The sequence below is a fragment of the Pituophis catenifer genome, unplaced genomic scaffold (genome assembly GCF_029215685.1).
Source record: "Pituophis catenifer annectens isolate HBS135680 unplaced genomic scaffold, rPitCat1.0.hap2 SCAF_3, whole genome shotgun sequence".
Taxonomy (NCBI): domain Eukaryota; kingdom Metazoa; phylum Chordata; class Lepidosauria; order Squamata; family Colubridae; genus Pituophis; species Pituophis catenifer.
This window is the reverse complement of record NW_027256883.1, coordinates 111,109,568-111,253,746: the sequence shown is the minus strand read 5'-3', so window position 1 is coordinate 111,253,746 and position 144,179 is coordinate 111,109,568. Positions and strand designations below refer to the sequence as shown.

Sequence of the window (144,179 nt, the reverse complement as noted above, 5' to 3'; positions counted from 1 at the left end):
CAAACAGGCCATCTATGTCAAAACTGAACAGCCCTCTCTCAACAGAGATGGAGGGATACAAAACCATCCATATCTCCTGTTTACAACACAGTCCTTTCAGCAGTTCCAAGAAGGTTCCACACCCATTTGCACTCTGATTCAGGTGACCCTGAGGGCACAGATAAACCCCCAAGTGGCCTCAATGACTCTCAGAGAAAGTGCCAGGCGACTTCAAGGAATATAAGTCCTTCCATTCACCCATTCATCCATTCACCCCCCCATTCAGTCAGAACTGAAGAAGCTTCTTGGGTGAGAAAAGAAGTGAAACATCTTCGAGGAAAAAACAAAGTCCAGTTGCCTTTTGAAAAAGCATTTTTGGGACAGCCATGACTCTAGATGATTGAGAATCTCCATAGACATTCAGATGCAAGAACACATCCTTCCAGTACTGACTATTCCTCTGTTGGATTTTGCCCTATATTCAAGCCAATTGAGGCTATTTTGAATTATGAGTATTGGTTAAAACTTTTAGGGTTTTAACCAATCCTTTTAGCTTGGTGTCATCTGAAGATTTGATCAAATCCCATTTAATCCTCTAGGTTATTTAAAAAGATGTTTATATGATATTGAATATCATTGGGAAAAAATAGGTGGTGAAAGCAGAAAAAATAGAAACTACAGCATTGGAATTTAAGAATAAAACACTAAAAAATCATTTCCTATGATGGCATGAAATGCCAATTCAAGCTGAAGAGACACTAAAGTAGAATAAAAAGGTAAAGGTTCCCCTCGCACATATGTGCTAGTCGTTCCTGACTCTATTCTATTCTAAAATAGAATAGGTTTTGTCAAATAATATCATGTCTTTGTTAAATACTTTTACTGACATCAAAATACATTATATTTGCTACTGTCACTCGAGCTCTTGAGCTAATCACTCTGTCATAAAAAAAAGATACTGTAATCTGATATAACTTGACAAACCTATGCTGGCTTTTGGTAATAATATTTTTTCCCCTAACTCTTCAAAGCCATGGTATTTGACAATCTGTTCCATATCTTCCCCAGTGCAGATTAAAAGAACAGTTCTGTACTTATATACTTCCCTTTATTGTGTTCATTAGCCAGCACAGAACTCTTCTGTGGTTTCCCCAGTCCTGCTCTCTTTCAGTTTTGGGACTATGGGTACATCTAAAAACTGGCTTAAATCCTTTCCCTAAATCCATGAGGAAGCACAAAAGGTGCCTGTATACATCTGCTTTATCGCTATACAGCTGATTGATATTCTGCCTTGTTCACAAGGCTGCTGAAAGCTGCTGTCCTAATATTTATTGCAGGGCAAATTAATGTGTAATAATTGGTGGATTTCTTGTCAAAAAGATAAACATTTACTAATCATTCTTGGGGTACAGCTGGGGCTGGAGAAGGAAGTGAGTTTTGACAGATGTTTAGAGCAATAGGAATAGCCCTGGTTAACATCTGGCAAAACCTACCTGATAAGGAGCCTTGGTGGCGCAGCAGACTAAAGTGCTGTTAAGTAGCACTTAGCTGCCAGCTGCCTGCAATTACTGCGAGTTCAAATCTCACCAGGCTCAAGGTTGACTCAGCCTTCAATCATTCCAAGGTAGGTAAAATGAGGACCCGGATTGTGGGGGCAATAAGATGACTCTGTATAAAAAAGAACACCGCTTAGAGGGGCCCGAAAGCCCTACTAAGCAGGCATATACAAAAGTATGAAGGATATTGCTTAATGCATTGTAAGCCGCCCTGAGTCTCCAGAGAAGGGCGGCTTATAAATCAAACCAATAAATAAATAAATAAATAAATAAATAAATAAATAAATAAATAAATAAATAAATAAATAAATATCTATCCAGCAAAAGAGGCAGTGCCAAGCAAGTACAGCAGTGGTGGGTTCCAATTGGTGTTATCACCGGTTCGCTTCATGCATGTGCTTCGCACGCGCTCCGCACAAGCGCAATGTATTAGGGAACAACTGAGATGCGGCAATCCGCTCTGCCGCACCTTTCAGCTGGGCTAAAAATGACCAAATATAAGGTATGTATAACGCAGGGGCAGGAGGGAGGGCCAACCTAACCGTCAGAGAGAACCAGTTCGCTCTCAGCTCACCATCATCGCTACCGGCTCAACCGAACCAGGCTGAACCGGTAGAAACCCACCACTGAATTAGAGGCCAATTATCTGCTTACAAACAGCTTTTAAATTGCTAACTGGTGTTGTGGCTGATGCAGTCCAACAGCATCTAGTTGAAAACAAACTATTTCCACCTGAGCAGAAACAACCCAAAGAGTACAGGAACAAAAAATCAGCTCCTGATTGACAAGATGATTTTGGAAAACTGCAAGAGAAGGAAGACCAACTTTTTTTAAAAAAAATATTTTTATTATACATTTTTCTTTATTATACATCACATTTCCAGTTTTGCAACACCAGCGTACTGGCTGTATCAAGTCCTTTTTAAGTACAAATAGTATTATACCCCCTGAGTATAACCATTATTCTCGTAGTCATACAATATCATGTCTTTTAAATACATAATGTTGTATGTCATAGTTATAACCATTATTTTCATAGTTGTACCATAACATTCTATACCTTTATCACTCTATATGTTTTAATCTATAATCCCATACAATCCAATAGTATTGTTACTTACGATATCTATTCTTATATATATCTATATAACTGTATCTATTTCTATTTTGTTGATCTAGAAGGAAGACCAACTTGACTGTAGCTTGGATTGATTACAAGAAGGCATTCGACTCACAGTCACATAATTGAATAATCAAGTGCCTAGAAATAACAGGAGTCAGTAGAAACATCAGAAGCTTCATGAAAGATTAGAGACACAATGGAAGAGACAGTTGCTGGTCAGTAGTTATACCTTGGGGGAGGTTAATATCAAGAGAGGAACCTTTCAAGGAGACTCACTAGCACCACTACTGTTTGTTATTTGATTCTTCTGTCAACAATATCGAGCAAGTCAGGCCATGGCTATTAATCATCAAAAACATCTGCTAGATCATCCCACCTCATTCACATGGCAATCTAAAACTGCATGGAAAAACACCCATTGGAAATAGAATCTCTGTTCAACATCCACCAAATATGCAGCCAAGATATTGTAATAGAATTTGCACTGAAAAAATGTGCCACCCTTACAATCAATAGTGGAAAACAGTAACAGCTGAAGAAACAAGATGCCCTATGGAAATAACATCAAGAGTCTGGATGAAGGTCTGGCTTCCATCGCCGCCAGACGGTCCTCTGTGACCTCCAGCCCCATTGCCTGTAAAGAGCTGCCTTTACATCTGAAAGGCGGCTCGAAAAACTCCATTTCCTGATGGAAATGTGAGTCAGAGCAGGCGAGGGCAGGTAGAGCCTTCTGCGAAGTCCCCAGAGTTTTGTTTTTTTTTTGCTCTTGCGGACGAGCAGAGCGGGGCTCCCTATTTTCCCTCACCGATGCTCCGGGCTTCGGGAGGACTCTGCTTTTTTTTGCAGAGCTAGGCGCCGGGACTGGATCAATTAATAAAATAACAGATGGTTAAATTGAAGAGAGCGAGATTTATACCTGGGACCCTAATCGCAAGTATTTTTAATGATTTTACAAGTGTTTCTATTTGAACGGAAAAAATAAGTTTAAAATGGCGACTGCTGAGGCTTGAGAAGAAGAAAGCCGAAAGTGAAAGTCCTTCCGTAATAAGCTACACAGTAGCGAAATATACAGTGCCGGCTAGACTAGAAGGAAAATATCCATTTTAAGTTTCTTTTTTCTTGGAGATCTGTATTTGATCTTGTTTGGGGAAAAGTTTTCTTTTAAAAAAAGAGCTTTTTTGTATGGCAGGATGGCGTTAAAGTTAATGAAGCCTGACAGACAAGCAGTGGGGGGGGGGGTGCTCCCCCATCCACAATTATCTGAACAAGCTCTGAGCCTACAGACTTTGCAGAATGGTTTTAATTTAAAAGAATTTCTTCAGGAGGAAATGGCAAAATATCAATGTCAATATCAAAATATCAAAATATCAAAATATCAAATATCAATATCAATATCAATGTTATCTGGGAGGAGTTTGATGCTGTGACTCCTGATGATGTGGACAGGATTTTGGGGAGACTTAGTGCGGCCACATGTTTACTGGACCCGTGTCCCTCCTGGTTGGTACTGGCTTCCCGGGAGGTTACACGAGGCTGGCTCCAGGGTGTTATCAACGCTTCGTTGAGTGAGGGTTACTTCCCCACCGCCTTGAAAGAGGCGGTGGTGAGGCCTCTCCTCAAGAAGCCGTCCCTGGATCCGGCAATATTGGCCAACTATCGTCCTGTCTCCAACCTTCGCTTTATGGCGAAGGTTGTTGAGAGTGTGGTCGCACGACAGTTTCCGCAATTCCTGGAGGAAACATCTTATCTAGATCCGTTCCAGTCGGGTTTCAGGTCTGGGCACAGCACAGAAACGGCATTGGTCGCGTTGGTTGATGATCTCTGGAGGGCTCGGGACAGGGGTTGTTCCTCTGTTCTGGTCCTGTTAGATCTCTCAGCGGCTTTTGATACCATCGACCATGGTATCATGCTGCACCGGCTGGAAGAGTTGGGGGTGGGAGGCACCGTGTTGCGGTGGTTCTCCTCCTTTCTCTCCGACCGGTCGCAGTTCGTGTTGGCAGGGGGGCAGAGGTCGACCTCGAGGCCTCTCATTTGTGGAGTGCCGCAGGGATCGGTCCTCTCGCCTCTCCTGTTCAACATTTATGTGAAGCCGCTGGGTGAGATCATCCGTGGCTTTGGGGTGAGATACCACCAGTACGCTGATGACACCCAGCTGTACATCTCCACCCCAGGCCACCCCAACGATGCCCTTGAAGTGATGTCCCAGTGCCTGGAGGCTGTACGGATCTGGATGGGGAGGAACAGGCTCAAGCTCAACCCTTCCAAGACTGAGTGGCTGTGGCTCCCGGCATCCCGATATAGTCAGTTGACTCCATCACTGACTATTGGGGGCGAGTCATTGGCCCGCACAGAGAGGGCTCGCAATCTGGGAGTCCTCCTGGATATGCAGCTGTCCTTGGAGGAACATCTGACGGCTGTAACCAGGGGGACCTTTTGTCAGGTTCGCCTGATTCGCCAGTTGCGGCCCTTTCTTGATCGGGATTCCCTGTGCACAGTCACTCACGCCCTCGTCACCTCTCGCCTTGACTATTGCAACGCTCTCTACATGGGGCTCCCCTTGAGGAGCACCCGGAGGCTCCAGCTGGTCCAGAACGCAGCAGCGCGGGTAGTGACGGGAGCAGCATGGCGCTCCCATGTAACACCGCTCCTGCGCGAGCTGCACTGGCTCCCAGTTGTCTTCCGGGTGCGCTTCAAGGTGTTGGTTATCACCTTTAAAGCGCTCCATGGCATAGGGCCTAGCTATCTTCGAGACCGCCTGCTGCTACCAACGACCTCCCATCGACCCGTGCGCTCCCACAGAGAGGGCCTCCTCGGGGTGCCATCAGCCAGACAGTGTAGGCTGGTGACCCCCAGGGGGAGAGCCTTCTCTGTGGGGGCACCTACCCTCTGGAATCAGCTCCCCCCAGAGATAAGGAGAATCCAAGACCTCAGTGCCTTCCGTCGCGCCCTTAAAACCCATTTATTTAAACAAGCCGGGCTGGCTTAAGATGAAATTTTTAACGGTTTTTTAAATGTTTTAAACGTTTTTAATTGGTAAATGAGTTTTAATTGGGCCAAATTTATATATCTTTTAATTGTTTTTAATATTTGTTCTGCATGTTTTTTTAATCTGGCTGTACACCGCCCTGAGTCCTCAGGGAGAAGGGCGGTATAGAAATCCAATATAAAATAAAAAAAATAAAATAAATAAAATAAATCATGAGACTGTGAACCAGAAATTTGAAAAATTAAGGCAGGAAATTAAAGAAATGATACAACTAAAGTATGATAATCTTCAACGAAAGATTGTAACAGTGACTAATGCTTTTTCAGAAGTTGTTATCAAGATGGATATAAATATCAAATTATTAGAGTCTAAAATGGAGGAAGTTGATGATAAGATTTATAATTTGGACAATAAAATACAAAGAATTGAAAATGATTTGATAAATATTCAAGACAATAGTTTAGAAGTAAAGTCTAAAAAGGAAGCTGGTCACGAGACTTACAATGCAGAAGATATAAAGCAAGGGATTGAAAGAGAAGTTGTAATGATGCAATACAGGCTCACAGAATTTGCGGTCAGAATGAGAGGGTTACAGGAAAATAACAGAGATGATCTAAGAAAAATATCTGCTCAAGTTCTGGCTGGGATTTTAAAGGTTCATCCTGAAGAGGTATCTTGTAAAATTGACAAGGCCTATAGAGTAAATTCTTGGATTGCAAAGCAAAGGCAACTGCCTAGAGATGTGGTGATTTATTTTACAGATAAAGAAATAAGAAATGATATTGTGCAAAAATCCTTTAATTTTACTCCACAACTGTATGGGAGAAAAATCTGGATATATAAAGAACTGCCGCCTAAGATGTTAAAAGATAGAAAGAAATTTGGACTCTTGGTGACTGAGCTAAAAAAACAAAATATTTTATTCAGGTGGGATGTTCCAGTGGGTATAATATTGAGATATCAAGGAGAAAGATATCAGTTAAATACTGTTGAAAAAGCGGAAGAATTTTACTACAAGGTCCTTAAAAAGCAAAATCAACAAGAGATAGAAATTCAAGAAAAGCAGAAGGAGATGGAAGTAATGAAGAAACAACAAGTTACAGAGGTCTCTACAGATGAGCCGCTTTTGGATTCTCTTTCAGAGGTCTCAGCTGGACTATTTAATACAAGAGAGGCGGTTCTGGATTCTAATGTAACGACTTATCAAGTCACAAACCAGCATGGAAATCAATCAGTTGATATACAATTTATAGAACTAGAAAGATTTAAGCCACAAAAGCAAAACCAACAAGATCAAGTTATAGATCAGCATGAAAACCAAATAGTCGATATACAATTTACAGAAAGGAATTCAGGATGGAGATCCAACCCACAAAAAGTCAAGAAAAGAAGAAGCAGGTCTCACAAAAACAAAAACTTTTAAACTAAACAACAGTGTAATGCCAGTTATTTAAGAGATGATTGAATATATGAAAAGATAATTGGCAAAGTATTGGTTTATTTTATCCTGAAGAGAGTGACAGACCTCTGCAGTGCTGTACTTTTGGGATGTGAAAAGGGCCTTAAATTGAATGGATTGGAACTATCTTTTTTTTTCGGATTCTTTGATAAATATACTACGTTTATGCTGAGTTACAAGGCAAGAGAGTTATGGGATTGGGGCACGCAGAAGATCTGGTTGTTACCCTATTACGGTGGTTGGAATTAAGAAATTTGGATAAAAGACACCTCTACAGACACTATATGGAATACAAATATAAAGTCACTCGGGTGGTTGTTTTTTTTTTTTTAATATGAAGATATTTGCTATTGATGGGGGCAGATGGTAATTGAAGATACCGAACATACTGTTGGAATTAGGATGTGATGTTACCCTAACATGGGTGATGGAGTTTACAATCCAGCTGAATGACATTACAGAAGATATTATATGGATTACAAGCCTAAAGTCTTTTTAAGAGGATTTTATTTACATAAGGGAATATTTTTTAGGGGAGTGGGTAGAAGAATAAAGATATTAAGATTTATTAAGTATGGTAGTCTTGTAGGAAAGTGGGTGGAGACAGGTTAGTTTATTGATTGTTTAGTTTAAGAAAAGGGATATTATGTTTAGATATGAATATATGTAAAAGATTTGAGTTAAGAGATATAACGATGAGGGTGAAGGAAATGGGTAGACTATGAACTGAATAAATGTTAAATTAGGATTTATTATATAGTTTTATAGCGGAAGGTTGTTTTGAAATGTTAGATTAATATACATAAAAGATTTGATTTATTATTATGCTAAATTAGGAGTTATTATATAATGTTATAGTAGAATGTCATTTTGAAATGTATAGTATAAGGGGGATATGATAATTTTATTAGAAATAAAGGGTCAGTATATGGGGATGGAGTAAGGGTATGGTAAAGTATTATATAATCTGTTATGAATTTGGGTTTTATTATGAAGAAGTCACAGGGGGAGGGGAGGGGGAGGGGGGTTAGGGAGGAGGGGGGGAAAAGGGGGGGGAATTTGTATTTGAAAAACTTTTTCAATTAAAAAAAAGAGTCTGGATGAAGAAGATCACTACAAATACCTGGGGCAGCCTTCAGGCTGTCAACTTCAAGCACACTAAAATCAAGAAGAAAATTACTAGCGTATACATTATGAAAGTGAAGAAGATTTTAAGAGAAGAAAAAGTGGAGGAAATACCTTCAAGTCAATTAACATCTGGGGAATATCAATCATTAGATACACAGCTGGTATAGTGGATTGGATTGGAGCTGAACTAGAAAACCTGGATAGGAAGACCTAAAAAATAATGACAATGAATCATGGCCTTCATCCATACAGTGATGTTGACAGACTGTACTTACCAAGGATCAGAGATGCAAGTAGTTGAAGTTGAAGAAGAAAGGGGCTTTGGAAAAATAGCTGAAGGACAGTGAAGAAGATGCACTGAAGCTAGTACACCATGAAAGCTTATTGAATACCAGGGAGACCAAACTGGTCTATAAGATAGAACAAATGAAGAATATAAAAGAGACATGGCAAGGCAAAGTATTACATGGCCAATACAACAACAACAACAACAACAACAACAACAACAACAACAACAAAAAACACCTGGTAGGCAAAATAGATAATAACAAGAGTAGAAAAGTTAAAGAAAGGGACAGAAGAGCTAATTCTGGCTTCATAAGACAAGTCTTAAGAAAAAACACATACAACGCCAGGTTTGAGAAGACAGCAAGAGACAGCAAATGCCATTCTTGCAAAGAAGGTGAAGAAACAATGGACCACCTAGTTAGATCACACAGACTTGACTACAAATGACAGCATGACAAAGTAGCAATCATGGTGTATCGAAATGCCGCTGGCATTGTGAGACCACAATGTAGTCAAAAATGAAGAAGCTGAAGTGCTCTGGGACTTTAGAATTCAAACAAGTACCTACCACATAATGCTCCAGACCTAACAGTTGTTAATAAGAAAAACAAAAGAGTCTGGATAGGGCATGTTGCAGTGCTTGAAGAGAGTAGAATAGGAGAGAAAGAATTGAAGAAAATCACAAAATACAAAGACCTGCAAATAAGAGTAGAATGTGGCAAAAGAAAGCAAAAACAATACTAAATGCTAAATACTAAAGATGCCTTGGATCCAATCCTAAATGATCTGAAGCACAACTTGAACACCATCAGTACTGATAAAACCACCATCAGCCAATAGCAAAAAGCAGATTTATTTGGAACAGCTTACAACCTGCGATGATACGTTTAACACCAGCAAACAAGAACATCGACCTATCCAAGGTCCTTGGGAAGGACTCAGCAAGTGGATAAAAATGCCAAACCTAGTTAAATATTTGATTGATATGTGAGCAACCACTGCAATAACAATTTCCCTACCCATCCTGTAAATTATCTCCTGCAGCACCTAGTAGATGATAGTATGTCAATAGGTGAGACACTGAAGGCAATCTATGCAAAGATTAAGGGTTAATAGGCAGGTTACTCAGTCAGGGTGCAATCTGTCAAAAACAATCAAAAGCAATACGCATATTGGCAGGAGCTGGACAACTCCACCTTTACTTTGGATCAAAAAACCATAATGTTTGTTGGCCTCAGCTATGGGCTAGAGATGAGAGGAATGTCATGAGGATATCATCTTAAATGATGATTAATGAGGCATTCTTGAGGTGGAAGTTGGGGGGTTGCTTATTGCCAGGACTTTTCAAACATTTCAGTCAGTCATTCTGAAATCATTTTGACAGCTCCTTCAACACTCTGGAATGTAATTATTGGGTCTTGAAACATGGAGAGAGAAAGGCAGGGATCCTTACTATAACTTTATCAATCCTAACTTCTATTCCACCTCTCTTTCCTTGTTTAGATGGGGGCTCTCTCTCTTCATGTTAAGAGACTCCTTACTACCATGAACAAAAAAAATGTGTTAAACCATTCCACATTTATCTTGTTTGTTGTCTTGCAGATTAGCCAAAATACTCCCTGGCTCTTTTTATTTCAAATGCCCAAACCCACAAATATCTTAGCTTCTTTGTTTTCTATTTCTTGCAAGTTTCATTTCATTTTGAGTTTCAGCCTTCCAAATTCTGTCCATGGAGATTCAAGATATGTTTGCCTCCCTAGTTACTATCCCTGTTTCCACTCTATGTATATCTGCTTTTTGCTTCTTAGCTTGCCAGTTTGCTCACTGTTCATTCACATACGTCCCTTAAGTCTTTTTCCTTTTTCCTTTTCATGGGGTTTGTTTGTACCTGGGTTTTCAGTCTCTTATTTTCCAGGATCTCCTGTCTCTCTCTTTGACTTGTTTATCCTTTAGGATTGTGAGTCATGGTCTACAACCCACCTTTCATTGGAGCTGATGAAAATCAAGCTTTCTGAAGCCAAACTATATGAATAATGTCCCTTATCTTCTACTCTCCTGATTATCTTGAATTACAACATGAAAATGTTGTTTTCCCTCAAGGTGACTACAGATAGTCCTCGACTTATGATCACAACTGAGCCCAAAATTTCCATTGCTAAGAAAAACCTTGTTCAGTGAATGTTGTCACATTTTACGAACTTTCTTGCCAAAGTTGTTAAGTTAATTGCTGCAATTATTAAGTTAGTAACATGGTTGTTAAGTGAATCTGGCTTTCCCATTGACTTTGCTTGTCAGAAGGTCACAAAAGTTGATCACAACTGTCATAAATACATGCCAATTGTCTGAATTTTAATCAAATGACCATGGGGATGCTAGCACAGTCGTAAATGTGGTATATGTCACGTTTTTCAGTGCCATTGTAAATCGAGGATTACCTTGAGAAATATGGAGATAATCTTGATGAATCTGAGGAGAATTTATGAAGGGAGGAGAAATGGCAACAGTGCTGGGAAAGGGAAAAGCACAAGGAAGAAACTCAAAATGACATTTCTTTGATTTTGTTTGGTACAAGAGGGGCAAAGGGAAACTGGCAGTCTTTCAATCTTCTTTTATTATAGCCTGCACCAATAAATTATTATTCCTATGATCCATGTGATGTCTGTCTCCTGGATGCCCTGAAAGATCTCACAATCTACTACCTTCAGATCATTGGCTGGTTCTTCTCTATTGGTCAGGATTAGCTTCAAGATATCAGCCCCTTTGTTCTTTTTCCCATCTTCTTAGAAATGAAATTGCCACCAAGAAAAATCAAAATTTGTTGGCTGATTTAGTTTTTCTGCAGGTATCAGGTTTGTTGAGACTGAAACTTTTATATCTAAGAATTTGATTCATGGATTTAGAAAGGCATCACCCACATCCTCTGCCTCAGTAGTTGCTTTGAGCAAGATTTCCATATTCTGAGTCATAAATTTCTTTACAGGCATATGGCTTATTTAGCACCCCCACCTCCCTTTTCAGGTACTTCAGAATAAGTAATATCCATTGAGTTCTATTTTGCAATCATAACTCATCCCACCAAGTTTCTGTAGCATCTCTCAAGTAGTTTAGTTTAGTTAGTTTAGTTTATTTGATTTGTATACCGCCCTACTCCCGAAGGACTCAGGGCGGTGAACAGCCAACAATAAAATACATAAATACACAAAATTTAAAAACCCGATAAAATCAAATTAAACTTTTTGGCCCAGACAAATTAAAATACCCCAATAATTTAAAAACAGATTAAAATTTACATATTTAAAAAGGGAAGAGATCAGGCCAAGCCCGCTTGATGGAATAAAAAGGTCTTCACAGCACAGCGGAAGGAGCGCAGATCCGGGATCCTCCGTATCTCCGGGGGGAGCTCATTCCAGATGGTAGGTGCCCCCACAGAGAAGGCTCTCCCCCTAGGGGCCGCCAGTCGACACTGTTTGGCTGACGGCACCCGGAGGAGCCCCTCTCTATGAGAGCGTACTGGCCGGTGGGAGGCTATTGGTGGTAGTAGGCGGTCCCGTAAATAACCAGGCCCTAAGCCATGGAGCGCTTTAAAGGTGGTAACCAAAACCTTGAAGCGCACCCGGAAGACCACCGGGAGCCAGTGCAGCTCGCGCAGGAGAGGTGTTACATGGGAGCGCCACGTTGCTCCCATCACCACCCGCACGGCCGCACTCTGCGCCAGTTGGAGCCTCCGAGTGCTCCTCAAGGGGAGCCCCATGTAGAGAACGTTACAATAGTCCAGACGGGAGGTGACGAGGGCATGAGTGACCGTGCATAACGAGTCCCGATCCAGAAAGGGACGCAACTGGCGAATCAGGCGGACCTGATAAAAAATCCTCCCGGTCACGGCCGTCAAGTGCTCTTCTAAAGACAGCCGTGAATCCAGGAGGACGCCCAAGTTGCGAGCCCTCTCCGTGGGGGCCAATGATTCGCCCCCAATAGTCAGTGATGGCGTCAACTGGCTATATCGGGACGTCGGAAACCACAGCCACTCGGTCTTGGATGGGTTGAGCCTGAGCCTGTTCCTCCCCATCCAGATCCGTACAGCCTCCAGGCACCGGGACATCACTTCAAGGGCATCGTTGGGGTGATCTGGTGTGGAGATGTACAGCTGGGTGTCATCAGCGTACTGATGGTACTCCACCCCGAAACCACGGATGATCTCGCCCAGCGGCTTCACATAAATGTTGAACAGGAGAGGTGAGAGGACCGACCCTTGCGGCACCCCACATATGAGGGGCCTCGGGGTCGACCTCTGTCCCCCTGTCAACACAGACTGCGACCGGTCAGAGAGAAAGGAGGAGAACCACCGCAACACAGTGCCTCCCACCCCTAACTCTTCGAACCGGTGCAGCATGATACCATGGTCGATGGTATCAAAAGCTGCTGAGAGATCTAACAGGACCAAGACAGAGGACCACCCCCTGTCCCGAGCCCTCCAGAGATCATCAACCAACGCGACCAATGCCGTTTCCGTGCTGTACCCGGGCCTGAAGCCCGACTGGAACGGATCCAGATACGTAAACGGATCCAGATAAGTAATATTGTTTTTCCCAAGTTATGTTTCTAGTTCTTTCATCACCCTGCTTCTACTTTGATGTTCAGATACTAGACACTATATCTGTAGCTATTTACCAGTCTCCATTTGGCTATGTGTTAGAAATTTCCAAGAATTCTTTCCTGGCTTATACTTTCTCAATTACCATGTGCAGGCATATTCCCAATGCCAGCACTATTGTAATAGAATGTGCCTCTGTTTTTCTCCTCATCTGATTTAGTTGAAAGAGATTCTGATAGGATTAACAAACACATTTTCCCTGGAAAGGTATATTTCTAGTGTCCTTTATAGTAGTGATGCACAACACACTCTAGGAATCAAAATCTTTCTTGACAATACTATCTTCTTATCCAGTTGAGATCCTGCTCTCCCTTTTTGTCCTGCAATATCAGTGGAAAGCATACAAGCACTGCTTATTTCATCTCCCTACCCATAGCTTTATAAGGTATCATTATATTGTAACCTTAGAAAGTGTTGGTCCTCTTCTTGACACAATAATTTCTGAGTAAACTGTAATGGGTTATGATCATCTTTCCACCATGTCTATTTCTACATTTTCACATGCATCAGGAAGAAAGGAAATTTCTCATGATAGTGTCTAATCCAAACACAACTGTTTCCCTTCCTTACCATTTTCCCACTACCCACCACTCTTCTTTTTCTCTCAGTGTAGTTTGTTTTTCTTGACATTTGCACACTTGAGAATCCTTTCCATTTTCCAGGAGTATCCATCTTTGATGATTCAAGGCCTCTTTCATATCCAGATCTTAAATCATTAGGTTAAGGGAGGTATTTTTACACTAGGCACAACATACTTATATCAACTGGTAACTGAGAAACAAGGCAAGTTCACAAAAAATTCCATTTACAAAACACACCTGCCCATGTGACTTTGGGGAAATAGAAGCCATCCAACATATACTGTTTCATGGTAATTTTTACAAGGATCTGTGTAAGACTACATTCTATTTTGCTGCAATATCTCTCAGGAGGACAGAAGTATATTATATCAATCTTCTTTCAGACTCCAACCATGCTGTCACCAACATAGTAGTCACTTTTCCACCCAACACAATTTTGGGTGACTTCAGTGAAAATCTGGCAACAATTGATAAAAATGTGGTCGATTTGTCAGTTTGGACTTGGATTGTATTTTATTAATTTTATCTTTTATCTTTTCATTTTATTCTGTTTTACTTTGATATGCTGATCTTTTAGAGCAATAATGAAATTTAAATTTGATCTTTAATCTCTTTGTAAGCTCCATTGGCATGACCCTCCTTCTGCTTTAGCCACTCTTTTTAGCTGTGTGTCTTCAAATAGCCATTTTCCCCCTCACTAGATGCTGTCTTCAATGTTGCAATTGTTCGATATTACACAATAAAGTTTACAGCAGAAAATATGGCTTCTCTTCTTTCACCTTCTTCTCCAGCAAGAAGACAAGCTTGCATTTAAAACAAATTTGATTAGCTTTCTTCTCAGGTACGAAGATAATAATAACATACACCTGGCAGATCATCACCATTGTTCCCTCTGGCACATCCCACCTCGGGGAAGGATAGAGTATATATTTAATAAGTAAGTCCTTATTATTATCTTAATTATTGTAAACGGTGCCAGTTCTTTTATCTAGGATAATTCCAGGATGAAACATGAGCCCATCTGCCAAAAATCAGATAGACTTCATCAAATAATAAAGGATACATAGCATATTGGGCTTTGTCCAAAAACATGGCTCCTCCAATAAAATAATATTTTAAATTAAATTTATGTACTGCCCATTTCACTGTTTGGGCTGCCTCTAGGGGTGGAATGAATACTGTGCAAATCAGGAGGAAAGAGCAAAAATGTGCTCCTCTGGGCATGAAGACCACAAAGGTAGCAGATAGGCGTATTAAATCAACCATGTCTTCTTGGTTTTAAATTACCAGATCCAAGTTCTTTTGATGAAAGATTGTACTTAACATATTGTCCAAAGTGAGAAAAAAGATTTGCATAGAAAGTGTAGAAAATTCTCATTCTCTCTCTCTCTCTCTCTCTCTCTCTCTCTCTCTCTCTCTCTCTCTCTCTCTCTGTGTGTGTGTGTGTGTGTGTGTGTGTGTGTATGACAGTTTAAAACTAATTATTGAATCATAAATAGAGATAATTATGCAAGATTGAATCTGGATTGATCACCAGGACCAGAGGTTTTGTCTTCGAAGCTTTTGGACTCATGCTGAAGCCTATCTTCAGGGAATTTCTCTCTACTGGAATATGTGCTTCGGGTTATTAATAGTCCAAAGCACATATTACAGTAGAGAGAAAGCTTCAAAGACAAAACCTCTGGTTCTGGTTACCGACCCAGATTCAAACTTGAACATTATCCTGGGACACATATATTTGTCTTCATTCATGAGAGATAATTATCTTTCACCATAGTAGACTAGTGTTGTGGATTAAAGAGGACATTTGCAAACAGAGGACTGCCCTCATACAGGTAAAATAGGAGAAATGTTTACTCTTGCCTTCAGTTCAGAAGCAAACATGAGGAAAATTCTCAATGGATATCAACTCCATGAAGAAGTAAGCTCCTGGTTGCACAATGTTGAGCAATACCAAGTCCTCCTGATACCTGCTTATGACAGATGGTCTCCTAGAGCTGATTTACCTTGGGAATACTTCTGTTTATATTCTGATTCTAGCTCCACTCAAGACTATTTGTAAAGTTACTCTCTCCTGAACTACCATATGCCAAGCTTCTATTACAACCAGCTCTATAAAATTGGCTTATAAAGGGCATTCTTGCCAGATGATGGCTAAATAACTGATGTAAAAGCTGGTACCTTAATCTGTGATGCCTTTTTGCTATAAGGATGCTATACAGATAGTTCTAAACATTCCATTGGTAACGTGATATTTAGTGTAATCTCCTAGGCCATTATTTGATACTTGTGTTGCTCCACATCCCATCATCTTCAGTTACTCTTGCATTGTTTTAATCTTCATTTGGGTAAATATGATTGCAAACCACACAGAGTCTTCTTTGTTTGGAACAGCATAGAAATCTGAATAAATAAATATTTTCCATTCTTTAGACGAGTCACCAAATAAATTATTCAGTCCATTTATGGGATTAGAAAAGGGAGAAGGAGGAGATAGGAAGTTACCTTCTATGAGCTTTCATTGCTCAGCATTGAAGCAGTGGTCATTGCATAAAAGGTGCAAAAATTTCTTGGAATGGGTAACACTGTATTTTGGTCAATCATGCTTGGTTATTGCATAATATTCTTCAATTATTATCATCTCATTTGTAGTTAGTTTTCCATGGGAAAGCCCTGTTCAAAAGAACAGAATAGTTCAAAACTTCAGGATAGTTTCATAATGTTATACAGCAATTCAAGATGATTCACCAACAACTGCAATACAAAAGGTCAATGTCTTGCAAAAAAAAAAAGTATTTACATACTAAGATTAAACAAGTGGGAGTAAGGAACAGAAAGACAAATCACATAATCATTGATCTGCTGAACAGTTTTTTCTATATTTTCTTACCTCTTCCTAGAATTTACCAACACTTTGTTTTATTTCTTTGTTTTACTTTGCCTGAGTTGTGATGAGCATCACAGTATATGCAATTTTGAGAGGCAGCTAAAAATAATGCAGTGCGATGTGGTACATCTAATATTCCAAGTCAATTCAAATGTCTTGTGGGGATAATGATTTTTGTGCCTTCCTTTTCCAATAGAATGGGAAATTGTTGATCTTATTTCAAATTGAACTGAAGGGCATTTGTCCATCACTAGAAGTGAGTTTTAATGAAATCTAAAGGGGAAAAGTTTCCTAGTGCTATACAAACTTTTTTTTTTTTGCTTTTACAAAAGTAGAAGTAGAAAGTTTCCAAGGTGGCATGAAATGTGCATCTTGCCTTTTATCAAATGCATTGGGAATCTATTTACAAGTAAGTTTTGCTTCCTCACCTTTTAAGAATTTTAATCAGATTGCACTCAAAAGTCATACAAGCTCTGGATGAATGCTGTGCTGTGACTCAGATTGTCCCCTGCTGCCACTCCCCTTTCATATGTGATGGTAAAATTCAAATAATAAGATTGGGTTGAGTAGCTCTATTTATCTGAATCCTTTTCTTCCAATGTGAATGGCAAGATATGTGATTTCCCACATTGGAGAAGCTACCAAAATACACTGTGATTTATCGTAGGTAAATTTATTATACAGTTATAAAAAGGGAGTTATTTTAATCCAGCACATAATGGATATCCCCATGGCTTGACGCCACTGCCACAGTTCTTGAAGGTGCCTTCCCGCAGCAGCTGGAATCCTAAGAGTGCCCTTAAGTGTATCTTGTTGAGAACACATTGTCCCTGCTGCAGAATTTATAAGAAAATATATTTTCCAGAGAGGAAAGTGAGATTCTGTCTAAAGGTCTGAATGGTCTTTAGAAAACATGGAAGTCCCAGTGTTCAGGGAAATTAACTCAATGAGTCTCCCTGTTTAGGAGGCTTTCAGATGCTGTGCTGCTGCCAAAGGAAGAGCAGGTTTGGAAAGGCAGGAGATGGGGATGGAACTAAGTTCATTCGAGGCCTTTCACTGATGTGAGTGAAAGTGGTACCACCCTAATCCTTGAGTAGCCATAAAACAATGCCAGCATCGTATTTCCTGTCTTTACAGTACTGCCAATCTTTATTCTACCTTTGTTAAATTTCTTTTGTGACACAGCCAAATGCTATTATCCTATTTTGTGAATGAGCCAACTATTACAGGCAAGGTAGTTGCTTTTCTCTTCTGGGTTTGTTTCTGTCCCCTTTCAGCATATCACCATCTAGCAGGGGAAATGTCCACCAATCTGGGCCCATCAATCAAGGAATGAGTCCAATTCTGGAACTTGGCTATGGATGTTAATACTGTGCAGTACCTGCCAATTGTACTTTATTCCATAGAAATAATTTGGTTATCCATAATCTGGCAATAGCTAATTTCACTCTGAATTACATTTTGTCAGGGAGAAGCACTCAACCACTTTGTGGGACTGCATAAAAACCTATCTGCTTTCCCCCCCCTCACCTAGCTGAAATAATCACTACCATGCTGCCTTCAAGCCAACTGCATCTGGTGACAGCTGAACTTAATTCAGTGGATGCCTCCCATTCCTGGAAAATCTCTATGGTTACATCTAGGGATGCTTTGCAAGTTGACACTAATCTTTCTACATGCATCTATAAAACTAATAGTTGAAAACTACCTGCAACCCTTAAGGTCAGAAAAGGGAATTTGTTTTTATAAGTAACTGTCACTGCAGTTCTGTCCTAGAGTTGATTTAGAGGACCATGTTTTACCATTGACCATTTCTTGAGGACAGGAACACATAATATTGCTTACTTGAGAAGGTAATCTCTGCCCTTCTTTTCCTGACAAGCAAGGTTGTGAAATTCTCTGACTGAACTTCACTTTATTTATATTTTTTTAGATCAATATCTGGTGTAGATACTAGCCAATATCCAACTACACACTGTGGAAGGAAGTCCCTTCCATTCACTGACTTTCATGGGGGGCTGCTTCTACTTCTACAAATTTACCAATGGAACCATGAAAGATGGATCCTTGTCTTTCTCTTTAACCAAGTGGCACCACAATCTGCCACTTTCTCTTCTAGCCCAAGTAACAGGAATAAAAAAAAAATAATAAAAAATATGTTTCCTTCCTTCCTTTTATCAATCCACTGGTTACACAACAAATGGGAAAGGTGTGAAGTACAAAAAGTTTCCTATAAATGGAAACAATTTGCCCTCAAAGACTCATCCATTAAAAAAAAAAAAAGCTGGGAGAAATAAAGAAATTGGAGAACCCATCAGTTGGAGGCTGTGGTAAATATGGTTTGGATAGAACTCTTGACTATCACTGTGGCCAAAATGGAGCAAGATTTAAAAATCAGAAAAGGATGTCTACAGCTGCTTCATTTCCAGCCAGTCTATGACAGAAGTTGCTTAAGGCTGCAATGCAGAAAACTCTAGTTTTTTTACACTACAGTTCTTATGTTTGCTTCTAAAAAAAAAAGAAAGAAAGAAAGAAATAGCAGGCAACTGCTTGCCATTGGTTTCTAGAAATTAAGCTCAGAGAGTGCTCTGCAGGCAATAAAAAAGTGCTTTGAAGTCTACAAGTTGCCCATCTCTGCTCTAAATAAGTCCCAACTGATCACCTGAATCTATCTACAGCAGCACTGAAATTGTAGAATTATGTCCTGTGGTGCAAAAATGTAAGAAGATTAGCTGACAACCTCTTTTTCTAATCGCTGCTTGAACTACTCCTCCTCCTCCTCCTCTTCTTCTTCTTCTTCTTCTTCTTCTTCTTCTTCTTCTTCTTCTTCTTCTTCTTCTTCTTCTTCTTCTTCTTCTTCTTCTTCTTCTTCTTCTTCTTCTTCTTCTTCTTCTTCATTTAAATTAAAAGTATACAGCTTCCAGCCTTCCCTATGCTTTATTCAGGTACTAAACTAAGAAGAGCACCTGCCTGTTTTATTGACAATAAACATTCCTTGAGTCAAGATGAATTGATTAAGCCAGGATAGAAAGCGAGGTCTAGATCAAAGGACTGGCACCTAAACATATCCATCCCTAATAAGGATTACCCCATGAGGTAAAGCTTTTATAAATCCCTTTGCAGGCCGTATTAACATAATTATGAAATAAAGACTTGAAGGGGTAAATTCAACCTCGCTCACTTAGCAGAGCATAAAGATTAGATTTCATCTTGCCATAACACTGCTCCTAGGGAGAAAGCAACTTTCACTGATTGGTATTCATTGAATGATGATGATAAAAGCAGAGGACTTAGTGAGTATCCTCTGGCTAAAAACCTCATCTTTATTTGAAGGTTTGTCGTTCATTGCTAGAACACATATTTGCCTGCTGGTCAAAGGGGGAAAATCCTGCCTGAAACTCTGCAGAGCTGCTGCTGCTGCTAGAGAGTATCAGGAGCCCTGGGCTTGGGGGGAACCAATGGAAAGACTCATTACAAAGTGTTCTCATTACAAGGTCATTGGGCAGATGATAATTTTTGCAAGTCAATAAGTAAGTGAATGCTTCTCTCAGCTAGCATGTATAAGGAAGCATTCTTCATTGAGGACAAGTTGTACTAGGTTTGCAGACTTAGCATACTTTGGAGTACATATTTAAGTGTATCTTTGCCAAGCTATCATTGTCTGCAATGAGCCAGGATCTTAATACTGCTGCTCTGCTTGGGGCAAATTGCTTTTTATAGGTCATGATCCTTGCTATTTATTGCTTTTCTACTCTTATCTATCATTCCTCTAAAATTTTGATTCTTTTGCTCTTTTGATTCCCTTTCCCTCCAATAATTATAAGAATTATATTCAGCATATAAAACCAATACAAAAGTCTAATTCAAAAATATATATTAAAAAGTGTGGAACAAAAAACAAAAAAACAAAAAACCCAATTACTCCAAAAGTAGTAGGAAAAGGAAAGTTCCCCATTCATCCCCAGAAAACATTAACAACTTATCATTGTCTCTTAAAATACAACCAGATGCAACATTTCAAAGCTCACTCCATTTTCTATAAATCCTCTCTAAATCTTCAGCTCTCCATATTAAATCAGCAAAGATCCAGTAAAAATTAAGAAAAATACCTAATAATCTAAGTATATATTCCCCCTTTCCATTTAGTCTAAATTCCCCTCATCAAGTAAATATTGCAAATAAAATAAACTATTAAAGCCAGAAATAATACACCCTTATTTATATATCAAAAGCAATGACATAAATATTACCATCTAATCCAGTACATCATTATCATTTCAAAATAAAAACTACCCAATCCAGGTAGCTAATAAACTTCACCAAAGTTTATAGCAGCACATTATTTAACCATAGTCAAATAAACCAATTTTGTATTTTTTCCTTCTTCCTTCCAGTCATCCTTAAATCCCATAAATAAAATTCCAACTCCAGTTTTCTTCTACTCTTTGCCTCTTTTCTTAAAGTTTATCCAAGTCCATTTGTAATTTCTATTAAATTCCAATAAATATTTTATATTTTAGTTTAAAAAGACAGTCAGCATCCCTGTTTTGTTACATTACTTGTATGTCATTTTTTATTGTTGAATGATCATTCAGTTCATTTTTAAATCCAGTATTTTCATGTCCTTCTTGTAACTTGTAATTTTTAAGTCCCCTTTTAAGTCCATTTTGATTATTTTCAAAGGAATTAGCAATTTTTGGTTCCCATAAAGAGAGAGCATCACAAACCCACAGATCAAATATTTCTTATAATGTAGCCATCATGTGCTTTAGTAATCATCCTTCAAAGTCTTGTTTTGCATTTGAAATATTTGAAAAACTTTTAGCATATTGTAAGAATCCAGCCACTTTTGTAAATAATAATGTATTTTTTAAAATGTGAGCTTTTGGTAAAGCAAGGCAATCTAATGCCTGCATATTTTTCCACTCTGCAGATTGCATGGGCATTACAGTCAAAACAGAACTGATGTGAGATCTAATCTGTTGAAATTCTTTCTGGAAGAAATAGAGAACTGGAGATTTCCCATATATACTCTGAACATATACTCTGATTTTTGTGAGTAGATGGCAGAAATTGATGTTTTTGCAGCCACTTGTAATCACTGAGAGTCACAGATTCTATTGTGCTCTGAGTCATAAATGCAAACTTTCATGGATTTAAGGTTCACCTTTCATCTTTTTAATCACTTTGGAATTTATGTTTTTAATTGTCTTTTTAAGATTAAAAAACCTTCAGAACCACAAGCTTATCATTTGATATATTTTCAGTTTCATAAGATATTTAATGTTTGCATGCACTATACAGCAAAGGAGTGACTTTAAAGTTTTTTTTTTTAAAAAAAATGCTAAGGCTTGTGAAAATGATTTAAAGAAAGACTTCATAATTAATTAAAACAATATTCTTGTATGGGAAAAAAACAGTTCTGTTGACCCTTCAATTCCTTCAAGAAAAATGGAATATATTTAGATTAATAGATTAACAGAGTTAGAAGGGACCCTGTAGGTCATCTAGTCCAACCTGCCACCCAAGCAGGAGACCCTACACCATTTCTGACAGATGGCAGCCCAGTCTCTTCTTAAAAATCTCCACTGATGAAGCTCCCACAACTTCTGAAGGCAAGCTGTTCCATTGGTTGATTATTCTCACTCTCAGAAAATTTCTCCTTATTTCTAGGTTGACTCTCTCCTTGTTCAGTTTCCATCCATTATTCCTTGTCTGGCCTTCAGGTGCTTTGGAAAATAGCTTGACTCCCTCCTCTCTGTGGCAGCCCCTCAAATATTGGAACCCTGCTATCATGTCTCCCCTGGTCCTTCTCTTCACTAGACTAGCCATGCCCAGTTCCTGTAACCGTTCTTCGTATGTTTTAGCCTCCAGTCCCATAATCATCTTTGTTGCTCTTCTCTGCACTTTTTCTAGAGTCTCAACACCAGTATTCTAGGTGTGGTCTTACTAAGGCTGTATAGAGTGATATTAGTACCTGATTTGATCTTGATTGAATCCCTCTGTTAATGCAATTTAGGATTGCATTGGCTTTTTTGGCTGCCGCTGCACACTGCTGGCTCATATTTAATTGGTTGTCGACTAAGACTCCAAGATCCCTCTCACAGTTACTGCTATTAAGTCTGATATCACCCAGTCTATTTGTGTATTTTTGGGTTTTCTTGCCTAAGTGCAAGACTTTACTTTTCTCTACATTGAATTTCATTTTGTTAGATAGGGCCCAGTGTTCAAGTCTGTCGAGATCCATCTGGATCTTGAGCCTATTATCTATGTCAGTGATGGCTAACCTTTTCCAGACTGAGTGCCCAAAGTGCGCCCAAACCCCCAGAATACAATGCACATGCAGGCCCTGTGCATGTGCCTCACCTCTCCGCACATGTGCGCACAGCCTCCATGCATGCACCCCACACCCCCGTGCATGTGAACACGCCTCCCACATACACCCCATCCCCTTGCATGCACATGCAGCCCCCCGTGTGTGCCCTGTCCCCATGCATGCACTGCAGAGACCTGAAGACCAGCTGGGTGGTGGGAGGTGTGTGTGCAGGCATGGTGGAGCTGAGCTGGGGCGATAGCTTGCATGCCCACAAAAAGGGCGCTGCGTGCCACCTCTGGCACGTGTGCCATAGGTTCGCCATCACGGATCTAGATGTTGGCTATTCCTGCCAGCTTAGTATCATCTGCAAATTTAGTAAGTTCCCCTTCTATTCCCTCATCTAAGTCATTTATGAAGATATTGAAGAGTACTGGGCCTAAGACGGAACCTTGTGGTACCCCACTGCTTACTTCCCTCCATGTAGATGTAGTACCATTAAGGACTACTCGTTGAGTATGATTTGTCAGCCAGTTATGAATCGATCTGGTAGTGATGCTATCTATCCCACTTTTTATTATTACAAGAATCAAGTTCCTTCAAGATGAATTAGCAGAGTATTATAAAGCAGATAAGACTGTTCCAAAAATTAGATATACAATAGAAGATAACTGGCTCAATTTTTAGCATATCCTTTGTGATAAATCAATACATCATTGTAATAGTTGACTGGATTTTATTTTGGCATATCCTCAGCAGATGGATTGGAATTTAGAAAATAAACTCTAGTGTCCCAATGGGATATAATAATAAATATAATCCCTCCCCACTATCAACCCATCTGATGGCCCTGGCTTTTCAGATTAACTGTTGTTCACCAAAGGAATCTAAACGGTAAGGTGTTTTACCAGCATGGGCAATTCTTGGGCCATCAGGAGCCATATTTAACATTTTATGGAGGTCAATTATGCAAAACAGTTAATATGTGTTATGCAGAGGATATGGCCACAATTTTTTGTCATTGCCCAACCCAGGGGAGTACAGGCTTTCTGTAATCATATCTTACTTCCTCAAGGTGACAGAATTCTAACAGAAGGAGTGGCAGAGGCTTTATCACCTGAGGGGCAGCAGAAAAAAGAACAAATTTATGTCAGCCATAGGTTAAAGTGCACCATCAAGATCAAGAAAATTCTTAATCCATTGAAGAGTGGACCTCTAAGTGCATTTCCTGACGTAATGCTTAACTAAGAAAAGAACATGAAATTGCTGGTGCTTTGTTTTGTTTTTTTAATAAAGCAAGAGTAATTGGCAACTTGGCTTCAAATTAATAGCACATTTTTGCTTCCTTGCAAACAAAGGTCAACGTCACAGATCTGAGAGCTCCAGGTATTTCTTTTCACAGCTTGGAAGACTCCCTAGATCCTCCTTTGTCTATATTAAAATAAGGCGGAGACTGGAACAAATTTAATGTTTTTTTAAGTAGAGGAGACAGGCAAAAAAAATGACAAGTCCAACCTACTATTAGCAATATAATAGCAGAACCTACTGTTTTTCCAGCCAAAATGTCTTTCATTCTGAAGAGAGCTGTTTCCAAACATATGGTAGGAGTGTGTTTATAGGATACAAAACACACATCATTCATTTTGACTGAAAAATAGCCTATGCTCAAAATACCTTTTGGAAATGTTGTCATTCTTTGAGGATTCTGCAGATGAAATTAGGGCCATTTATCATATGCACAACAGAACAAGTTAATTTGAGAAGGAAAGTGTATCACACCAGCCTTTGCATTGGTTCTGTGACTTGTTTTGGAATGTTGTCTACTGTTGTGACATCCACATCTCAAGCTAGAAAATGTGCAGAAAGAGGTCATCCAACTGACCTTGGCATGTCTTCCTCATGAGGAAAAGCTATAATAAAAGTTTGCGGGGTTTTTTTTAGATCACCAGGAAGAGTCATCTGATATATGCATAGAAAGAAAGTTTTCCCCCCTTTCCTTATGCCAGGATTTGAGATACTAAGTGCAAGCATAATTGGGGTAGAGGAAGCATATTTTTTTCCATGCAATGCATGAGACATTTGTAGAATGTGCTGCTTCTGGAGGAAATGATGGCCATTAACTTGAATTACCTTAAAAGTGGATTAATAGATAAATTAATGGGGAAAGATAGATCAAAGATAAAAGACTATCAGCTCTGGCAGCAGTATGGATCTTAATGTGATTAGTATGTGTATGTGTAGCCTGCTACACTGTGTATGTGTATGTGTAGCCTGCTACACTGCCAGGGGGCTACTGGTTAAATTTGTTCCAGCTTCCAGCCTTCAGCATTCACTTTGGAAATTGTCCATGGATCCTTGGTAGCATTGGACTATGGCTACAGATTTTGACTGCAAGGACTTAATTATGCATGTGGCAGTGTATGGGTGTATATAATTGAGACTTCAAGTGGGTGGGGCTCTCCTCTCAGAGATATGCCCACCTGAGTTTCCATTCTGGCAATAGTAATATCTCCAAGACAAGGGGACCAGGATGACAAGTTTTCATCTAGGAAGACTCTCTGGTTGAAGCTGGGCTACAAGGTAGTAATTGGGGTGGATTTGTTGCTATTGTACCAGCCTCCCTGCAGTTACATCCATGCCTTAGTTGCTAGACTTCATTGCTGAGTTGGTGGTAGGGTCCCCAAGGTGTATTGTCAGCTCAGGAGTTCCTGTTCCTGTTCCTGTTCCTGTCCATAACCATGATTTGATCCAAGAAATTGAAAATTCTTCACATGGAAGACATTCACTAGATCTGGACTTTTATTTTATTTTGGGACATTTGCAATGTAACCTGGGTGTGGAAGCAATTACTATCAGTCTATTGCCACTGCATTCTCTAAATCATCTATGGCTTATTGGTATCACTCCTTTCTTACAGAAATAGGACCTGTTATATTGATCTTCAGGATTCCAGAGGAAGCTTGCTTTTTTCCGCTGAGGATTTGATGGGCAGTTCAGTTGAAACCCTGATTTATGCTCTTATTGCATTTGCAGACAACCATCCAGTGATCTGGGAAGGGAGGAGTTGCAGAATCATCTACCAAGCATAATAAAGAATATTCAAGGCATCTGGAAAATAAAGTTGTTTGGATTTGCTGGGAGTTGACTCTGATTGGACAGGTCCTAGTGGGGGGATAGAATCAAGGTCTTGTGTGGTTAACTGGCATATGGTTATATAATATAACCATAACTTTTGAGGGAATGGACAGTATGTTCAGGTCTGTTAGCTTGCCCACCTATTAGATCACTATTTCTTTTAGTTGGTGAAAGCTACTTAGGAGATGATAATTACAGTAGTTGACTCATGCTGCCTGCTGGCAATGGAAGGGAAGGGAAAGGAAGGGAAGGGAAGGGAAGGGAAGGGAAGGGAAGGGAAGGGAAGGGAAGGGAAGGGAAGGGAAGGGAGATTTCTGATGCTTATTGCCTATTTCCCACAAGGAAATTTAATTCAAAGTGGCAGGAAGTCAGATATTGTTCCTGCCCCACTAATATTTTGCAAATCTGTGATCATTTTGTTTCTGTTTATGTAAGAAAATATGTCTGGGGCAATGACACACGATCCACATTTATATTGTGCTCTGACAGATTTCCACAAAGCTGGGAAGGGTTGAATGGGGAATGGGAAAGCCTGGGAACTTGCAGGGAGAAAGTCAGTGGGAGTCATGTAACCGTGCTTGATGGCAAGAGCACAGCGACAGATCTGGACTTGCAATTTCTTTCCTGGGAACATTGCAGGGAAAGAGTCAATGGGGAACTTTACAGGAAAGGTCACATGTTGCTTAAGTATGTTTCCCCAACCAGTGCATCCTCCGCCAGTCCCTTTGCTCTTGTCACCTGGTCAGCCTTGCCCCAACAGGTCACAGGCTGTCTTGTCTCATGTAACATCTTTCCCTTCACCTTGGCCTTGTTTTGAAAAACTAGCTTGTTTCCCAGTGGGTGGTGAGTCCTATTTGCCAGACTATTTTTCAATTATTGTTTTTTCTTCCATTAGAGGTTTAAAAATTGAATTTTATTATTATTTTTGTGGTAGTCTATCTACATTTTGTAGTTGTAGTTTCCTACATTTTATTTCCAAATGAATCTGCCCATCAACATTTTATAAGACAAAGTTCATAAAAATATGGGCAGTTAGTAAAGGATAAGAGGTCCCTTGCTAGATTCCAAAATTTGTCTCACAGAAGTAAGACAATTCCCATTTGTGCCCAGGAGAGTATTTTTGCTTTGGTTTCTATTTGATGTTTCAGATCTAGCTTACTTCTAAATAAGCCTGCATGATATCATCATGTGCTTTTTTTTATGTATGCATTTTATACGTTGTCAGCAGGCATATATATTAAACATAAAGCAGGCAATTACAACTACTTTTTTGCAGCACAAATTGATTTTACTATTAAGAACAATATATAATTCATAAGAGAAACTAATACTTGGATTCGTTTCAGAAAAATCTCAGAAGCATAGAACAGGAAAAGATTATATGATTGAATGTTTTTCTATTTATTTATTTAAACTCTTTCCAAAGTTATACAGCTTAAATGTAGATTTGGGACTTAAATCTTTTTGCCAAAAACCCTTAAAATATGCTGTTAAATTTTGAAAGTACAATTAGACACTTTGAATATAATGGATGAGATTTTCCACCAGACATTCCTCCAGAATACCAGACAAGGCTCTTATATTCAAAGTAGTCCAGGTTTGGCATTTATGTTATCTAAATTTGACATCATCCACAGCAATTTACATCAGTTGCATAATCATGCCATTAGCATCCATTTATGTCATTGAAGCCAATGATGTGCTTACTTATTTAATAGACATTTGGAATAACAGAATCCCTATTCCCTTAGTAAGTTTGTTATACATGGACCTCTCTGTCTTGATTATAGGTTAATGGATTACTCATCTAATAACTTTTCCCAGATAGTCAAATATTTTTTTGCTCAGAAAATCAGTTGCTCAGCTTGTGACCACTACTATTAGTCTTTAAGCTAATTTTTAAAATCTTAGCATCTTCTCCTTCTAAGGATAAATAACCAGCAGCCAACTACATTCCATCTTAATTTATGATCAAAAGGCCATCTAGATTTTATTTTTTTTATTTTTTTCAATTTCTATAGCCATCTATGTCAATTCAATTGATAAGATGGCCACCTTATCCTCAGTCTAGTTACTACATGTATAAGTTTTCTGTATGTTGATCACAAAAAAAGAAATGAAATCTGATGGCTATTTTCAACTATTCCATCTGTTGTTAAGAAGAAGAAAATAAAGAATGAAAACAAAGTTACAGATTTGGTTGCAATTCCTGTTTCTCAACTGCTCCAAAAACCATGTTCCTATCACAGTTGGAACAAAAAAGCTCAGGTAGAGAGGATGAGTGTCACATTGTTTTACTCAGAATCAAATCCAATAAATGAACACTTTTATGGGGAAACTGGCAGATTATCTCTCCCTTCCAAATTGCTGAGGATTGTGAGCTATGACTCTGTTTAAAGGATCTTAACATAAGCCATTTGTGGTGATGTACATTGGCAGTGGAAGATACGTACAGCTTCACATCATATTATAATCTGGCAGCATTTGCTTTCTATTATCTATAATTTATCACTTTGTTGTTAGTTGCAAAGTCATGTCCAACCCATTGCGACCCCATGGACAACGTTCCTCCAGGCCTTTGAGTCCTCTACCATCCTCTGGAGTCCAGTTAAGCTCCCGCCAACTACTTCAGTGACTCCATCCAGCCACCTCATTCTCTGTTGTCCCATTCTTCTTTTGCCCTCAATCTTTCCCAGCATTAGGCTTTTCTCCAGTGAGTCCTTCCTTTTCATTAAGTGGCCAAAGTATTTGAGTTTCATCTTCAGGATCTGGCCTTCTAAAGAGCAGTCAGGGTTGATCTCCTCTAAGACTGACCAGTTTGATCGCCTTGCAGTCCAAGGGACTCGCAGGAGTCTTCTCACCATAGTTCAAAGGCCTCAGTTCTTTGGCGCTCAGCCTTTCTTATGGTCCAACTTTCACAGCCATACATTGCAACTGGGAAAACTTGACCATATTCCCTATCAGTACCTAAACAATGAATGGGCATTTATACTGCTCACTGAAATGCCCCATCTTCTTCCATAATAGAATGTTCCATGTCTGGAATATCATTGTCTCTGCACAACAGAGGTGGGTTTCAGCAGGTTCTGACCAGTTCTGGAGAACCGGTAGCGGAAATTTTGAGTAGCTTGGAGAACCGGTAGTAAAAATTCTGACTGGCCCCTCCCCCAACTATTCTCTGCCTCCCAAGTCCCAGCTGATAGGGAGGAAATGGGGATTTTGCAATAACCTTCCCCTGGAATGGGGTGGGAATGGAGATTTTACAGTATCCTTCCCCTGCCACACCCACCAAACCACGCCCACCAAGCCATGCCCACAGAACCAATAGTAAAAAAATTTGAAACCCACCACTGCTGCACAAGGTTAGCACAGAATATCATTCATGGAACTTTTCTAAAGTTCTTAGAGCAGATTCAATCTCCCCCCTTTGGGAAAAGATTTCTGGCAAACAAAACAAAGCATATGTTATTAATTTGCAGTCCAGTTTTTTTCCCAGTGTTACATAGAAGGTAGTTAAATTTTGTTCAATTGCTATGTACATTTGGCAATCATTGCTCAAGATACCAGAAGGCAATGTTTTTTCCTCTGGTTTTATTTAGATTATAATGAATAATATGATTTTGTTCTTTTATGAGTTTGTCTATATTGATATGTATTAATTAGTGACCATAAATAAACACACAGAATTAACCATTTTTAAGCCCTCATGTGAAACTTCTTTTTAACTCAAGTTTTTTGTCTAGCTATCTTAACCAAACATTAAACCACCACCATCTTGGATTCCAATAATTTAGCTGCTTCGTTTTAGACTTATTGAATATAGATTAAAGATAACAGTCACTTAAATTTTATATGAGATAGTAAAAAGCTTTGTGCAGGGGATAAAAAATGGTACTGTAAATGCTCTTGTTGCCCAAGGATTCCTAATCAGTACATAAAGTGTTCTAAAACCATTCTTTAGAAATATAAATTAGGGAGGAAGGGACTTTTCTTCCTACTAACCATTTCTTATAAATATAGATGCTTAGTATCCCGGGAATCCTTAGTTTTTTGTTAAACAAAATTGGCTAATTCTTCTAGAGGTTTAAAGATTTTTTTTTTTAAATGCCATCTGCTTAAAATGTGAAAATTGGATGTGAAATGTTCAAATCAATTGAATTCCTCTACTCGTGATGTGTATTTCAAGTTTATACAGATTAGCTGCTGCTTTTCTTAACAGACAATCCTTGCTGCCTTGCATATCACACAATTATTCTGAACTAACAAGGGTCAGCACTGTCCATTCAGCATCAGTGGAGAAGTTCTTTTTTCCCCCTATTAATAGAGCCAGAGTGTTATTTTCTTGCTAGAGTGTGAATTAGTTTCAAATATGTCTTTTAATATAGAAGTGTGAAACTGAAATGGTAAACCCCAATGGTATCCACACTCAGCATGGGTGCCCATTAGTATGATATAAATAGAATTGAAGCAAAATTGTTTATATATACTATATCTTACACCTTTTTTTAAAAAAGTATTCTATGTATGAATATTGGTGTCAAGATTGAACCGCTTTGTCTCTTTCAAATCTTAACATTTTTCAACTTGCCATTGAACTGGGGGAGGGAAAGGTGAAATAGAATGCTGAGAATGTGTGCGCAGACCGTGAGAGCCTGGCAACCATCTGCACATGCTTGAGAAAGAGATGGACTGTTCCCATAACAAAAGGACTTCTCATAATTGGGCAATGTAATCACCCAAGGGTGGGGAGAAAGGGAAGCTATTGTTTAACCAAGCAAGCATTTGTGCGGGAAAACCAGAGCTGGTTTTGATTCTTCAATACCAAAATGGTGTACCGAATAAAGTTTTATTTTTGGGAATTCAAAGCTCCCAAGAGTGTTTCCTTATTTTGAGTTCACTAGTTGGACAGTTGATAATTGGATGTTCACCTCAGCATTTTATACACAGTACTTTTTCAGTAATATCTGAGAAGTGATCTGCACTGAGAATGCTTGTTTTACATTAATTCATTAATTCATTCATTTTTTTGTAATTCTGTGTTTTTAGCTCAGTAGCATTTACCCCCAAATAAGAAGTTAAAATTCTGCATTTGCTATTTCTTAATTATTTCTTTCATTAACAGAGGTATCAGATCTAAGCTGCAAAACTCCAGATAGCCACTAAATGGCAGAAAAAAATCTAGAAAATTTATGTCTTTTTCTATCTAGTGTTCGTCTGGGTTTTTGCAATCCAGATACAAATGAGTTATGAATTAAGAATCTAAATTTATGAATTACTATTTAAACAAAACAAAGTTGTTTCATACTTTGATGACTAAATAGAACAGTGGTTCTCAACCTGGGGGTCGCGACCCCTTTGGGGGGTCACGACCCCTTTGGGGGGTCAAACAGCCATTTCACAGGGGTCGCCAAAGCCCTCTCTCGCCCCCCCCCACACCTTCACTCACCCTCACCCACTGCCTCTGTTGGAGGGCTGCGTATCCCAGCGTGTAACGCGGTGCCCCACGCTTTAGCAAAGAGAGCGGAGAAAGGTTGTGTGCGTGTGGGTGTGCGCGCACGTGACTAGAAAACATTCTAGTGCAGGAAAAGTCCTAGAGAGTTCAGGGACTCCCTGCTGCTGCTGCCGCCGCTGCCAATACCTGCAGCTGCAAGAGCCTAACAGAAAAAGTTTGGGTGAGTAAGTTCAGGGTTTCCCTGCCGCCACCGCACCGCTCCCGGTTCCGGTAGTAAAAAAAATTAATAGTTCGGAGAACCGGTAATAAGATTGGCTGGCCACACCCCCGAACTGGTTCCCGGCCCGGTCGCCATTCGCTTACCCTGCCCACTCCCAATCTATTGGTGCCTCCTAAGTCCCAGCTAATGGCTAGAGGGAAAAAAACTGTTTAAATTCTTGCCGCGGGGCTTCAAAGGGCCGCCCTACAGCTGATCAGTGTTAAAAGAAAACAAATGAGTAGACCTGTGCCTGCAAAAATAGAAAAACAGCCCCTTTCAGCTTCAGCATAGTTTAATTACCATAAATTGATTTGATCAGCCTCCTGACTCTCAGCTGATTTGCTCTCAGCTGTTTTACGCAGGGCTCTGTTCTGTTGCTAGCTGCAAAGAGGTAAATTGCTGGAGCAGATTTTTTTCCCCCTAGCTATGCTGAAAAAGCGAAACTGAAAGTAAAGCACTGTCTTTGCTGCAACGTGACAAAATGAGGCAGAGAGAGATTTCTTTTTCTTTTTCCTCACCAAAAAAGGTAGGTGCAAAACTGCAAACAATGGGAAATTTAGGGCAAAAGAGGAGATTCAAGATTTTAAAACACAAAAGAAAAAAAGCTCTATTTAACTAGGGAATTGTAATAATTGAGATACTATTAATTGTATATTGTGTTGAAAGCAGAAATGGTTAAATTGTGGTTTGGAGGAATATATGGGGGAAATTATTTGGTTTATTATTATTGGTAAATATAATTAATTGATTTGTAAGAAATTGGATTGCATGGAAATAATTGGAATATTCATGTTCCTATTGATTAATATACAAAAAAGATAGTTATATAACTAATTGATTTATATTAAAATGTTGAATTTGTATTAAACAACTGTATTACATAATTACATAATTAACCAATGTGAGGATGGATATAAAAATAGATGACTATGCGAAGGGGTATAATATAGAATAGAAGGGAAAAATTGAATTTGATTAAGATTAGAGATGAGGATGAAGGGTAATATTGTTTTTTTAAAAAAATAGATGAGGAGTAAATATGGCAAAAAGGAAATATAGAAATTGTAAATTTAATTGAAATAACTAAACACTGTTTAAATTTGTGAACAGGCCAAATACTCTGTTCAAAGAAAATACGTTGTATGTTTGTATGTGTGTTTCTAATTATTGCTATTTATTCATATTTGTTCTCTTTTATTCTTTAAAGTTTAATAATTCATTCTTTATCTTAATATCTTTATATTTGTTTGGGGTTGGTTTTCTTCCCTTTCATCTTTTTTATTGTACAGCAATCTTTCTCCTCAAACCTACCACCTCTCTCTTTTCTTTCCTTTCCTTCTTACTTTCTCTTCTCCACCCTTCTTCTCCTCCCTACTTCCTATTCCTTTCTCCTTCTCCTCCTCTCTTCCTCCCTCTCTTACCCTCACTCCTACTCTAATTTCCCTTCCTTTCTTTCATCCCTCTTTATTGCTGTATCCTTTTATGCATATGGACTACTCAGAGGGTTGAAAAAGTTATTTTTGACTGGTCCTCGCACTTTTGACCAGTCCTCGAACTTACGATTGTCCTCACATTTTACATTTTTGCCCTATCTTGTCACCATGGTGAAGAGAAGCAGTTGTGAAATGAGTGACATGGTTGTTAAGAATGCTACAATGGGCATAAATGATGACCAGTCATAAGTGCGAAGACCGGTCAAAAGTGCGAGGACCTGTCAGAAATAACTTTTTTCAGCCCTCTGGGTATCCTTTTGTGCATATGGACTACTCAGAGGGCTGAAAAAGTTATTTTTGACTTGTCCTCGCACTTTTGACCAGTCCTCAAACTTACGACTGTCCTCACATTTTACATTTTTCTCCCTATCTTGTCGCCATGGTGAAGAGAAGCAATTATGAAATGAGTGACATGGTTGTTAAGAATGCTGCACGGGCATAAATGTGAGGATGGTCATAAGTGTGAGGACCAGTCAAAAGTGTGAGGACCTGTCAGAAATGACTTTTTTCAGCCCTCTGAGTAGTCCCTATACACATAGCCATGGCCACCCAGTCACATGACCAGCTAGCCATGCCCCTAGTCACATGACATCCAAGCCACGCCCACAAAATAAGCCACGCCCACAGAACTGGTAGTAAAAAATTTTAGAACCCACCCCTGGTTGGGGGTCACCACAACATGAGGAACTGTATTAAAGGGTCGCGGCATTAGGAAGGTTGAGAACCACTGAAATAGAACATAGAATAATAGGGTTGGATGGGAACATGGAGGTCTTCTAGTCCAACCTGCTGCTTGTGGCAGGAGATTCTACACCATTTAGGACTTTCTTTGGGTTTGATGGGGATACACGTGATCTTAGAAAGAATAAAAGAATAATAGAGGGAAATGATGCTGCAGGTCCTCCAGTCCAACCCTCCACCCAAACAGGAGACCCTATACTATTTCACATACCCATGTTTCCCCAAAAATGAGACCGGGTCTTATTTTCTTTTGGGTCTCAAAATAAGCACTAGGGCTTATGGGGGGGGCTTATTTTTCCGCCATGTACGGGAGGCCCATTTCTTCTGCTTGCTTGTGGCAAGGCAGGAGGCTGTGCAACATGCCAGTGCCACCGCTGTGAGGTGGGGGGGGGGTGGAGCTGCCCCACACACTCTGCATCTAATTACCTCAGGGCAGTGGTGGGATTCAGGCAATTTAACAACTGGTTCTCTGCCCTAATGATTTCTTCCAACAACCAGGATGCCAAACTGCTCAGAAAGTTAACAACTGGTTCTCCCGAAGTGGTGTTAACTGGCTGAATACCACCACTGCCTCAGGGCTCTCACAGCCAGGCCACTCATGCCTTGACACCTGCCTTGCCTTGCAGCCGTGGCACCAGCATACTGCTCAGCCTCCTGTTCTGTTGCAGGTGTGAGTAAGCAGAAGAAGTGGGTCAGCAGCCATGTGGACTCCTGCTGCACATGGCTGCCAGTGCTGCCACTGCAAGGCAGTTGTAGGGGTGTGGATGGCCTGGCTATGGGGCCATGATGTAAACCTGAGTGGACCATGTGGGATAGCTCCATCCCACCCACCTTGCCTTGTGGCTGTGGCACCATGAGCAATCAGATGGAATGGGTGGGAAGCCAGCTGTGCAGGCTCTTAAGTACGCCTTATTTTGGGGGTACAGTTTATATTAGGTGCACATATAAAAAACATGCTAGGGCTTATTTTCAGGAAAACAGGGGTACCTATAACCATATAAATTTGAATGTAGAATTTAGATTTCAAATTTCAATTGGCAGAATTTTAAAACCTATCTTACTTAAGAGTGTTTGGCATCTTCTACGTTAGCCCAAGCTATGAGAAATTATGTCTGTCCTTTGATCAGAATGAGAGCTGCAAACTGATCCAGCAGCCCATTCCATTCTTTCTACCCTCACCCATGTCTTATTACCAGGTTATTCTTTCTGGTCAAATCTTATGAATATCACTCCCTGAATGGCATCCAAAATTGACTTCCTCAGTCATATGCCACTGCAAAACTTGCTTTTTTTTTTTTAGCAGCAATGCTAAAGGCTCTGACATTATCAAGAGATGTAGCCTATCAGCTTTTAGCAGATGCTAATACTGTGACTGGCTTAACTTCCCCAGCATGTTAACACATAAGACACAAGAGCTGGGTTCAATGGATGAATAATAAATTCCCCTGGTCAAATCTAACAGGCAATGTTCCACAGCTCAAAAGCAGATTAAAAAGGGTCTCCTGAATTGACTGGCTCAGATAATGCCTGGGGAAGAAATTTTTTTATGGGTCAAGAAACAATTTCAGAGTTCAGACTGATTTTCTCTGCACACATTTACAGTGTTGCCTTAACTAGAAGACACTGTCATGGGGTTCTTTGGCATCAGGGGTTCTCCATCTTAACCAGTTCCATTTCTCCCAGTGCCAAATGGAGGAATGAGATGGAAAACAACAACAACCATGGCTGATATTTTTTCTTAGCTCAGAGTAGGTATGCTCATAGTGAAATGTTGCTGTAGGAGTGCTCATTGCTTTATTTTAAGCTCAGTTTCCTCTAGTATGGGTTTTGGAAGTTACTTTGATTTCCTATCCTATTGTAGGCCTAGAACTGACCCCCACTCCTGCCTCTTTGCCCCTCCCCTCAGTACTGCACCCAAACCTTTACTAGGATAAATTACTGCCCTGAGGGAATTTTACTTGGAAACTTTCCATAACATAAAGGTGGAAATGATGGGGAATGATTTTCCCTGTAACATTTCTGTACGCTGCTAATTTTACAGGAAAAAATGGAAAGTCAGTATACTACTGATGCATTAGAATTTCTCTACAAATTTTTCAGTTACATAGATCCTTTCTTTCTTTTTCTCCAAAACCAGAAATGCAAATAGCTAGATTGATTGACCAGTGAAGGCAGCAATCTTTGGCTAGCCCCAAAGTTTCTTTCATCAACAGATACAGTGGAAGCAGCCTGACAGTATAAGGTGATAAATTCATGAATAAAATTTAAGTGCATATCAGTTGTCCCTCATTTCCACATACCTGGAGAAAAACAGTAAAAGTTCTGAATCTAATAATGTGTCTAGGGGGAGGAATGGAGCAACTAATATCCACACAAAAAAAGTGGGGGGTAGTATTTATTTTGTTCTCAATGGGTTCTGAAGGAGGCTATGGGAGACTTTTTTTTTTTTAAGACTTATACACAAACTGTCTTTCTAGAATGGATTGGGCACTCTACCTGAGCATCTTATAGTGTAATGCCAAGTAAAGTTCGATTCACTTAATGATGTTAACTTAGTAATTTCATGCTGTCAAAACGACTGTTGAGGCAAACGGAATTAATTTTTGAAATCTGCATTTCTCTAAGTATAGTAGTACAATTCTCTGAAAAGAAAGTATTGCAAATATGCATATATCAGGGAGAAGAGTGACACCTATATTAGTAAAAATGGATTAAAATGCATTGTGTTGAGAAAAATTGCTTGCCAAAGTCCATATATTAGGCAAATATTAGTAAAATGATGTATTGAAGAAAATATATTGGAACAATGGTCTTCAAATGTGGCAGTACTGCTTATTCTCTAAAATGAGAAATGAATTTTTGTGTGTGTCGCCTCCTCCTATGAATAACAGTAATGATTTCATTGGTGTTTGAGGTAAGCAAGAAATAAATATACTGCTTTTAATGATCAAATGTTAATCTTTATGTCACAGGATTTCTCAAATTTTATGGTTCTATTTCCATGCATCTGTTCAGGGTCTTGTTTGTTTTTATTATGATTCTCCCCTTCCCAGATGTTTGAGGCCTTCTACAGAACCCCAAGCAATAGTTTGAGAATTTCTATATTACAAAATATGTAACCCCAAAATACATTAATATTTTCATGCAGCCTTTTTAAAAACACTAAACGGTGTTTTTCCCATCCCTAATACCTTATAACAGTAAGGTCTCACCTGTTGTGTTAGCTTCCAAGTTCACATCAAGACTCTGGAATTTTGAAAAACTTAAATCAGCCTTCCAAATTTTATTTCCTCTGAACATAATGAGCCTGTAATTTCCAGGCAGGAATGCTGCTTAAATTGAAATTGCATAGGTTTATTCCCCCCCCCCTTTAAAATAATAATAAACCCCACGATTTGGCTGTTTCTTCTTATCTTGAAAAGAGCTTCAGGGCAAATTGGGTGTATTCAAGCTTTAACACAGCCAGTCACCCTTCAGTAGCCCTATAGTGGACCTGCAGGTGATATCTATGGTGGCACAGTGGTTAGAATGCAGTATTGCAGGCTAATTCTGTCCACTGCCAGCAGTTTGATCCTGACAGGCTCCAGGTTGACTAAGCCATCCATCCTTCCGAGATCAGTAAAACGAAGATCCGGATTGTTGGGGGTAATATGCTGACTCTGTAAACTGCTTAGAGAAGGCTGTAAACCACTATGAAGCAGTATATAAGTCTAAGTGCTATTGCTATCATGATATCATCATCACTTTCCTACAATTGAGGATATATGCAGAAAAGATAGCATTCTTGCAGTATTATGAAATTTCTTTAAGCACAAATTAATCAGTTTTTCTAAATATTTGATGGAGATTTAATCACCTTCTTTGATAGATGATGGCTCTAGGAAAAGTGACAAAATTCCTCTCTCTTCCCTGTTTCTTACTAGAGAAAAAGATCAGAGCTAATACACCTACTCTTTAGTCTGATAAACTCACCCATAATGAGGAGATTTGAGGTAAATGACTAATATCCAGGTGTTTTGAAGGCAGCAGCAAAATTGTTATTTTTAGTCTTAGTTTATAGAAATCATTTGGTCTCTTTAATAATATCTTAACTTAAACAGTCTCTTTCTTTCATATATGTACTCTATATAATTACTTACGCAGGTATTAATGATGTGTGGTATTTTTAAATAGTTTTGACTTGGTCTTGGACTGTAAACCAATGAATCAAGGTTTATTTTGCAATAACTCCAAGATTCTATGGTTGCTTGTGCTTCTGGTTATAATTATCCTGTTTCTGTATACAGATCAGCCCTTCTGTTCTTCTATAGAATAATGATAATTAAAGACATATCTGTCATGATTTAACTACTTTTCAGTATAAAGAGCCATTAAACCTTCACTTTTTATAGTTCATCTGTTATGATGTCTTGTTCAACTCAACCTTTTCCTGACATAGAGGGACAGTTATAGGAAATGCTTAATCTGCCACTTTTATATATTCTGGGTGCAGAACAGAGCCAATAAAATGCAAAGAAAAGCAATGTTGCTCCCTTATTCTCCAACAAATTGCTCTTGTGCCAGTACCAGTACTCCATGAATGTGCAACAGAAGGGAGGAAATAGCAGATGATAAGCCAGATCCTTTCTGTTTGACTAAAGTAGACTTCTCAACTGCGGATGAAGAACACCAGGATAGGGAAGGTCCCCCAAGTACTATGATTTTATGGACTTTTACAAATAGTAATGTAAATGCAGCACTAAATTTAAACTTTCAAAATACATCTTCTGTTTCCTGTACATGCAATCCCTAGTCCTCATGATTTTAGATGAAGGTTTTAAAGATATTTTACCTTCTTTAATAGCTACAAAATATATAAGACACAGTATTTTTCTTGGAACTCTTTCATTCTAATTGTGTAATAATGTACACATTGCCTCTAACAGCAATATCATATAGGGGACTTTACAGTGCATCAGCATTGTATATCCATGGTCACATAATAGTTGTGATTGAGTAGTTAAGCCTTTTTACTTCTAAGTCAATCAGAAATCAGAAGAGGTCTAGTTCCAGCTTGCAGTATTAAAGTTCTGCAGAGCTCAGAGGAAATATGTTTTCTTATATGCAGGAAACCATGGTCCCAGTGGTTACCCCACTCTGCTCTCCACAAGCACTTCATTGATCTTTAGAGTGGTACAGGTTTTTAATGATGCAGTGAACAGGATGAGCAGGATGCAGTGTCATTTTGTCATTCCTCGTGTTCATACTGGTAGCAGCCAGGATGATTTGTTTTAGAAAGCATCCAGAAACCCTGAATGCAGCATAAAAGGGAGCAAAGGCTGTTTTCTTGTTTTGAAATTCTCAATGTTTTGAGGTTGGATTAAATTAGAACTCATGCAGTTCTCCCTTACTATTTCACCAGGATTGAGGGTGAAATAGATGGTGGTGTGAAATAGTCATTGATCTACCATAGTAATAGCGATAGCTTTCCTCTCTTAAAAATATTGACAAGCTGTGCATGCAGTGATGCTGAAACAAGGCAAAACAAATGAATACAGTATGCCACGAAAAATTCACCTTCCAAGAAGACTACATGTCCAGTCTTTATATTATCTACAAAAATTGTAAATATATAGCCAATGCTTTCTGAATCTGTGGGAGAGACAAGGATATCTTAATGAGATTTCTCAAGAATGTGAACTAAATTTCAGTTAACACTGAGCTCCTTGCCTCTCTGCAAAATGAGAGAGATGGAGGGGAGACAGGGGGAGAAAGAAAGAGATTTTGTTAAGATGTTCAGTTGGCACAATTTATATAGATGTAGAATTCAGTGTTCTTTAAGCAAAACAAAAATGGCTTCATTATAAAATGTTAACATGTGCTAGTATTTTGAAAATTATTTTATATAAAATAATATAGGCATTGCTGAGCTTCATAAAGTGGTCTAATTCTGCAACTTTATTGGAGGAAGGAAAAGGAACGTCAATGTAAAAAGAATTAATTGGATTGAGTGGTTGGTCATATTTGATCACAAAACTTTCATTTCTTGAGAAAAGCTACTCTGAACTCTCTAGTGCATAAAATGAAAAGCAGTTTGCTTTGATAGAAAAGTCCAGCAGGGAAAATAAGTACAGTGAGTAGCCAAAGTTTATGATTAAACATTTGGATCTCCAAAATGTTGTTAAATTCCTGCTCTTATCAGATACTGTTGAATTCCAGCATGGTCAATAGTGATGAATGCTGGGAATTATAATTTCAATAACTTCTAGAAAGAAGAGAACCAAACTGTATTCTGAAGAATACAGGTTTGCCATTTTCCTAGTGTAGCACTAAACCCACATTCAAAATCAGGTTTTAGGTTGTCTGCTATTCAACTTCATGAGTCCCATGCTTGTTGGAGGGTTTCTCCACTTGGTGACATTTAGAAAGTGGGGAGATGAGAGTCTTTAATGAGAACATTGTCCTCTAACTGCAAGACAGAGCAGATTCAATTGAGATTAACAATGGAAAGAGCAAAAATGTGCTGGGTTACTTTTCTGTTGGCTCACTAAATGGTAAGCCTTTCAACAGTATTGTGAGAAAGTGCTTATATATATGTGTGTGTGTGTGTGTGTGTGTGTGTGTGTGTGTGTTTTCTGAGGTTTTCGCGGGTATTTGTATGTAGGTCTTTGGTTATTTGGGTTTTCTCCCGCGTAAAATAGGAGCACAAAGCCGAAAACACCAGCCTGAAGATGACAAATGAGATTTTGTCGAAACGTCGCCAAGACACTTCCAATTTTACGCGGGAGAAAACCCGAATAACCAAAGACCTACATATATATATATGTGTGTGTGTGTGTGTGTGTGTGCGCGAGTGTGTGTGTGTGTGTGTGTGTGTGTGTGTGTGTGTGAGAGAGAGAGAGAGAGAGAGAGAGAGAGAGAGAGAGAGAGAGAGAGAGAGAGAGACAGAGACAGAGACAGAGACAGAGACAGAGACAGAGACAGAGACAGAGACAGAGACAGAGAACAGAGTCAGGAAAGTGTGACATGAGCCATGTATCCATTGGCTTCAATTTCTTTTCCATAGAGAAAATAATCAGAATGTAGAATGAAAATAAAATGACCAGTCTTTCCTCTGCACTGCTCAGGAATAGGCATTAATGAATAATTTTCTTCTTATCTACCTGGCTCCTTTCAATACTTTTGTGGGCCAATGAGTATAAGCAACCTTCCTTTGATCTATTATGGATATGTTAGAATACAATCCCTATCTTCCAACAAGCATGTCTATTGTGCAGCAGGAGCTTAAATTGTGTAGTTGCAAGGTTTACAATGTTATGTTGGGGTGGATGAGGGGATTTCTCAATAATTGACCTATGTAGTAGCCAATGTATTATTCTAGCTGGAACCCAAAAATATATTTTCCTTAGTGATACCATTAGATTTTAAGACGGAAACTTGGGGAACATATTGGTTCACTGTTTTTTCCAAAAAGAATGTTCTGTATTTCCTAATTCAGATCTTGATTTTGTTTTGAAACCAACACCAAAGCAATAAAGGATATTGTGTGTAGGCTCAATATTATTCTCTTTCACCAAGAAGAAGAATGTGTGTTCTTGCAATCATACATGAAGGTGTCAAGATCCAGCTTTGCCCAATGAAATGGCTGATACAATGTTTAGTTGCTGTAATGTAAGTTAAAATATAAGCAGTTAAAATTAAGCATTTTTACTATAGAAGTACTATAGAAAATTACAGTGAAACATTAAAAATGAAGAAAGAACTAAATTGACTATATTATCTACATGAGGGACACTATGGAACACAAAAATGTCTCTCTGGGGGAAAAATAAGTTGTAGTAATTCCTATCAGGTACAGAGGATGACAATTATAAGTGAATTTTAAATTCCAATAGAAGGGAGCCATAATTCATACCGAACCTATTCAAAATTGAATTCATGGGAATTCACAACTAATTAATGTCATCTCTTGTAGAAACTTGATCTTCATGATCTGCAATCTTTACTTCACTTTGTACTGTATGTCCCCTAAATTATATTACTCACAACGCTCATAATTTCCATTTCATCATTTCCATAACACATCTAAAGACAACAGAGTACTTTTATCTGCTCTTGAATTTCTGTTTCTGGTCAATTTCTCTGTCTCTCAAAAACTTGTTCGGTGCTATTTGTATTCACAGAGTTTGGCAAAAACAGAATGGTCATAACCCCTGGCAGGTTGTGGTATGGAGCTTTCCCACCACAAAAGAAATGATTGCAACTTGATGAAAGCTCTTGCTACTGATATTTCCTGAAGGGAGTCTTGTCTTCAATGAAAGGGAGGACTGTTGCATTTTGAACAACTCATTTGTAGTTGAAGGACAACTTTACAAGGCAAACCCCTTTGGCCTTTCTAAAAAGAGGATTTAAAGTCTTCTTTTCCTGATTTTGAATGAAACATTTTGGACTTTTGAATCCAGCACCTTACAGCTAAACCACCACATATGTTTTGTGATGGCTTATCATAGATATGTTACAGTATATTAATTTAATTTAGTGCTATATCTACAGCAGAATGAGACAACTCACCATGATCAACTCACCATGGTCAACTCGCCATGGCCAACTTGCCATGGGACAACTCACTCTGGGACAATTCAATCATTCAGTTTAATTATTTTAAATTATTTTAGAAATATTTTAATTTTTGTCATTCACATTTCATTTTGTCCCTTCTTTGGCTTCCTTTAAGATTCCATTCCAGGATTCCTTTGATATTAGTGCAACTCTTGTCCTGCGGCAAGTTGTCCCATGGCATGTTGACCATGGTAAGTTGTTCCACGGCAAGTTGGCCATGGTCAGTTGGCTGTTGTGAGTTGTCTTAGGATTTATCTACATGTAATCTTTGATTTATGACCACAATTGGGACCAGAATTTCATTTGCTAAGCAAGGCAGTTGTTAAATGAGTTGCAACCAATATTATGACCTTTTTTGCCACAGTGGTTAAGTGAACCACTGAAGATGTTAAGTGAAACACATGATTGTTAAGCAAATTTGGCTTGTCTCATTGACTTTGCTTGTTGGAAGCCATATATATATATATTCAGATGCATATATATATATATATATATATATATATATATATATATATATATATATATGTGTGTGTGTGTGTGTGTGTGTGTGTGTGTGTGTGTGTGTGTGTATGCATCTGAATTTTGACAATGTGACTATTGGGATGCTGCAACTGTCATAACTGTGAAGACCAGTTGTAAGTCCTTTTTTTTTCAGTGTTGTTGTAACTTCAAGCAGTATTAAATGATTGATTGTAAGTTAGGCCTATCTGTATTATCCAGCTGCTTATTAACTCTGATTAAAATAAATATGGCATAAATATTAACAGAAATCAAATCCAAGTTCTGTTTCAGTGGAGCAGAAACCACAAACAGCTACCCATAAACAACCTTAAGATTTAATATGAGACAGAATGGACATCCCAAAATACAGATTTACATAGATTATTCAGTCTTTGTTTCTAAAACATAGCTGTGCTTGTGAGACCATCCAAAACATATTTTTGTCTATTTTCAGATTGTCCTTTTAGGCAGATAGATTCAAAACATATTTTCTTCTATTATCAGATTGTCCTTGCAGGCAGATAGATCTTTGCAGACCTGATCTGAAAGCTTTTAGAAGGGTTTGTTTGACCCATTCTGCCCTACGTATATGAGGTTTGATATGGCTGGTCTCAATATGACAATTTCTCCTCGTTCTCTGCCCAGAGTTGAATGGTAGGGCACAATCTAAATCTCTGCCTGAACCTTTCAAGTAAAGACCAGTTGCTGGCTCATTAAACCTTGCACAGTTCTGAGGTCATGACTACTGCTACCTAATTCACACAGGAAAATACTCCCTGTGTTGTCACTGGGATCCAGTCAAGTTACTCAGCTGCCATGTTATCTATTTTCTCTTGGCATGTTTCCTGGAAACAATGATTTCAGTACCCAGAAGTACTTGAGTATTTATGCTGTCTGGCAGGAAAGGCTTGGGGATAATCCCCGGCTTCCTGCTTAGAAGGATGCTTTGTACTTTCAAGATGAAACAGGTGGTAGAAAGCCAGGTTGCTTTGAGATGGGAATGCAAGAATCCCATAGATTGTCACTTCAGAATCTCTAATCTAAAAGATCAGAAGACCAATCAAGCTATTAGTATATCTAATCTAAAAGATCAGAAGAGCAAGGAAGCTATTAAAAGAGGTTGTCCAATCCTTTATATTAGAGTTTTCCAAGGAAAGGCAAAGTAGTTGCCAACTGAGCTTTAATTATGAAGACTTTATGCACTAAAGAAAATGTATTGGCTGTGTTATTCTCCTAAATTCCTAATGATTCCACTGGATTGTTAACTAAAGCATATTCTATCAACATCATACTTAGGATTTTTTCCCCAAGTGCAGCTGAGCACAGTGTTGTGTATTCAATTTCATGGCAGGCAGGTGAGTTCTCCTGGGGTGCAGCTGGAACAAGCACTAAGTATGTATTACAGGAATGTAACCTGAGTGTGCAGCTACCTGGCAGAGTCTCACTAACAGGTTGTTCTTGGCATGCAAACATGGTAGCAGATGTGAAACAGAGGGGGAATTGCTGGGATTTACAGCAAAATTATAGGTACCTTTTTCAATAAAATGTTTAGAAACTCTTAACATCCTTCAAGAGGGAGGCTTAACTGCTAATTTTAGCATCTCTCAAAAATCTCAAATTTCAGACCAAAGGAGTGGTATAATGTTACAGCAAGCAAACTGATCTGAGAAGAGGCTTGGTTTCAAGTCTGCCTAATGCTGCATAGTGCGATCTTTAGGCAGACCAGGATCAGGAAGAGCAGCTTATCACATAAAGTTATATTCCAAATATCACAATATTAGGGCAGCTTGTGTTCCAAGACAGTCTGCTGGCACTGCTGGGAAAATTACAGGTGAGGAATGCAAGCAGTTAGCCCTTCTTTTCTTGCTTACCTCTTCTAGCTGATATTCAGAGTATGCTATTGATGCTTCCAGACAGACAGCTTTTAGTGCTACCAATTAAAAGACTTCCTGCAGCTATTTTGTTTTCCCCTCCTTGTTGTTTTTTATTAGAAAAAAGATGCAAGAAAACCCAATGGGAAAATGGCCATGTGTGTGTTACAAAAGGGACATAATAATACAGTATTCTGGACTCCTTTGTCATGTTTTATGAATGAAAGAGGACAATAGGATAAGAAAAGCTTTATCTAGAAGTATCCAGGCTCTGGACTTTAAAGTTCCATCATCAATACTTCTGTGATTGCAAAGGATCAACTATCCCAAAGATCCTAGGAAGTGCGTGTATGTTTAGGGGGGGACGGAGGGGAGGGAAACAAGAATGAGATGGTACCGTTGCAGCAGCGATCAGATTTTTCTGTTTTCAATTGGCACATTGTTCTCTTGAGAAAAGGTATCAGGGATAAAAGGAAGGGTATTAAGCAAGAGGGGTCAATATGGCTATCCCATGTAATGAGTCCAGTATTGGGGAACATAGTGAGTGTAGGTCAAGTGAGCATCACTGTTGGTTAAAAGCAAGTTAGTTAAACTATCCATAGGAAGCCAGATTATTGTAACTGGCAAAGAAACAGGGTGAAAGTAAAGGAGAAATTGCAACCCCTTTGTGAATGGTAAGAAGAAAATGAGAGGAGCCTTTCACAGAGGTTTCAGTGACCAACCCTGGATAATTAATGACCCTGATATGTGCTTACCTCTAGGATGTGTGATACCATTGAAATAAGGCAGGTGCCTCAGACAATAACACCCTTGATTTGGTACAAGGTTGTTGGATGGCTATGGAGAAGCCAACTGCCCTATTAAGTAGTACCACAGAAATTGAAGGAAGAGAGGGACAGGGGTTTACACAAGAAAAAGGTATTTATCTGAATTCCTTCTTGGCATCTTTCATTCTGTTCACAAAAGTGTCTTTCAATTTCCTGACCTCAGTAGGGACTTGTTCACACTCTCCAACAACAGTAGTTTATTGCAGCAATAACTTCACTTCTATCGTGTCTGCTTTGCAAGTTCAGGAGAAATTAAGTACACAAATGGGGAGTTTAATCACTGAAGTTATTGCTGAAGTAAACTAAGTTGTTGTTCTGGATTCAAAGGTCTCATTCCTTGCATTTACGAATGGAGAACACATTCACACATTGCACAAATTGAAGAAATAATGTAAGGTATTTTGATTGTTTACTGCTTTCCTTTTTTCTGAGAGAGAGAGAGAGAGAGAGAGAGAGAGAGAGAGAAAATCTCTCCCTCCCATCATAAAATATGATAAAACATACATTTGGCTAAGATGTGTGCAGCAGTATACACAAGGAAATGGAATGTTCCATTTCAATTTGTTTTTAAATTGCAAAAATCAAATGCTTTTTAAAAAGCCAATCATTTTAAACAAATACATAAGTAAATTTATATATATCCAAATATATATATATATATATATATATATATATATATATATATATATATATATATATCCAAATATATACTGTATTTAACAACAATTTCCAAATATGTATTTGGAAACAATATATATTGTTACATATTTGGACACAATATACTGTTTGCCTAACCAAACAAGTTCCAAATATATATTTAACAACAAATTCCATATATCTATATATATGGAAACAATGTATGTTATTAATATATTTGGACACAATATAGTGTTTGCCAAACCAAACAGGTTCCAAATATACTATATATTTAAGAATAATTGCCTCTGCATCACTTTTCCTGGATGGAAATTTTGTAATTTTCTATGAAATCAGCCACATATGAGAGAACCGCGTGATTAAAAGGGACAGAAGAGTGTGATGTGTTCCATAGTAAGGAGAGAAGAAAAAGAGATAATTTAGGCACACTTTTCATATCCCAAATGATATTAGCCAGTTAAATGATTTTACCCTAATGTAATGGCTCCAGGAATCAAATGAAAAAGTGAAGCAGGAACATGGTGAGTCAGTTGAAACTTCTTTCTTTGAAAGGCATTTTTCCAACTGATAGAGATGGAGCTACCTTCCGAGAAAGATGTGCTTAGGATGGTGGTTTTAGAAGAGAACGTAGAGAATATCAAGCCCATGCCATTGTTAGAAACACCCATAAAAATAATACAAAAGTAAACAGTATCAAGGAAAGCAAGGACTAAAGAGGGTTTTCAAACTAGGCTTTCTTGAAACCCCTGCAAGAATACGTCTAACTCTTCTTCATCATCTTTTTAAGGGCTTACTAGCCAAAACTGCCAGACACGAGCAAAAGGCTTTATTGCCGTTCCTGTCATGCTGCTTTCAGTCACTTTCTTTTTCCCAGTCTACAGGTTCCTTCATAGTTTCTTGATGCAGTCAGCAGGAAAGGGAAAATGTTCAGTGTTTGAGTAGGACATTTGCATCGGCACTGCCTTGTGGCCTCTTCTTAGATAACCTATTCCAAAGATTGATGTGGCATAACTTATTTCCAAAGTTCACAGAGCCTGCAATCATCTGAGGCAGGTTGTTGGCTGTCTCATGGAATTTAATGGCTGGCATGAAAGTAAGGCCTTTGATTGTTGCAGTTTCTTTTCCTCTCCAGGGTTACAGGAGTAGCCCTACCCACTCCTAAGGCTAGCTGCAGAGTTTTCCAGTCTCATATTCCACTGGGTTTGGCAGCTTGGCATTGAAGGCCTGCAGGGTAGACTGGATCCGACTCACTTCATTGTTGGCCAGTTTGAGCCTATGCCGAAGCAAGCAAGAGAAAAGATCAATGCGGCTTTTCCCGGGTGGAGAGAGACGGTTCACTCGGTCCCTGATCTCAATCAGTTGTAATATAGCAGAGTCCTGCGAGCCTTGTGTATAGGGGTAATCTAGCTGAAGGACAAGGTCCCGAATTGCATCAGATTCAAATGGCAGGCTGTAGCCAAAGACCTGTAAGCTATTGATTCTCATATACCCTAAGTTCTTAGAAGGATCCGTTTCCAAAGGCTCATAAAAGATGGTTTCATTAGAGCTGTCGTTAAGAGATTTGATGCGGCTACGCAAATAGACATGGACTGTTTCAAAAAAGGTCTTCCACTTGCTGCCTAAAGTGAGAGTCCAGTTTTGGCATTGGCCAGAGGCATCTACATTAGTCCTTTCCCAGTCAGGGAAGCCAGTCTCATTGGTAGGCATAAACCAGCTCTCGGAATGGCTACCCCCAAAGGGGTTGACGTAGATGGCCATGACTGGTTCCAAGGTGCTATTCTTGGTGAGGCAGATCTGGAGGGAGAGGGCCAGCATGAGGTGGACCAAATTTGGCTTGTACTTGTTGCTTTTCAGTGTCACCAGCATCCTCTTTCTCCAGGAAGGGTCAAACCAAGTCCCCAGGCGCATATCATTGCTAATGAAGATTGACTGTACTTCAATGCGGCTGTCCCGCTTTTGCAGAAGGTATTTGAGCTCCAAATCCTGCAGGTCTGTTTCTAGCCCTAGGTAATGCTCAAGAGACTCTGCCACCTCTGGGCGGCACAACCCTAAAGTGAGGATATAGCCAGGATTGCAGGATCCACACTGGGTGATGTTATCTTCTGCACAGGCAGCACATTCTGGCCCTTCTCCTGCAGCACAAGGGATGGTGACCTGACAAGAGGGCTGATCATTAGGGCAGATGCAGCTGCGGCTTTCTTCAACAAATGTCCCTAGCACAGAGGCCTCACTGCAGTAAAGGAGAGACTGAACGTGGCTCCACCAGTAGGTCAAAGGCCTAGAGGAATAAGGTAAACAGAGAGAAATGTGAGCTCTGGAATTATACTTCAGAAGCACACCATTTGATCTAGCCAGATTTTATTCTTCACCAACTCACTCCCCAAAGAAAAAGGAAATGTTTTTTTTTCCCCCTAAAGGAAAATCTTATATTGCAATATCCTTCATGGAATTGTAATTATTTATTCAAGTTGAAATAAAAATAAATGAGCAATATCTGAAATCTCTCTAAATGCTCACTGTTTTTTAAGTTTATAACATTCTAATTATTTTACATTGTTATTTTATGACGCCCAGAGTCATTTGATAGTGAGATGGGTGGCATATAGATTTAATAAAGAAATGGGGGAAATTCCACACCATAAGCCATATGTCCATAAGCTAAATATTCATTCAGTAATAATAATAATAAGCTAAATAATAATAATATAATAAAATAAAATAATATATTATTATTATTATTATTATTATTATTATTATTATATAATATAATATAATAATATAATATAATAATATAATAAATAATAAGCTGAATATTCATTCATTCAATAAATATTCATTCATTCAGTCCATAAGCTAAATAGAAACATTTTCCTTTGCGTTACAAGGGCTGAATCCAACAAACTTGAGGTGAGAATTCAAAGCCAGAGGAACTGAGAGACTTCAGATAATTTGGGATGCAATAGAAGATTCAGACCACTCCCCAAGAAGGAAGACTAAGAGTCTCAGAAAACTTCTCCCCCATGCTCTGGCAACTGAGACTATATGGGAGAAAGGGAAGAGGAGCGTTGCATGGTCACTTTTATGCAAATACATAAAGGTCCATTATCACTTCCTCAGTTGCCTAAAATATACCTTCCCTACCAGGAGTGAAATCCAGCAGGTTCTAACAGGTTCTGGAGAACCGGTAGTGGAAATTTTGAGTAGTTCAGAGAACTGGCAAATACCACCTCTAGCTGGCCCTAGAGTGGGATGGGAATGGAGATTTTGCAATATCCTTCCCCCAGGAGGGGAGGGAATGGAGATTTTGCAGTATCCTTCCCCTGCCATGCCCACCAAACCATGCCCACAGAACTGGTAGGAAAAAATTTGGATTTCACCCCTGTTCCCTACTCCTGTTCAACCATCATATTAGGGGAGGGGGATGTATTTTCCCTGCCCATTCAGATTATAGTGGAGCGTGTACAGCAGACTGTACAGCACTTCTGCCTCCTCAATTGGGAAGCCACCAAGGTCTCTGAGGTCACTACTACCAGTCTGTTGTTGCTAAGGTGACAAGAGCCTTTGGACCAGCAGTGACAGCAGCAGGTCTTTGTTCTGTTTCTGCATCGCTCCTCTGCTATGGCTCCAGACTTGGGCTCCCACATCTGACATGCAAAAAACTGGAGGACCACTAGAGGTGGGAGCACAGGGATTCAGAAAACTGTAATGCTTTGCTGCCATCTAGTGCCAGATCAGTTTTGCAGCCCAGATATGATAGCTCTACCCAACATGACCACATTTACTGTAGGTGTAGGGTAAGGAATGGGAGATAAGGGAGTGCCTAATAGACTCCTTATGCCTGCCTTTACTATATTTATACCACAGCAGTCAACTAAAACTATTTTTCATTTTACATATTTGGCTGTTTGCTATATTTCTCAATTTGCAATTTTCATTTTCTTAAGGTTACTAATACACTGATTAACATGCACTTTAAGTTTCAATAAAAAAAAACCTTATATGATCACATCATTGCATCAAGATTCATTTATGAGCTATGATTTAATTAAAAAGACAATGTGAACAGTGTAGCAGACTGTGAATCAATTCCAACATTTCAGTTCTCTAAGTTAAACCAAGAAACAAACAGAAGACAAGACAGACTGACTCCTCACAAAAATAACAGATTCATACCCTTAAGCATCTAAAGATTAGGCATGAGAAATAGAACAGGGGTTTTTTTTAGCCATTTTTGGAATGAGGATAAAAAAGAGTTTTTGACTTCCCAAGTACAAAAGAAGCATTCTCCAAAATCTCTCCATCGCCCTGAAATCCTTTTCTGCCCCTATCACTCATGAATTTATGGAGGACATGTGAAGACACACTGAGCTACTCCAAATATTGATGATCTTTCAATATCTATTAAGAAGTGGAGAATAAGGATGGAAATACCACTGCCATAAATTTTAGTGGGAGCAAAATGGTATAGTCTCCAAGCAGATTCATCATTGTGGTGATGAACAGGCCAGGAAAAAATGGTGTATGTTAACCGTCATCTTTTTCCATGTGCACAAACACACGAATACATCCCTCCCCTCCAACAAAAGAACTTTTAAGAAAGATGCATCCTAGACTAAAATATATATATTTGCAACAGCTGCTTGCAAAAAAAAAAAAAAACCCTATTAAATATAATTGTATTTTGAAAAGTCTATTATATAAGCTGATGACAAAATTCCATATGTATATTAGGAAATATTGCAAGCAATAAGAAACATGGGTTTTTCAGCTTTAAAGATAATTTCAGTAAATAATGTATTTGCATGATACAGTATATAAAAGCCTGCAATATAGTCTGGAAACTCAATCAGTGATTAAGTCATCAGGCTAGAAATCAGGAGACTGTGAGTTCTAGTCCAACCTTGGACTCAAAGCCAGCTGGGTGACCTTGGGCCAGTCTCTCTCTCTCTAGTCATAGGGAGGAAGCCATGGCAAATCGCTTCTGAAATCTTGCCAAGAAAACTGCAGGGATTTGCCTAGGCGGTTGCCAGAAGTCAAAAATTGATTCAAAGGCATAGATACCAAAAAAAAAAAAAAGTGTGTGTGTGTGTGTGTGTGTGTGTGTGTATTGCACATCATTAGTCAGACTGATGAAGGATGTGCATGAGTGTGTCATTACTGCAGCAGGAGATAGAAGAACTGTGCCCTCAGTCTTGATTGTCTTAGTACTTTCTACATCAATCATTACTAGGGAATATTCTCCCCGACTCTTTACCCCCACCTCTATTTAATGAAAGCTGAAGAGCCAGTCAACAATTATATGTCAAATAAATTGGTAGAGATGACGGGTTTCAATACTTTTTTTTTTTTTTAAATAAAGCATTAAAAATAACAGTCACATAAAATTAGTGGGGATTCTTATGGTAGGATTAGCTGGAAGACGACATCCCACCAGCATGTGTTGACCTTGGTTCCAAATCTATTCTGATCTCTACAGAATTGTTACAGAAAGTAGCTTCAGTATTGAACAGACCTGCTATTCTGGCTATGTAAATTAAAATACAAACATACAACCCCATTTTTGGAAATCGCTGAATAAAAGTTAATAAAAATAAATCATGCATTTATTTGCCCATCTACTTACTGTAAATGTTTAATCATATTTCAGCTCCAATTCTTTAATTCCTCTCCTGTTATTCATCCTGTTTGTATCCTAATGCATATAGCGGCAGGTCTGTTTTAGCCAGCCTGGCCCCAATATTTTAGTTTCTAAGGTTGGGAATTGTTCATTCCTGTGCTCCTTGCTTGAGCCAAAACCCAGGGAGTTCTCAATTATCATAAATCCTGTTTTCTTTTTCTCGTGGATGTGGTCTGCAACTACAGTAGAGGAGAATGAACTACCTAAAATGTCTTGTTCAAACATTTCAAGTAACTTTTAAATGACTAAAGAGCAAACATAAATCTCTGTGTTTTTTTTCTTTTTTCAGATGAAGCGCTGGAATTTTGTCTATTTGAATAATCAAAATTATGCTTTCCGTGGCTTCTTGGGTGCAAAGATTTGAATACCTTCTGAAAGTCTGCAGACTGGGCAATTCATGCTTTCAGGTAATCCTTAACTTATGAGTCCAAAATATCCTTTGCTAAGCAAGGCAGTTCTTAACTGAGGTTTGCCCCATTTTATGACTTATTTACCACAGTTGTTAAGTGAATCACTGCAATTGTTAAGTTAGTAGCATGACTGTTAAGTGGATTCCCCATTGACTTTGTTTGTCAGAAGGTTGCAAAAGGTGGTCACATGACCCTGGGACATTGCAACTGTCATAAAAACATGCCAGTTGACAAGCATCCAAATTTTGATCATGTGACCACAGGGATGCTGCAATGGTCGTAAGTGTGAAAAGCTGTCATAAGCCACTTTTTTTCAATGTTGTTGTAACTTCCAACAGTCACTAAATGAATGATTGTAAGTCAAGGATTGTATTAAGATGAATACAAGGCTACCCTGACTCTTCTCTGTAATTATGGGGTATTTTGTTTAACTTCACTTGAAGAAGTTGCATTCTCTCCTGAGCAACTTTAAAAGTTTGGGCAGAGGAACAGCATTTAGCATTTAGAAAGAGAAACATCCCAGAACTTTGCTACTTTGGTGGTTGTATTCATTCAGGTAGGTTCATTGCCCAAAGCAACCATACCATTTGGTGTTTGTAGTCCAATGCTATAGTGTACCAACTGACTACAAGGTTTTTCTATATTTTCATCACTACAATTCATAGATGGCCAACCTTGTGATTATCTTGTAGGTCCACTAGCATGTCTTTCACACCCATTAATTGTCTTTCATGCATAAAACATGGCACACCAATTTATACTTTAATTTTTATGCCACTTTGATGATAACATTAATATTGGGTCTATGGTGAATTTTTATATTTCGGATTTGGTCTCTAAATGAAATTGTTAGTATTTGCCTTTCCATCATTTGCTGTGTTACTCAAAGCTTCTGTGCTTTCAATTTTTTGAACAGCTTAACAGCTGTGGCTCATTTCTCATAGTACTATGGTACTCTGCTCCTGCTTCGGCATTTTTCATTTCTTGGAGGACTGGTTTTATGGAGTGAAAGCTAAGTAAAAAGGGGAAAAAAAGACAACTAAAGGAAACCTCCCAATTCCCATGCCCAGAAAAACAGCCAGCTTTTAAAAGCTTTCCAAAATGCCAGTAGGATTGGAGCCAATCTGAGATGGTGTTCTAAAAGGCAAAGTAGTGCCTGAAACTTGATTAAAATAGGTCCACTTTCTCCAAGGCTCTGTGTAGCTGCAATGCAACTTCCATCTCGACAATCTTCCTTAAAAGGGGAAGGTTGAAAACAGAATGAAAAGTATCCAAAATGGTTGGCTTCTTGAGGAAACAATAGACTACTATTTAAGCATCAGTGGACCAACCCATCTCTCACAGACCTATGCCTAGACCAAAACCACAAGTCCCTCTTTGAAGGACATGGGTGATTCTGAAATGTGAAAAATAAATTAGAATGGAATGGGATAGGATAGGATAGGATAGGATAGGATAGGATAGGATAGGATAGGATAGGATAGGATAGGATAGGATAGGATAGGATAGGATAGGATAGAAGGTAGGGGTAGGGGTAGGGGTAGGGGTAGGGGTAGGGGTAGGGATAGGGATAGGAATAGAGAAGAGAAGAGAAGAGAAGAGAAGAGAAGAGAAGAGAAGAGAAGAGAAGAGAAGAGAAGAGAAGAGAAGAGAAGAGAAGAGAAGAGAAGAGAAGAGAAGAGAAGAGAAGAGAGATGGCTGAAGTCTCAGATCTGAGATCCCTGCCCACTTCCTTGGATCTTCCTCTTGGATGATCACAATGTTATTGGCAAACCTGAAGAGTTTAGTTTCTTGTCACCAGTGTTGATACCTTCATCTCCCCAGTTAAGTGTTCTGAAAATTTCTTCGGGGCTAACTAAGACTATCTGGGGAGATAGTGTTATCTCACCAAAAATCTTCATAGTGCATTGTAGGACACCTCAGCATACATGGATGGTGAATGAGCAATAAAGGAAGGTGATGACACTGATCAAGCAGCCTTTATTTATTGATTTGATCTTGAAAAGGCTTTCAATTTATCTCCCTAATCACTTTCATCAATATTGAACATGCCATGTCTCAATATTGTTAGTAATGTCCCTTGCATTGTTTGTGTATGTTTTTTCAGATACCAAGAGGAATTTTAGAGTATCATTTATCATCTCAAATGTATTGTTATAGTCTTTGAGCTACAGGAAATGTTTTTCAATTGACTGCATCACACAATCTAGTATGTGGTTAAATCTTTCTACTTGTGTTTAGGGATTTTAATGGAATTATCCCATGTCTCATAATGACCTTTTTTTTTCAGTGATTGTTGTATACTTAAGTGAGTGTGAACTTCTATGCAGTCATCATCTGACTGATAAAATTATATGTAGGCATGACTATATTTTCACCAGTTGTCCCATCTTTCTCTTTCTTTCAGAGTTAGCATGTTGGAATCTCTTGCTCACATTTATTTCAACCATTAAGCCATAAAGAAATATGAAGTTAGATGTTTCTGCTGATTCCCACTGTTTCCTCACAAATAATTCCTATTAAAGATTATTCTCCTTAATTGAAACTGTGGCATCACCTGTCTCCCCAACCTGCTGTTTGATAAGCTTCATCAACTCAATTTTCCCATTGTATGGCACTCTATACTCTATACAGAGGAAGTTCCAAGATATTGTTTCAAAATTTCCTATAGAGAAGTTGATGCAGAAAACACATAGATACTTTCTATTATCTTTAAAAATTCAGCAACCTTGATAAAAGCTGATGCAGCATCACTGACAAGCAAATTCAGTGAAGGAAAATTACAAGGGGTTAAAAAAAGAAAAGAAAGTGTTTAATGCTGCTCCTGCTTTCTTATATGGGTATCTTAATCATAGTCCTGACTTCTTATGCCAGCTATCGTAATTCCTTTCTTCCAACTTTCTAAGAAGTACATTTACCATATTAGTAGTTCCTGTAGTACCAGACGTATCAATAAATTCTAGAAAATGTTCTATAACAGGCCTATAGCAGGGATCTGTTCACGAGCTTCTGTTGCTGTTACAAAATACATGATTCATTTCTCATGTTTCATATGACTGATGTCAAATGTGCAATTTAGAATCAGTAATAATACCTTACTGATTTTATATTTGCCAAAATCTTCTCTTTGATGTTTGTTGCCATAACTTTATGGCTTTATTTCATTATTTTTTTTTCAATGTGTAGGGCTGTGTAGAATTTGTGAGATGATGACTCTTCTTATATACACTTGGAATATAGCATAAATCCAGCTTTGAATTTTAAATTTTAAGAAAATGTCCACTATTTGGAGCATACAACTGATCTTATTGCTTAACGCACTGTAAGCCGCACTGAGTCTCCGGAGAAGGGCGGCATATAAATCAAATTAAAAAAAAAAAAAAAAATCTGAAATGTCACACAGTGCTAGCTTTGAGAAAGCAAGCATTTACACAATTGTAATGAATTTTTTCAGAGCATTTTTCAGAGCATGAGGTACTCTATAAAGCCTTAGTAAGACCATACCTAGAATACTGCATCCAGTTTTGGTCACCACACTATAAAAAAGATGTTGAGACTCTAGAAAGAGTGCAGAGAAAAGCAACAAAGATGATTAGGGGACTGGAGGCTAAAACATATGATGAATGGTTGCAGGAACTGGGCATGGCTAGTCTAGTGAAGAAAAGGACCAGGAGAGACATGATAGCAGTGTTCCAATATTTGAGGGGCTGCCACAGAGAGGAGGGGATCTAGCTATTGTCCAAAGCACCTGAAGGCCAGACAAGGAATAATGGATGGAAACTGATGAATGAATGAGTCAACCTGGAAATAAGGAGAAATTTTCTGACCGTGAGAGCAATCAACCAATGGAAGAGCTTGCCTTCAGAAGTTGTGGGAGCTTCATCACTGGAAGCTTTCAAGAAGAAACTGGATTGCCATCTATTAGAAATGGTGTAGGGTCTCCTGCTTGGGTGGGGTGGTTGGACTAGATGACCTACAAAGTGCCTTCCAACTCTGTTAATCTACTAATCTGTTAATTTTGTCTCTGAACAGACTGATGAAATTTTCTCTTGATGCTGATAACCTATGGCGATCTTTAATCTTAATGGCTACTTAAACTGTTTCCATCTATGGAAAACTCTTTGATAATTTACTGACCTTTCATGGCACACCAAATTTGTAATCCATATTTTTCCAATCCTTTGTGGCAACAAAAGCCACAGCATCTACACTTTGCCACTGCAAGGAATTTCATATTAGGACAAACTGAAACATCTTATTTTTTTTTTCTTTTGGAGGAGCATGAAATTTTTCATTCGTTCTAACTCATGAAATACATGGTGAGTTCTCAGATGAGCCTACAGTTCTGACTAATCTACTGTAGATTTAAGAAATTTAATTTAACAGTAGCTGTTTCTTGTGTCCTCACCAACTCTTCCCTGACCTGCACTTTTCTTCAGAAACGTGCTTAGTTATATCCATTTGAAAGCAGTTGTTAGGTCAACTGCACTTGAACTAACTAGAAAGGTCATAATCATTTCTGCCTCTGTATTTCAAGAATTCTGCAGAGTTAAAAATCTTCCTTTGCTTTTTGCCTCTTTTTGAACATTATATCAGATGTTTTTCTCCCTTTCATTCATGGTTGTTGTTTGTGACAACTATGGTGCCTCTCAACACTAAAAAAACATAAGCAGGGCTAAAACAGAATGGTGTTAGTGTCTTAAGGACAAGTGCCTTCTACCAATATTTCTTATTGTGTCTCGGAACAATTGACTGTTCATTCTCCTCAAGTGGATTCAAAAAAGCAACTTTGTGAAAAGCTTTTATTCATCAATCTATGATCCTGGGGGTACTAGAGAAATATATGAGAGGGGCTTCCTCCTTCCTCTCTCCCTAAGTTTATCCTTTTTGTTATTTCTTCTCACTTTTTCTTGTTATATCTCTTGTGCTTTACTTTCTTTAGCATCATACTTTCTTGTGCCTCTGTGCATCTAGAGCAGAAGGAATAAATCTGCTCCAGCAACAATTTTCTACATTCTGAATCTAAGTAGCAACCCCCTCCACCTCAGTCTGCCCCCTAGTAAAACACTCCTGTACTATGTTTTAGCATGTATATGATATAAAGAGCCAGGAGAAAGATAGCAGGTGTTTCTTTCATTTCATACTTTAATTGGTTCTTCCTATCATAATATATAGATCACTGGCTTCCCTAGAGCAAATAAAAACAGTTGCCTACGTGCTGGTGCAATGTATAAGGAAATGTTTACTTTTTATGTTGGGCAGTTTCAGAAATACCTGCACAGACATGTAGGTAATACACTTGATATTCCACTGCTAGAGACTGAAGGTAAGAAATTGGTGACTATAATTCCATTGCTTTTCCTTCTGAGCTAAGTGGCTAATATTCTGAAGCGTATTTGAAATTCCATGGTTGATTGCAGCAATCATGCAAAAATTATATCCAGAAATATTTCCAAACCCAAGTCCACCTAGATTTCAAAATACTTCATGAATGGGTTTAGTATAGCATACCTCCAAATGAATCATTCACTGATGTTCACTTACAACTATCTTTTCCCTAAATTTTCTCCCTGACTAGAATTGTGTAGGTCTGGAAGATTAAATTTACAATGCAATTATCACATTTGTTCCATAATTTAACTAACCTCTCCTTTAGGAGTTTGAAGCGAGGTTGCCTGGGGCAGCGTTTAGCCAGATTGAAAAGGCGTCGGACAATCCGATGGCTTTTCTTAGATAGCATCTTCAAAGTCATGCCCAATTTTTGATAGCGATGCTGAATATCAACATCCGCTGCCCAATATTGGGAGATGGCAGTTATGTTCAAGAAGCGATCCACTGGCAGCTTCTTCACAAGAGACTGTAGTTCCTCTGGGGAAACAAAACAAAATGTCAGCTACAAGAAAACACTGAAAAACACCACAAAGTTGCTATAGTTTGTTTCAATAATTAGAGAGCCATGGAATTAATTTCTTGGACCATGCTACTTATTATTTATTTATATTTTACCTTTATTATTTTTGCAAATAATTCAAGACGATAAACATATCCAGTGTAACTTCCTCCTCCTATTTTCCCCACAACAACAACCCTGTGAGGGAAGTTGGGCTGAGAGAGATGATTGCCCCAAAGTCACCCAATCAGGCTTTCATGGCTAAGGAGTTCCTGCAGATTTTACTCTGCTAGGTCTTGCTGACTATAGGGGATGGGGCTCACCCCATTTCAAGGTCATTGAACCAGTGCTTTCTGAAGACATTTCCATGGTCATGTGGCCAGAATGATGTCATGGAGTGCTGTTACCTTCCCACTGAAGTGGTACCTATTTATCTATTTGCATTTGCATGCTTTCGAACTGCTAGGTTGGCAGCAGCTGGGGAGAGAATGAGAGCTCACCCTGTTTTATGGAGCTTGGGTCTTGAACCTGGGTTGCTGGCTTTCCAGATAACAAGCCTCATGTCTTAATCACTGAGCCATCATGCCACCATTTCATGGCTAAAACGGGCCTAGAATTCATGGGCTCCTGCTTTCTAGGCTTGTACCTTAGCCACTAGACCAGTGGTGGGATTCAGCCAGTTTGCACCACTTCGGGAGAACCGGTTGTTAACTTTCTGAGCAGTTTGGCAAACTGGTTGTTGGAAGAAATCATTAGGGCAGAGAACTGGTTGTTAAATTACTTGAATCCCACCACTGCACTAGACCAAAGTGGCTTTCTACTTGAGGTTGCTAATGATGCAAGGTAAGGCCAATGGCTCCTCAGTTTTAAAAAGAAATAAGGATTTTGAATTGATCATCAACAATGAATCTTGGAAAACAGAGTAAATAAGTATTCAGATCCCCTGATAATATTATTCCATACTAGGATGATATGTATTGATTTCTACTGAAATGATAGTAAATATTCTTCTTCTTAAATGATGTCCAATAACTTTGGGTAATTTACCTGGATTATTCTACCTTTTAAATACACTGGGAATGACTAATTAATTTGCATTTGTGCCTAACAGGATTTAGCTATTGTGTTTATCTCTAATGGGTACATATCACTTATAGAAGAGGTAGGAGACCAAATAATGGAGAACAACACTGAGAAAAGAAGATTTATCCTGAACCCACTGAGCTAATAGTATCTTCCTTCTTTCATATTTTTGGGACAGAGGTGCTGAAATTTACTGGAGAGCTCACACAGTTCCAATCAACAGAAATTCCTTCAGACCATCCTATTTTATAGCTAACAAATTGTCAGAATTCTGATAGTACTTCACTGAAATCTATTCTCCAAATGAAGTGTACATCCTACAAATAAGAAAGTTCCAAGTCTCTCTTTTCAATTTTGTAATTTGAGAATGGGGCTATAAATTAAAATGGGTAGCCACCTTTAAGCCCATGCTCATTGTATGCACCTCTGTCAGGATCCGTCGTATTTAAAATTCTTACAACGACCAGCTGCAATTCAGACATTTGAGGTTTGTGTGTGTGTGTGTGTGTGTGTGTGTGTGTGTGTGTGTGTGTGTGTGTTAATATGTATAGGTTTACTTGGAACCGGTCTCCATCTTAAACTCACTGGTGTAACACAACCCAAGAAAAAGGATTAATAAGGATGCTGGGTGCAACTCCCATAACTTGCCATCTTACTCAACTACAGGTTGTTTGTTCTCTGGTTAGTAGCTTAGAAATCTTGGAGTCAATGATAGGAGAAGGATTCCAGCCCTTAATCTCTAACCTCCATTCCTCACTTGTTAAATAAGCACTGGTTTATCACAGATTTATTGAAGCGGACATACTATATTCGATTTAGAGAGGGAAGAATTCAATACATATATTTTTAAAACCTCCACCTTGACATTCTTTGGAAATTCATACAGTACTGGGAAATAAATTATAGGAAAAGCAATTTTAGTTGGATAAATGTTATTGAAGCTGAATTCAATACTTCTTGTCTTGTTTTAAGAGCTATGATGTTCGTATACGTACATTGTATAAACCCAGTAAGTATCCTGTATTTGATGTAATTGTATTGACCACCTTTCTTTTTATATAAACTCATATTTTAAACTCAATAAAAATATCTTTATTCTCTACTGAATTCAAGCTAAACAACATTCAACTGAACAGAACACATACATATCCTTCCTTCCATCTCTCTTTCTATCCTCTACTTATCTTGAGTTTTAGACACTAAATTCTTCAGAGCAAAGTCTTCAGACTGTTATTCTGCAAAAATATGCCATGCACATTAGTGGAACTATATAAAGATATATAAAGAGCCCCTCTGTGAGGGTTAAGAAGTTTGATAAATAAATATGATTATTTATGAGTAAATAAAAAGATTTTTAACTAAAATGTAAAATTCAAAATGTTCAGTTTAACAACTATCGTGTATACATTACTTTTCTAAATGTTTAAGACACTAATGAAATCTTCTGTAAACCTTCATCTATTTCAAATGCTATTTGTATATAGATAATTAGATTTAAACTGTTTGTATTACTTCATTTAAAAAACAAACAAACCCCAAATCCATAGCTGCTTTGAGTACCCCATCCCCAGGGGTGGAAAGTAAGACACAAACTTAAATTATAAATTAATAAATATACCAGAGAATGTCAAATGATTTGTTGAAAGTTTGATAATAATCATATTTTTCAAATAAATTTGAGTTAGAGGGGGAAAAAAATCTAATGCATAGATAATTGTAGAGAATTCTTATGCAGAGAATATGAATTGCTCATCCATGGTAAAGCATTCTAAAAACTCAATCCATTGAATAATATTCTTCTAAGTGTATATAATGTTAACTCATATAGTTGGACTCTTCTGTTATCATCTGTTTTAATTCAACAAACGAGAGTGCTTGAGTATTGTAAATTTGAAAGCGAAGCATATTTTCATTCATGTTCCAAACACAGAATATCTAAAAAAATCTAGGCTTACCCATATATGTCAAAACTCAATTTCATTTTTCCCTCAACCATGTGGAACAGGAATCAGATTTCTATTTGTGAATGAATGGAAGTAATCACACCCTCAACTTGATGCTTTATGGGTAATTCTTAGTGCGCTTACAAATCTGATTCTGCTGCTGGTGCCATCAACTGTAACAACTCTCAGACAGTCCCTCTTCTCCTAAAGCTTATTATTACTGATTATATGACCACGCTCCATCTATGTAGCTTAGGCTGCTATAAGCTCTTGCAATTGGAAGGTTATACAGCGCCAATATTTCTTTCTAGAGTATCTAGTAGAGAAATTGCCAATCTAATGCCCTTCAAAAATATTTCATTTTAATTCCCATCAGTTCTACAAAAGGACTATGGAAGTTGCAATCCAAATCATCTAGAGGGCATTACACTGTCTACACCTAATCTAAGGTAAGCACATTTCTTTTTAAAGGCATTTCCAGACTGCATTGAATTCCCTGGAATTAAGCATGATTAAATACTAAAGGAAGAATATGTGTTAAGCTATTTATTATGGGTCGCAGTGACTTGGATCAAGAGAATAGAGCTGAAATACCTGAGACTTTTTGTGTGAATGGCCAATTTGGATCATTCAATAGTTATCACCCTGAGTTTCCTCAAAGGGTCAGTTTGAAGAGAATTGGAGATGGAGCTATCTACACAGGCCAAACTCCTTGTAGTCAGAGGTAGAGGATTCAAATATATCAAAAAGCAAAATTTCTGCAAACTTCTCACTCTTTCTGACTTCAAGCTCATGATGTGATCTGCTCTAAAAACCTCCATGTAATGTGTAAAATACAGGAAGGATGCTTATATAGGAAGAAAGAGGGAGGGAGGGAGACAGAGAGGAAAGGGGGGGGGGAATTTAGCTGAAATGCTACTACCTGAAGTTCACTAGGATAGGAGTGAAATAACTTTTGTAGCCTGGATCATACTTTTATTATTTTATTAATGCTATCCTTGAGGAATGCAAGGCGATGATAATAATCTGAAATTGTTACCAAAATGGACAAGATTGAAAGTAGCTTTTAGGAAGTAAAAGGAAAATAATCATCTTAACTCCATCAAATTATTTGTCTTGATCTTTTTCCTCCAAGGCTAAGCTGCTGAAAACTGTCTACAATCTTAGGCAGTTCTAGGGACTACAAAAATGACTCTTGGAGGTTATGTGCAGCTTATAAGCTTTGATTGTCCATCCTACAGCCTGGTTCAGACCCTTAATTTTTTGTAATACCTTTCTAAAGTAAAATGAAAACAATAGGCCTTAGAAAAGAGAAACCAACATAGACAATAAACAGCAAGAATATAGTCACAAGCAGTTAAACATGTATTGTGTTACATTACATTACAGCTGTGTAAACTCACTGATTACACAGCAGACTAATATGGCTATCCTTTCCAGAGTAACAAAATCAGTAACAAAAATTAGTCATTCTCACAAAAGAAATCACACTGATATCTGCTTCAAAGAAGTATTAGAACTGGTGATGCAACTTATTTCTTCAAATAATAGTAAGGCCATTTACATGGATTGATTAATCACAGTCACAATAGGTTTCTAATTTGTGTAAGCTTGGATTTATAAATGATAGAATCAGGGGTGAAATTCAGCAAATTGGAGAACCAGTAGCGGAAATTTTGAGTAGTTCAGACAACCAGCAAATACCACCTCTGGCTGGCCCCAGAGTGGGCTGGGAATGGAAATTTTACAATATCCTTCCCCCAAGCGTGGGGAGGGAATGGGGATTTTGCAGTATCCTTCCCCTGGAGTGGGGTATCCTTCCCCTGCCACACCCACCAAGCCACGCCCACCAAGCCACATGACGCCCACCAAGCCACGCCCACAGAACCAGTAGGAAAAATATTAGAATTCCACCATTGGATAGAATACTTTAGATATCAAGGAACATGTCAAAAGGACTAACCAGTTGATGGCCTACCCAGCCAATATTTCCTCATTTCAAACTAAGCATGCTGGAAATAATTTTCTGAAACGGGAAAGAGTTATGGTTTTTGCTGAATATGTTGCTGAATATATTGCTGGCACTATTAATGGCAGAGTACAAAAAATGTGACATCTATCATCTCCTAAAGTCAATATTTGAAAATCCATTTTTCCCCATCTCACCTGATTCCCGAAACTGTTGGTTATGACTCTCCCAGATTTCCTGGATCTGGAGAAGGCTGTCTTCCATACTCTGGATGTCAGTCTCGGGACAATTGCACTGTGGGTAATTAAACCCACATTGGCACCAGCAGTCATTATCTCGGCACAGTAGCTCCCCCTCTGAATTGCAGGTGATATAACTTAGGGCAGCAACAACAAAGCGTTCTCGCAGGTACTCAGGTAATACTGCCTGAAGACCTACCAAAGGAATACAGAGTAGTCACAACCTCAGTACAGTGACATCCACATTGTGAATAAATGAGTATTTTGAAAATCAGACTGCTGCCCTCATAGTACTTTTCAGGAAAGTAAATTTTTAAATATTGCTAATTAATTTTTCAAAATTTTAAAAGAAAAAAGAAAAAAAGAAAAGTGAAGAAAAAATGGTAAGTTCAGCTAATTGTTGACAAAGTGGCATTTCAAAGGTAACACTGATATTTGCAGAGGGTCATTTTTAGATAAAAAAAATACTTCACATTAATTTTGTTTTGGAGGGCTAACTGGTTACTTAGAGATGTTCAATTCTTAAAATTATATACTGATCTTCTGGAAATTAATAGGTAGCCTGCAGATATGAATACAGTATATTTTTATGATAGCAAAAAAAAAATTATACTATAACATTGGAAGACTACCCATTCTCAATTAAGTATGCAGCAGCATGAAGAGGCTAGCTTTCTCTCTGCAGCTAAACAATCATTTTACTGCTATGAATTCCAATTAGGATTTATTTAGAAATCTAAACTGTATATATCAATTGATACGTTTATATGTTTAACTTTTCATCTGTCTCTCATTAAGTAAAATGTCTTCAGTGTTAATAACTTTATTGCATGAGACATGTATATGCACAAGTTTTATTTGACACATTGAAAATATCTGTTTTAGGTTATTCCTATTTTTTCTTCTTTTTGTTTCTTTTTTTGAACATAAAATAATAAACAAACAAACAAACAAATGGCCCAAGCAATGAAATTATTGCAGTGGGATTTGAAAACCTATCTTCCTGATAATTAAAACATTTCTAGAGGAAAACATACATAATATTTCCACATTCTTCCAATATTGATCCTCAAACTTAGAATGCATTACCATGAATAGATAGGCAGTACAACCAAAGCTATAATCACATCTTGATGAAAAACTGGACAGCTAAAGATAGATTGATAAGAAAAGCTTAAAACGCAATGTTGCAATATTTTCAGGATCAGACTCAATAAAGATAATAGAAGTTAGAGATTTAAATATATTTTTCTTTAATCATAATAGGCATTCTATATTCGCTGAATATTCAAGATAGAAGCGAGTAAAATGGGGAGGATGGCTCCTTATATATACAAGGGGTGGAGCCAGGAATGGGAGTGGTAAATTATGAATACATTAAAGTCCAAAGAATAAGTTAACCCCTGATGTTCCATATATACATTATTTACACATTAGAGAATAAGGCATTTACATCTGACAAATCCCCCTCTAAATGCCGGTTCGTTATACAACACCAGTTACATTCAGATTCAGGACAATATAATACATATAATTTAGAAGTTAAATATTTGTGTTGTTTAGAAGGTAAGGGTTTTGTTAATATGTCAGCTAATTGTTCAGAAGTATCACAATGTATTGCTTTGATGAATCCGTCTTGAGATAGTTGTCTCACGTGCTTAAATTTTATATCAATATGCCTGGACCTTTGTCCAATTGCATCGGATCTAGATATTTCAATGGCCGCTTTATTGTCTTCATGCATAATAAATGGTAAAGTAGGTTTCTTCCAAACATCTGTGATCAAATCATTGAACCATACAAGGTTATTTGCAGCTTTAGACAAGCAAACATATTCCGCTTCTGTGGTAGAAGTGGCTACCAGTTCTTGTTTACCAGTATACCAGTAAACTGGACAATCGTTCAATAGAAAAACATAACCAGAGGTACTCTTTCTGCATGATGTATCACCAGCCCAATCTGCATCAGCATAACAAATAATTTTTGGTTCTTTGTCATTATTGGGTTCCAATATTAAACAAAAATCTAATGTACTTTTCAGATATCTTAAAATTCTTTTGACAGCTTCCCAATGATACAAGGTTGGTCTGCTAACATATCTTGACAATAAATTGAGAGGTAATGCAATATCTGGCCTAGTCCAATTAGATATATAAAGGAGTGAACCTATAACTGATCTGTAAAATGTGTTGTCTTTAAACTCAGGGGAAGATTCATCAATGTTTCTGAGAAAATCAGTTTGCATAGGTGTGTCACATGTTTTGGCATTATTTAAGTTACATTTGTTTAGGAGTTCAATGATTTTATCTTTCTGAGTAAGTTTGAATCCCCTTTTTGTTTTGTTAATTTGTACACCAAGGTATTTGTTCACTCTACCTAGTGATTTTAATGAGAAGTGTTCGTTTAACTTATTTACAAAGATTTCCCTGCTCTCTTTATGCTTTCCAATATATAAAATATCATCAACATAAATTAATACAAATTCAATATGATCATTACTCTTTTTTACAAAGAAACAGTTATCAGCAGTGGTGGCGTTGAAATCCATGGTCTTAAGTACTTTTACCAAACAATCGTACCATCTTTTGCCAGATTGCTTCAATCCGTACAGACTCTTATTTAATAACCAAATTTCGTTCTTATTAGTGTATTGACTGTGTGGTGCTCTTACATATATTTCCTTATCTAATTTTGCGTGTAAGTATGCAGTCTGTATGTCATATTGAAACACGTCCAGATTGAGTGCAGATGCTACTACAAGAGCTGTTTTGACACTCTCTGTTCTCACTGTTGGTGAATATGTGTCAGTATAGTCTTCTGGATATTTTTGTGCATAACCTTGTGCAACTAGTCTGGCCTTGTATAAGGTATTACCTCCTTCTAAATTCTTAATTTTATAAATCCACCTGGTACCTATAATTGTTTTATCCTTAGGTGCGATCGCAGGTGTGAATACATTTAATCCTTGTAAACTTTCCATCTCTTTTTCCATAGCTAGTTCCCATTTTTCTCTTTCTTCACGGGGAAGTTTCAATACTTCCTCATATGTATTAGGTGTTATTTGTTCTTCATCCATATGCATTATGTAATCTTTGTATTTATTTGGTATTTGGTTTCTATTGTTTCTAATATTTCTTTCAGGTTTGCTATGGTTGTCATGCAAATATCTAGCTTCCTTTTTTGTTAATGTGTCTGTCTTTATTTTATGCTGACTATTTGTCCAAGTTTTGGTTTTGTTCTTACTTTTGTTAATACTTTGATTTTCTGTTGTTCCTTCCTCGTAAGATATATTATCTTTGCTTTTATTAGGAAATATTTCATTAAGGTGCAATTTAGACCAATTGGCCTGCTCATGGAACACAGCTGTTCTGGATACTATAAATTTGTTATTATTATCAATGAATCTGTACCCTTTGGTTCCAGTTTCGTATCCCATGAATCTTAATCTCCTGGATACGTTTTCTCCCTTTCTCCTCAATTGTTTAGGTATGTGTACGTCTGCAGTAACTCCAAATATGTGCATGTGTGCTAATTTGGGTTTTCTATTGTACATCACCTCATATGGTGTCTTATTCACAATACTGGACCATGTCCTATTTTGAGTGTAATTTGAATAATGTAAGGCTTCTGACCAAAATTGTTTGCCTAAACCAGCATCCTCTAATGTGCATCTAATCATGGTTTGTAGTGTGGAATTCTTTCTCTCTGCAATCCCATTTTGAAATGCAGAAAATGGATTGGACGTGAAATGTAGCATCCCTCTATCCTTTAACCATTGGGAGAATTCTTTAGACATGAATTCACATCCCCTATCTGTCATAATTTGTTTTATTTTGATATTATGTTGTGTTTCTATGCGTTTGTAGAATTCCTTAAATTTCTGAAAGGTTTCATCCTTGTGCTTTAATGTGTAAACAAAACCATAGCGACTGTAATCATCCACTATTGTTAGGAAGTAACGTTTTCTATAGGTAATTGATGGAGTTAATGGACCAACTAAGTCCATATGTACCAAATCAAAAATATTGTTGGTTGATCTGTTAGATTTTTTTGGTCTGGGACTGGTTTTTAGTTTGGTGGATTTACATACTGAGCATTCCAAATAATTTTCACAATTTTTTATTTTGACACCTTCTGCGTGTTCAGTCATTTTTTGTACTACAGGAAAGCTTGCATGTCCTAACTTCCTATGTAAGATGTGAGCACACTCATCATGAATTGGTTTACCTATTTTTGGTTTCTTCTCATTGTGTGTATTTTTGTTATCATGAGTTATTTTACATTCATCATTGTCACTGTTACTGACATTTTCATCATCTGCTTCAATACAATCTTCCATATTTGAATCAATGTTATGTAACCATCTTTCTTTGGTTATCAGATAGGGTAGACCCCCTTTTATCATCACAGTGCCTACATTTGTTTTGTTCTTTTCTATAGTTGCTTTCCCCTTTGAGAAAACTATATTGATGTCAGATTCTCTGCTTAGTTTTATAGCACTCAGTATGTTGTGAGGTATTTCTGGGATTAATAATACCCCCTCTATTTTCCCTAAACCAGGCAAGGTCACATTTCCTCTGCCTAATACTTGAACCTTTTCTTGATTAGCTACCTTTATCACAAACTTATCTTCTGTAAATGAAGATAATATACTTTTGTTGTTAGTGGTGTGATTTGTTGCACCAGAATCAATAAGCCAATTATTGTTCTCATCTTGTTGTGTTCTGATGCTGTCTTGTTTATTTAGCCCATTTAGTGACCCAGATTTTCTCTCTTTTGAATTTTCTCTACCCCCTCTACTTTCTCTGTAATTTGGTGGACTTCTATATTTGTGTCTATCTGTGGAAGATTGTCTGTAATTGTATTTGCTCCTATATTCTGGCCTATGTCTCTCCCTTGGGACTTTGGGACAGTCTCTTCTACTGTGTTCCCTGGATCCACAATTGTGGCATCTAAAGGCCTCATTATATTTATCTTGAAAGACTACTTTCCTAAAGGATTTGTGTTCTGTTTGGTTACTGGAACGATTTTTTCTTGAATTGTCTTCTGCTATCAATTTGTTAGATAGACTTTCTATTGATAAATATCCCAAATTAATGGTATCTAAGTGTGACATAAAGCTATCCCATGATGGATCAAGTGAATTGATAATAACACTTTTCATTGTTTGATCTGAAATCACTTCCCCCCTCAATTGCAGCTCAGCTCTTATTTTGTTTAGATTTATCAAATGCTCACTTATAGAAACCCCTGGTTTCACTCTAGAAGAAAAGAAATCCTTAGACATTCTTGTGGTTGTGGCTACGCTATCGCTGTGAAATAGATTAAACATGCATTGAATTATTTCTGATACAGTTAGGTTTGGTTTGATGCTATGATACATTGCAGGAGACACGCTAGAAATTATTATGAAAAATGCTCTATGATGTAAACAATCTATTTTTAAAGTCCAAGGTCTTCTTGGAGGACTAGTTATAAAGAATAGTAAATTTTCTTTCATAAAAATAACCTGAAGCTGTTGGTACCACTCTTGTAAATTAATGCCATCAACTCTAAGTTTTGGGAAGTCACTGGGTAAATTCCCCACATTATTTTGTCCATTACTTACAACCTGAGGCAGTCCGTGGTCTCTCAAGTGCAGGAAATTACAGAACGGCATTGGGATGCTTGTAACGAGTCTGCGCGGTTCTCTGGCCAGTTCAAGTCTTTCGGGGCTGTCTACGTAGTTTTGCACATGCGCGTTGCTCATTTCTTCTTTGGCGCCGTTGTGGAAGGTTCTCTCCATTTCAGCTCTCTCGATCCGCTCCTCTTCAGATGAGTCGGTCTCTGGCTCGGTTTTTGGGGCTTTGGTGATGGCGACGGTTCTTCTCTTTCTCTTGTGTGTGCTGGCACTCGATTCTGTCTGCGGTGTAGGACGGAATCGGCATGGCTCTCTGGGCTCGGGTGTCGTCGTTTTCGAAGTCAGGATGGGAGCGTGCAGGTCTTGAGTTGTCGGTTTGATTTCTTGCTTCTTTGTTGATGTCTTGGAAATTTTCAATCTTGGCCCAAAAGCAGCAAAAAGCGTTTTCATTGCTGACTTTACTTGAGACTTTGTTAAATCGTCTTCACTTTCTGATTTTGGTTCATCTGAAGAGTTTGAGACTTCTTTTTCACTTTCTTCGTCTGATAGCGTTTTTCGCGCCAGAAATTTTGAACTGAGCGTTTTGATTGGCTCTGCTTCACTCTCTTTTGAAGTTCGTTGAAACCAAGATGGCTGCCATTCAAAATTTCGCGCGATGTCACATCTTTTCTTTTTTACAACTATTTTCTCAGTAGTCATTTCACTCACAGTTTTTTGATCTTTGGGTTTTTCTTTAATGACGTTTTTCTCTCTCGCTGCTCCGCTGTTTCTCAGCATCTCCTGGAGGTCCGCGATGAGGCTCTCATCATTCTTTTGGCTTTTTAGTATTTTTAATATCTCTGACCTGAGTTCGTTATTTTCTATCTCGATTTCTTCCTGGTCGTTATTTTCACTCATCAGTTCTTCTTTGCTGTAGGCCCTGGTGTTGGGCCTATCTTTCTTGGACATTTTTAATTACTTATTGAGTCAATTAACCATCCTCTGCTACCAGCTTGTTGCAATATTTTCAGGATCAGACTCAATAAAGATAATAGAAGTTAGAGATTTAAATATATTTTTCTTTAATCATAATAGGCATTCTATATTCGCTGAATATTCAAGATAGAAGCGAGTAAAATGGGGAGGATGGCTCCTTATATATACAAGGGGTGGAGCCAGGAATGGGAGTGGTAAATTATGAATACATTAAAGTCCAAAGAATAAGTTAACCCCTGATGTTCCATATATACATTATTTACACATTAGAGAATAAGGCATTTACATCTGACACGCAACTTTTTGCTCACCACAGCTGAAACACAAATATGTTCAGAATAGTAAATGACTCTATGGCAGGGATCTAAATGCAGAATTGGTCTGAAGATCCATTGATTGGTCTGAATTGGTCTGATGCTCTGTTGATTGCTGAATGTGAATATAGAATGTACTGAATGTAGTGTTTTCTTTTGATAATTTCTGAATTATTTTGCATCAGAGAAGAAAGCTTCCTAAGATTATGATTTCCACACTAGAGCGACAGGATTCAACTTCCTACTGCAAAGTCTCCAGTGAAGCATACTGTAGTTAGTACTATACTGAATGCAATATTCTTTAAGGACAGTGGGCTTTATTTTTGAAACCAGTTTCTTCATAAACAGACCATAGATTAAGTCTTGCCCAGGAACCCTTCTCATAGGAAAAGCCTAAAGTTAGATCATTCCTTTGCAAATGAGCTCCACCATATGGACACAGGAGACATTTTTGCCTTTTACTATTCTTTTGAGTTGATTTCAGAAAACAATGCTGGTAAATCAAGTGAAAATAGGACTGGTAGAACAGGACTGAAACTGAAAATAGGATTGGTAAAACAGGTCAGTTAGATTTTCTACAATAATACATTTATTCTGACTTGGTCCACGTGGATGGTGTTATTTCCACCAATTGTAGAGAAAGAGAAAATAGTATTTGCTGCCTGCAAATTGAGGAAAAAACTGAAACATCTCAAAGCACTGGAAGGGAAGACATGTCTCAGTATAATTCCTTGTTCATTTAGCTGTGATTGGGTTCATCAGTTTGGCTTTCTTATTGACTTTGTCTTTTCTTCAGTGAAGAAAATTGCCTGGGAATTACCAGAACAAATTTTTCTCATAATCTGAGTATATATCTTTCTGGTCATGTCTATCCTCCTTCACTCAAAAACAAGATAAATTCATATCCAATAATAATATTGGATAAATTTGTATCCAATAATATGTGCTGGCAATTGGACACAGCATTCTAAATTATATTGGCAATATTGAGAATATCACTTAAGTAATGCACACATTTTCAAAGCACATTTTCTTCAGTTGTAGACCATGTATTTGCAATCAACAAATTTATAGCCATATCAAGATATTTTAAGCAGACACTATAAATAACACCTCTGATCAATTCACACTCTACCATTGCCATTAGTAATTATTAATATTGAATGGGTAATATTAGAATCTCTCAATTCTGCTGATTTGTGAACATCTCTGCAAGGGAGTATACACAATTCCCAGGACTGTGCACCTGAGCACTTAAATTTCAGTAATCCTAATTTATATCTGTAATATATACAAAAGCCAAAAGTTGTAATTGGGCAATATATTATTTATTTATTTATTTATTTATTTATTTATTTATTTATTTATTTATTTATTTATTTATTTATTATTTATTTATTTATTGCTGTGCCTTTGAGTCAGCTTTGGCTTCTGGCAACTGCTTAAACAAGTTAATTAGGACCAGCCAAAATGCCATTACACAATTTCTTCAACTGACCTTTTTGTCTAATTTTTTATAATTAATTTCTACTTTTGCTAATATAAGGGCAATTAAATTTCTTTTACTTCTGTCTGTATTAATCCAGGACATGTGATTTTTCTTCAGAGCACAGTCTTTAGATTTTTTGAAATTAGGGAATAGGATGAGATGGGGAAGCTAAACTGTACTAATGATCTGTGATTTAGTCTTTAACCATTTTGAGTCTAAACTGCAACTTATGTCCACGATATCTAATCTAATGTAAAATTTATCTTACAGCCTAAAAAAATTCTAAGGACCTAAAATTTTAAATTATTTCCTCTGATGGACTAGCATAGTTGTTCTTGTGTATGTATATTTGTTTGTGAATGTATTACATGCTAATGAAATATTATACAGTATATGTATATATGTGTATATACGCATATGTATATCTATATGTATATATATATATACACACACACACACACACAGTTCTGACCCAGCTCTCCAAATACAACAAACCCTCTGAAGTTAACTCAAAGGTTCCTTTATTAGCAGCCCCGGCAAAAAGTTTCTCTCTCAACACAGGCTAATAAGTCTGTCAGGCTGGAAGATGAATAGTTGTCTGCTACATCTATTCATATCTACCCTCTACCTTTTATCCCCAGAGCTAGGGTGTGGCTTCGCTAGCAGCAGTGGCTCTTCCTTCCCAAGGATCGGCCCATGGATTTCCACTGCTCTCCTCTTCTCTGTCTTTTGCGCATCTGCAGCTGTTCCACCTCCAGACCTGGGCGGTGTTGTCTCTCCATCTGAGGGCTGATGGATGGTCCAGGCTCTGCCTCTGTCTCTCTCTCTCTCTGCCAGCTCCATTCCCTCTTCCCCCTCAGAACTCTCAAATTGCCTTGATGCTGACCCTGACTGCCACATCTCCTCCTCTGATTCAGCTGCTGGAGGGGACGGTGGCTGACAGGCCACAACACACACACACACACACACACACACACATTTTGTGATTTTGTTCCAGATTTGTGATGCAGTTATATGCCTCAGCCAGATACCATAGTTGGTTGACTATCTGGTTGACTAGATAGTTGAGTCTCCTAGTTAATGAAGTGAAGCTTCAGTGAAATCTTCATTTCCCTTGAGAGGAGATTGGCTCTGTCCTTGTTGGCCATTCATAAGGCCTTAAGAACTTTGCTTTGTACTTGAGCCTGAGTGCCTGGGCATGGGTTAGAGGCTGATGTCTGGATGATAGATTAGATCCTGCCTGGCTGCTGTATGGGTTGTTGTTGTTTATTTGTTTATCTGTTTTGTATCATGTTTGTGTTTTGACTTGTTTTATTGTAAGCCACCTAGAGTCACATAAAAGTGAGATGGATGGCTACATAAATCAAGTAAATAAATAAATAACGGGTATGATAGAATGCATCAGGGAGGTTTCTGTGTGGAAATTATCTTGGGACAGTAAGAGTTATAATCATAGAAGCCATAATTTAAATTGCAATCAGTATTGGGAAAAGATGCTGGTACGGTACTGCATATCCCATTTTTAAGCACGTTGCCACATAGTTTCCTAAGAAAGAAAGCAAAGTTGTTTCAGACAGAAGAGCAATACTTTGCATTTTAGTATTCTTTGTAGCAGTATATTGCAATGACACACAAACATTACAAAGTGAGTGTCCAGTGACTAATGCAGATAAACAGAGCAGGTGAAAAGAGAAACACCCTTACCAAGTAGCTGAACCTTGTTTTCTGGGCTTTGCACGAGAACTGAACTCACAGAGTCAAGGTTGTCATAATTACTGCAGCCAAGTGGGCCTGTCCTGGTTTCAGTAACCTAAAGATGGGAAGCATATAGCTTTGATGTAAGTAAGTAAAACCTAAGTAAAACAAATAGAAGGTAACCCATTCTGATTCAAGGAGTTACTTGGATTGTCAGGAGGTACTTTTGATTGATGAAAAAGCTGGCAATGGGAGGCAGAAAAATGGTGCAACCTTTAGATTTCAGTGATTTAACCAAATGCTTCATATGGCTGAAGGGCACCAGCCAAAGGATATGCTTATTAAAAGATTATGGGTAATGAAGTACAGCACACCTGGAGGACAGGTATTGAGGGAAGCTGCCTTATAAGGTTAGATGTGGACCACAGAATTGGTGCCATCATGCCATTGTCTCCTCTCCTGCTAAGATGGTGCCTTCAGGTATACACACACCCTCTCCTTAAGAAGAGTCAATTCAAATCGTATTTCTGAATTCCATCTTCTTCCCCTGGACTATGCTATGTGCAAAATCAACAACTCATTGATTCTCCAGTGATTTCCCCCTGCTAACATATTTTGTCTACAAAAGCTTCATTCTTCATCTGATTCTGCTTAAATGGGCCTGCATTAATGTAGACATAACTAGTAACTAACTAGATCAAGTTGTAATGGATCTCGAGAGTCTCTTGTCTTATTTCAGTATGCATTCTCCCATTCATTACTGAAAATTCATAATTGCAAAAAAGTTAAAGAGACATTCCTTTCTAAATGAAGCTATTCCTTTCTGAAGAGCAAGATCTTGCCTCTTGCCTATTCTCACTGCCATCATGAAACAACACTCCCATTTCTTCCAATGTCATTCTTCTTTTCTACTTTTGAAAACATCCGTCTTTATCAACATCACTTGTAAAATTCCATATCCCATTGCAATAAGTTATGTATATTAAGTACATGAGTATAAAATTTACCAGATAACATAATTTATTCCTAGTAGAAACTATGCATTATGAAGTAGTATAGGATTGACACTGGATATATCATAGGCAATACATAAAGTGTCACCACAATTAAAATATCAATAGCAGTGAGGGAAGGAGTCTCTGGATTTATTGTAGGCAATGCTCAGAGGAAGGTAGGAGCTGGATATTTATTTTTTTCAAACTGCCATTTGCCTTTCAGAATTGCTCCAAAACTGGTTTTGTTGTGAACCCAGGAATGTATTTGAGAGTGAAGGAGAAATTATTTTTTTTAATGGATTGCAAAAAAAAAGATTTACTATTCTGGACTGCTTTGGTCAGATTCAGATTTTACCCTAGCCCTAAACAAACACAACTAATATGAAACTACCACATATTTCAGGAATCACTCCTATTTTGACTTTAAGAGGTTAGTATCAGTGGTGAGTTGCCCCCGGTTCGGACCGGTTCTATAGAACCAGTAGTAAAACCGGCAGGAGGCTCCGCCCACTGACCCTGACATCATCAGAAGCGCTCTGCGCATGCGCAGAAGCTTCTGCACATGCGCAGAAGGTGCGTGCGCAAGCGAAGCGAGCGAGCATGCGCAATCCTGTTACGAACCAGTAGTAAAGGTAAGTAGAACTCACCCCTGGTTAGTATCCTGAGGTACCTCCAGAAGAATCTCAAAATTAAAGCAAAATCAATGATTTATTTTAAAAATGTAAAATTGTCACAAAGTCACCATATTGTGAGACTTCGTACAAGAACATTCCAGAATTGACTGATTAATTTCAGTCAATTAATCTTTTTAAAAATGAAGAGATAGCTGAAAAAATAGCCATTCATTGGTGTAGAACAGGGGTGTCAAACTCAAGGCCCAGGGGCTGGATCTGGCCCTCAGGGTGCTGAGATCTGGCCCATGGGGCTGCCCTGGAAATAGCAAAGGACCTGCCCATTGTGCTTCTGCCAGTGAAAATGGAGCTTGGGAGGGCTGCATGTGCCCCCCCCCTCCGAGCTCCGTTTTCGCTGGCAGAGGGTTGCAGGAGGCCATTGCAGCCGGAAACAGAGCTCAGGAACCTGTTTTCTCTGGCAAAGAACTTGGGCCACCACAGGCATCCCTGACACAAGTGATGTTGAGCTGGCCATGCCCACTCTGGCCACATCTACCCCAGCCCCCTGAGGTCAAATACAACCCTGATGTGGACTTCAATGAAATTGAGTTTGACACCCCTGGTATAGAATATTAAACTGAACCCCTCTAACTTAACTCCCTATCAACTGATTCAGAAGAATATCATGACTGATAGCATCAAAACTAGTAAAAAGTCCTGGTCATCTGATATGATTGCCTTTCATCAATCCCAACCATCCATGATGAAAACTAAAACGAACACCTGATTCAAAACAGTTTAGATAATAAGATATGATAATGAGATATACATGGAACTAGAAATCACTCTAAATTAGAGTAAGTGTGAAAATGAATGAAAGAGACATTTCTTTTGAAGCTGATATGGTATAGAGTCATGTTGAAATATAATTAAAACAAAATAACATTTGAAGTTTTTCTACTGTTACTTTTTATATTTATTACAGTTCTCTGACTGGTTTTTATGGTGTTAATGCTGTTCATTTTGTTTTTATTTCTTATTTATTTTGTCAAATTTATTTGGGCACCATCTCAAAGTGATTCTGGGTGGCATTCAACATATAAACCATCATGGCTGCTTAATACAGGAAGGCAGTATAAAAATAAAGGTATATTAATAAAGACAGCATAAAAATACAACAGCGTATAGTACTTATACTCTAATTGGTCAAAATAATTTTAAATCTTTAAAAGTATCTTCAAATGTATATTGAGGTTACTCTCTATTAGGGCTATAAGTGGTATAATTTCAATATATTGCAATTTCTTTCCATAAAATAATTCCATACATTTTACACCCAGAAAAAATTCCAATATAAAATAAAGATTGCATCATGCTTTGGAGGCCATTAATGGTACACAGGAGAAAGGCAGATTCTATCCCTGGCAAGACTGAATCTGATTTTTCCTTCCTAACAAGAAAGTTGCAGAAGAATATAAGCCCTTCCTGTACAACTTAGAATTGTTTTAGTGAGGCTTGTGCAGAAATACCTTCCGGTAGAATATTCCCCATGTTAACACTGCCAGAACAGGAAGGGAACATTTGCACAAATATATCCATCAACTCCAAAACTTAAAAGTGGCAGTAAAGAATGAGAAACCCCCCCACCACTTCATGCATATGAAATTAAATATAAAAGTACTTTGAAATAGCAAGGCTGGAAAATTGGTTGTATAAGCAAGAGTGAAGTACATCAAGTTTGTGACAGTGCAAGAGGCAGCACTGCTTCTAAAAAAAGAAAATAAATGTATAGTAATTGGCTTGTTGAGAGAGAAGATCCCCCACCTGTACTTCCTTCTCCAAAATTCAGCATAATTAGCAAACCCAATTTCCCATAAATAGCACACAATCAACAGTTAAGGCCTGACTCTTGTTTGCTATGCCTCCTGATTCTTTGGGAAGGTGGAGGAATAGAAATAGATGGCTAACACAAAAGGTTTATAATTGTAGAAATCTCAGGGATGGGAGTTCTGATTAAGCAACCTGAAAATTATAGTCTAGGCACACAGAGAAGTTGATGGGGGGGGGGAAATAAATTGAGATGTGTTCTGTCAAATGCAGAAGAAAAAGTAAAGTAACTGGCATCCAACAGTTACAATATACTTTGGGAGAAATTGCAGGGTTCCATTCAAAACTAAAACTGTCTCCTTCCTAGCACATTGGGTTGAAAAGGGGATTAGCTGGCAAGGCTGAAAAAATGGACCAGGCGTCTAACTCATCTTAAGTAGCTTTATATATATATATATATAGTGATTGCTATAAGCTTATCTAATGAATGGAATTTGTCTGTTCTACCAAATCCAAATCCATTTCTTTGTCTATGGCTCAGACAGACAGCAACTTACACTACATACATGCATCCCTTGGGCAGCCTCTTCATCTCTCTCCCCCTTATTTTACAGTAAAGATGCAACAGGAAAATGGCATTTTAGGTCTCTGTGTATTTGTGTTTTGACATTACTCTGTTTTGGAATTCTTGAGTATCCATTTGAGTTTAAATTCTTTTTATTTCTCGTGGTTACACCCACTTTTCTATCATGCCTGAAGGCACCCAGTACCAGGAAAAACAAAACAAAACAAAAGGCTAAGTGTGGCCAAGTGTAAAAGGTTATTCATCTTTTTAATAGCTTCATCTGATGCAAAGCTAGAGTTGTTTTTCTACAGGGCTCTTGCTTTTTTAACCATCATTCCCAACTGCAGGGTCTCGGTTATTGTTCAGAGAAATGGTTTTTGCACAGAGCTCTTTCTCAAGGGCACTCTAAATAACCCTTACTTATGTGCCTCTAGATTTACCTTGATTGCAGCAGTTGCTATCTGGATATGGTGGAGACGTCTCAGGGTGCTTTCCCGATCAATGAAGTATGAGGCTGCCAACTGATGCAGTGTTTCCAAGGAAACGGTGGTGTTACTTCCACTACTCCCTGAGAGGCTACCAGCTTCTGCCTTCCGACTGAGCTTCCGTTTGTCCACAAAAATGGTCAAGGATTCTTCCCCTGTGAAGACATGAGGCTTTAGGCTGAGTTGGTACAACACCAGGATTCAGAAGCATTGAGGTAATGGATAAATTTAGCCACAAAAGAGAATAATGAAAAAAAGAAAAAATACAACTTACAACAGTTCGACTTACAACAGTTCATTTAGGAACCTTCAAAGTTACAACATCATTAAAAAAAAAAGCAACCTATGACCATTTTTCACCCTTACGGCTGTTACAGGCATCCCCATGGTCATGAGACCAAAATTCAGAGAGTTGGCAATTTTCTAATCTTTATAAGAGTTGCAGTGTCGCAGGATTATATGATCAGCTTTTGAGACCTTTTGACAAGCAAAATCAATGGGTAAATCAGATTCACTTAACTACTGTGTTACTAACTGAACAATGGCAATAATTCACTTAACAACAAAATAGATTATAAAATGGGATAAAACTCACTTAACAAAGGTCTCAAAAATTTTGAGCTCAATTGTGGTCATAAATCAAGGACTACTTGTATATAGCTTGTAGGACAGCTTTGGTCAAGATTAATTATTTACTACCCTCACCATCATCTTCATCAGTCATAAGTCATCATTTAATAAGACTCATAGCACAACTTCTGGTAGGCATACTTCACACCCCATACTTAATCATCTTGAATTGGGACTTTAATGTATTGAACCCAGCACATTGTTTGTAAAATAATCTAACCCAAGAATGGACAGAGAGCAAAGAACAAATGGAGACCAGGAAGGTGATATTGGGACGGGCTGGTTGTTGTTTGGAGGAGATTGATCTACCTTTGATTGTTGTCTCTAGGATCAAATCCATAATTAGATAAGAATATCTTGGAATCTCCTGGCCATGATGTTGATTCTTGAGATTTGGCTTCCAAGTGTTACTAGATGTTATTTTCTTCCACTTTAATTATTTATTTTTTCCCCTATCCAATGGCCCAGTCCCTACCATTAAACAAATCTGAACTTGCTTTATTTATCCATTGCACATTAATTCATTCATTATTCATTCATTCAAAATCTGATTATTATAGTATGTTATGGTTAAGGCTGTCTTTGAAAACAGTCATATGTGTTGGAATCTGGCACTGATTTCAATGGGGAGGGGGGAGTGTAAGGGCTGAATAGCCTTGAGTCCCTTTAGTGAGGAAGAGGGTGAAGGAAGATCCTCCCTAAAACTTTGAAGTATTTACAGTGTGTAATAGTTAAGCAGTGTGTGCTTTAGCCTAGCAATATTCCTATCTATTGGCGAGCAACAATGAAGATACCATAAGATCAGCTCATTTATCATTTCTGATTCCTTGCACTTGATACTATAAACTCAAAATGTTATAGTCTTAACTTCTAGATTCTAGAATCTAGAAGATTATGGGAAATGCAAATCGAAACAACTTGTTTAGCATCATTGCCTTAATTACCCATTCACTTTCAGATTAGGTTTACCAGATTCACCCTCACTCTCTGCTCTGTTGGATCACCGGCCGTTCGCTTACCCCGCCCACTTCCAATCTATTGCTGCCTCCTGAGTCCCAGCTGATGGCTAGAGGAAAAAAAACTGTTTAAATTCTTGCCACGGGGCTTCAAAGGGCCGCCCTATAGCCAGTGGTGGGATTCTGTCGGTTCTAGGGGGTTCGGCTGAACCGTTTGTTAAATTGCTGGCTCGCCCCTCCCCTCCGCACCACTATTTATTGCCAATAAATAGTGGTGGGGGAGGGATGGGCGAGCCAGCAATTTAACAAATGGTTCGGTGTTTTTTTGTAATTTTATTGGCCCGCAGAGCTTCAGCATAGGCTAATTAGCCCTTGATTAGATCGGCTCCCGACTCTCAGCTGATTTGCTCTCAGCTGTTTTGCTCAGGGCTCTGCTGCTTGCTGGAGCAGATTTTTTTCCCCCTAGCTATGCTGAAAAACAAAACTGAAAGTAAAGCAGGCTGTTGGCTTTGCTGTTGCTGCAACGTTGGAAAATTAGGCAGGCAGATTTCTTTTCTTTTTCCTCACCAAAAAAGGTAGGTGAAAACAATGGGAAATTTAGGGGAAAAGAGGAGAGTTCAAGATTTTAAAACACAAAAGAAAAAAAAGCTCTATTTAACTAGGGAATTGTAATAATTGAGATACTATTAATTGTATATTGTGTTGAAAGCAGAAATGGTTAAGTTGTGGTTTGGAGGAATATATGGGGGAAATTATTTGGTTTATTATTATTGGTAAATATAATTAATTGATTTGTAAGAAATTGGATTGCATGGAAATAATTGGAATATTCATGTTCATGAATATGGATATGAACATGCGCAAGGCGTCCCGGTCCAGAAAGGGCTGCAACTGGTGAATCAGGCGAACCTGATAAAAGGCCCCCCTGCCCACGGCTGTCATATGCTCTTCTAAAGACAGCCGTGCATCCAGGAGGACACCCAGATTGCGAGCTCTCTCTGTGGGGGGCGAAGATTCACCCCCAATAGTCAGCGATGGCACCTGCTGACTATATCGGGACGCTGGAAGCCACAGCCACTCAGTCTTGGAGGGGTTGAGTCTGAGCCTGTTCCTCCCCATCCAGACCCGCACGGCCTCCAGGCAGCGAGACATCACATCAAGGGCATCGTTGGGGTGGTCTGGGGTGGAGATGTACAGCTGAGTATCATCAGCGTACAGATGACACTTCACCCCAAAACACGGATGATCTCACCCAGTGGCTTCACATAAATGTTGAACAGAAGGGGCGAGAGGACCGACCCTTGCGGCACTCCCCATGCGAGGTGCCTCGAGGTCGACCTTTGGTTTTTTACAAAAATAGATGAGGAATAAATATGGCAAAAAGGAAATATAGAAATTGTAAATTTAATTGAAATGACTAAACACTGTTTAAATTTGTGAACTGGCCAAATACTCTGTTCAAAGTGGAAGAAATCTCCTTCTAGGTTCTGCTCCAAGTGGGGAAAAAGACACTGGAAACATGGAGACTGCTTGGAAAGATGGTTTAATGGTGGACAGGATCACATGGCTTGAGTTCCTGAACAGAAAAGGGCAGATACAGTAAATCCTCGGGTTTTTACGCTCTCTCTGGCTCTGCATTTCTTGGGGCCCCGAAAGAGTATCCTGATTGGTTGTCAGATTCCCAGGGGGTGGGCGTCTTAGCTAGCCTTGCTGGCTGATGGTCACATGTGCTTCCCAGGTCACATGTGATGAGTTTCTGCTGCTATTGTGTAGAGGGCTAATCCTATCTTTATTGGATCTTTGGCAATTCCTACTATGGCTGTGCCTGAAGGAGGTAGATCTTTGTTATGTAGAATAGACTGGCCCAGGCCTTAATGGCCCAATGACAAAGGGTGGGGGCAGGAAGATGGGAGCTGCTTCAAAACATGCTTATCCCAGGGAAATATAATATTCTGCCTTTTTCATATTTCCTAAAATATTTCACTCTTCCAGGAAAGGGGTGGGTGCTAACTTCCTACAAAAGAAAATACATTGTATGTTTGTATGTGTGTTTCTAATTATTGTTATTTATTCATATTTGTTCTCTTTTATTCTTTAAAGTTTAACAATTCATTCTTTATCTTAATATCTTCATATTTGTTTGGGGTTGGCTTTCTTCCCTTTCATCTTTTTTATTGTACAGCAATCTTTCTCCTCAAACCTACCATCTCTCTCTTTTCTTTCCATCTTACTTTCTCTTCCTCCCCCTCTTCTTCTCCTCCCTACTTCCTCTTCCTTTCTCCTTCTCCTCCTCTCTTCCTCCCTCTCTTACCCTCACTCCTACTCTAATTTCCGTTCCCTTCCTACATCCCTCTCTATTGCTGTATCCTTTTATGCATATGGACTACTCAGAGGGCTGAAAAAGTTTTTTCTGACTGGTCCTCGCACTTTTGACTAGTCCTCGAACTTACGACTGTCCTCACATTTTACTTTTTTGCCCTATCTTGTCACCATGGTGAAGAGAAGCAGTTGTGAAATGAGTGACATGGTTGTTAAGAATGCTACAATGGGAATAAATGATGACCAGTCATAAGTGCGAAGACTGGTCAAAAGTGCGAGGACCTGTCAGAAATCACTTTTTTCAGCCCTCTGGGTAGTCCTTTTGTGCACATGGACTACTCAGAGGGCTGAAAAAGTTATTTTTGATGGGTCCTCGCACTTTTGACCAGTCCTCGAACTTACGACTGTCCTCACATTTTACGTTTTTGCCCTATCTTGTCACCATGGTGAAAAGAAGCAGTTGTGAAATGAGTGACATGGTTGTTAAGAATGCTGCACGGGCATAAATGTGAGGATGGTCGTAAGTGTGAGGACCAGTCAAAAGTGCAAGGACCTGTCAGAAATGACTTTTTTCAGCCCTCTGAGTAGTCCCTATACACATAGCCATGGCCACCCGGTCACATGACCAGCTAGCCACGCCCACCCAGTCACATGACATCCAAGCCACACCCACAGAACCGGTAGTAAAAAAATTTAGAACCCACCCCTGGTTGGGGGTCACCACAACATGAGGAGCTGTATTAAAGGGTCGCGGCATTAGGAAGGTTGAGAACCACTATTCTAGAAGATTATGGGAAATGCAAATTGAAACAACTTGTTTAGCATCATTGCCTTAATTACCCATTCACTTTCAGATTGGGCTAGAAAAACTCAGATAATTTCTAGACAACAAATTGTTTTCACAATTTGAATGTCATCTAAACATCTAAAATGTTGTTGCCATCTAAAAATTGTCAAGATTTTTGTAGTCCAAATCTGATAGCCATATTTCAAATGCAATTTGATTTAAGGTTTTCCAAGCCTGGGAATTTCATATTTTAATGAATGTGTTTTCCTTAACAAGTCAAAGATCTAATAAAAGTAAAGGTTTTCCCTATCCAGTTGTGTCCAACTCTAGAGAGTGGTGCTCATCTCCATTTTTTAGCTGAAGGAGCCAGCATTGTCTAAAGATGTTTCCATAGTCATGTGGCCAGCATGACATCATGCTGCAGCGTAAGGCGTGTGGCAAAACACAGAACACTATTATTCTCCCACCAAAGTCGTACCTATTTATCTACTTGCATTTGCATGCTTTCAAATTGCTAGTTGGGCAGGAGCAGGGGCAAGAATGGGAGCTCACCACATTGCACGGGGCTTGGGTTTCAAACCCAGGCTGTCAGCTTTCCAGCTAACAAGCTCAGTTTCTTAACCGCTGAACCATTGCACCTCCAAAAGATCTAACAGTCTATTCTACATTTGCAACAAATCCTAAAAATTGGGAGCCAACTCTGATTGTCCCCATAGTATAGGATTTCTTCTCTGAGGAAGTAAAACTTAAGAAAGGGATCTTTTTATTGTCTTTTCACATACATTTTAAATTGAGAAATTAACATTTTCATGTTTGTTTAAATAACAGATTTTAATTTATATAGGGTTGGTTAAGTTAGTTTCAGGTTTTTTGTTTTTTATTTATTTTTTCCAAATTTAAACATAAAACATAACTTTCAAGAGCAAAAATCTCAATCCGGTCATAGATGGTTACCACGCTTACATTCCTTTCACAAGCTCAATTCACAATTTCCATTACATCTTTTATAAGTAAACAAAAAAGAAAAGAAAAGAAGATAAAAAAGAAATTCAAAACTTAAAAAAATCAATTTTAACTCAAATTTAACATTTACATCTATATAAATCCATTATATCTATTCAAAATTAGTTTCAAATTCACTTTCACTCATTTTTACATCTGTATAACAATTCTAAACATATCTTTATTCTTCTTTACCTTATATCTTATACAAGTCATATCAAAATAATTTTTACAATATTCTAACCTCTTGTTAAGTGTTTACCTTACAATTTTATCACCATTTATTCTTAATTTCAATTCAATACCACTCCATTTTATTATATTTTATAAAACAACGTTTTGTCTAATTTTAATCCTTTGACTCTTATCCTCAAATCAGTTTACCTTAGTTTTTTTCTCCCAGTTTACATATTACACAGATTTCTCACAAAGACATATTTTATTTACTCCAATTTCTAATGTATTTTCCACTATATCTCCCTCTAATATTTAACTATCTTCCAGTTTATTCTATTTGATTAATTTTCAGCTTGATCCCCTCCAAAACACCAACTATTTAGTTAATTTCAGAATAGTTCCTCAATCTCCTCCAACTCTCCTCCTATTTGTTTGGCTGTTTCCAGCATTTTGTGGGCTGATTTTCAGCATAGTCTCCTCCTTAACTCCCTCCATTGTTTGGCTGATTTCCAGCATAGTCTCCTCCAACTCTCCTCCTATTTGTTTGGCTGTTTCCAGCATTTTATGGGCTGATTTCCAGCATAGTCTCCTCCTTAACTCCCTCCATTGTTTGGCTGATTTCCAGCATAGTCTCCTCCAACTCTCCTCCTATTTGTTTGGCTGTTTCCAGCATTTTATGGGCTGATTTCCAGCATAATCTCCTCCTTAACTCCCTTCATTGTTTGGCTGATTTCCAGCATAATCTCCTCTAATCTCCCTCCATTGTTTGGCTGGTGTCCAGCATAATTCCGTCCAGCACTCCTCCTATTTATTTAGCTAATTTCCAGCACTTCTAATTAATTTCTAACGTATTTCCACCGAGTCTCAAACACTTATCTAGTTGGTATCCATTCCACACATTTTAACTGTAATATAATTATCTGTTTTATATCATTTTTCCGTCCTACTCTTTCAATTTAAATCTCAATATATTTCATAATAGTCATCATTTCCAACATGTATTACCTTAATTCAAGACTAATCACTAGCATCTGTGTATCTTGTATTTTGTTCAATCAATCCTTATTCATCAATTTAACATTTGTTTGCAAATTAAAATTAAAACATATTACATCAAACATTACATTTTCTTAAAATTTTCCTGCCTCAAAATATATTCTTCTTTATTATTTTTATCCCCTTGATATCATCCACTATTTTAATAGCCACCTCTTATTTTCTATCTTTATTATTTCACAACCCTTCCTGTTTTTATCCAAAAATCATATATACCTAGGCTTTTAAACTTTATCATATATACATAGGCTTTTAAACTTTACATTTCAGTTAGTCACATTTAAATTTATCCACTTTAATTCTTCCTTTTCCTCTTTGTCCAAAGTGCTCTATTTCAAGGTTCATCAGTTCAAAGTAAAGAATTTCTGTATATCCCTTTAAAACTTTTAAAATGTCTGTTCCAAGCATAGTGCATCAGCTTCCTGTCTTTGTTAACTACGCCACACCTGGCTTTTGTTTACAGTTTTGTCAGTCTCCATTGTTAAAATCCAAAATGTTCTTTCTTTCTTCTTTCTTCTTTCTTAAAATCATCTGGGACAGAGTAGGAATCTCCAAAATCCTTATATCCAATATTAATTTCAAGTAATCCAAGGTAAAAAACCAATTAACATATTTCTTTTCCACCCAGAAAGGGAAATCTCTTCAATCCACTTCCCTGCTTAGTCACTGCAGACTCCATGGCTATTTTGTAGCCATCCAACTGTCTATCTTCATTAGCTTCATTAGCTTCATTTTCTTTTAGAGGCATTAATTCTCAGGAATATCCATGTCTCCTATCCACTCCAGTTAAAGGCACAGACAAATTTCAGAAATTTATTAATGCCAAATCATCCAATTTAAGTTTACTGCAACAAAATTCAATTTGGGTCTTTTACCCATTTTTTTTTCTTTTCAATCTTTAAGCCCCGCAGTCCAGCAGCTGCTTTTAAATTTGGGGTCTTATTTTCCAATAATTCCAAATAGGTACGTTATATTGCCTGGATTGGTGTCACTCATCCGGCTTCTTGATCTTTGCTCTTTCTTCATCTTCTTCCTCCAGCACAATCCATGTTCCCGGTTGCCGCGGTTTCAGGGCAGCCACCATGGCTGCCGTTCCGTTGCCGCCGACATGAAGGAGAAGCCTCCGGCCCCAAGGAACCTGCCTGTTCCTCTCGGCTGCCCAAGGCGTTCCTTCTGTTGTGGCCCCGCCCTCTGAGCCTGTCCCATCGGAGGAAGAAAGCTCCGAGCATGAGGAAGAGGAGTCAGCCAGGCCTCCCTCTCCAGGCCCCTCCCCTCTGGCATTGTCTCAAGTGCCGGCCGAGGGAGAGGAGACAGCTGATTCGAGTCAAAGTGATAATGACACATCATTCCTGGACGCACGCCTCCGAAGGCGTGATAAACGTTTGCAGCAGCTTGGGAGGCGTGCTAGGGATTAGAACTGAGTCACTGGACCACACCCCAGAGACCACACCCCAGAGACTATATAATAGAGAGTGGTGGTCAAGGATCTTTTGTGACGAACAAAGCAAAACCTTGGAGTCACTAAAGCCTCGTCCGGAACTGCTGGGAGGAATATTATTTCTGTTTGGACTTTCTTGAACGTTCGTATCTTATCTGTCTATTTGTGAAAATAAAGTAACTTGGCAGACGGTGTGTCTATCGCTGCCAAGTTGGAGATAAGAACTGGGTGCGTTCCAAAGTGTTTCCTTAACCCTCGACTGGCTGTGTGTGTGTGTGTGGGGACGGGGACAGATCATCTTGTTCGTCACCCCATACTCCATCGTTAACCCACGATGGACCAACAGCTGCAGCAGCAGTTACAGCAGATACTGCAGGCCAATCAGCTTCTGCAACAGCAAGTAGCACAGCTAACTGCCCATCAAAACCGCTACCCAGCCCTTGCGCCTCGCCATTGGAAACCACGAGGAGGCGATCCAGTTTTACGTAACGGCGGATCTGCACTTTCCCTTGGTCCTGGGGATGGCCTGGCTTCGGGCGCACGACCCTCAGGTGGCGTGGTCGAGAAACGCCATCTCATTCCCGAGCCTGCAGTGTGTCGACCACCTTCGCCACACCTGCGCCGGCCAGGACGTCTCTGCCCCAAACGTCTCCTTGCCTCCGGAGCTGATGCCCTTCGCCGACGTGTTCAGCGAGAAGGAGGCGGACCGCTTGCCCCCGCACCGACCCTACGACTGTGCGGTGGACCTAATGCCCAACGCGCCCCTGCCTTCGGGACGCCTGTACTCCATGTCGGAGCCCGAGCTGGCCGCCTTGCGGGACTTCCTGGAAAAGAACCTGGCCCGTGGGTTCATCCGGCCTTCGACCTCCCCGCTCTCGGCCCCGGTCCTCTTCGTTAAAAAGAAGACGGGGGACTTGCGCCTGTGTTGCGACTACCGGCGCTTGAATGCCATCACAGTGCGAAATCGCTACCCCCTGCCGCTGATCCCGGAGCTGATGGAGAGGTTGCGGGAGGCCTCGATCTTCACTAAGCTCGATCTCCGAGGGGCTTACAACCTGGTGCGCGTGAGAGAGGGGGACGAGTGGAAGACGGCGTTCGGCACGCGGTACGGACACTTCGAGTATACCGTCATGCCGTTCGGGTTGACCAACGCCCCCGCGGTCTTCCAGCACTTGATGAACGATGTGTTCCGGGACATGCTGGATCGGTTCGTGGTGATCTACTTGGATGACATTTTGATCTATTCCCGGACCCCGGAAAGTCACCTCCAGCATGTCCGCCAGGTCCTGCAGTGCCTGCGGGAGCACCAGCTCTATGCGAAGTTGGAGAAATGCTACTTCTTCCAGACTTCCATAGAGTTCCTTGGGCACATCATCACCCCCGAGGGCATCGCGATGGACCCGCACAAGGTGGAGGCCTTGCGCAGTTGGGAACCCCCGCGTCGGGTGAAGGATGTCCAGCGTCTGTTGGGATTCGCCAACTACTATCGGACCTTCATCCCGGGCTTCGCCACCCTGACCTTGCCGTTGACCCAGCTCCTTCGGAAGAAGGTCCCGTTCCAGTGGGGGCCCCCGCAGCAGCAGGCCTTCGAGGTCCTCAAGCAGGCCTTCCTCACGGAGCCAGTCCTGAGGCACCCCAATCCACACCGTCCGTTCGTGGTGGAGACAGACGCGTCCAACGTGGCGATTGGGGCGGTGCTGCTACAGGCTCCGGTGGATGGCGGCACTCTTTTTCCCTGCGCATACTACTCCTGGAAACTCAACCCTTCCGAGCGCAACTACACCATCTGGGAAAAGGAGTTGCTGGCCATCAAGGCCGCGTTCGAGGCTTGGCGACATCACCTCGAGGGGGCCCGACACCAGGTGGAGGTGCGGACGGACCATCGGAACCTGGAGCACCTCACCACGGCACGGAAGTTGAACCAGCGGCAGATCCGTTGTTTTTCGCCCGGTTCAACTTCCACGTCACCTACATTCCGAGCAACCTCAACCAGAGGGCGGACGCGCTATCCCGTAAGCCGGAATACTTTTGCCCCAAGGACTCCCTTCCCCCCCGGACGGTGCTGCCAGCGGACTCCTTGGCCGCGGTCCAGGAACCGGTGGACCTGCGGGCTCAGGTGCTGGAAGCGCAGCGACGGGACGACTGGTCGCAGCAGCGGAGAGCGGATGTCGGCCCCGCGTCCCCATGGACTGTGGAGGAGGGCTTGCTCAGACATCGGGGTCGGCTGTACGTGCCCACGAGTCCGCTCCGAGCCCTCGTCATGAACCAGTGTCATGACAACCCCGCGGCGGGGCACTTCGGCTTCTTTAAGACTTTGAACCTGGTGACACGGACTTTTTGGTGGCCTCGGGTACGGCACGACGTGCACGCCTACGTGACGTCCTGTGTGACGTGCCGACAGGCCAAAGCCGCGTCCGGCCCCCCTCCTGGACTCCTCCAGCCACTGCCGACACCGGAGAGACCGTGGGGAGCCATCTCCATGGACTTCCTGACAGACCTGCCCCTGTCCGCTACGTACACGACCGTCCTCGTGGTGGTGGATGCGCTCACAAAGATGGCACATTTCATCCCGTGCCGCGGCCTGCCCTCGGCCCGCACCACGGCTCGCCTGTTCCTGCAACATATCTTCCGCCTCCACGGCCTGCCGGACCGGGTGGTTTCGGACCGCGGGGCCCAGTTCACGGCCCGCTTCTGGAAAAGCCTGATGGCCGCGCTGGAGGTGCAGGTGTGCCTGTCGTCGTCGCACCATCCGGAGACTGACGGGGGCACGGAGAAGGTCATCGGCATACTGGAGCAGTACCTCCGCTGTTTTGTCAACCAGCAGCAGGACAACTGGGCCGAGTACCTTCCCCTGGCGGAGTTCGCCTTTAATAACTCCCAACACACCTCCACCCAGATGACCCCGTTCCATGCCAACGTCGGATACCATCCACGGCTTTTCCCGTTGACCATCATGGACTCCCCTGTTCCCGAGACCCGGGACTTCCTCTCAGAGCTGCAGGCGGTGCAGCAACTGGTGCGGCGGCAGCTGATCCGGGCGAAAAAGGATTATAAACGGTTCGCCGATCGCGCCCGCCGGGCGACGCCACCGCTGGAAGTAGGAGATCGGGTGTGGTTGTCCACGAAACACCTCCCCACGGACCGGCCGGTACGGAAACTGGCCCAACGCTTTATCGGTCCCTTCCCTATCGAGGCGGTCATCAATCCGGTGGCCTACCGGTTGACTCTACCCCGCTCCATGCGGCTCCACCCTGTTTTTCATCGGTCCCTCCTGGTCCCTGAGGCCCCCGCGAGCCATCTCCGCCGCCCGCCGACGCCTGCCCCCCCAGCCACAGCCGACGAGGACGACGCCTCGACGTACGAGGTGGACAGTATCCGGGACTCCCGTTGGCTGAAGGGGCGCTTCCAATACCTCATCGCCTGGAAGGGGTACGGGCCCGAGGATTTCACCTGGGTGGACGCGTCTGCCGTTCAGGCCCCTGACCTGGTGCGGGCTTTCCACGAACAGTTCCCGTCCCGACCCCATCCCGACCGTCAGACCCGGGGGAAGGGCCCTGCGGTGGGGGATAGTGTTGTGGCCCCGCCCTCTGAGCCTGTCCCATCGGAGGAAGAAAGCTCCGAGCATGAGGAAGAGGAGTCAGCCAGGCCTCCTCTCCAGGCCCCTCCCCTCTGGCATTGTCTCAAGTGCCGGCCGAGGGAGAGGAGACAGCTGATTCGAGTCAAAGTGATAATGACACATCATTCCTGGACGCACGCCTCCGAAGGCGTGATAAACGTTTGCAGCAGCTTGGGAGGCGTGCTAGGGATTAGAACTGAGTCACTGGACCACACCCCAGAGACCACACCCCAGAGACTATATAATAGAGAGTGGTGGTCAAGGATCTTTTGTGACGAACAAAGCAAAACCTTGGAGTCACTAAAGCCTCGTCCGGAACTGCTGGGAGGAATATTATTTCTGTTTGGACTTTCTTGAATGTTCGTATCTTATCTGTCTATTTGTGAAAATAAAGTAACTTGGCAGACGGTGTGTCTATCGCTGCCAAGTTGGAGATAAGAACTGGGTGCGTTCCAAAGTGTTTCCTTAACCCTCGACTGGCTGTGTGTGTGTGTGTGGGGACGGGGACAGATCACCTTCTTGTCCCCCTGTCCCTACAAGACAGGGGAGGTCCACAGACCTATCGGCGGCAGCTTAGCAGAGGGGATTTGGCAGGGCTCAGCGGAGCTTGCCATTTCCCCATCTGTTTCCCCACGGCACCAACCGGAAGCTCTAAGTTAGTTTCAGTTTTTAATTTCAGTTTTTAATTATATTTCAAACAACAGAGATTATCTTGATTTGAAACTTTCCTATCAGACAATAGCATCTAATGGTCCTTTGAATGTCAACAGCATTTGTGGAGGTGGAAAATTCTGTCTCTTCTGCAATTATCACACTCAAACTCAATCACATTGCAGTTTCTTTCTTTGACCAAAGAAAGTTGGAGTTACAAATAAAAATGGATCAACTTTTAATCTACAGGAAGCCTCTTTGAGAGATAGAATACCTGGTGTGGCTTTTAGCATTAAAACACCTCTATTAGAATGTCTATTGCAACCATTTTTGATTGAGAAGTAAACTAAAGTGTAAAGTTACACCTAGGCAGGAAAAACTAAAGGTACAAGTACAGATTAGGCAAAACCTGGCTCAAAAACAGTAACTGTGAGAGGGACGTTGGAGTCCTAATGGATGATCACTTAAACATGAGCCTTAAACAAGAACAGCTTGCCTTCAGAAGTTGTGAATGCTTCATCATTGGAAGTTTTTAAGAAGAGACTGAATAGCCACGTGTCTGAAATGATACAGGGTCTTCTGCTTGAGCAGGGGGTTGGACTAGAAGACCTCCAAGGTCCCTTCCAACTGTATTCTGATTCTAAGATCTCCTGCTTCTGTGAAACGTCTTCCTATAGTAGAGTCAGATCCAATAATAATAATAGAGATAATTACTTTACAGTGCATGGGACACAAAAACTCAGTTGCCCCAGTACTTGAAATCTTTAGCACATCACAGCATTAAAAAGGATGGTGAGTAAAAGAGGAAAAATGATGTTAATCTGGCAATGGAAAAGGTATTATTTAAACCAAGCAATCACTCACATAGTGAAATATCACTAATTGTCTTTAGTCTCTTGGCAAGCTTGTTCTGTTGCTAATACTAGATGTGACTTATAGATTTTTAAAAATCCATACTGCTGCTTTAAGTCCTTCTTTGAACTATGGCTTTAATCAATAACAAATCCTCCACACCAATGAATCCTTAGAGAAAGATGTGAACTGTTTTGCCTGCTGCTTTCTACAGCAGTTCTGTTGACCACCATGCTTTACACAGCCTGAAGCTAGAATTAATTCTTTTTCTTTTGAGGAAGTGGTCATGTATCTTCACTCTCTCCTCAAAGCTATTTTTAGATAGAAAACTACATCTTGTCCAAAGTTGCAACTCTCTTTTTAGTTTTTTATACATTAGCAAGGGGGGGGGGAGGTGAGCAGGAGAAAAATTTATGGAAATACTCCCAGGGGTCAGAAAAATTATTGAGAGGAGTGAATGTTATATGAATAAAGCACTGGACCATTCATTAATTCATTCTGCAAAATCCCCATTTCCTCTCGATCAGCTGGGACTCAGGAGAATAGATGGGGGCAGGGCCAGTCAGAGGTGGTATTTACTGGTTCTCCAAACTACTCAAAATTTCCGCTACTGGTTCTCTAGAACTGATCAGAACCTGCTGAATACCACCTCTGATACAAGGTGGCTCAATGTTTTAAACACCTTCTTCCACCACCACACATTTTTAATACATTAAAAACCAAGTTTCTCTTAATTTATATTGAGCCACCTTATTTATTTGTCATGCACATTCCCACTGAAGTCATGAAGCATTTAAGTGACCATCTAGAGTGACAAACAGTCATTCTGAGGGGCAATGGACAGATGGGGGAATCCTTCAGATCATTGCAAGTATTATTTTAAATTCTAGAATCCATTCATCTGAAAAGCAAATATTTTAACATCCTTCTCCTCAGATTATTGGGGGTGAGAATGGAGAAAAGTAGTGTGGGTAACAGAAGAAAGAATTTCTGAAGTATCATTTATTCAAACCACAGCTTTGGAACATGGGGCTGTTTATCCATAACTGTAAGGTTGTCTATTGAATTGCTATTCTTGAGCCGGAAAGAGGGACCTGTCAGCTGAAGGGGGAGGAGCATTCTTGAGCACACAGCGTTGTAGTACCAGTTGGAGGCTGCCTGAAAGGAATGTTGTAATGTTGCATATCCTTCTGCCTTTAATTCTAAGGAGATGACAGTAATAGAAACTGGAGTTGCCTTAGACTATTCTAATGTTTCATATTCCTTCTGTCTTTAACTGATTCTAAAGAGATGACAGTGATGGAAATCTTTGCCAACATGGTTGTGAGGCTACAGATTGTGGCTCACAGAGGGAGGTTGTAGGGAAATGTTATGAAGACACAGAGCCATGACACATCTTTCCTGGAGACAAGTGCCATTCCCTGATGGCGAAAGCAGTTGTGTGATCATGACAGATATTGTCAGGATGTGACACTGCAATAGGTAGAGGAGAAGCACTATCTCTATGGGCAATTGCTATGAACTACAGTTTCTATGCAATCCTCGTATATTCTTGCCATTTAGACAACTGATCTTTCTGATTGTGCCCTGGGTCTCTTCATATCTGTGCTTTAACATGGCATAACAATTATTAAAGCTGGATTGAGCTGTGTAGTTGCAACCCTGTGCATGATTACTTGAGAATAAACCCCACCTAAGGCAGTGACTCTGCTTCCAAACACATATTCAGAAGATCCACATATTATGCACCAATGCTTCCAAATAACTCCATGCAACTTACTATTGAGTCTTTTTGTCTCACCTGAGCTTATTTAACAAGTAAATGATATTCATCTTAATAAATAATTTGAACTACCAGAGCTGTTACAGTTAGGCTTCTTCTACTGTAAATGCTTCAGGAAATATATTTAATATAATATAATCTTTGCTGATACAGCTCAAATATATTGTTTATGAGTTTAATGTATGAACAGAAAGCTAAGTATTTACCTCCAAGAGTTGCTGAGAGAAGGAAATGGGTCCCGTATTTTTTAATCAGGTTCTCTGTGATCTGTTGAAGGCTGGGCCGACGCCCCAGAAGACGAATGTTGCGGATGAATTCTGGAGCCAGAGGCAAAGGCAAATTGAAGAAATCTTTTCTTTCCAATGCCAAGTTATTGACTTTCCAACGAGCAAATTCTCTGGAAGAAAATAGTAAGACAAGAATATAAGGAAGGCTAGCAATAAACAAAGCAGATCAGACTCAGGAGGCTCTAGAATTTATGTAAATCAAAAAACAAAGAGCAAATTTCTATTCTGCAGGAATAAGTAACAGGTGGTGGTGTAAAAAAATAATTTCCTCAATCCTGGAGGGATCTCAGATTTATTTTTTTTTAACACAACTGTTTGTAAGTAGACCTTAACTGCTATATGACATGGAAGGAAGATAAAACTGGGAACATATTTAACCTACTGAATATTTTTCTAATGGAAATGTTCAGCAGATTGTCTTCACTGCTGAATTGAGTGCTCGATTTCTATTTTCTTCATATAGGAAGAATGAATCCAATGAAGTCAAACTTTATTACAGTCAAAGATCAGCATAAGAAGGATGGTGTACAGGAAATTAAAAAGCATAAAAGATACAACAGAATAAAGATCACACACAAAAAGCTAAACAGTATAAAAACAAAACTCTAAAAATGATATAAAGGGAGTGGTTGGAGCAGTAAATGGATATAGAAGAGCATGACAAACTAAATCTATTATAATACAGAGCATCCTAGGTGCTCATTAAAACTGGTTTGCAGCACAGACCATCCATCATCGGATGGATTTTAAGTGTTACTGTACAGAACCTGGCAACATTGGATGTTGTAGAACGGTTGGTAAATGAGAACAGCAGGGAGGTGCAAAATTGTCCTGTGCTCCCTGGGTATTTATACAGTAATGATGAGATGAGGCTAATACAAACGTCTCTGTAATACAGGAATTGGAGAGCTACATGTTCTATTGTTTCTAGGTGTCCAGAGCCACAGAGGCATTATCTTTCCAGGTAGGAAATCTTGCTGTATCAGCCTTGAATGACAGCTAAGAGAAGAATCTGTCATCATGCCAGAGGAAAGCCCTCGGGTGGTTAGGTAGTTCAAGATTAGTTAAGTATGCCACAGAGAGACAGAATATCTCTTGGGTTCACTGGCAGTAAAGGTTGAAGACCTGGCCAGGTCCAGTTAGCAGTCTGTGTCTGCTACACACTGTTTAATGAATGCTATGGCCTGAACATATTGCATAGTAAATAGAAGGCCTGGAGAGAAGCCCAAGGATGAAATTGTAGTTGTCACTCTCTTTTTCCATGTTAATTGAGAATCACCCTTCATAGTGGAGCAAGGCCAAGGTGAATAAAGGGTAGTCTGAGACAATAGTTGATTTTCATCACTTATACTCTAGCTTCTACTTTCATGAGGTTTGTTTTAGTTTCAGGGTGGTATTAGAGACACAGTTTGGGGTTTGAGAGTTAACCTTTGAAATCTGGACTGAAAAAGTTCTAATGGGGCAGAATTGGAGAATTCAATCCAACACCTTGAATCGTACCCGGAAGACCACTGGGAGCCAGTGCAGCTCGTGCAGGAGGCACAATGGGCACAATGAGTCACGCCCATAACCACCCACGTGGCCGCATTCTGGACCAGTTGGAGCCTCTGAGTGCTCTTCAAGGGGAGCCCCATGTAGAGAGCATTACAATAGTCCAGCTGGGAGGTGACCAGGGTGTGAGTGACCGTGCGCAAGGCGTCCTGGTCCAGAAAGGGCCATAACTGGCGAATCAGGTGAACCTGATAAAAAGCCCCCCTGGCCACGGCCATCATATGCTCTTCTAAAGACAGCCGTGAATCCAGGAGGACACCCAGATTACGACCCCTCTCTCTGGGGGGCAAAGATTCACCCCCAATAGTCAGCGATGGCACCAGCTGACTATATTGGGACGCCAGGAGCCACAGCCACTCGGTCTTGGCAGGGTTGAGTCTGAGCCTATTTCTCCCCATCCAGACCCACACGGACTGCAGGCAGTGAGATATCACATCAAGGGCATTATTGGGGTGGTCTGAGGTGGAGATGTACAGCTGAGTATCATCAGCATACTGATGGACTCTCACCCCAAAACCACGGATGATCTCGCCCAGCGGCTTCACATAAATGTTGAACAGAAGGGGCGAGAGGACTGACCCTTGTGGCACTCCCCAAGCGAGGCACCGCAGGTTGACCTCTGCCCCCCTGCCAACACAAATTGTGAGCGGTCGGAGAGAAAGGAGGAGAACCACCGCAGCACGGTGCCTCCTATTCCTAACCCCCTCAACCGCTGCAGCATGATACCATGGTCGCTGGTATCAAAAACTGCTGAGAGATCTAATAGGACCAGGACAGAGGAACAACCCCTGTCCCAAGCCCTCCAGAGATCATCCACCAATGCGACCAATGCCGTTTCTGTGCTGTACCCCTGCCTGAAGCTCGACTGGTATGGGTCCAGATAGATAGCTTCATCCAGGTACCGGGGAAGGTGTTGTGCTACCACACTCTCAACAACCTTCGCCACAAAACGAAGGTTTTTTTTTTTTAAATATGATTTATATGCCGCCCTTCTCCGGAGACTCAGGGCGGCTTACAATGCACTAAGTAATAGCCTTCATCCTTTTTGTATATTTATACAAAGTCAGTTTATTGCCCCCACAACTGGGGGCTCTTGGTAGTTGAAGACCAGACGATAGTTAGCTAATTCAGCCGGATGGCTTCTTTAGGAGGGGCATCACCACCGTCTCTTTCAAGGTGGCGGGAAAGGTACCCTGACTCAGAGAAGCATTTATAATCCCCTGGAGCCAGCCTCGTGTAACCACCTGGGAGGCCAGTACCAACCAGGAGGGACATAGGTCCAATAAACATGTGGCAGCACTAATCTTACCCAGAACCCTGTCCACATCCTTGGGAGCCACAGGATCAAACTCCTCCCAGATAATATTCTCAAGACCTACCCTCGTCTCCCCCCCCCCTGGACTCATCCAGTCGGAGTCCAAATTTTCCCGAATCCAAGCGACTTTATCATGCAGGAACTGCACAAAATCCTCAGCACGACCCTGCAAGGCATCTTCCCGCACTCCCGAAGAAGGGAGTGGGTCACCCTAAACAGAGTGGCTGGGCAGTTCTCTGCAGATGCGATAAGAGCGGAAAAATAGTTAGATTTCACTGCTTTTATCGCCACTAGGTAGATCTTGATATAAGACCTCACCAATGTTCGGTCAGAGTCGGATTGACTAGTCCTCCAAATGCTCTCTAGGCGTCTTTTCCGATGCTTCATCTCTCTCAGCTCCTTGGAGAACCAAGGTGCCAATTGAGATTGGCATCGGGTCAGAGGCCGCAAAGGCATGACACGGTCCAAAGCTCCGGCGGTGGCACTATCCCAGGCGGCCACCAGGTCTTCAGTCAAGTTGTGTGCCAGGGTCTCAGGAAACGGCCCAAGCTCCATCAGGAATCTTTCGGGATCCATCAGGCACTTGGGACGGAGCCATCTAGTTGGTTCCGTCTCCCTGCGGCGGGGGGAAGCGACTGGAAAGTCCAAGTGAAGGAGCGAATGATCTGTCCGTGTCAAGGGTTTAATGTCTAAATCCCCTCTACCACGATCATTCAACCACTGACCAGAGACGAAAATCAAGTCCAGAGTGTGTCACCCTGTGTGGGTGGGGCCTTGAACTAACTGGGTCAGGTCCATGGCCGTCATGGAAGCCATGAACTCCCGAGCCACTTCTGACGCCTCACCGGCGGATGGCAGGTTGAAATCCCCCATGATAATAAGTCTGGGGGTATCAACTGCCACCCCAGCAATAACATCAAGTAGCTCGGGCAGGGTCGCCGCTATGTGGCAGGGAGCCAGGTACACAGTCAGTAAACCCATCTGCACCCCACGGCCCCACTTCACAAAAAGGGATTCACATCCGGCTATCTGAGGAACAGTGGTCTCCCTCGGACAAAGACTTTTCCTAATAATCGCCGCCACCCCCCCCACCCCTTCCCTGAGCCCTTGGCTGATGAAATGCATGGAAACCAGGTGGACACATATCAGCAAGGGGGACCCCCCCTCCTGGCCCAATCAGGTCTCCGTAATACCTGCCAGGTCCGCACCCCCCTCCAAAATAAGATCACAAATGAGGGGGGGGCTTTATTAACAACCGACCTGGCATTGCACAACATCAGCTGCGGGCCCAGGGCCTGAGACTCTGTGCAACCCAGGACACGAGTCACACATTGGGGGCCGGAGTGCGCAATTGCTCGTAAACAGCGCGTGTGCACCCCCGAAATGAGCTCATCTGTGCATTTTCAGTGACATTGTCTTCATGGGGTTTCCTACTGTTGGCAGAATGTAGGGCTATTATTTCTCAAATATTTGAAACAGTACACCTGCTCAATTTCATGGCCATATATCTGCCATTGATTCTTAGACCTTTGGCAAGTACTTTTTGCAAATCTTGTTTTTCTCATACCTGAATCCTAGCTGCTCTTCCTTGCAATACTGCCCTAGTGCTCTCAGTGCTCTTTTAAGCCAACAGGTATTCTTGAGAGTATTGCTACATCGTCTGCCTAGTATAAAACAGAAATGTGTGTCTTCCAGCCAGTTTGGGGAAGTGAAACTTCAGGTTGAGGAAATGGTCCAATATATACTTGATATAAAAATAGAATTAGGAATGGGGCCAATATGCAGCGTTGCTTTATGCCTTTCTCAGTTCCCATAGCCTTGATGAGGCAGCCACACTGAAGCAGTTGATGTCATCGTGGGAGAGGAAGTCAGTAAAACAGGGATCTTTGGTGGATATAAACCACCCAGTCTCAGCCACATTCCAGGTTGAAAGGATGACATTATGCTGGTGAATAAATGCTTAAATGTCAAGCAGAGATATTGTGCACTTGGGACTGGGTGGGTGATTTTTGCAAGGGTAGAAGGTTCATATTAGTTGACAGTTGAGGCTACTATAGTTGTGTCTCCTTCTGTGGGGGAGGAGGAGTGGCACAACAGGCTTCACATTCTTCTCTTCCAAATGTACGTCCATCTGGAGAATCAGTGCAGCATAGGCAGTGAAATGTGGATCACTGGCAAGAAAGGATCCCAAACATTCTTTGTAGGTTGTCCAGTGTTAAGTGGAAATGAAGGGAACTGTTTCTTCTAAGAGTCAGGTTCCTATGGGTCAGGGGAGGTGCCTTAGTTTTGGAGGCAGATGAGGTTATATCTCCAGATTGGGTTTCTGTATTGTTTGGCTGAGCTTTGTTACATTTACAAGCTCTTTCTTTTGGTTAACTGCTGCTTGGGATTACATGGGTTTCTTGAGAATTGCTGGTGTAAAACTTCCAGAGGAGTCACTGTCAGTGCCACTTTCACTGTTATTGATGAACCAGTGTAATGTGCTGACAGCTTTCTATGTGTCTTGGTCATAGAAGAGGCAATAACATGAGGTTGAGCAACTCAAAGGGGCAGATGAATTAAATTGTGCTGGACTTCCATATCACTACCAGCACTGGGAGGGCACATCAAGATTGTTTTGATGTCAACAAGTTTTTCCCTCCCCTCAGATTAATGACTTCTGAGTTTATAGCTTCCTCCTTTGAAGTTTGCTTAACCTCTTTGCTGCTGCCAAGTCTGGCAGATTTATTGCTTTTGGAAGTGTGCGTTTTTATGGATCTTATCTGCAAGTTCATGACCTTTTGTCACTTTTCTAGTGATGAGATTCTGACTAAGTCTCCTTAAAACCTCTGATGGTTCAGAAGTGATAAGTCCACCATAGGAATTTGCTCATTTGAATGAATCTGGAAGGGAGAAAAGGCTGAGAAAAAAACTTAAAAAGATAAAGATAACAGTAACAGAGTTGGAAGGGACCTTTGAGGTCATCTAGTCCAACCCCCCTGCTCTTGCAGGAGACCTACACCAGAGATTCAAACTGCTGAACTGCTGACCTTTCTGATCGGCAAACTCAGTGTCTTAGCCACTGAGTCACCTAGCCAGGCATGCATTTGGTGTTTCTTAAACTAGGTAGATAGTGAAAATAAAGGGAAAGCCAATTGTTCTGCTTTGGCAGTTTAGGATCTAAGATAGGGAGATCACAATAAGCTTGAGGTTGTTCCATCTGTGGGCATTCCTATGGATTTCTAGGAGGAGTCACTTTTTTTCTGGATGCCTGGAGGAATAGGCTGCCAGAATGCTGACTGTGACCAGCTTCTGTTGCAGTATTAATTCTCAGGTTTCTATGGGGGATTTGCAGATCAAGGGCTTGTTGGAAGCTACCTACCTTGGCTGCAATTTCATTTAGCTGTTGCAATATAAGGGTCAAAATTTCTGAAGACAGAAGGCAGACTTCATGGGAAAGGTTTAGTGATGTAGTTGGAGGGAGATGCAGGACGCTTGTCTCAAGGGGTTAGCTCCCTGCTGGGGAGAATAAGACAACTTGCCACAGCCAACTTGCTATGGGACAATTTGCCACAGGACAATTTAACAATTCTATTTAATTATTTAAAATAAATTAAAAATATATTTTACTTTTTGCCATTCACATTTCATTCTGTCCCTCCTTTTGCATCCTTTCTTTAATGATTCTATTCCACCATTTCTTTGATATTAGTGTAACACTTGTCCCACAGCAATTTAGCCTGTGGTAAATTGGCCATGGTGAGTTGGATGCAGCGAATTATTATAGACCCCTGCTGGGAGTCAGGACAAATTTGGGTTGAGTCTTTGAACTCAGGGAGGTGGCTTGTCTTATGACTGGGTTCTGTGTTGTCATAATCTTTGGAGGTGAATGGGCCCTCAGGCAGATTTTTTTATTTTGTAAATGTTTTTTTATTTTTTCCCAAACATAAACATAAAATATAACTTTCAAGAACAGAGTTTCAATCCGGTCATAGATGGTTAACATGCTTACATTCTTTGATACACTCTATTCCCCTTTTCCATAACATCTTTTTTAAAAATTTAAAACAATTTAAAATTTAAAACAGAGAAAGGAAAGAAGAAAAAAAAAGAAAAAAAAGAAAAACCAATCTAAACATAAAATTCTAACACATTCATCTAAACAAATCTAATATATCACTACAATTTTAACTTCAAATTAAATTTTAACTCCTTATCTCTGTATCTATATCTCATCAATTATCCAAATAATTATTAACAATATTCTAGTCTCTTGTTCTAAATATATACCTTACAATTTTATCACCAAAATTATTGATTTCAATTTCAATATATCTCCATTTTGTTAAGATTTATAAAACACAATTTTATCAACATCTTAGTTACTTGACCCTTTTTATCAAATCAAAATGTCTTAGACTTTCCAATCTAATATCCCACATATTACACAGTTTTATCACAAAAACATATTACTTATTCCTTCTCCAAATTATCAACTCTTTTAAGGTACCTAGTTTCTAGCATAATCTTCTCCCATACTCCCTCCAATGTTTGGCTGACTTCAACGTATTTTATTTGGCTAATTTCTAGCATAATCTCCTCCAGAACTCCTTCCATTGTTTGGCTGATTTCCAGCATATTTTTCTCCAACTCTCCTCCTATTGTTTAGCTGATTTCCAGCATTTTATGTTGGCTGATTTCCAGCATAGTCTCCTCCAACTCTCCTGCCATTGTTTGGCTGATTTCCAGCATTTTAATTATTTTCCCACTTATTTCCTCCAAGTCTCTAACTCTTATCTAGTTAGTATCCTTCACCTCATTATTTTATTTTTCTCTTGCATCATAATTATCTATTTAATCTTGTCTCAGCATATTCATCAAAATTAATTCTCATTATGTTTCATGATAATCATCATTTCCCATATTTGTTAAATTAAATCACAATTTATCTCTATCATCTGTGTATTTCATAGTTTCATTCAATAATATATTAATCAATCATAGTCAACATTCTAGCTTTGTTTGCAAAATATGGTTAAGGCATGTTACAACTAATAATAAATTTTCTTAAGGTTATCTCACATTAGTATACACTTCTCATTATAATTTTTAACCATTTAGTACATAAGTCCCTATTTCAATTGCCATTTATTATTTTTCCCTTTATTGTTAATCCAAAAAAAAAAAAAACCTTTAGGCTTTTAAACATTACATACAATTTAGTTACATTTAGTTTAAATCTATTTTGTTTCTACTTTTTCCTGTCTGTCCATATGTTCCACTTCAAAGTTCATCTATTCAAATTAAAAGTTCTGTGTATCACTTTAGTGCTCTTATAAATGTCTGCTTCGAACATGATGTCTTCACTTCCTGTCTTTGTTCATGTACCACACCTTCTTTTTGCTAGGTCTGTAAGTTTCCATTATAGAAAAAATCCTGGTTCTTTCTTCTTAAAGTCACCCAAAACAGGATAGAAATTTCCAAAATCCATTAGTCCAAAATTAATTCCAAAGTAGTCATAATAATCCAAAATAGAAAGCCAATTAGGATATTCCCTTTCCAAGCAGAAAATAAAATCTCTTCAATCCACTTTCCTGTTTAGTCACCGCAGACTTCATGGCAACTTTATAACCACCTGTCTGTCAATCTTCATTAACTTCGTTAACTTTCACTGGTTTAAATTCCCAAGAAATTATTTCTTCAATCCACTCCAAAAAATAGAAATAAAAAGTCCAATTTTCCAAATTATTAAGAATAAGTTTTTCTAAGCCAATTTAATTACTGCAAAGTTTGTCTCGGGTCTCCATTTTTTTTCTCCTTTTTTTTAAAACTTCAAGGCCCACGGATCTATAGCCGCTGTTTAAGGCTGGGGTCTTATATTTTAAAAAAATATTCCAAGTAATCTTTATTGCCTGGGTTGGTGTCACTCACCCGGCTTTGAAACTCTTGCTCTTTCTTCTTCCTCCTGCCCGATCTTGTGTCCCGGTCTGCCGCAGCTTCGTGGCAGCCGCCATGGCTGCCTATCCCTGCCGCCGACTTTGAGGATTCCCTCTGGCCTCCGAGGAGCTTGCCTGCTCCTCTTGGCCCACCAAGGCGCTCCTCTTCACCCCCCATCCCTGCAGGATGGGGGTCGGTCCGAAGACCGATCGGACAGCGGTTCGTCAGTCGGGGTTTCCGCGGGCTCATTAGAGCCCGCTAATTCCCCGACTGTGACGCCGCGGCTCCAGACCAGAAGTCAGGCAGATTTTTTGTTGTTGTTTGTGCAATGGGGGAGATAGGCGTTAATCCTGGGTTCTGTGTTTCTTTGTTTCTCTGCTTGGTTCGATTTGGTCCCAGTGTCATTTATGGGGCTGGTCTGATTCTTTTCTCTAAATGACATTTTGGGGGTGTAGAGTTAAGCCAGATGGATAAGGCCTGTCACAAGCCCAAAGTTTATTTCAGGAGCTCTTTCTGTCTCACTAACTTGGCTCCCCCTCCCAGGTAGAATGAAATCTGTCTACAGTGTTGAAAGCTGATAAACATCTCAGTTGGCACCAGGTTAAATGGACCAGTGACCTACTTCTGAATGAAATAGTTTTTTAATATTATTCCTCATTGTTCCTTTAAGCTGTTGATGTTTCCAGAATTTTATTCACATCTTTCACCTATCTGAGAATGCAGAAAAATGTTACATGCAAACTAGTTTAAAAATCTAGTGCCATATGTGGAATTCACATTAGAGCAGTATAATTAAAGTTAAATTTCTAAGTAGACTGATTAAGGGGGTGGGGGAGCCTCCTTCAACTGAGTAAGACTTCCTTCTGATTAGGCTAGGCCTGCCTGAAATTCCATTCCATATTTGTCTTTATTTAAAAAAAAAAATAGATGTTATCCCAAAGGTGAGTGTACAACTTGTCTGCTGCATAAGGACTTCATAAGCCTGAGACTCCAGCAGGACATGAAATGTGACTGACAGACTAAAGATGACATCATAAACATGACTTGATTACCACATAGAAAAAGTGTTTATTATAGACCTTTGCAATTACAAGTGAAGGAATTTTCCAAATTATAAAATGAGTGGGAATTTGCAGCCAATAATCTTAGCATTCAGTCCCTTTTTTTTTATTCTGGGTTTATACAGACTCAAAGCAAACAGTGACCTTGAATGATGGAAAAAAAATCTAAGTGGGTTTGTACCTTGTAACAGATCTTGGATGGACAACCACTAAAGAATAGGGGAAGTCATATTCTTGCTAATTATGGAGAACTGGGAAGTTAAAAATTATTGCTAATTATGTGCCACTTCAGACTGTAAAGTAGTGAATGATAATGAGGGAACTTCTTTCAAGTAAATGATTTCTGACTATTAATAAGAAAAGTGCTGAATAGACAGGCTGACAATGACAGCTTATCATTCCTGTTTAGCAAGGAGGGGCAAATGGGAGAGAACTAAAACACGCCATCAAAGTGCCCTCATAGGAGAAGTAGAAAAGGAGACTGTGTTTTCCACAATATGTAAGAGTTAGGCAAATGAATTTTTATAGATGGAACATATTTGTATATGGGAAAAAATGATACTTTAAAAATAATAAATTTATTATGGCATTAACTTTTGTTAAGCCATCCTTAAATGCATTTATAGTTGTTAAGAGTGATAGTTAATGAAATATTATTAGATTTGTTTGCATATATTTAGTCTTTAACTAAATATTACACAAAGTGAATAGTTAGGCTTTAACTAACAATTAAATAGTCTTTAACTATTCAATCTGAGGACATTATTTCTCATGCTATCAAAACTTATGCCAGAATAAATGCTGTCAAACAGATCAACACAGTTAATGCTCCTAAAGCATGTTTGCAAGTAGTGATGAAGGACATATAATTTTAAGATTTTAAATTTTATTTCTGAAGTTAATCACAACCTATCCCCCTCACATTTATTTTTAGCTGCTATAGATATGCTTACAAAAATAACTTATTTTTACATTGTGGTCAACATATTAATTATTCAAAAATAATTCAGCTTTTATCTCTTTTTCTGTAAAATAACTAGAGGTTAAAGCATAGTTGAAGAACAAGATATGATCCCAGAAGGGATTATCATAAATTGGAATGGTAAAAGTAGTTTTATTAAGTATCTGTCTAAGGGGGAAAGGATAGCAAGCATTACACTCCAATTTTTTTTTTTTTTTTGAGAATCAGGCTAGATGAAAACCAGTACTTCTAAAACTTTTTAGATAAAAAAATATCAGATAGCAAGATTAGAAAAACCATACCTTAGAGAAAGACATTTCTGAATAGATCAGGGTCCACTGAGTTGAATGGAAAGGTGATCTTACCAGTGTAAAGTAACTTCACAGAGTCTGATTTAAAATCTTTTATCAATGAAATAGAAAGTACTTTTTGAACTTTCTGGAAAAATTACCTGAAACACCTATTGTATGTAGTATATGCCAGCCAAATGATCAAAATCTGTGTCAAGGCAAGCATTGAACAGTGAAAATTATACTTACTTTTCCTGTTTAAATATATCTTCAAGTGAATGCATATATCATGTTGCAGCTGCCATAAATTAATTAAATTAAGACAATGTGCAGCCTTTTCTCTTAATTAGCGTAATTCATTTTAAAAATAATCTGCATTCTTCTTTTTGGACCCAGAGAGAAGAATTTGTTGCTATACAAAGCAGGGCAGTTCTAGTTCTTGTACTGCATCTGAAATCAAATGCCTGTTTTACAAACAATAATTCACCCCCAACATTTTCAGTTTAAAATGATAATCAAATGTCAGCTTGGATCTGTAGGAATTTTCCGAGGAAAGATGGGGACAAAGCTGCAGATGAAATGAGCCTGTAACTTGCTTCTGCAAATTATGAATGTTCTTGTATGTGCACTTTGCTATTTTGACATTTTGGAGTCCAATAGTATTAAAGCAGCAGAGAGTTGCATCAACATTTCATAGAGTATGATCACGAATTCCAATGCATCTTTATTTAGAGGGATCTTAAAAGAACAGGGAAAAAACTCCATTTGCCATGGACCTTATGCTCAACCTTTATCTCAGCAGCCACACCCTCAACAGCATCTGAGATAAAAAAAGGGAAAGTTCCACAGGGGATTTTTAATCCTTATTTCTAGCCCCCATGGTTTTCATGAGGGGAAAAAATGTGTTTAGTAGAAATTTAGACAAGCATCAGGTATCAGAAGTTTGGAGAACAATCTGGCAATTCTGTAACTGTCCTTTGAGGTCAGCTTCAGTCTCTACAGATATAGTTCTCAATTTACAATCATTTGTTTAGCGACTGTTCAAAGTTACAATGGCACTGAAAAAAGTTATTTATGATCTGTCCTCACACATATGACCATCGCAACATCCCCATTGTCATATGATCGAAGTTTGGGGCACTTGGCAACTGGCATGTATTTATGGCTGTTGCCATGCTCTGGGGTCATGAGACTGACATTTCCAACCTTCCCAGCTAGCTTCTGACAAGCAGTCAATGAGGGAAGCCAGATTCATTTTACAATTGTATGATTGCTTAAGAATTGCAGCAGCCATTTGCTTAACAAGAAAAAGATTGAAGAATAGAGTGCAACTCACTTAATAACCACTTTGCATAGCAATGGAAATTCTGATCCCAGTGGTCGTAACTTGAGGATTACCTATATTTCACGTCATGCTAAATATGACTTATAAGCTACATTGGTAGTTATGTGATTAGTGTTTACACATTCATCTTGGAACTCTGTATTATTTCTGGCTTTGCCAATCATCCCTTACTCCCTTGCTCCCCTTCCATCTTCCTCAATCAGACTTAATTAAAGTGTTTGCAAGCCATTGCCTGGCTTTAATTACCCTGAAATTTTCAAAATTAGAATGAAATTGGCTGATCATTGTTTACAGAGGCATTATTTGGAGAACACAGCAGGCAGTTGAAATCATCTTCACGCCAGTCACCAATGTGAAGAGTATGTGCCACCTCTGAAGCTGAGGCCTGGTTGGCATATACCATAAGAGTTCCTTCACAGGCGGCAGATGTTAAGTTGATATATGTGAAATTACTGAGTGTCAACATGTTTATCTTTGGCAGAGGCCTCAGTGCACGAAATCCTTGTTCTGATTCATTGCTTTCTTCTAATTCAGTCAGGCTGTCATACTGGAGAAAGGGATATGTCTATCCATCACAGGAATTCTTCATGTTTGTTGGATGGAGAGAGAAGGGTTGTGTTTACATGAGACATTGATCTGTAATTTAATTTTTTTAAAAAACCCAAACGTTAGCCTATCAGGTTGTGTGAACCCAGCAAATCTGATTAACTGGTGACTCAACATGTCATGTAAATTCAGACAAGAAGAAAAATGGGATTATGTGAACACAAGTAATGTCTTCTCCAAAGACATATGTGTATCTTTTTTGCAGTGCAAAAAAGGGGGAAAAAGAATCAAAGATAATATATGGAAAAACCCTTATCTCCAATCTCCCAGAGAGAAACCAAGAGTTGATAGACTACAATAACTGTCAAGACATACAGTGGTTAGAAAGGCAGCCATGCTATCTCATTTTTCATTTTCCTAAATATCTTCAGATCCTGTAATGAACATTGTCATCTGGCAATGCTACACCACCTGACTCAGATGGGGTTCATATAATACACTAAGTCATAGTTTGCTTAATCATGTTTACTGAATAAATCACCATTGGCAATATTTACCCAATATGCTATATGCAAACAAATTATGTTTTGGTTTAGAGGGCAATGGGTAAACATTTTTTATTTCTTTCCATATCAGGATAGTCCTTTGGGCCTTAAATTTATTCCCTAGCTATTCTTGAGTATTTAATTTGATCCACATTTTCAGGACTTGTCAGATTTTTTATTTATTAAATCTTTTTGCTGCCCATCTTGCTATATTATATCTTCTAACATTTGCAAGGCTGCCCATTAAAAATTAAAATGTAGACAAACTATGTGTTTGTAGAATAGCATATGTTTAGAAATGTGTACCTTGGGAAAAAAATAATATTTGATTTGAAAGTAAAATGAAAATATGTATTTGAAATACAACTTTGATATGGTGTGTGTGAGATTATATATATCTACAAAAAACAAAAAAATCTACAAAAACAAATTATATATTTTCTGAGGTTTTTGCCAGTATTTGTATGTAGGTCTTTGGTTATTCGGGTTTTCTCCTGCGTAAAATTGGAAGTGTCTTGGCGACGTTTCGACGAAGTCTCATTCGTCATCTTCAGGCTGGTGTTTTCGGCTTTGTGCTTCTAGGAGCAATGTGAGATCACAGCTGTTTCTTCACTTTAAATCCCTCCAATCCATACATGAAGCAAACTGACACCCACCATGAAGATGTGGCACAACCAAGAACGCAAAGCCAAAAAACAGCAATGCAGCTCACCAGCTCAAATCCCCCTGCAACTCAGACTAACACGAGCACAACCAAGCCCCCACCTAAACAGAACATATCCCCATCCAATCAGAGCACAGCCAAACCCCCAACCAATCAGAACACACCTCCACCCAATCAGAACACAGCCAAGCTCCCACCCAATCAGTTCACACCCCCACTAGTAGTTAAAAGGAAGAAACAGCTGCGATCTCACATTGCTCCTAGAAGCACAAAGCCGAAAACACCAGTCTGAAGATGATGAATGAGACTTCGTCGAAACATCGCCAAGACACTTCCAATTTTACGCAGGAGAAAGCCCAAATAACCAAAGACCTACACATATATATATTATATATATTTGTTTTGACAAATGAGACTTCGTCAAAACGTCGCCAAGACACTTCGAATTTTACGCAGGAGAAAACCCGCAGCTGCATCATTAGCCACTTTAAACCCCTCCAATCCATACATGAAGCAGACTGACACCCACCATGAAGAGGTGGCACGGCCACAAACACGAAGCCAAACAACAACAACGCAGCTCACCAGCTCAAATCCCCCTGCAACTCAGACTAAGCTGAGCACAGCCAAGCCCCTAACCAATCAGAACACACCTCCACCCAATCAGAACACAGCCAAGTTCCCACCCAATCAGCTCACACCCCCACTAGCAGTTAAAAGGAAGAGACAGCTGCGATCTCACATTGCTCCTGGAAGCACGAAGCCGAGAACACCAGCCTGAAGATGACGAATGAGACTTCGTCGAAATGTCGCCAAGACACTTCCAATTTTACGTGGGAGAAGACCCGAATAACCAAAGACCTACATACAAACACCCGCGAAAACCTGAGAAAATATATATATATATATATATATATATATATATATATATATATATATATATATATATATATATATATCCTACGGTGTTCTCTATAGGTTCTCGTAGGTAGAACCTGGCTAAAGAGACATACACCCAAAACCTACGAAAAAGAAAGAAAAACAAATATTGTACCTTTACAGGGAGGATACATGAGATGAGGGTGTGGCTAACTGATGAGGCCTTATAAGGCCGAAATAGATCTATTTTAGTCTCCCAATGGGCAGCAAAGGGTCTGCTGCCTGCCAGAAAAAGAAAAAAAAGCCCAGAAACTAGTGAATTGTGATTTCACTGTAGATTTTCACGGGTAGAGGTATGCAAGTCTTGGCGTATTCAGGTCTTTTCCCGTGTAAGATTGAGAGTATCTTGGCGACATTTCGATGAGGTCTCGCTTGTCATCTTCAGGCTGGTGCCTTCGGCTTTGTGCCTGTGCGAACAAAGCGTGATCGGAGCTGCCGTCTCTCTATAAATACTGGTGGAGAGGTGTGGGGTGCTGGCTTTGTTGCTGTGAACTTTGTTGCTGGTTGGTTGCCTGTGTTGTTACATCTTGATTAGTTGATGGAGTTGATGTTTGCAGATTAGTCGGCTAATTTGAATATGGTGTTATGGACTAAACCAGCCCTATAAAGCAGAGGTGAAATGCAAATTTTTTTGCTACCGGTTCTGTGGGCGTGGCTTGGTGGGGGTCATGTGACTGGGTGGGAGTGGCCAACTTTAAAAAAACTTTTTAAAGCATTTTTTTACTACCTATTCGACCAAACCGGTAGTAAAAAAATGCTTTAAAAAAAAGGTTCTGAGGATTGCGCAGCACAGCTGTGATCGTTGGAACCTTTTTTTTTTACTTTTTAAAGCATTTTTTTACTACCAGTTCACCCAAAATGGTAGTTTTTATCACTACCAGTTTGCCCAAACCAGAGCGAACCAGTAGCATTTCTCCCCTGCTATAAAGATTAGCTACAGCCAACCTTTCACCTTACATGAGAATGCATGAAAAGTTCAGCGAGGAATAACCCCTAGTGCAAACTTAAAATTATGGGTATTTGTACCTGGTGATGGTATTTAGCCCTGTTTTGGAATATGTCTAAATCATTTTGAAATCTCAGAAAACCACAGGTGTAAAATAAGATTACAACTATTATGTAGAAAGGTATAATTTGGGCGAAAACATCCATATAGGAAACTGACTGTATTCCTAGATGGCTTATAAGCAACATCATCTAAAACCATATGATGACTATAATTCTATCATATAGTCAGGTGTCATTAGCAAAATTAAGTTTGTTTGGGCAATTAGCCACTTGCTAGAAAGGAATACAAGTGAGCCAGTGTGGTGTAGCGGTTAAATCAGGAATAGAATAGAATAGAATAGAATAGAATAGAATAGAATAGAATAGAATAGAATAGAATAGAATAGAATAGAAGAATTGGAAGGGACCTTGGAGGTCTTCTAGTCAACCCCCTGCCCAGGCAGGAAATCCTACACCACTTCAGACAAATGGTTATCCAACATCTTAAAATTTTCCAGTGTTGGAGCATTCACAACTTCTGCAGGTAAGTTGTTCCACTTATTAATTGTTCTAACTGTCAGGAAATTTCTCCTTAGTTCTAAATTGCTTCTCTCCTTGATTAGTTTCCACCCATTGCTTCTTGTTCTGCCCTCAGGTGCTTTGAAGAATAGCTTGACTCCCTCTTCTTTGTGGCAGCCCCTGAGATATTGGAACACTGCTATCATGTCTCCCCTAGTCCTTCTCTTCATTAAACTAGACATATCCAGTTCCTGCAACTGTTCTTCATATGTTTTAGCCTCCAGTCCCCTAATCATCTTTGTCTACAACAAGTGCCTTTGGATGTTCACATCCACTTTCACCTAAGATCTATCAGACAGACCACCCCAAAAGATGCCTGCATGAGTTTATGCACACCAGACCCCAATCCAGAGTTCTTAAATGAATTAAGGTTGCAGGCTGAATCTACTGTTTCCTTGACAACACTAGAATCCCTAAAGCTGACCCAACCACTTTTCCAGGACTTTTCAGATGTGAACCAATCCACCTCCTTTCTACAGAATTCTGTATCAAAGTCTGCAGCAGTTTTCCCCACCTTAACCTGCCTTGAAAATTCCTGAATTTTGAATCAAAGTCAATCCACCTACTTATCTTTTTATTTACTACAATGTTAATCCATGACTTTCTTATAAAAGCCCTTCAGGATAGTACATATAATTTAAAGTACAAACCTAAATATCTAGAATATGCGGTGAAAACCACAGCATAATTCTGAGTACCAGCAGCTGCCTTCATACCCTGCATGTGGGTTTCCTTCATACATCAGTTCTTAGGTTCAAACATGGAAATGCTGGCATCAAAAGAAAATGCATGCCAAAGTTGACCTTTACCATGTTGAGTCGTTGTCCTACCACTGTGAAAATCTCACCGGAGGAAAGAGAGAGAGGTCTAATTGTATAAAAATAACAAACATTGCTCTGTTAAAAAGTTCACAAACCATCTTGCCCTATCCAATGTTTTTTCCAATTTTTAAATTAGCATGTCGTGGGATTGGTTGCCTACTCTTACGTGCACTCTCTCAGAGAACCCACAAAGGATTAGACTGGAAAGACTGAGGCAAGCATAGTCCCAGTGTGGTCTCTGCCTCCTCCATTCCCCTCCCCCATCTCTGTCACAGTGCTGCCTCAGGAGAAGTTGTGGCCCGCAGAGGAAAGGGAGAATATGTAGGCAGGTGAAGGGGGAATCACTACCCTTCCTGTCCTCCCCTTATCAAGCAGGAAATCAGCTCTCCCGAGAGCCTCAGAGAATAAGAATAATAAGAGTAAAGCTCTGGTTCTGGTGCAAAGGATGCTGTACTTGTAGGCATTGCCTTGCAGTGACATTGCTTGTTTCATGTCTGTCTTTTCCCAACCTAAGTCTTTCCTGTTAGAGAACTTATAACGGTAGAGAATATATACACAAGTCTTCCAGGAATAATTAGATGGGCTTTGATAATACTCATTAAAGTGAGAAATTGACTATTGCATCAATTTATGACTTTTTATGAGGAGGACACACTAGAGAGACCCCTATACACTAGAGAATTTAAGAATTTAAAATCTAATTGGGTAGGATTATGTGTTAGGCAGATAACCAAATGTTTAGAGCTGTGTATACTTGATGGTTTCCAAGATGGGAATCATCCAGCAGAATTGGGGGGGGGGGCGGGGGGAGGCAGGAAGAAAATAATTGATTACTGGATCTTATTGCATGATCTCCTAAATGTCCTATAGTGCATGGGCATAGATTCATGATTAGAGAGTTATCACCATCCCCCACTACTAACTATGATGCCCCTCTGAGAATCAGTAAAAACAGAAGCAGTCCATACCTCAATCCTGGAAATCAACAACACAGAGATACAAATTAAATGGAATGAAGGTAATGCAAAAGCATCTGCTAGAAATATGTGCATGCCTGTTAGACATGAAGTCTCAAAAATCATACTGATTTGTATGATGTGTTGATTTTTAACCTGAAATCTGCTTTGGTCAAAGAAACAAAGCAACACTCCATTAACTGGGGTGTAAAACATTAAAAAAAATGTTCTTATCAAGACTGTGAACAACTGAAAAGATCATATCATTAAATGTACAGAAAGAAGAAACATTTTTCTTCTGAAGACCAATTACTTTCCCTATGAAATTTAAAGGCACAATATAAAGCCCTCCTAGAACAAAACAAAAGATGGGCAATGAAGGTACCTGACAGAAACATGCAATCAATCAGGAAGAAGGATTCTTCCCTCTTCTGACAAACTACCAGAGGATTAGGAAATCTCCTCAGTCAAGTGCCAATTCAACCCTGGGAGGAGTATTTCAGAGGGTTATACATGGATCCTGCTAGTAACCTAAATGAGAGTGAGATCGACCTGGATCAGATTCAGAATTGGCCTCCTGCCTCCATGTGAAGGATAATCTGACTGATTGAATCCCTTAAATTGAACGAGGCACCAGGTGTTGCTTGTGTTTTGCCTGAAATAATTAAAAAGAATCCCAGCTGCTGGGCACCTCTGCTTAGCATCCCTATTTACATTCAAGGGCATTTCCCCTTCTGCGCATGCCTCAAGATGGCTGTGAAACGCCAGTGAGCTTACCTTGAGGGGGGGCTTCTGCTTCCCTGGAGGGGATTCGGGGGTCCTGGCATCTGTTTGAGGGCCCGCCTGGCTGTCGGAACATCTAGGGGCTTGGACTCGATGATTTGCAGGCTTAGTGAGGATGTCGGGGAGTGCCACCAGCACTATCAGCGTCGGAGGGAAACAGTGACAGTGTGGAATTTGGAGATAATCAGCTGAGAGGCTGCAGCTGCGGTCGGCGCAATTGGGCAGCCGGGAGAACGCTGGGAGAGCCGGCGCTTGGGATGCACTGAGGAAGCCATGGCCTCGGTGGCCGAATGGGGGGGGTTGCCCCAGGCTTTTGCAGTGTTGCTGGGCACTCCCTGAGGCGGCCGAGGTTGCTACGGCGGCTATTACATCTTTGCGTCGCTGCAGAGGCCGCTGGACTCGCTAGATTCCCGCTGGACTCCATCCCGAGTGCCCCTGGCTTTCTTCTTGCCCTTGGACCGTGCCATACCATCAATGCTGTGTATGGCCCTCTGGTGGTCGGAGGAGTTGGGGCTGCCGGACAGTGGGTCAACATGGCAGATGGGGGTCTCCCCAAGTTTCCTCCCACCGCCCCTCCCCAGGTTTTACTTTGGGGATAAGGTTGGTGGGGGTGTGAAAGGCCGGTCTTTGTCATTTGCTTCATCTGGACATGTCTTTGACATGGAACTGTCTGTCTTGCCTTTGGGTGTTCCGCTCTGCCCCCCCTCCAGGAGGTACCAGGGATGATGTACCAGACTGATGGAACTTGCCTGCTGGCAACAGGACTGGGGTTTTAGTTCTCCCAACATGACCGGTGTGAGAGAGCGGTCCATGCGGTCCTTTACTTGTCGGATTCCCCCATTGCAGTGAGAGGGCAATGGGGAGGGCTTTTGTTCCATCGCTTGTTACGCCTCTCCCTGGACTTTGTCATCAGCCGATGAAGTTTCCTCTTTTGAGGCTCCCGGACTATGTCAGCCTCTTTATCATCATTACAGTCCCCCAGATGTATTCTAGGACTGAACTTCTTGGTCTGCGAGATTCCCCCTTCTCGCAGATTTGGCCCTCTACGCTATCGAGGGCCCACCTCGATGAAGGGTCTTGGAACCCAGAGAGGTGGCATGCAGCGAGGAGGAGGTTGTGGGGTTTTTTAGTCAAATTTTCATCTTGTATTTTAAAAGGGTCTGGGAGGGGGGAGGAGTTTTTAAGGGGACCCGGGAAGGGGGGAGGGGGTTGTAGAGATGGACCGGGGGGGCTACTGTGCAGGGTGGTGGGTTGGTTGGGCGCAGCGGAGGAGGCGAGAAGGGTAATCTAACCGGGGCTCCGGGTGGCGAAAAAAAGGGCAATTCCATCAATGTGATAAGTGGGAGGGGCAGGTATGGCGGACGCAGGGGGTCACATCAAGTGTCGGGGGTGCGCATGCGCTGTCTCCGAGCGATTGTGCACTCCGGCCCCCAATGCGCAACTCGTGTCCTGGGTTTTCAGGCCCAGGGTCCGCGGCTGATGTTGTGTAATGCCAGGTCGGTGGTTAATAAAGCCCCCCTCATTTGTGATCTTATTTCGGAGGGGGGTGCGGACCTGGCAGGTATTACGGAGACCTGGATGGGCCAAGAGGGGGGGGTCCCCCTCGTCGAAATGTGCCCGCCAGGTTTCCGTGCATTTCATCAGCCAAGGGCCCAGGGGAGGGGTGGGGGAGTGGCGGTGATTATTAGGGAAAGTCTTTGTCCGAGGGAGACCACTGTTCCTCAGATAGCCGGATATGAGTCCCTTTGTGTGAAGTGGGGCCGTGGGGTGCAGATTTGTTTGCTGACCACGTACCTGGCTCCCTGCCACGTGGCAGCGACCCTGCCCGAGCTACTCGATGTCATTGCCGGGGTGGCGGTTGATACCCCCTGACTTATTGTCATGGGGGATTTCAACCTTCCATCTGCGGGTGAGGCGTCAGAGGTGGCTCGGGAGTTCATGGCTTCCATGACGGCCATGGACCTGACCCAGGTAGTTCAAGGCCCCACTCACATAGGGGGACACACTCTGGACTTGATTTTTATCTCTGGTCAGTGGTTGAATGATCTTGGTAGAGGGGATCTAGACATCAAACCCTTGTCATGGACAGATCATTCGCTCCTTCACTTGGACTTTCCTACCACTTTCCCCCACCGCAGGGAGATGGAACCGACCAGATGGTTCCATCCCAGGCGCCTGATGGACCCCGAAAGGTTCCTGACGGAGCTTGGGCCGTTTCCTGAGACTCTGACACACAACTCGACTGAAGAGCTGGTGGCCGCCTGGGAAAGGGCGGCTGCCAGAGCTTTGGACCGCGTCGTGCCTTTGCGGCCTCTGACCCGATGCCGATCTCAATTGGCTCCTTGGTTCTCTGAGGAGCTGAGAGAGATGAAGTGTCGGAAAAGACGCCTAGAGAGCATTTGGAGGACTAGTCAATCCGATTCCGACCGGACACAGGTGAGGTCTTATATCAAGACCTACCTAGTGGCGATAAAAGCGGCAAAATCTAACCATTTTTCCGCTCTTATCGCATCTGCAGAGAACCGCCCAGCCGCCCTGTTTAGGGTGACCCACTCCCTTCTTCGGGGGGGGAGTGCGGGAAGATCCCTTGCAGGGTCGTGCTGAGGATTTTGTGCAATTCCTGCATGATAAAGTCGCTCGGATTCGGGAAGGCTTGGACTCCGATTGGATGAGTCCACGGGAGGAGACGAGGGTAGGTCTTGAGAATGTTATCTGGGAGGAGTTTGATCCTGTGGCTCCCGAGGATGTGGACAGGGTTCTGGGTAAGATTAGTGCCGCCACGTGTTTATTGGACCCGTGTCCCTCCTGGTTGGTACTGGCCTCCCGGGAGATTACACGAGGCTGGCTCCAGGGGATTATAACTGCTTCTCTGAGCGAGGGTAATTTTCCTGCCGCCTTGAAAGAGGCGATAGTGAGGCCCCTCCTCAAGAAGCCTTCCCTGGACCTGCTGAATTAGCCAACTACCGTCCGGTCTCCAACCTTCGTTTTGTGGCAAAGGTTGTTGAGAGCATGGTGGCATGACAGCTTCCCCGACACCTGGATGAAGCTATCTATCTGGACCCATGCCAGTCGGGCTTCAGGCAGGGGTACAGCACAGAAACAGCATTGGTCGCGTTGGTGGATGATCTCTGGAGGGCTCGGGACAGGGGTTGCTCCTCTGTCCTAGTCCTATTAGATCTCTCAGCGGCTTTTGATACCATCGACCATGGTATCATGCTGCGGCGGTTGAGGGGGTTAGGAATAGGGGGCACCATTCTGTGGTGGTTCTCCTCCTTCCTCTCCGACCGCTCGCAGTTTGTGTTGGCAGGGGGACAGAGGTCGACCTCGAGGCATCTCGCATGGGGAGTGCCGCAAGGGTCGGTCCTCTCGCCCCTCCTGTTCAACATTTATGTGAAGCCGCTCAGTGAGATCATCCGTGGTTTTGGGGTGAAGTGTCATCTGTACGCTGACGACACTCAGCTGTACATCGCCACCCCAGACCACCCCAACGATGCCCTTGATGTGATGTCTCGCTGCCTGGAGGCCGTGCGGGTCTGGATGGGGAGGAACAGGCTCAGACTCAACCCTTCCAAGACCGAGTGGTTGTGGCTTCCGGCGTCCCGATATAGTCAGCAGGTGCCATCGCTGACTATTGGGGGTGAATCTCTGACCTCCGGGTATTTCGTTGTGCACTCAAGACCCTATTGTTCCGCCAGGCTGGGTTAGCAACATAATTTTAAATTGGATGTTTTAAATTTTTGGGGTTTTAAATTAAGCCAAATTTATTTAATACTTTTAAATTATTTTAAATTGATGTCTATTCTGTTTTTAAATAGGCTGTACACCGCCCTGAGTCCTTCGGGAGAAGGGCGGTATAGAAATAAAATTATTATTATTATTATTATTATTATTATTATTATTATTATTATTATTCATAGATCAGACTGATTATGTTTCAAAAGATTGGGGGTTGGCAATAATAATCCCAATTTATTGTTTTTTTAAAAGGACAATAAAAATGATCCATGCTATTACAGGCCTATCAGCCTTTTGAGTGTGGCTAACATTATAAAGCACTAGTTCCAAGACTGGATAGAGATAGAGGCCATAATCCAAGATGACCAGGCAGGATTCAGAGGAGGAAGAGCAACAGCAGGCCAGATTCTGGAGTTCTACTGTCTTGCACAAAGAAATCCTCCCTCCCTTTCTAGATTTTAAACATGCCTTTGAATTTATTTCCAGGAATGCTCTTTTGGGGGGGGGGAACCCCACTCAACTACTAATAGGTGCCTCCTCTTTCTGATACAGAAATTGTAGGTAAGAGTGAGGTTCAATTTCCAAGCATTTCTCTCTGGCAGAGTAAGTGTTCAGAAAGTGAGAGTGAGAGAGGAATATTCTTGCCCCCTCTCTTTTCAGTTTATATGTCAATTCATTGGTGGACCTTTGTCATAATCCACATTTCCACGCATCTAAACTAGCAGGGCACAGAATCCACTCTATGCTGATAATGGTACCATAATTTCACAATTAAAACTTATAGGGCTAAAAAGACCAATAGCAGCAATATTTTGATACTACAGCCAAAATCCCCTGGTTTTTAATTTTGATGAATCTAAAATTTGCTCAGAATTGAGAGAATTTGCTCTCTCAATTCTGGAGAGAGAGGAGCCCAAATTAGAGGAAGTGACTTCATTTAAATATCTGCGGGTAGTTTTTCACTCTAAAAAGGCACCTTGAATGTGTGCCAGTATCACATATTGCAGCTAGCTCTTATGTGTAGAAGTGCTATTAAGTGCTTAATACAATTAATTCCTGTAGTATTAACTTTTTTCAGACCAAACCACTGGTATATATCCTATACTGGGCCCAAATAGGAATTTATGCAAAGAAGGATGCACTGGAAACAATGCAAACAAAATTTTTGAGATCAATCCTTGCTGAGCCCAAAGGATCAGCAAGTACCCAGTTAAGGCTTGAGGCAGGAATGCCTGCAATTCAGGTAAGGGCTTGGAGGAGGATGATAAACTACTGGGTAAAAATCCAATTCAGACCGACCCCCTTAGTTTTAATAGACTATTTTTCTTTTTCCTGGAAACAGGCCATAGAGCAGAACAGGCATTATATGGACTTTTTGTACCATTACTAATTTCTTTAGGATGTGACAAGTCAAAACAACTGTTCACTCAAAGAATAAGAGAAACAGAATATAAGACTAAAGTTAATTGCTGCCCCGACATAGCACAAATTGGATGAATAAGGGCACTTGGGAACTAACAAGCTATCTTCAAAATCTAACTTTTCCAAGCTGAGAAAAACATTTTGCAAAGCCAGTCACAACATCTTACCATCTGCCCTGCTACAAGGCAGATACTCCAAAACCCCATTAACCGAGCATATCTGCCAATGTGGCGACAAGGAGATCAAAACCATTTCACATGTATTACTACATTGTAAACTCTTCAGGGATATCAGGTCTGCTTATCTTCTGTCCCTAATATGTAATTTCCACAAGACCAGACAATTTCTATGTGAAACACCTTTTAGAAGATTTGAAACCATTTATCACTTGTGCAGTTGCCAAATTTGATGTTGCCGCAATAAAGATAAAGCATAATGGGTTGCAGAAATAATTGCTTCTGTTTTACTTATTACTTTAGGGTTCACATATTTTAGATGGCATATATTTTACTTCATAGTTTGTAATATTTTATATTTACACTTGCACAGGTAATTAATGCACCATTATATTCATATAAGACACATTTTTTTTGTGTTAGTTTATCTTTGTTAGCCTGTTATTTTATCTCATCTATTTGATTTGATTTTGTTATTTTTAATTTTTGTTAATCATTGATCATACCAACTATTACGCAGAAAGCACTATTAGAACTACATAGCTTATAAGAAAGTACAGGTAATACTTGACTTACAACTATTTGTTTAGTGACTGTTCAAAGTTACAACAGCACACTGGAAAAAAGTGATTTAAGATCATTTTTCATACTCATTGCGCCATCCCCATGGTCACATGATCAAAATTGGACACTTGGCCACTGGTTCAGATTTATGACAGTTGCATGTCCTGGGGTGACCTTCTGACAAGCAAAGTCAATGGGGAAGCCAGATTCACTTAGCAATCACGTTACTAACTTAAGCACTGCAGTGATTCACTTAACAACTGTGGCAAGAAAGGTTGTAAAATGTGGCAAAACTGACTTAACTGACTTGCTTTTGCAGAAATTTTGTGCTCAGTTGTGGTCGTAAGTCAAGTTAAGCAAAATCTCCCTGGCTTAAATTTGTTCATCGTGTCTACTTCCATCTTTGTTCCCACTAGCTAAAAATCAGTAAATGATGCCAAATCACATCAATCTACAGAAAAAAATGAGAGGGGAGAAGCAGATTGATCTGACAAGAAATAAATAAATGTCCATTGGGAAGCTGCAAAAAAAGAAGTATCAGGGCATGTTTGGCCTCTTTTCTATCCACTGCATGGAACTGTATTCATACTACAATCCATTCAGACACCTTCAGGGTAATGAGTCTTACCTCATGGGAAAGAGGCAGAGCCCAGCACAGAAGAACAGGATGGCTGTGTTTACTAAAAAGAACAAACGATGCGATGATGAACACACCCCGCTCACATTCACTTCATATTGAACTAGGAAACTGCTCCTCATGACATCTGAACCAGGAATCCTGGCTTGTACCAGAGAACGGCATTTTTCCATCACAGATATGCAGGGTACACTAGCTGGGGAAATAAGCATATCACTAACTCCTCTCCACTATTGAGAGATCCAACCTGGAACAATTCCCAGTCCAAACTGGTTGCAAGGTGATTCTCTCTTCTCCCCATCCTCACTCCATTTTCTATGCCCAGAAGCTGACTATACCAGCAGTTCTTGAGTCTTACCTCTATTCTACCACATCTGAATTCCACCAATTATTTTAGGCAAGGTAAGGTGAAAGTGATATAGCTCCACCCCTTAAACCCTCACTACCAAACCCTCAGCCAACTACCATGGCTGCCTAACCAGAGAACAAGCTGCACCCAGCCTTGAGGTAAGAGTTACACGAGAGGCATCTGCTGGTATGGTGGTAATGACAATTCAACCACCATTTTGATTGTTGTTTTTACCATCCCTGCACACAGTCACTGGCATCAAAACTGACAGCAAAAGGCAGCAATATTTGGCCTGGAGGAGATGGCTGAAACAGGAACTTCAAAGCAACAACCTCAGGATGGATAACATTATTAATAACAGACTTGTGAGCTAGATAGCCAGTTTTATTTGGATTTAGTATGACACAGCAGCTGTAATCTAACCCTTTCTATGCCCTTCCCAGACAAACTACTGTACTGAGTCTAAGCCAGTTCAACCAATTGTCTATTTATTTACTGTTAAAATTTTCTTTGCTTTAAAAACCAATTTTCAAACCTAAAGACGCAGACAAAGAGAAAGCCACACCCCAGTGGACTAAATGGTGTAATCCCCAGCATAATCCTGAGCACCAGCAGCTGCCTTCAAAATTTACAGTTTCCCTCGACTTCCGGTGGCTCCGCGTTCCCTGATGGACGCTCCTTTAGGAGCTTCAGCCCCGCGATTCACTTTGCCGCTAGAACAGCGAAAATCAGCTGTCTAGCAGCTCAAAACTTTTCCCCAGGGAAAAAGGGGGAGAGAAGAGCAGAAGGGTCTGGGTAGAGCTCCCCTAGACCCCCAGGTTTTTTTTTAAGCCTGGGGTTTGCAGGGTGAGAGCTCCCTGAAAGCCCTTCAGTGCTCCAGATCCGGGACGAGTCTGCTTTATGCAGAACAAGGGGTCGCGACCACACCAGCAATGCAATTTTAAGGATTAAGAGAAACTTCAACCCTGGTTGCTGGCAGAGCAAAATCAGGAGAACAAAAAATGCAAGTACTGAACTTTAACTCCGTTTAAGAGATAAAAGAAAAAGATGGCGCTTAAGGGCATGAAAAACGAAACTTATTACTAGTGAAAGTGATTGTTAATGTTAGCAACATTGTTAAAGTTACTGGATTACGCAGCAAGAAAAAGATTTAAAGTGTTAGTGGAATGGAAAAAACTATGGTATTGATCTCAACTATTTTATACTTCTAAATTGTGTGGAAAATAATTGGACTTAATTGCCTGATAGCTGAATAAATTTAAAGTGAAAATTAAAATATGGCTGACATCAAGGATGGAGGATCATTATTATGTGAGCCAGCAAACTCACAAGTTGTGACTGTAAAGGTTTACAAGAACTCTTAAATTTTCATACTTCTGTTATATTAGAATCAATTAAAAGGACTGTTCAAAATCAAAATTTGGAGAACAACAATGATTTGCTGGCCAGAAAAGAGAAAGAAATTAACCAAGCTAATGTGACTTTGGAGGAGGGAAAAGAAGCTGTCAGGATTAAGATGGAAGTTAGCACACTGGAAACAGAGGTTTTGGCAGAGGCTTCTATGCAACTAATTGAAAAGCAGCAAATAGACTCTTTCCTGCAGACTGATAAACTTTACCGTGACAATCTTTGGCTTTACAGACAGAATCAATCTTTAAGGAATGAAGTGACTGATTATAGAAGCAGGAAGAGTCGAAATGGAGGTTTCAAATTAAAGGAGATAATTTTAAGAAGAGAACGAATTCCAAAGATACATCAGCCTCAAATCCATATTCAACAATTTTCGAAAATAAAAGCAGCGGGAGGAGCAATGCTGAAGAAGAAAGTATTATTGAAGAAGAAGGACTGGAAAAAATATAGAAAGAAAGGAAGAATGGAAGATTAATTTCTTTTGGGGCGGATCTTGATAATAAATATGGAAAGCTTACTGAAATTAGTATTTTTTAAGTTTAAGTAAAAATGTTTAACTAAAAATGGATAGCTTTTTAAAAGTTATCGAGGTATTAAAATGGTTAACTTTAAAGTTAATAGCTTTCTGAAAGTTTTGAAATTGATATTTTGAAGAATGAACTCAAGAGTTAGAAATAATTTAACCCAATGGATTAATAGTATCTTTAAGGTTATACTCTGAAGAATGTTTTATTGAAGTGTTTTTTAAAACTTACTGAAGTATTAAAATGGTTAATTTAAAATTGAATGGATAGCCTTTTTTAAAAAAAAGTTTTGAAACATATTTTGAAGAATGTTTTATTGAGGTATTAAGAGATTTTAAAAGGTTTAACCTAAAATAATATTTTTCTTTCTTTTTTTTTTTCTAAAAAGATATGCTTTAAAGAAAGTTTTAAAATGTTTAAATTAGAATTTTAAAAGGGGAGGCTGATGAATAACTTTTAAAAGAGGAATTAAAGAGTGTGAGGGAGTTTTGAATCTTGTAGTAAGTATATTTTAGTTTATGCTTGTTTAATGTTATACCCTGTTTTTGCTCTAGGAAGTCAGGGTGGGGGGTGGGGAGGGGGGTTGACGGTTGTGTGGGGATAAAATTGTTGTCTAATTTTTAATAAAATTAAAAGATAGATAAATGTATTAATAGAGAAGTAAGAAATGTGGGGGAAATGTCATAACAAAGGAAATGATAATATTAAGATATGATAAATATTGGAAGAGTAAAAAGAAGACACAAAAGATGTATTTAGAAGATATATTGAATGATTGATTATGTATTGTTTGTTTGTTTATAAAATAAAAAAAACTTTTTTAAAAAAAATTTACAGTTTCCCTCAAAGCTTACAATAACAGCCATCTATACATATACCTGTAATTCAGGTTAACGCTTCATGCATTTGATAAACTCATGCCAGAAGGTATTGTTAATTTTTAAATGGAAAAGGATTGTTTTTGGAAAACCTCCTACAATTAAAATGTTTCATTGTGCCTAATTAAGCACAACCTTTTTTAGTTTCCATTCTAAGGGCCATATTTTTTCTGCCATCTTTTTTCCTCAGTGAAGCCATGGCAAAGTCAGACTCATAAATAGCTATTCTTGGCAGACAGCACCCAGTTTTTCCAGATACCCAGAGCAATGATTTTAACTGCCTTCAAAGAATAGTACATTTTTTTTCTCCCCTTGTAATCTTTATTTTGTTTATTGGCTCTGGCTTTCTTAAAGATAGCATTTAGGGTTGAAAAAGGCTTCATTTCCTCAGGAGCATCAGCTTTCTATACCTTGAGTGAGTAATACAGAGCTCTGTATGTGCCAACTTCTTAGCTACTACTTTTAAAATTCTTGTTAAAGCTGTTATCCTTTCTGCCTGCATATTTAAAAGCCCAGAAAATTTTTCCAACTCCACCTGCCCCAAGGGATGATCCTTGCTTTATCCACAGATATTGCTGAATAATATATCTAATCTATGTGAATAGATTTTTAGTCCTGAGAAGATTCTATAAAAATGAGCTTATTTTTATTTTATAATCTTAGTTTGTAGGTCAGTCTCTGGAAAATTGTTTCTGAATGGGCTGCATTGCACAAGTGCAACACATCTTTATGCTTTATAGACATATGAAATGTACAGATTTGCAACATATGTATAGCACCAATAAATCTTGAATATGAATTGCCATGAAATAATAAAACTGTACATGAAGCATCTTTCATAAACTCCAGCCATATTCCTTTGCATCACATTAGTTTTGCAGGCTAGATAATTTTTTAGTTTGATCCAGCAAGACTGCTTTCACATTGTTTCATATTACAACTTCATAACACTGTTCAATCAATCAACCAATCAACCAATCAATCAATCAATCAATCAATTCTTATTATTGTCACAGACCAGCATTCATAACACTGTTTAGTAGAATCCCTTTATATATTATGTTGCCAAATTCTTCTTCTCATTCATGTGTGTACAGTGCCAGGACACCAGCTCTATTGTGCATTTTTTTAAAATTTGGGAAAGTGTCCCACAAATAGAAGTAATGATGATGGCTGTGAGGAAAATTGCCATCTTTGGTGTTGGATGGGGTGGCACTACCCCAAACAGAACCTGTGCGTAATCTGGGGGTTCTCCTAGATTCACAACTCCTGCTCGAAGAGCAGGTGGTGGTTGTGGCCAGGAGGGCCTTTGCGCGACTGCGGGTTGTGCACCAGTTATGCCCTTTCCTGGACCAACAATCCCTACTCACAGTCACTCATGCCCTAGTCACTTCCCGTCTTGACTATTGCAATGCGGTCTACATGGGGCTGCCCTTGAAGAGCATCTGGAAGCTCCAGTTGGTACAAAGTGCAGCAGCCCACATGGTTTTGTGCAGACCCTAGTGGGCACATGTATCACTTCTCCTGTGAGAGCTGCATTGGCTGCTGATTTGCTTCTGGGTGCAATTCAAGGTGCTGGTTGTCACCTTTAAAGCCCTTCATAGCTTGGGACCAGATTATCTAAGGGACTAGAGATTATAGAATGGCCCCTACTCTAATACTCTTCTGAAAGGCGCTGAAGACCTGGTTCTGCCAGCTGGGGAACCCAGAGTGGGATGGAGTCCATTAAATGGCTCATGTGACCTGCTGGGGCAGGGCAGGGGGTGGAGAGTGGGGGTTATTTTATTATATTATACTATATTAATTTATTTGTTTCTTTTTATTAGTTTTCTTGTTTTAAATGTGGTTTTATATTCTGTAAGCTGCCTTGAGTCGCCATGGGTGAATAGGCGGCAATATAAAATAAATAAATAAATAAATAAATAAATAAATAAATAAATAAATAAATAAATAAATAAATAAATAAATAAAATGCAAATGTGATAGAAAGATAAAAATATATTTGAAAGCCTAAAAACACAAAAAAGTGGATAAAGCTAGAGAGTAAAAGAGAATTGGTAATAAAATATCACAGGTAAAACAGTATTTTCCTTCACATTGAGATAGTAACTAACGAAGTTAATAGCCACTCTATTAATTAATTAATTAATTAATTTTATTAAATTTCTATACCGCCCTTCTCCTGCTGGACTCAGGGCGGTGAACAGCCAAGAATAAAAAACATCAATACAAAATTTAAAATTATTAAAAAATTAAACAAATTTTGGCCCAGATTTAAAACATCCCAACTAAAATCTGTTGCAATTAAAATATCTAAGGGGGGGGGTTTACGCCAGCCCAGCTTGGTGAAATAAAAAAGTTTTGAGGGCATGGCGAAAAGCACGGAGATCTGATATCCTATGTATCTCCGGGGGCAGGTCGTTCCAGAGGGCAGGTGCTGCCACAGAGAAGGCCCTCCCCCTGGGGGTCGCCAGCCGACATTGCCTGGCTGACGGCACCCTGAGGAGTCCCTCTCTGTGGGAGCGTACTGGCCGGTGGGAGGCTATCGGTGGCAGAAGGCGGTCCCGTAAGTACCCAGGCCCTGTGCCATGGAGCGCTTTAAAGGTGGTAACCAACACCTTGAAGCACACCCGGAAGACCACCGGAAGCCAATGCAGCTATTCATAACAGTTGAGTTCTGATCCTTCAAAAGGGATTTTTCATCCTGTCTTACCCAGTCAGTACTTGGACTGCATGGTGTGGATCCTTAAAGAATTTTGCCTGACAGGATCCAGGAAGAGCCTTTTCTGTCATTGCCCCCACTCTTTCAAACATTCTTCCCCCCCCCAAGGAGAGGCAGATCACCACTTTTTTGGCCTTCAGAAAGATTATTAAGATTTGGTTCTACCAATTCTGTTACGGGTGTGTGTGTGTGTCAACCCTGGGGATGGTTGATGTAATGAGTGTGTTCTCTCCACCCTTTAAACTTTTAAACTATTAATACTGTAACTTTATCTTTTAATTCTGTTTTTCACTTTGTTCTTATTTATGTTTTTTATATTTTCAGTCATGTTTTCATTGTATGCTGCCTAGAGTTACTTAGGTGACATAGGTGATATCAAAATGTAATGAATGGATAAATAAATATTTCTCAAAGTAAGATTAATTTTTCCTGGAAAGGAGCATTAAAAGGATAGCCAGTATGCAGTTGTACAAAGATCTGTACAAGTTGTGTGGTGGAAGAAAATATGGACAAGGGTTTCATGCTCACTTGAATCATAAGGACAACTGTCAATCTAAAAGGGATTGTCCTGTACCTATCCTCCAATATTGCTGTAGGGAAGATGTTGAAGCAAACCAGGCAAAATGTCTATGATACAAGCAGACTCCAATCCAGAACCTGCCAGTAGCCCCCAAATGCATCTGCATCAAAAAGTCACTGGTGGATTTCTACTCTGTCTTTCTCTCTAGACCTAAAGGCAGCAGAAATGCAGCTTGTCCATGACTTTTTATCAAGAAGAGTTGTCAGAATGCAATAATAATGAACAATTGCTGATAAAGAACTTTAATCAGAAATACAGGCAGCAAATTGGGGTAGGTGGAGGTGGGATGGAGACCCTAAAGAGAAACCATTCCTGATTCAGCATGGATCGGATCACTTGAGGCACAATATAGGATTGCTGGAAAGAGAGCATGCAAAAACTATCATTAGAGCCGTGGTGGTGCAGTGGTTCAAGTGCAGTACTGCAGGCTACTGCTCCTGATCACCAACTGCTAGCAGTTTGGCAGATCAAATCTTACCAGGCTCAAGGTTGACTCAGCCTTCCATCCATCCGAGGTCAGTAAAATGAAGACCCAGATTGTTGGGGGCAATATGCTGATTCTGTAAACCGCTTAGAGCGGACTGTAAAGCACTGTGAAGTTGTATATAAGTCTAAGTGCTATTGCTATCATCAAACAGTTTGTAAATATAACACCTTTGAACTCCTAGAGACTGAAAGCGGTAAAGCATCTGTAACACAAGTTCAGCTTTAAACAGATACAAGGGAACCAGAAGGCATCTACCAAAGGCTCAATATTGCCTTGGCAGCACTATTCCCTTTATCAGAGACACCTTTAATATAGGCCCTTGGTATACAAGATTCCACTATTTAAAGGCAGAAGTGTGCCTTTTGTTATCACTCCACACCAGTGGAATTTATGGCACTCCAGTACCCTTGAAAATACCATAATTTTTAATTTTGGAATAAATTGTTGTAGCCTTTCCTCCCTATGATGGGCCACCACGCCCCAGAGATTTCTTAGATTGATCTGAGAAAGAGAAAAGATTGCTTCATTGTCAAATATGCAAAATGTGTCTTTGAGTTTGGGTGTGTGTGTTAAAATTCCCTTTTAGTTATGGCTGCTACAATTTCAAATAGATATTAAAGAAAGATGGTGGGGGAACAAAATACAGCCCTGTTTCATCTCTTTGCTGATTGGGATAATAAACTGCCTGGCATTCTCATGTCTAATTTGGGCAATGGTGTTTTTGTGTAGCATCCTGATTAAACAAAGAAGCCACAGCTGCCTAAGATTTCCTGCCTAAGCAGGGGGTTGGACTAGAAGACCTCCAAGGTCCCTTCCAACTCTTGTTATTCTGTTTAGCTCTTTACAGGTAGTGTGGAACCCCCCCCAAGAATGAAAAAGGCAGAATAGAATATTTCCCCTAAAGGAGAAATGGGGAGAAAACTTAAAGGAGGGAGACACCAGCCCCAGTTTCCCTGCCCCAAGCAAAAACTGAGAAGGCCAGCTTTTAGAAATGCAGATTTGGCAATTCATTCAGAAAGACTGGGTCAGGCAGAAACTCAGATAAGCAACAAGCCAAAGGTTGACAAATTAGCTCAGACAAACACCTAGGATTTGCATTTCTCCCTTTGCCTATAGAGCCAATGATAACCCCTACATGACCCCATAGGAATCCAGAAGGTATAAAACCTACCCATTCTAAACTCCATTTTGTCAGCTGTCCCAGAATCACCTGTGGTTGGTAGTTCTGCTTCATCAGTAAAGGGAACCTTTCTTTCCAATCAGCCTCCTGCCTCCATTTTATTTCCAGTGCCTTTCTCCTGGCTTGGACCTGGACCAGGTGGATATTTCTTCCAACAGTAGCTTCCAGCAGAGTCTAGTGAAAGGCAAGCCAAACTAGGGCTCCACCATCAGCATTTGCCTTAACTCAAATAGAACTAAGTTACTATCTGGATTTTCCCATATTTTAATTGGTTGATTAATTTAATAATTTCCAAATAGGAGTCCATGGGAATAGTGTGATAATTAACCAATAGGGAGTGCACAACAGAGAGAATGGGATTCAATAGTGGGTTCCACTTACCTTTGCTACAGGTTCAGATTTTGTAGCGCATGTGTGCGCATGCTCACTTTGCTCGCTCATGGCGCTTCTGCGCATGCACAGAGCGTCCATGATGATGTCCGGGTGGGTGGGCAGAGCCTCCTGCTGCCGCCATTACCGGTTTGCTTGAACTGAAGTGAACCGGTAGAAACCCACCACTGATGGGATTATATAGGGAACCAAAAATTGTGTCCCAACTAATAGCAGAAATCTCAGTTTCTGAACAGAGCTTTCCTCTCTTTGACAAGCATTGGAATAAACCATGTAATTGATCTTTGAAATGACACAGCTCAGTACTAGAAAACCTATTAGTGGTTCTTCTGTCATTGCAAACAAAAGAGCAAGATCTCTATAGTCACAGAAATGTTTGGTAACTCTCCAAAGACATAGGTATTGAAAAAGAAATCTAAAAACAATTTTTTATGAGTGCCTATAAAACTTCAGGTTTTAAAAACTTTTTCAATGGTGTTTCAGATTGTTAGCCACTCAGAGCCTTTAGAAATGAGTGCCATACAATTATTGCAAGTAAAACAAGTTTTTTGCTTCAGTTTCTCTTTTTCTGTTCCAGTCTCAAGTAACCAATTATAGCCATGTTGTATCTTTTAGATTGGAATTTTGTCTCTATGTTTACAAGAAATCAGCTATAAACAAAATAAACTGGAAAGTTTCTTATATAGCTAATCCACATTCTGAAGGCATGATGCAGGATTCTGGCAAAGCTGACATTGGTTCTGCTTACAGCTTTACTGTGACTTGCTAATGTTTTGATTGTATCTAATTTAGAATACTGATTTTGTTACTGCGTTGAATATATATTATATATACATGGAAACAAGGAACTGCCTTAAAACAAGACACTGCTCCATCTATTGTTTACTCTGACAGGCAGTTGCTGTCATAAAAATATTAAACTGTCTACTTGGAAAACCAAAAGTTTGATCTGATTAAGGGTTATGTTCCCAAAACAGCCAATCAAATGCTACCAGGGAACCAGACCCTGAGGACAATGGAAACAACTGACATGCAAAGGTATTTTGTTTCAAATATGGTAGTTCTCATATAAAGCTTTCATGGCTTGTAGTATGGATTATCTTCCTTTATTTGTCTGATCCATTATAAAGCTATCCTAGTAACCCTCCAGGGTTATCATACAGTATAGATTTTCTTCATCTTGCTTCCTAATTGGTAATAACATGAACTGAATCATATCTCTGGTGCTCTGTATCTGACCTAGAGTTCTTCATCACTGCTACACCAGGGCCACTGGGAGATAACATTTACCAGACCCCTCTGTAGTCTTGTATTTAACTGTTTTATACACAAGGAAAAATATTATTTATAATTCTCTAACACTGGATTTAATTGCAAGTGGTCAACCTTTCTGTCCATAAACATTATGCATATCGTAACTATAAACATCATCAATAGTATGTATTATGTTTTCAAGCTGAAAGATTATATGTCTCTCTCCCTCTCAAACACATTCAGTGCAGTTCATATTGCCTCCTTTTAAATAAATCATCAGAGCAAAACAACATGCTCTATTCATTATTAGTTACCTGCACTCTCAGCTTGAGGAAGCAAGAGGGAAAGAGAGGAATTTTAGAAAAAACATTAAGGAAAGGAGAACTGTCAGCCAATTTTCTCTATCTGTAGTTTAGTTCCACTTATGTATTAATTTACCACAGAGTGGAGCAAACTTTTGGTAGCCCAAGGAGCACACAAGCCCAGGGCCGGATTTAGATGAAAAGAGGCCCTAGGCTATTCCACTTATGAGGCCCTTTCACCTAAAGTGAAAGTGTAATTTTAATTTTGCTAACAATTTGAATGTAGGCCCCTCTTGATCTTGAGGCCCTAGGCTGAAGCCTAGTTAGCCTATAGGAAAATCCGGCCCTGCACAAGCGGATGGGGGGTATCAAGTGAGAGCTGCAGTGAATGGAGCAATGAGATTTCATTAGGCCATGTCAAACACATGGCAGGACAAAAATTTGGGGGGCTATTTTCTCCAGATTAGAGAGAGAAGGAATATGAGTGTTGTGTTGTTTTTATTTGTCCTTTTCTTTTTTAATTCTCTTATGCCTCGCTTGTATTTATATTACACTTACCTTGTATCTCAAAATAGCAAGAAACTATGCAGAACTGAACTATCATAATTTATTGCTGCAGACTGAGTGGGCTCACAAAAACAGGAATCAGGCGCCATATGAAGTCTTGGCTAGAGGCTACCAACATGGGTTAGAAATATCTAATTATTTAGTGAAGTATTCCCAGACTAGGAATGGAGAAGCAAGGACAATTAGTTGTTTAAGGGGAGCTAGACTGCTAGGAAGAAAAAGGTAACTAGCTCCAGCTTGCCTTTCCTGCAAACCCCTCTGGATGCTTTGCTTGTCCTTGGAAGCACTTCTCAAAAGTCCAGCCCACGCAAATTAGGTAACTAATTCTGACTTGACTGATGTCACGTGCAGCTTTAGTTCAGCTGTTTATTTCTATACTGTACATAATATTGTAATTAGCTTAAACAGTTTTTCTCTTCCCACGAAGATTTGGCAAGCAGAAACGTTCACATATCAATCTGCATTTGAATCATTTTTTCTACTCTCAATGCACTTTAAGGGCTGGGTGGAAATGCTAACAAAGTGGGGGGGACCCACTTTGTTAGTTAATAGAGCTGTGCATCTAAAAGATGTTACAGGTGTTTTGTTTTCTGAAGAAAAACTCAGTTGCTTTAAGGAATTACATACCAATCCTACCTTTTGAAACACCTTTTTGGAATTAAATCTAAAGCATAACACAGGACTAGCAATTCCTAACCATGCCTAATGATACAGTATGTGTAGCACAGAAGTAATGAGTTAACTTTAAGAACTCTTCTTGGAGAGAGATGATTTTGAGAAAGCCAAGGAATTGACATTTTTAAATGGTTGTTTTTCCAATCTAATTCAATGCCTGACAGCTATGTTGCAGCTTACCAAAGTTAGAAAGCCAGTGAGCAAACATACAAATAACCACAACATACTAAAAATAATACAACACAAGCAGTGATCCTGCCACATAGAATAGGCTTTCCTCATTTGCTTTCACAAGGCTATTGAACTATCTACTACATTGTTTTCTAGTTAAATTGCATGTTCTAACTATTCAAATGAGTCCCTTAATATTGGCTTATAAAAATCAAGCTAGATTCCAAAAGCTTCTTACTTACATCAATTTAGTATTAGCAAGCACCATTGATATTATGGGTTAAACAAGTTCTGCAAAAATGCATTTTGCTTCTTTTTTTAAATTTATAATATTGTCCCTTTTTGCTTTTGTAGCGGTGGTTCTCAAAGTATGGAATATGAAAAAAGCTTAATGTGTATGCATGCAAAATTTCATGATACAATAACCCCTTGAAGTAGATAGCCTCTGATCTTATAGAACAGCGGTTCTCAACCTGGGGGTCGCGACCCCTTTGGGGGTCGAACGGCCATTTCACAGGGGTCGCCCAAGCCCTCTCTCACCCCCCCCACATCTTCACTCACCCTCACTCTCTGCCTCTGTTGGATCGCCGGCCATTCGCTTACCCCGCCCACTCCCAATCTATTGCTGCCTCCTGAGTCCCAGCTGATGGCTAGAGGGAAAAAAAACTGTTTAAATTCTTGCCACAGGGCTTCAAAGGGCCACCCTACAGCTGATCAGTGTTAAAAGAAAACAAATGAGTAGACCGGTGCCTGCAAAAATAGAAAAAACAGCCCCTTTCAGCTTCAGGATAGGTTAATTAGCACAAGTTGATTAGATCAGCCTCAACTCTCAGCTGATTTGCTCTCAGCTGTTTTGCGGAGGGCTCTGTTGCTGGACTCTGGAGCAGATTTTTTTCCCCCTAGCTATGCTGAAAAAACGAAACTGAAAGTAAAGCAGGGTCTTTGCTGCAAAATGAGGCAGAGAGATCTTTCTTTTTCTTTTTCTTTTTCCTCACCAAAAAAAGGTAGGTGCAAAACTGCAAACAATGGGAAATTTAGGGCAAAAAAGGAGGTTCAAGATTTTAAAACACAAAAGAAAAAAGCTCTATTTAACTAGGGAATTGTAATAATTGAGATACTATTAATTGTATATTGTGTTGAAAGCAGAAATGGTTAAGTTGTGGTTTGGAGGAATATATGGGGGAAATTATTTGGTTTATTATTATTGGTAAATATAATTAATGGATTTGTAAGAAATTGGATTGCATGGAAATAATTGGAATATTCATGTTCATATTTATTAATATACAAAAAAGATAGTTATATAACTAATTGATTTATATTAAAATGTTGAATTTGTATTCAACAACTATTACATAATTACATAATTAACCAATGTGAGGATGGATATAAAAATAGATGACAATGCAAAGGGGTATAATATAGAATAGAAGGGAAAAATTGAATTTGATTAAGATTAGAGATGAGGATGAAGGGTAATATTGGTTTTTTAAAAAAAATAGATGAGGAATAAATATGGCAAAAAGGAAATATAGAAATTATAAATTTAATTGAAATGACTAAACACTGTTTAAATTTGTGAACTGGCCAAATACTCTGTTCAAAGAAAATACGTTGTATGTTTGTATGTGTGTTTCTAATTATTGCTATTTATTCATATTTGTTCTCTTTTATTCTTTAAAGTTTAACAATTCATTCTTTATCTTAATATCTTCATATTTGTTTGGGGTTGGTTTTCTTCCCTTTCATCTTTTTTATTGTACAGCAATCTTTCTCCTCAAACCTACCACCTCTCTCTTTTCTTTCCTTCTTACTTTCTCTTCCCCCCCTTCTCCTCCCTACTTCCTCTTCCTTTCTCCTTCTCCTCCTCTCTTCCTCCCTCTCTTACCCTCACTCCTACTCTAATTTCCCTTCCCTTCCTTCATCCTCTCTATTGCTGTATCCTTTTATGCATATGGACTACTCAGAGGGCTGAAAAAGTTATTTTTGACTGGTCCTTGCACTTTTGACCAGTCCTCAAACTTACGACTGTCCTCACATTTTACGTTTTTGCCCTATCTTGTCACCATGGTGAAAAGAAGCAGTTGTGAAATGAGTGACATGGTTGTTAAGAATGCTACAATGGGCATAAATGATGACCAGTCATAAGTGTGAAGACCGGTCAAAAGTGCGAGGACCTGTCAGAAATCACTTTTTTCAGCCCTCTGGGTAGTCCTTTTGTGCACATGGACTACTCAGAGGACTGAAAAAGTTATTTTTGACTGGTCCTCGCACTTTTGACCAGTTCTCGAATTTACGACTGTCCTCACATTTTATGTTCTTTGCCCTATCTTATCACCATGGTGAAAAGAAGCAGTTGTGAAATGAGTGACATGGTTGTTAAGAATGCTGCATGGGCATAAATGTGAGGATGGTCATAAGTGTGAGGACCAGTCAAATGTGCGAGGACCTGTCAGAAATGACTTTTTTCAGCCCTCTGAGTAGTCCCTATACACATAGCCATGGCCACCCGGTCACATGACCAGCTAGCCACGTCCACCCAGTCACATGACCTCCAAGCCACACCCACAAAATAAGCCACGCCCACAGAACCAGTAGTAAAAAAATTTAGAACCCACCCCTGGTTGGGGGTCACCACAACATGAGGAACTGTATTAAAGGGTCGCAGCATTAGGAAGGTTGAGAACCACTGTTATAGAAGAATATCTTGTGTCATTCAAATAAGACAGTATCTCTCAGATTTGGCAAGTTTAAGATGTGTGGACTTCAACTCCTAAAATTCCCCATGCTGACTAGGGACTTCTAGGAGTTGAAGTCTACAGGTTTTAAACTTGCCAAATTTGAGAAGCATTATGTTAGTGTTAGACAAACTCCCATTATCTTTCAGTCAGTGCAGTTATCCTCAGACAGAACAGCCTCCTATATGAGTGCAATTTGTATAATAATCTTTTCTTTTTCCTATTTTGTTGCTGTGGTAAGGGAAGAACTCACGTGGATTTGGAAGGAGCCCCTATTTTAAATGTTTGGAAATGTTTCTTTGCAGACATGGGGGGAAAATCAATTGTCAGTCAAAAATGTAAATCAGATTTGAAGCTGACTAACTTATGTTGAACAAATGCTATTTCTTTTCAACATAGGTATTAATTACCAGGCAGATAACTGAATAATCTTTTGTTGGCTTTGGGCCACCTAACTTAATTTGGTTACATTGATTCCTCCTGTTACTAAAGTCTATCAATATCAAATTAAAATACTTTCAAGATAATCTTAGGATAGTTAAAAAAGAGTATCAGACATTCTAGGAGAAAAATTCCATTCTATTCTGGATTTTGGGACTACAGTTAATCAACATCCCCAGTCAGGATGGCTGGAAACAGTAAAAGCTATAATCTACAATATTGACAAGGCAGGCGGAGAAGGTTGGCCAATGGTGTTATTATTCTATCCATTCTTCCCATGAATTGCTGCTGAATTTGAATGAAGTGTATTAAACCTTGCAAAACAAATACAATGGGAATGCAAGCAATATTCAGGAGAGGATTAATAATCTCTCTACAATACTCCACATGAGATAGGTACCTTTCATCTTTAGTTGAATATCCAACAAGATGCTCTCCTCCCACAAACTCAGTCAATGAAAAATTTCTGTTCAGGGTCTACTGAAGTTTTCATACTAGCCAAGAATCTAAATTCCAACACCTTTTGAAAGTGCCAGATTGGCAAAGGCTGCTGAATAAAGAGAGGCAGCATCATATAATGATTATGGATTCCAGTTTTTTGGGTGGTCCTTCTACAGAAGATCTTCCTATTGAATTGGTATCCATGGGCTTTATTTGATTGCTTCCACTGTTCCACCTTTAATGAATGTTCCAAATATGCCACTTGAGTTAGCAGCTACCACACACTTCCCCTTACTATAGGCCCTTATAGATATAAAGGCCTGGCATATGCCAATGCAGAATACAGAATATTATACTATATTCTGTACTGTTTTACATCACTATTCCATGAAAGCTTGACATAAAAAATATTAGATGGTGTTACGGTTTGTGCAAAATTTTGTTTCATCTGTATGGCTTACCGGTAGATCCTGTATCTAGTGGTGAAACCCTGCCGATAGCGCTCTATAAAGTCAACGTAGTCTGGTGCTCGGTGGAATGGTCCTCGATCAGTAAGCAACCAGTCCAATGGTACTTGGCTGGAGAAAGCAGTTGAGGCATGCTGTTCATGTGGTGTTGCAACAGCTGTAGCCGGGCCCCAGAATCCCAGAATCAGGACCAAGACTGACGACAACCATGGGACCATCAGCCGGAGACCATTAAATCGAGTGCCGCGCTGCCACCTCATGCTTCTCCTGCTCGGTTGGCTTCTTCATTCTCTCACCACTCTTTCCTTCTGGGTACTCCTTCAGGATTTCCTGCGTTAGGAAGGAACAAGGATAAGGGAATAAATTATACATGAAGCACTGAGAAATACAGTGGATAGGCCTGCATATCTGTGGTTCATCAAACCAAATACTTGAAGTGTAGATGTGTTTCTGAACATGGTTTCCAACTGAAACATTCCAAGACACTGACATTTGAGGTTCATGGTAACAAATGTGTAGCAAAGCAAGTAATTAACAGGTTTGCAACTTTAAGCTTATACCAAGATTTGCCCATTTAGTATGGCATGCTGTTCTTGAATTAGTGACTTCTTCTCAACCTGTTATAAATGTATTGCTGTTGAAGTTGCTTTTTCCTGATCAGTCTGGGGTGAAAGCATAGAAGGCAAGACAAACGGCAGTGATCTGGAATGTATCAATACATTATTACAACTGAGTAACTGAAAGAAAGCTGCAGTGAATATATAGAATTGTGTTGCAACTTTCTTCCGCAACATATAGTACAGTTAGTCCTTGACTTACAATCCCAATTGACCCCAAAATTTCTGTTGTTAAATGAGACTTTTGTTAAGTGAGTCTTGCCCCATTTTACGAACTTTCTTGCCACAGTTGTTAAGTGAATCACTGCAGTTGATAAGTTAGTGACCAGGTTGTTAAGTGAATCTGACTTCCCCATTGACTTTGCTTGTTAGAAAGTCACAAAAGGTGACTTATGATCTTGGGACACAGCGCCGGTCATAAGTATGAACCAGTTGCCAAGCATCTGAATTTTGATCAAATGATCATGGGGATGCTTCAAAAGTCGTAACTGTGGGAAATGGTCATAAGTCCTTTTTTCAGTACCATTGTAACTTTGAATGGTCACTAAATGAACTATTGCAAATCGAGGACTACCTGTATTTTTAGTTGAACATACAAAAACTTGGAATCAGATTTGTGAGCATACCAGCAGAGGTCAATATGTAGGCAATTGCCCATTTCCCACTTCCTATATGTGTTTAAACATATATGGGAGATAGAGAGTGAATATGAATATGCCATCACTTCTGAATATCAGTTGACCAAGCCACATATTAACAGTAACTGCTTGAACAGTTGAAATTACTGTTACATTTATAGTTGACCTAAAAAGTATATCATTATCATAAGCATATTATAGATATTGGGATTAAGAAGAAATACACAAGAAGTCTTCATTTGAACTGATTAACATCAGTTCATTTAGTGACCATTTGAAGTTACAATGGAACTAAAAAAAGTTACTTATGATCATTTTTCACACTTACAACTGCTGCAACATCCCCTTGGTCATGTGATCAAAATTCAGATGCTTGGCAACGGACTCATATTTATGATGGTTACAGTGCCACGGGGTAAGGTGACCACCTTTTACAACTTTCTGACAAGCAAAGGCAATGGAGAAGCCAGATTCACTTAACAACTGTGTTAACAACTTAACAGCTGCAGTGATTCACTTAACGAATGTGGCAAGAAAGGTCATAAAATGGGGCAAAACTAATTTAACAACTGTCTAACTTAGCAACAGAAGTTTTGGGCTCAATTGCAATCGTAAGTCAAAGACTGTCTGTAGAAAGCACCTGGAATGCTCATCATTCAGATTTATCACTCAACAATTTTATCTTATTCATATTGCATATCTCACCTAAATTTATGTAACAATTAATTCCCCATCATAGGTTATGTCATCTTATATGGATCATCTTCTGTATTCCTATCTGTCATTGAAATATATTCCATTTATTCAGAAAGGATATTATCTACCCTGACCCTTGTCCCTCTCCAAAAATTTTAAAATAAAATATTGTCAACTCAGTTTTCAGCATTATACATCCTATTTCATTTGTAAGTATCTGTTGCTGAGTAAATGAAATGCTGAATGACAAGAGTGGGAATAATTTGTCAAAATGGACAGTGCTTTTTGCCAAACCACCTAAACAACCAAAATAAATTAAATCCAAGACAGGCAGTACAAACACAGTATAAACAAGTTCCTAAAAATTGTACCACATACTTCCAAATTCAGAACTAAAATAAGCAGGTAAATTACTTAAAATATTTAAATAATGGCAGTTTTGTTTCCTAAGTAAACATTGTCTCAGGGCAATACTGTATTTGAAATGCTAGTTCCTGAGAGCTTCATTTCCAAATCTAGGAAGGATTCATGTTTGTTCTCAAAGCACAAGTTTCTATCTTTATCTTCCAGCCCACTCCTCTCTGAAGCTATCCAATAAATACCATAAAACATTCATGTGTTTATTTCTGCCCTGGCAAAGAATTATAAGGTTGCCTCCCCTTTCTCTCATTCCAGAACATGTTTCCCCAATCTGATGCCTTTTAAATAATTCCACAACTCATGCCAGGTTTAGAATTCTGAAAATTGCAAGTTAGAGAAGGCTGCAGGAACGTAATATTGCTTTCATTGATGACCTGCTGGGGCTTGGGATGAACTAAGAAGCTTCAGCTGAGGGGAAGGGAGGAGAGGCTTGCTGACCTGCTTCCTGGAAACACAATAGTGAGGAACTTTGTCACAGAGATGTTGAGACGAAGGGCGTCAGAGACCTATTAATCCATACAACACTTTTCCTGATTAGCTGAAATGTGCCTGTGAGAGAGTTTTGGCAAGAAGGTCTGTTCTGGATTCAGAAGTGAGGTCCCTGGAGTTGAAGAAGGTATCTAACAACTAGAGAGGATCAGAAGGCTATGCCTACACTTTGACTGCTATTGTTGTTTAGTAGGCAGAAGCTCTACCATAGTGTACTATGGTACCTACAATGTGGAATAAAGTCCTGAAAGCATCTTCTTTTGTCACTGACAGCTTTCTTCAGTGGGCATATAGAGATCAATAAATTTGAATTCCCATATTTTCTATGATGGGGTTTGAACGTGCATCCCATGTTTCTCAGTCTTGAGTTCTGATTGGCTGCTGTTCCTGGATTCCCCTTTTCCTAGACTGGCTCCATGGTTTCCTCTCATGCAGTGGGGTAGCTGTAAATGCAAATGAACTGCAAGATGAGGAATGAAAGTCTAGGAGCACACTGAAAAAAAAATGAGACTAAAGACAATCCAGACTAAAAAGAACAGGTACAGTAACCAGTCTTAGAACTGACAATGAAGATACTAAATTCTGGTAGAGAGCTTCTGCCTTTTAAGATCAACCATCAAGAGTAAAGAAACTAGCAGTGAAGAAATACAATGCAGATTAGCACTTAGTACAATAGCCATGGTGATCTTGGAAAAGATATTCAGATGCATGAATACATCTATATCGCCAAAGATCAGAATTGTGTAGGCAGTAATTTTCCCTATGGCACTGTGATATCATTCTCTAAGAAGTTACTCACTGCTACTTGAAAGACCCATCTTTTTCGTTAAAATCAATAATCAGGGTTGGTAGAAATGTACAATATTTTATGTTCTATAAGTTTAAAAAAAAGGAGTGTAGCATGCTGATTTTGTAATACTCTTCCAAAGGAAGTATGATATTACCAAACTTATTCATACTGTAATTAGAATTAGATCCACTTTTATATAACATGGTGTATTTCTGCCTTTGCTCTGCAGAATATAGCCACTTAAAGAATATGCGAACGATGTGCTCTCCATCCACATCTGTACCTATCTGAGTCAAATTAAAGCAGTGATTCTTATAAAGGCAGTCTCCAGGTTAAGAATGTCCAACTTAAGAACAACCGCTAGATACAAATGGACTGCCAATTACCAAAAATGATGGCTGGTGCCCCTTGCCAAGCTGACAAACTGCTGAAGCTGTGCCATACCTTCGGGAACAGTTGGAGCTATGCTGTCTATTTTCAGTGGTTTTTAGTAGTTTCTGAAAGCACAACCTGGCCTCAGTGGCTTGCTGGCCCATGGTAGGTGAACACCATCTGCCACCTCTAGCAATAGGCCATAAGTACAGGTTCCAATTTATATACAGGATTGGTTTGAAGACAGAGTTAGGAACATAACTGATCCTTAATCCAGGGACTACCCTATATTTAAAGCCTGAATTGCTATGGGTTCAATTTGCTTGAACACAGGAGTGTAATCTAACTGGTTCATGATAACTTGATAATAACATTTCATATAGTATAGCTAAAGTCAAAATATCATCTTCTCCCAGTTTTGGCCAGGCAGAAGAGTTTTAAAAAGCTGGAATAGATCAGACAGGGATTGGATGTCACATGGTTAGGCCAAGCCACATTCTTGACAGGATTGTGCTCTGGACTTTCCAGATATTCAGGGGCAGCAGAAATATGGAGCCCTGGTGGTGCAATACCTTGTTTCCCTGAAAATAAGCCCTATAACAAAAATAAGCCCTAGCTTGATTTTTACATGTGCACCTAATGTAAGCTCTATCCCCAAAATAAGTTCTAATTAAGACCTCGCCACTTCATCCCACCATCAGGTTGTTCAAGGTGGGGCAAGGCGCACACATAAAAATCAAGCTAGGGTGTGGGTGGAGCTGCCCCATGTGCCCCGTACCCGCTTACCTTAGCACCACCACAGCTGGGCCTCCCATGCCCTGACACCTGTTGTACCACTGCCCAACTTCTTCTGCAGCCACTTGTGGCAGCTTGTGGCTTGATGCCACATGGTGCATCACTTCCAACAGGACACCATATGGCACATTGCTCCAGTGCCACCACTTGCCACAGGACACCACGTGCCTCATTGTGCCAGTGCCACCGCTTGTGGCAAGCCACAGGGCACATTGTGCCAGTGCCACTGCTCACGTGTGCAATGGTGCCATGTGCCATGCAGCCTCCTTCTGCGAGCGGTGGCATTGGCACCATGTGTCATTCAGCCTCTTGCCATGAGCGGTGACACAGGCGCAATACACCATGTGGCATCTGGCCACAAGCAGCTGCAGAAGTCAAGCAGCAAAGTGACAGGTGTCAGGGTGCGGGAGGCCTGGCTGCTATGGTCCTAAGATAAGTGGGTAAGACATCTCCTGAAAATAAGATCTAGTGCTTATTTTGGGGCCCAAAGAAAAAAAGACTAGGTCTTATTTTTGGGAAAACACAGTAGTTAGAATGGAATATTGCAGGCTAACTCTGCCCACTGTCAGGAGTTTGATCCTGACCACTTAAGGTTGACTCAGCCTTCCCTCCTTCTGAGGTTGGTAAAATAAGGACTCAAATTGTTGGAGGCAATATGCTAACATTGTAAACCACCCAGAGAGTGCTGTAAAACACTGCAGGGCAGTATACAAGTCCTATTGTTATGAGTTTTTGCTTAGCTCTACTTATATTGGAAACACTATATTGGAGCTTAATGAAGAATTTAATTTCTATAGCTTCTTTTTAATAGAACCTGAGGTGCATAATGGTGGTTTATGAGGAAAATTTATCACTTTTTTAATGTGTACATTTACCTGTTCATATCAGTGGAAACCGGCATAAGATAGCATTGCATCAACCCAGTTTTAAGAAGCAGTAAGGCCAGTGAGTTTAGGATTGTAAGTGATGCCTCTAATTAAAAATTGTTTTAATTAGCTTACTGGGTACCATATCAGCAAGGCAGAGGGAAAAATTTAATGAAAAACAAATCTTTCTAAGCATATTTTTACTATCTATACTAAGGAAAGAAATCAGTTCCTTATTATATCATGTATTATATTGTTATAGTTTCAGTTCAGGTATCTTCTTGTGGTCTGACCATTAGTCATCCCTCTACCAAACCATGTGATTTTGACCTGCTTTGCTTTGTCTGGTCAAAATTGAACAGAATTAGGTGGGATACTAGAAGAAGTGCCTCTGCCCTGTGTCAGTGGGGATAGAAAGATTCCTCTTGTTGCAATTGTGATGCTGATATGCAATGTATTAAACATATTGTGCAAGATTGCCCATGATCTGCATTCTCTGGTTCCCTTGAAGATCTGCATGAAGCAAAGCCAGAGGTGGTCATTGCCTGGATAGCTGAATTGGACATCCAGTTATGAGGCCACTGCCATAATGCCATAGAAGTTTTACTTATAATTATGTGGGCTGTGTATGTAAGTTTACTTCTGTCATGTTGTCATCATATGCTAAATAATAGGTCCTCTGAAGTTCCTGAATCAGGAACAATTTTTCCAATCTTTTATTACCTGCACAGATTAAAACGAATTCGCTACATGGACAATCTTGTTTATTATTTTACATTCCAAAAGTACTGCATTTCTCAAGAGGTTTAATTGAACTTTAGTTATTTAAAGCATATTCCTGAGTGACATTAATTTGATAACAAAACTCAAATACTGTTTGAAATTTTAGGAGACCATGACATCAAAAGTCTGAGGTTTTTAAAAAAATCTTTGTTGACATAACACAGCGTCCTAAAGATAGTATTTTTTAACTATTAACTACTTGGATATCTATTTATTTTGATGGACTAACATGACAATTATTTTCAGAACTGATTTTTTCCTATTCTAGATAATACATCTATTTGAAAGGTTACCATTCCCCAAGGGCATCTTTAGGGGTTGAGATCAAAAACAAATATGGTAGTCACACTATGTGAATGTAGTCTCATCTTTTTCATGCATAAAAAGACTGGAGTTTGATTACACAGTCTGGCTTTTGTCTTTATGTTTTTGATAGACACTGCAGTGGTCTCTGTTTTATTCCATCCTTCTGTCCTCTTTTTAAAATCTCTTATTCCCCTGTAAAGATTGCTGAGTTAAAACAAGACACTACTGTTCTGTAGTGGCCCTATTGTGCACCTTGTTATCTGATAAGGAAATGTCTTTCATATTCTTTTAAAAGAATATGAAAGGAAGGAAGGATGGCACGGGAGGACAATTTTATGCCAATAGATCAGAAATGATTGTAATAAGCTACCACATTCCATTCTATTGATAATGCTGGGCTAAATCTTTAAACTAAAAACCTGTAAGAAGGGAGAGATAGGAACAGTCCATTGCAGTCACCACCCAATACTACTTTATGGTATCATCTTGGGCTGAATAAATATATTTTCTTTTACCTCAACTGACCATCTGGTATTCTATTGAATTCTTGGCTTGGGTAAGAACCACAGGAAGATAAGGCATCTGATCCTGCTGACAGGTATTGTCAATTTCAGGCTGCGGTGCAAACCAGCAGGAGGGTACTACTAATTAACTAAGATCATAACGTTGAGCTTGAAAACTTGTGGTTAGCACTTATTAGGGAAAAGCTGCACTTTACAGAAAAGCTACTCGGGAAGAGGAAGTTTATTAGATACTGAAAAGGCCAGATGATACTTAATTTTAAAGACAGGCCTCCCAGATGGAGCACACAAGGATGAAAATAAGATCATGTTTTCCTTTTGTTGAATTTCTGGTAATCCTATATTGTCCCAAATATCAATTGAAGCATCCATCCATCCATCCATCCATCCATCCAATTACTCATTCAAAGCTTTTTATTTTGTAAAAACAACTTTTGCTTCTCTAGTCAGTCACAGTTGGACGAATTTTATTCTGGGAGGGGCTTTCTCCTTTTGTGTTATATTGGTCTTATTGTTGTTAATTTTGTTTCAGTAATATTTTTTTTATTAATATTTAGTTTGTGTGTGAGCAAGAGAGAGAGAGAACATGAAATTTTGGGAGTGGTTTTTGCCCATAAAGGCAATATAGAAATAAAATTCTTTTAGGTGACAATTAAGAATTTTATATTTTGTCCAAGTCATTTAAACCAGTTCATTGAACTATTTTCATGTACTTTTGCTGAGCTAATTTTTAAAAATTGTTTCTAATGTATATCATATTATATTATGTAAAGTTATATTTTGAACACTGATAGTTTAAATATGGTACAAAAAGTTAAATAAAAAGAAAAATAAATGGAAAGAATCTTTCAAAATAAATTGGTGTAAATTAAAACATGGAACAGGATACTGCCACAGAGGTTAGGAAGAGTAAGTATCTTAACATATTCTTAGGCTGAAAGCAGAGATTAAACAAGCACACAATTCAAGAAAACATTTTCAAACTCAAGGATCTCAAGCTGTGAAGAGAAGCAAGTTAGCAGGGAATTGTTCCTAGGTGCTCAGGAAAGAAAGAATGCTTTCAGTTTTCATTAAAAGAAGGATTTTAGTCTGCTGTATTTCATTGCATATGACCTACAACCTCTACCATTCCTCTAAACAGAAAATGAACTATATAAAAAAGTTCAATTTATTGAGAAAGATTGACCTATCTTGATCATTATTAAACAGAGGACTGCTTTCTTACAATTAAAAAAATGAGTTGAACTTTTCAAATACTAAGGCTTACTTTTTTCTGTGAGCCTGGTTTATACAAGAAAATCTAAATCTCTCAGATGGAGATCAAATGAAGCATTGCTACAGAAAGAAGAAGTTGTTAAAGATTGCAAAAAGAAATTAAAGGAATTTAACAATGGTTTGTAACACAAATGAAGCTTTTATTAGAAGCTACCTGATACATGTATAAACCAGGGAAATGGCTGTCTTATAAATTACAAAGAGAAAGAGAAAAGAACATGAAATTGACATTGAAATTACAAGAGGGAGATACGATGTCACTAAAGAAAGAAGGAACCCTGCGTCCATGCATTGACTATCGCAATCTTAATGCTGTTTGCATCAAAAATGTTTCCCACTACCCTGCATGAAGGACAAGTTGACCCACCTGGCCTTGCTCATCTCTACCCTCTGCATGCCAATTGCCTACTTTCTCT

The 144,179-nt window shown here is 39.7% G+C and overlaps 2 protein-coding genes across 2 annotated transcripts; one reads left to right on the top strand and one right to left on the bottom strand.

The window, feature by feature from the left end:
* Positions 1 to 47,649: 47,649 nt before the first annotated feature.
* On the bottom strand, positions 47,650 to 135,455 carry BRINP2 (BMP/retinoic acid inducible neural specific 2). Its single transcript, XM_070939235.1, has 7 exons — positions 135,190 to 135,455; positions 93,746 to 93,936; positions 78,228 to 78,427; positions 73,799 to 73,904; positions 63,655 to 63,891; positions 58,218 to 58,440; positions 47,650 to 48,763 (listed from the first exon to the last, which is right to left on the bottom strand). Exons 1-7 carry the CDS (start codon positions 135,453 to 135,455, stop codon positions 47,650 to 47,652), a joined length of 2,337 nt encoding a protein of 778 aa, XP_070795336.1.
* Positions 87,324 to 90,133, top strand: LOC139313895 (uncharacterized; the record flags this gene model as incomplete). The annotated part of the gene is made up of 2 exons (XM_070939371.1): positions 87,324 to 88,010; positions 89,246 to 90,133. Coding segments are annotated over 2 exons (1,575 nt in total), but the record flags the coding sequence as incomplete, so codon positions are not given.
* Positions 135,456 to 144,179: the final 8,724 nt, after the last annotated feature.

What these genes read in the sequence shown, in the direction of transcription:
- BRINP2 (XM_070939235.1), bottom strand. Translation starts at nt 135,455, where the DNA reads ATGAGGTGGCAGCGCGGCACTCGATTTAATGGTCTCCGGCTGATGGTC. An exon ending in TCTCTCAGCAACTCTTGGAG is followed by an intron (nt 78,428 to 93,745) that starts GTAAATACTTAG and finishes ATGTCTTCACAG; the next exon opens with GGGAAGAATCCTTGACCATT. An exon ending in AAACAAGGTTCAGCTACTTG is followed by an intron (nt 63,892 to 73,798) that starts GTAAGGGTGTTT and finishes TTCCTTTGGTAG; the next exon opens with GTCTTCAGGCAGTATTACCT.